The sequence below is a fragment of the Ranitomeya imitator genome, chromosome 5, assembly GCF_032444005.1.
Source record: "Ranitomeya imitator isolate aRanImi1 chromosome 5, aRanImi1.pri, whole genome shotgun sequence".
NCBI lineage: Eukaryota > Metazoa > Chordata > Amphibia > Anura > Dendrobatidae > Ranitomeya > Ranitomeya imitator.
The window spans coordinates 701,244,513-701,388,691 of NC_091286.1; the positions used below are offsets into that span (position 1 = coordinate 701,244,513).

General features: G+C 45.1%; 3 protein-coding genes across 4 annotated transcripts; 2 read left to right on the forward strand and 1 right to left on the reverse strand.

Moving 5' to 3' along the window:
- Positions 1 to 5,260: 5,260 nt before the first annotated feature.
- Positions 5,261 to 56,381, forward strand: LOC138637962 (DNA (cytosine-5)-methyltransferase 3A-like). Its single transcript, XM_069726884.1, has 14 exons — positions 5,261 to 5,705; positions 6,618 to 6,697; positions 6,820 to 6,932; positions 10,025 to 10,208; positions 10,296 to 10,380; positions 10,683 to 10,828; positions 15,395 to 15,485; positions 15,587 to 15,735; positions 16,407 to 16,492; positions 17,868 to 17,937; positions 19,067 to 19,185; positions 20,705 to 20,838; positions 54,434 to 54,508; positions 56,275 to 56,381. The coding sequence occupies exons 1-14, from the start codon at positions 5,261 to 5,263 to the stop codon at positions 56,379 to 56,381; spliced, it is 1,884 nt and encodes a 627-aa protein (XP_069582985.1).
- A 1,636-nt stretch (positions 56,382 to 58,017) lies between these two features.
- Positions 58,018 to 119,574, reverse strand: LOC138638849 (killer cell lectin-like receptor subfamily B member 1A). Of its 2 annotated transcripts, none has more exons than XM_069728514.1 (5): positions 119,408 to 119,574; positions 60,756 to 60,840; positions 59,780 to 59,949; positions 59,463 to 59,581; positions 58,018 to 58,827 (listed from the first exon to the last, which is right to left on the reverse strand). In XM_069728514.1, exons 1-5 carry the CDS (start codon positions 119,477 to 119,479, stop codon positions 58,725 to 58,727), a joined length of 549 nt encoding a protein of 182 aa, XP_069584615.1. In that variant the 5' UTR covers positions 119,480 to 119,574; the 3' UTR covers positions 58,018 to 58,724. The 2 variants fall into 2 exon arrangements, with proteins under 2 accessions (XP_069584615.1, XP_069584616.1); XM_069728515.1 differs by having other exon boundaries at positions 58,573 to 58,827; positions 59,463 to 59,578.
- A 9,841-nt stretch (positions 119,575 to 129,415) lies between these two features.
- Positions 129,416 to 132,782, forward strand: LOC138638851 (uncharacterized). Its single transcript, XM_069728516.1, has 2 exons — positions 129,416 to 129,981; positions 130,978 to 132,782. Exons 1-2 carry the CDS (start codon positions 129,683 to 129,685, stop codon positions 131,855 to 131,857), a joined length of 1,179 nt encoding a protein of 392 aa, XP_069584617.1. The 5' UTR covers positions 129,416 to 129,682; the 3' UTR covers positions 131,858 to 132,782.
- Positions 132,783 to 144,179: the final 11,397 nt, after the last annotated feature.

A 144,179-nucleotide genomic window follows, 5' to 3' on the forward strand; every position in this document is an offset into this window, starting at 1 on the left:
CCGATTGTGACGACCTCAGGGTTATCCGCATGTTCCACGTGAATATGCTGAAGCCCTACCGGGAGCGCCCTGAAGAGGTAGTCGCCATCTGTGCACCTGAAGCAGAGGATTTAGCCGGACATCCCTTGCCTGATGTCTTAGGGGAGAGGACTCAGTCTAAAACATGGGACCAGGTACACTTGGGTGAAGACTTAGGCCCCCGGGAGAGACAGCAGGCGGAGGAGTTGTTGAGGCAGCGACAGAGGATGTTTCCGGGTACACTCACCTGGCACAACACAAGGTTGAGACCCAGGACCAGACCCCCCTGCGACAACCCCCCTTCCTCATCCCTGAGTCTGTACGAGAAGGGATGCGACAAGAGATACAAGAGATGTTGCGTTTAGGGGTCATTGAAGAGTCAGATAGTCCCTTGGCATCCCCAGTAGTGTTAGTGCCCAAGAAGGATGGGACTACACGGTTTTATGTAGACTATCGTAAGCTCAATGAGAAAACAGTGACGGATGCGTATCCCATGCCGCGTGTGGATGAGTTGTTAGACCGGCTGGCGGGGGCAAAGTATTTGACCACCATCAGTCTATGCAAAGGCTACTGGCAGATTCCCCTTAGTCCTGATGCTATTCCCAAGTCGGCATTTGTCACCCCGTTTGACTTATTCCAGTTTCGAGTTATGCCATTCGGGATGAAGACTGCCCCGGCGACCTTCCAGAAGCTGGCTGACTGGCTTCTGGATGGTCTCCAGGACTATGCGTGTGCCTACCTGGATGACATCGCCATCTACAGCGCGACATGGGAAGAGCATCTAAATCACCTAGAGACAGTATTAGACAGGATCCACAATGCCGGAATGACCCTGAACCCAAACAAGTGTCACGTGGGCAAAGCAGAGGTTCAGTATTTAGGGCATTGGGTGGGAAGTGGGAAACAGCGACCAGAACCAGCCAAGATTGAGGCTATAGCCAAATGGCCCACCCCATGCACTAAAACCCAGGTCATGGCATTTCTAGGGACAGCGGGGTATTACAGGAAATTCGTTCCCAATTACAGCAGCGTGGCCAAGCCCCTCACTGATCTGACCCATAAGAACCAACCCCGCCAGGTAACCTGAACCCCAGAGTGTGAGGAAGCCTTCCGCCAGCTAAAGGACGCCCTCACCAATACCCCAGTATTGGCCGCACCCGATCCAACTAAACGTTTCCTGGTTCACACAGATGCTTCTATGTTTGGATTGGGGGCAGTACTAAGCCAAGTCGGGCCAGATGGCCAAGAACACCGGTAGCTTACCTGAGTCAGAAACTACTGCCCCGTGAAGTGAGCTATGCGGCCATCGAGAAGGAGTGCCTGGCAATAGTATGGGCACTCAAAAAGTTACAACCATATTTGTATGGATGACAGTTTTCACTCCTAATGGACTATAGTCTGGCTTAATCGGGTCTCCGGAGACAACGCCAGATTACTGCGGTGGAGTTTAGCCCTACAACCTCTGGACTTCACCATTCACTACAGACCCGGCAAACAAAACGGTAACGCTGATGGACTAAGTCGACAAACGGAACTTGTACCAACCCCATAAACTTCGGTCATCCCCAAACCGATCCGTTAAGGATCAGACTGTGTATGCCGATCGCGTCGCTGAAAAGGGGAGCCGTGTTACAGAACCCCCAGCACCAAGAATATGTTATGCTATATATATATTATGTATAATAGGTTCCATGTGAAATGCATCAGTCCACAGGCTGCGCCCCTGGGCAGAGAGGACACGATATCCCTCTTCTGTCCTCCCCCACCTTTGTAATTCCCACAGTAAATACCAGCAGGCTCCGGCCCCCTGCGGCTATTGTAATGTATGTCTGGCCTGTTTTTTCTATTGGCCTGCCCTGTGTATCTGTGTTATATATTCTGTGTGTTGTGTTGTGAATTCTGTGGCTGAATTCACTCCTGTGGTCACAAGTGGTACTGCAGCTTCTGAGCTTCCTCCCTCAGGTGTTCTGGTGAGCTCGTTAACTGCTTCATTACTTAACTCCGCCTGATGCTGCTATCCTTGCTCCTTGTCAATGTTTCAGTGTTGGATCTGAGCTTCTCCTGATTGTTCCTGTGACCTGCTGCTCTGTATAGCTAAGTGCTTTTTGCTTTTTTGTTGCTTTTTTTCTGTCCAGCTTGTCTTTTGTTTTGCTGGAAGCTCTGAGACGCAAAGGGTGTACCGCCGTGCCGTTAGTTCGGCACGGTGGGGTTTTTTTTGCCCCCTTTGCGTGGTTTTGCTTTAGGGTTTTTTGTAGACTGCAAAGTTCGCTTTACTGTCCTCGCTCTGTCCTAGAATATCGGGCCCCTCTTTGCTGAATCTATTTCATCCCTACGTTTTGTCTTTTCATCTTACTCACAGTCATTATATGTGGGGGGCTGCCTTTTCCTTTGGGGAATTTCTCTGGGGCAAGTCAGGCCTATTTTTCTATCTTCAGGCTAGCTAGTTTCTTAGGCTGTGCCGAGTTGCCTAGGTAGTTGTTAGGCGCAATCCACAGCCGCTTTTAGTTGTGTTTAGGATAGGATCAGGTGTGCAGTCTACAGAGTTTCCACGTCTCAGAGCTCGTTCTTGTATTTTTGGGTATTTGTCAGATCACTGTGTGCGCTCTGATCGCTAAGCACACTGTGTTTCTGGATTGCCTTCATAACACCTGTCATTAGCAAACATAACAGTGTTGTAAATAAAGTGTGTTCTTTTAGACTGGAAATACCTGGAGTAGCGGTCAGCTTTTATATGCTCCCATGTAATCAAGAAATCCTAGCCAGCGTCCTTCATTCAGAGTCCAGCAAAAGCAGAGTGGACCTCCTGAAACACGGGGTGGTACTGAAAAAGGTACCCCAGCTTGGTAGTCCCCGTTACAACTCCCAACTACCCAGAACAAAGGTATGCTGCCACCAGCTCCGATTAAACGGGTCCGAAGCTAACCCAAAACAGTAGCGTAATTCCCTTCAGAAGACTTAGGGTACGTTTTAGAGCTGGAAGAACGAAAAACTAGTAATTTGAATATTTATTCCAAAGAAGGCAGTGTTTTATCAAAATATTACAAGGATGTTACAATATGAGACAATTGAAAATATGTACAAAGGTAATTATAAAAAAAACAGGGATTACATGAGAAATCAACACTTACATGTGTTCAGAGCATTGCAGGCAACCAGGCTAGTTGGTGGAGTTTCCATCTGTCCCAGTGCATTCGGACTGGCAGTCAGGCTCCTCAGGTGAAAACTCACTGCTGGGGGCCTGGCAGAAACTTATAAACTGCAGCCCGTGACATCACCAACAGGGCTGGTTTACCCAGACCCTCCTCTCTCTTCAGTCTTAGTAAATTTCACACAAGTTTGTCTAATGCCTGTATCTCCGCTCCAGAACATGTCAGAATCATAACACACCCAGCATTCATCTTGTATTAAGATTTGCTCTCTACAGATGCTAAATTCAGGCTAGTAGGGACACTCAATTCCAGAGAAATCCGTACTCTGTCCCTGTTGGACTTGGAGGCTCCTGCTTACAGTGATGGATAGATGCGCCGATGGACTTTAGCAATATGTACTCATTATTTTCCTAGCCCAAATCGTTGGCCCAATATCTTGCAATATTAGGACAAAGAACCTCATGTTTTACAAGGGAGATCCAACCAGTTTAAGCTGCTACAACTGTCTATGCATCGATACCGATCATAAAAATTCCTTTAGGAGGGGCATGAGGGGTTTGGGAGCTGAAAGTCAGGAATGCAGCTAGACGCATTAAAAGCTCTTCTACACTCATTGAAAAGAAAAAGTAAACATAGAGTGAAGGGGGTCAACGCCCACCCTATATGTGCTGGCAGAGAAACTAAACTTATTATATACATTTTCCTCACACCTCCTCCCTCCCACTCTATGAAGGTCCACATGAAACAAGCCCACTGTGCAACTTTAACTTATTCCTCACAACACATAGTGTGCTGGAGGAACATACTCTGGATTCATATCACTGATGTCATTAAGTGCAGTGACACATATCTCCCCTCTATTACATTATCAGTGACTTTGTCACAACGGGCAGAGATGACTGGTATATCATGGGCTCTGACTATTGTATAACATTGACACTGACTATGATATAATGTTGGCTAAGACTATGGTATAACATTGGCCCTGACTATGGTATATCATTGGCACTGCCTATGGTAAAACATGGGCACTGACTATGGTATATCATGGGCACTGACTTTGGTACAACATGGACACTGACTGTGGTATAACATTGGCACTGACTATGGTATATCATGGGCACTGACTTTGGTACAACATGGACACTGACTATGGTATAACATGGGCACTGACTATGGTATAACATTGGCACTGACTATGGTATATCATGGGCACTGACTATGGTATATCATGGGCTCTGACTATTGTGTAACATTAACACTGACTATGGTATAACATTGGCAAAGACTATGGTATAACATGGGCACTGACTATGGTATATCATCGGTACTGACTATGGTATATCATGGGTACAGACTGTGATATATCTTTGGCACTGACTATGGTATAACATGGGCACTGACTATGGTATATCTTGGGCACTAACTATGGTATAACATGGGCCCTGACTATGGTATAACATTGACACTGACTATGGTATAACATGGGCACTGACTATGGTATATCTTGGGCACTGACTATGGTATAACATGGGCACTGATAAGATGTATCGTGTTTATGAGGTCCCTTATATTTTCAGGGCTTCTCTTTGATGAAGTTCGGCGGGAGGTGAGAAGAATGGCGGGTGAGGAACCATCCATAGTAATAAGAATATTCTCCAGAGATCCATCTCCCACCTTCTATCCTGCAGTTACATCTGCCCCGGACAGCGCAGTGTTGCCCCTGTGGGATCTGTCATGGTGGTTCTAGCTAAGTCCGGACCCTTGGTGATGGCCCCTGTGGGATCTGTCATGGTGGCTCTAGCTTAGTCCGGACCCTCGGTGACCGCCCCTATGGGATCTGTCATGGTGGCTCTAGCCATGTCTGCACCTCGGTGACCGCCCCTGTGAGATCTGTCATGGTGGCTCTAGCTGAATCCGGACCCTCGGTGACCGCCCCTATGGGATGTGTCATGGTGGCTCTAGCCGTGTCTGGACCCTCGGTGACCGCCCCTATGGGATCTGTCATGGTGGCTCTAGCCGTGTCTGGACCCTCGGTGATGGCCCTTATGGGATCTGTCATGGTGGCTCTAGTAGAGTCCTGACCCTCAGTGATGGCCCCTGTGGGATCTGTCATGGTGGCTCTAGTGAAGTCCGGGCCCTCAGTGACCTCCCCTGTGGGATCTGTCATGGTGGCTCTAGCTGAGTCCGGACCCTCGGTGATGACCCCTGTAGGATCTGTCATGGTGGCTCTAGCTGAGTCCGGACCCTCGGTGACCGCCCCTATGGGATCTGTCATGGTGGCTCTAGCCGTGTCTGGACCCTCGGTGACTGCCCCTGTGGGCTCTATCATGGTGGCTCAGGCTGTGTCCGGACCCTCAGTGATGGCCCCTATGGGATCTGTCATGGTGGCTCTAGCTGTGTCTGCACCCTCGGTGACCGCCCCTATGGGATCTGTCATGGTGGCTCTAGCCGTGTCTGGACCCTCGGTGACTGCCCCTGTGGGATCTGTCATGGTGGCTCAGGCTGTGTCCGGACCCTCGGTGATGGCCCCTGTGGGTAGCTGAGTCCGGACCCTGGGTGATGGCCCCTGTGGGATCTGTCATGGTGGCTCTAGCTGTGTCTGGACCCTAGGTGAAGGCCCCTGTGGGATCTGTCATGGTGGCTCCAGAAACATAGTAACATAGTAACATAGTTAGTAAGGCCGAAAAAAGACATTTGTCCATCCAGTTCAGCCTATATTCCATCATAATAAATACCCAGATCTACGTCCTTCTACAGAACCTAATAATTGTATGATACAATATTGTTCTGCTCCAGGAAGACATCCAGGCCTCTCTTGAACCCCTCGACTGAGTTCGCCATCACCACCTCCTCAGGCAAGCAATTCCAGATTCTCACTGCCCTAACAGTAAAGAATCCTCTTCTATGTTGGTGGAAAAACCTTCTCTCCTCCAGACGCAAAGAATGCCCCCTTGTGCCCGTCACCTTCCTTGGTATAAACAGATCCTTCCTTGGTATAAACGGCTAGAGCCACCATGACAGATCCCATAGGAGCCATCAGTGAGGGTCCGGACACAGCCAGAGCCACCATGACAGATCCCACAGGGGCCATCACCGAGGGTCTGGACTCAGAGCCACCATGACAGATCTGTCATGGTGGCTCAGTCTGTGTCTGGACCCTCGGTGATGGCCCCTGTGAGATCTATCATAGTGGCTCTAGCTGAGTCCGGACCCTGGGTGATGGCCCCTGTGGAATCTGTCATTGTGACTCAGGCTGTGTCCGGACCCTCGGTGATGGCCCCTGTAGGATCTGTCATAGTGGCTCTAGCTGAGTCCGGACCCTGGGTGATGGCCCCCTATAGAGGGTCACAGACACCAATAGACATTTAATAATGCGCTGTGGGATTAATGTTGATAAATAATTCCCGCCGACCTCCCGGCCATGACGCAGATTCTTCTTTCTTGTAGATTTTTGCATTGCCTGCGGAGGTCTGGATGTCGCCACCCTGCACCCCCTCTTTATTGGGGCGCTGTGCAGCAGATGCACGGTAATTATCGCAGCACGTCCAGATGGCTGCAGTAATGCGGAGGCTGTGTGACCAATATATACAGAGGGCATGAGCCCAGTCCCTGTATACCGACCACTTGTCTGTTTCTGCCCCCCATATAGAGCTGGTTCCTGAGCTGGGGGTACCATATAGGAGAGGATGGGCGGCAGAGTTACTGCAGTATCTGCATCTCCGGAGAACAGATTCTAATATGCAGGCGGAGGAGCTGCTGGAGGTGAGAGAAGTGCAGAAATCCTGATAATGAAGGACACATACTGCTCGTACAGGACAGAGAACGGATCCTGGGTGATACAGTGTGGAGGCAGTGCCACTTCTGGCCACCAGGTGGCAATAAAGCCTACATACAAGCCTACAATCATATCACCATCACCCAACTTTCCTCATCTTCCTCACCCTGCTATTCCTGGTTTGTCCGCTGGCTGCTATTACTCTTTTTTTTCTTCCTGCATGTTTTCTCATTATAATTCCTTGATGCCAATACACAGTTGGCTTATCTTTCCATTTGGATCTATATCCCCTTGCATTTTCCCTTTGACTTCTAATTAACCCTCCTGTGCCTGTGACCAATCTCCCTGCTGCTACTCCCTCCTAATCACACCTGGCCTATTTCATGTGCACTTAGCCTGTTATAAATTCAGAGACACAGGTCTGTCTGGACCGTGGTCTGTCTCTAGAAGGATGTCTCTAGAAGGATGACAGCAGAAATGAGCCAGAAGTGAACAGGAGGTGCGACTAACCACTGTTAATAACTGTACTACATTTCTTTCCCTTATCATCCCTTATCATCATGCTGACATATGCTCTAACAGCTTTGGCTCCCTTACTCCTCACTCTCCTTCGCTATCCCCAAACCCCAGCACCCTCTAACCAACTAATAATTCCTCCTTCCCACAGCTCATACCTCCCATTACTACCCCGTCCTTTCGCTCCCAACCCAACATAAAGACCAGAAATCTTGCCCACCTTGCCACTCTCGCATCAGCTATTGACAAGGTTGCCCCTCTCGTTCATGGCAGTGTGACTTATCAACAGACAACCCTGGCACAATAACATCACTAAAAAGCTTCGGCAAGTGTCCAGAATTGCAGAACGGCGTTGGAAGAAAATGCATTCAAGATGATATCATTACACTCAAACAAGCAACACTCACATTCAAATCAGCTCTCACCTCGGCTAAACAGGCCTACTTCACAACCCTCATATCTTCCTTATCCCACAACCCCAAACAGTTGTTAAACACTTTTAACTCCCTCCTCCGCCTACCACTGCCCCCTCCGGGTTCCCTAATCGTTGCCGAGGACTTTGCCACGCACTTCAATAATAAGATAGACCAAGCTGTCCAACCACCACAACCCCTTTGTATGAGAGACCAATGCCCAAACCCCATAACTTCACTCTCCAAAATTACTTAAGGGGATCTTGCTCATCTTCTCTCCAAATCACACCTCACCACTTGTGCACTTCACCCCATCCCATCCCACCTCCTCCTCACCACCACACTAATCCCATCCCTAACCCATCTCTTCAACCTTTCACTAACTTCTGGTACCTTCCCCTCTGCCTTCAAACATGCCACAATCACACCTATCCTCAAAAAGCCATACCTTGACCCTAGCGGTATGTCCAGCTATCGCCCCATATCTTTGATCCCATTTGCTTCCAAACTCCTTGAGCAGCACGTCCACGCTGAACTTTCCTCTCACTTTGCATCTAATTCTCTCTTCGACAACCTACAATCTGGCTTCCATCCCCACCATTCCACTGAGACTGCCCTGACCAAAATTACTAACGACTTACTTACAGCCAAAGCTAACAGACAATTCTCTATACTCCTCCTCCTAGACCTGTCCTCTGCCTTCGACACAGTTGACCACTGCCTCCTACTACAGATCCTCTCTTCCTTTGGGGTCAAAGACCTCGCCCTATCCTGGATCTCCTCATACTTTTCCAACCGCACATTTAGCGATTCCTACTCCCATACTACCTCTTCATCTCGCCCCCTCTCTGTTGGAGTCCCCCAAGGCTCTGTCCTAGGACTCTTACTCTTCTCAATCTATACACTCGGCCTGGGACAACTCACAAAGTCCCATGGCTTCCAGTACCATCTATATGCCGATGACACTCAGATCTACCTCTCTGGCCCAGATGTCACCTCTCTGCTCTCCAGAATCCCAGAGTGTCTATCATCCATATCCTCCTTCTTCTCCTCTCGCTTCCTCAAGCTCAATGTGGACAAATCTGAACTCATTATCTTTCCTCCATCCCACAAATCTTCCCTACCTGATCTATCTATCAAAATAAATGAAATCACACTTTTCCCTGTCCCCAAAATCCGCTGCCTCGGAGTAACCCTTGACTCTGCCATGTCCTGCAAACCGCACATCCAAGCTCTCGCCACCTCTTGTCGCCTCCAGCTCAAAAATACTTCCAGAATCCGTCCTTTCCTCAACCCACACTCTACCAAAATGCTCGTGCATGCCCTCATCATCTCCCACCTCGACTACTGCAACATACTCCTCTGTGGCCTACCTTCTAACACTTTCACACCCCTCCAGTCCATCCTTGACTCTGCTTCTCCTCTTTGCAAATCCCTTCACTGGCTTCCAATTTCCCAGCGTATCCAGTTTAAATTACTAACACTGACCTACAAAGCCATCCATAACCTTTCTCCTCCGTATATTTCCACACTAATCTCTCAATATCTTCCCTCACGTGATCTCCGGTCCTCCCAAGACCTCGATCTCTCCTCCACATTTATTCGCTCCTCACCCAGTCGCCTCCAAGACTTCTCCCGAATATCCCCCATCCTCTGGAACTCTCTGCCCCAACACGTCCGGTTATCGACTACTTTTGGATCCTTCAAAAGAAACCTGAAAACCCACCTCTTCAAGAAAGCCTACACCCTGCACTGACCACACGGCCACCTCACACCATCGGAGCTGCTGCAACCCCCCGACCTACTGTCTCCCTCCCCATAATCCTGTAGAATGTAAGCCCGCAAGCGCAGGATCCTCGCCCCTCTGTATCAGTCCATCATTGTTAGTTTTGTTTACTGTAAGTGATATTTGTAATTTGTATGTAACCCCTTCTCATGTACAGCACCATGGAATTAATGGTGCTATAGAAATAAATAATAATAATATTGTAAATTGCTATAATAAGAGGTACTTTGCTGCCACCTGCCACACTCGGTACTGTATCATTACATTTTTCTAATTTACTGGATTTCCAGACTTCTGATTCCTCTTGTCTCATGTGCACATATCTAACTTCTTACACGGATAACAATAACCCTTTGTGTTCCAGGTGCTTCTGTGTGGACTGTGTGGACTTGTTGGTGGGACAGGGTACATCTCAGGAGGCTATAAAGCAAGACCCCTGGTACTGCTACATGTGCAGAGAAGAGAGCGTCCATGATTTACTGCAGAGGCGGGAAGACTGGGCCAACCACCTGGAGTGTCTGCTGTCCAACACCCAGAACCTGGACTATGTGAGTGCACATGGGTGGTCACGGGGTCCGACACAAGGCAGCTGAGGGGTTAACGGTCATTGCGTAATATTTACTGTGCATTAACAGGACCCACCAGTGCTTTATCCCCCGATACCAGCGAGCAGGAGGAAGCCGATACGAGTGCTGTCCCTCTTTGATGGAATTGCTACAGGTGAGCCGAGCGACAGACGGTCACAGCAGTGCAGAGTATTTCAGGTGACAAGGGGGCTGATCTAGTGTGAGGGCACAGGCTGATAGCTACATAGTGGACGGGGCAAGATCATGAGCAGCACAGAGTGTTTCAGGAGAGCCAAGTTCTGAATCTTGGCGGTCAGTGACCTGTCCATTCATATGGCGGTCAGGATGGAGATCCTGCGGAGAAGTCAGAAAACACATTGCAGAAAAATATCCATAGAGTCCAGAAATCTTAGCTGATGATCGCATGCGCATCTTCCATTTCTCCGTGTTACATAGGACTGCTGGTGCTGAAAACCCTGGGAATAGGAGTAAAGCAGTATGTCGCCTCCGAGGTGTGCGAGGACGCCATCGCCGTGGGAAGAAGCCGTCACCCGGGAGAGATCACATATGTGGGAGATGTGCAGAACATCACCCGCAAACAGGTCAGCGACATCAGATAAGGCAGCCGCAAGACGGTGGGGGGCTGTGGTCAAAAGAGACATTTCACTGGGGTCTGTCCTTCACCAAAGCACAAAAAGCTGTCAGGAAACTTCTAACCGCACTTTGTGTGGAGGAAAACACCCTGGGTGTATATGTCTCCTCCGTATGTGGATCTCAGGATTTCTTATGCGCAGAAGGGATTATAAGTACAAAAACTGAGATAATATCCATCCTACTGGAGAGTGGTGGACGCTCGGTCACACAGGACCTTGGTCTTCTCTGTAGTTCTCTGGTGAAGCCCGTCCCCATATTTGTTATAGACTCTGCACCTCTGGGTCGGGGAAGCTTTACACAGGTAGTGTATGAAGTGACCCTCCGTGTAGTGTATAAAGTGACCCTTCATGTAGTGTATAAAGTGACCCTTCGTGTAGTGTATAAAGTGACCCTTCGTGTAGTGTATAAAGTGACCCTTCATGTAGTGTATAAAGTGACCCTTCGTGTAGTGTATAAAGTGACCCTTCGTGTAGTTTATAAAATGACCCTCCGTGTAGTGTATAAAGTGACCCTCCGTGTAGTGTATAAAGTGACCCTCCGTGTAGTGTATAAAGTGACCCTTCATGTAGTGTATAAAGTGACCCTCCGTGTAGTGTATAAAGTGACCCCCCGTGTAGTGTATAAAGTGACCCTTCATGTAGTGTATAAAGTGACCCTTCATGTAGTGTATAAAGTGACTCCCCGTGTAGTGTATAAACTGACCCTTCGTGTAGCATATAAAGTGACCTTCCATGTAGTGTATAAAGTGACCCTTCAAGTACTGTATAAAGTGAGCCTTCATGTAGTGTATAAAGCGACCCTTCGTTTAGTGTATACTGTGACCGTTCGTGTAGGGTCTCGTCACAGGGAGCTGCTTTCTTGTTATCTTCTGGAAGGTCTCAGTACTCCTATTGTGTTGGGTCTTCCCTGATTGACTAACCATAATCCGGTCATAGACTATCAGGCCAGATAGATAATTAAGTGGAGTGATTTTTCCAAGAATAATTGCCTAGGTTCAATTATCTCTAATGTCTCCACTAAAACCATTCCTTCTTTTCTGGCTGATTTTGAGGAGGTGTTCTCTGGGAAGCGGTGTCAACAACTTCCTCCCCATCATGTGTATCACTGTCCTGTAGACTTGCTTCCGGGAGCAAAGTTGCCCAAGACCAGATTATATAATCTTCCAGGCCCTGAGAGACAGGCCATGAAAGACTATATTTCTACGAGTGTTTCCAAGGGACACATTAGACCCTCATCTTCGCCTGGGTTCTTCTTCGTTATGAAGAAAGATGGAGGCCTGAGTCCCTGTTTAGACTTTCTTGAGTAAAAATGGATTATGGCCAGGACCCATGTCCCCTACCACTCATACCTGATTTGTTCAATCAGATTATTTGGGCAAAATGGTTCTCAAAGTTTCATCTCAGGGAAGCCAGTAATCTGATTAAGAAGGGGGAAGAGTGGAAGACTGCTTTTAACACCCCAAAAGAGCATTATGAAAACCTTTTGATTTGACTAATGCTCCCTCTGTGTTCCAACATTCCGTTAATGACATCTTCCGTCACCTCGTGGGTAGATTTGTAGTAGTGTATCTTGACGATATTTTGATCTGCTCTCCTGATCTCAAGTCTCATCAGGTGCATGTCAGGCAAGTGTACCAGGTTCCACGGGATAATAAACTGTATGCCAAGTTGGAGAAGTGTGTATATGCCATACAAGAAGTTCAGTTCTTAGGTTTTCTAGTGTCAACTGCAGGTTTCCATATGGATCCTGATAAGGTCCTGGAATGGAACCTCCCAGAAAATCTGAAAGCATTACAATGCTTTTTGGGGTTTGCAAACTATCACCGGAAATTTAGTTGAAACTTCTCATCTAGTGTCAGACTCCTCACAGACATGACTAGAAAAGGTGCAGACTCCTCTCAGTGGTCTGACTGTGCTCTTCTTTGAAGAGATATTTTTCCACTGTGCCGCTACTCATCAAACCCGAGGCTTCTCAACTATTTATTGTTGAGGTTGATGCTTCGGAGGTGGAGGTCGGGGCTGTATTGTCTCAAGGGTAGTCACTTAGTATATGGCATCTATGTGCCTTCTTCTCCAAAAAGTGGTCGTTGGCCGCAAGAAACTATGATGTAGATGATAGGGAACTTTGGCTATTTGAGGAGTGGCATCATTTTTTGGAGGAGGCAGTTCACCCGGTCACAGTCATCACCGATCACAAAAAACGTAAGGTATCTTGAATCTGCTAATCCCCATCCTGACATATATGTCCCTCACCCTGGACACCATCCTGGTATATATGCCCCCAACCTGGTATATATGTCCCTCACCCTGGGCCCATCCTGGTATATATCTCCCCCATTCTCGGACAATTACTGTGCATATGTCCCCAATCCTGGTATATATTTCCGCCAACCTGGGCTCATACTGGTATATATGCTTTCCTTCCTTGGTCAGTCCTGGTATATATCTTCTATCCTGGTATATATGTCCCCATCCTGGTATATATGTCCTCCCATTCTGCCGCTCTGTTTTAGCGCATAACATTTTTCTTACTAACCTTCTCCCACTCCCACAACGCATGTCGTTCTCGTCTGTAGCAGGTGCAGAAGCCGGCAGATGACTTCAGAGTGCAAGCGACGGGCAGCACATGACGTCCCTGCCGTGCAATGCCAGGAATATTGCAGTACAGGGACCAGCGGGCCTCTTTGCTACAATGCATTTCACCTTCCTGCGCCTCCTCAGTCATACATCGAGCTGAAATATTAGCTGGTGTCGGCGGCCTCCCTCCTGCACGGTTGCAGTCGCACCCTCTGTGGATTTTCCTATAAGTTCCCCTTCATTTCTAAAAAAAAAAGAGAATTACTCCCCCTCCCCTGGTCCAGCACGGACTCCTTGCCGCTGCTGCCAGTTTCTGTTGTTGTCTGCACCACTGACGTCATGTTGACAGCGCTGCAGATAGTGACTGCTGGTTGCACTGGTTATAGCGGTGCAGACATCGGGTGCAGCGGTGGAGACTCGGTGCCGGAGCTGGGAAGGATGTGTAAAGCTAAATTAGGTATTTTAATCATAAAAAGCTATTTTATAAGAAAAATTGATTTTGAAAGGGGACAGCCCCAATAAAGGGTGGTGTGAAGATCTGAGGTTGTGGGTGGAAATAGTCACATTGGAAGGTTAACGATGCAGCTATGCTTTATTCTTTGGTTTTACACCAAATCCAGGTAGATGGCCAAAATACAATGTCCTCAGTCCACAAGTTTCCAACCGGGGATCGGTAGTTCCACTGCCCCCTTTTTGGTATCTCCAGGCGGTATAGTGTTCAGTCACAGCCTAGGTCCCTTCAGACGATGGATATCACGACCGTAGCTCATGGATACCCCGCCAGCCAACAACCGATCTCCAACTCCATAGATCATCCATCTATGTGCTCCAAGACACCATTCTCGATACTCTCCATTGGAAGTCACTCTTCCAACTGCCTGACCAAACATGTGGCTTCTTTTTCTTCCTCTCCCTTAAAAATTTGCTTTTAGCTCAAAGAATGAAGAATTTTCCAGAAGCCCTTCACCTAGGACTGCATGTGAGACCCCCTGCAGTGACGGCTCCGTTGGGTCTACAATCCACATCCACACAATGGAACTTCCGCTTGCGCGAACAATGGAATGACTGAGTTCCTTGATTACTACTCTTGGGTTTGACCTTATGTATACATAAGATCTAGTCTGCTTGTCTTCCTCTGCTTACTGTCACTGAATGGAAACATTGATTCCTGAGGATGAACTGACGAGCAAGCAAATCTGTAATAAAACACAGCAAGAAAATATCTAATAAAACACAATAATATTGATGCAACCGGTGCTCTGTGCTGGAAGAGTCTGCATCCCATAGATCCGTGAACTCCGCTCTCCATGCATTGGTCAAGTAGTCTTTAGTCCGTGGCCAGCTCCTCATAGGTGGATATTGACTTTTGGAATTGTTACTTAAAGTAGATGGCGCTAGAGTTCCCGTCTTCTTCCTTTCTAAGAGATGCTTCCATTGACTGCACACACATGGAGCCACCGTAAAAACAAAATGATTGATGATATCTGAGATGGTGTCACAGTGTACTATTCTTTATTCCTGTAACAGAAAAATGTGGGAAAGTACAAGCAAATCTCCTATCTAGTCTTCCTCTGCCCCGTGTCCCTACATCGCATGGCAGAGGGAGGATCGGCTAATCGTGAAGACCGATCCTAGTGATTAGAGACACTTGTTGACTGCTGTTTATGACAGTGCGGTATTCTCGCCTCCTCCTGATCTCTTGGAAAACTTATATATAAAAAGATCAAAACATCATTTACTATTTGTGTACCTATATAGAGGGAGCCTACACAGAAATGTGCCTGCTCCATACCTGGTGATTAAGGATGATCGCTATATAATACCACCAGATAATGAGGAGATTACTACATTATGATCATATGAAAAAGAGAAAACGTCACCTAATAATCTATTATTTCACACAATTCTGCTGAGACTTTATAATGGATGTTTCTGCAGATCGAGGAGTGGGGTCCTTTCGATCTACTGATTGGTGGAAGTCCATGTAATGACCTATCTGTGGTCAATCCCTTGCGGAAAGGTCTGTATGGTAAGTCGATCGTTGGATTATAATTCTGTTCTTTCTTTAGGACAGTAGATGTGTAGGACTATCCTCGACTGTATCTGACCGGTATGTGTTGCCTTCACCAGGGGGCACCGGACCACTCTTCTTTGACTTCACCCGTTTGTTGCACATAATCAAGCCGCAGCCTGGTGAAGATCGACCATTCTTCTGGATATTTGAAAATGTCGCCTCCATGGAAAACAATTTCAAGAGAACGATATCCCAGCATCTGGAGGTGAGAAGCAATCGCCGGGGCGCAGTTAACTTCATTGCTACTACTCGAAGAGGTTTTCTGCTGATAACTGTAAATATATGGCCCTACAGCTGTGTTAGATAGCAAGGCTTACACCAGCCGGGATTGGATGTAACTCAGATCCACGATGGTCAACCCCTTAGATGCCATAACTAATAGTGACCAAGGAATCTAAGTGTTTACAAATTTCCTTGTCATTAAGAAAATGTTGCAGTGGTTAGGGGTCAGAGTTGTATATAAATTTAATTTGTCATACTCCAGTTAGATCCCAAGCTGAGAGGTCCAGAAATGGAAAAGAATTACAATTCTAAATGCAGCTCCGTATGTGATTAGAGTATAACGGTATGATGTAAGTGAAGCAAGGTAGTGCATAATAACAGATTGTGCAATATCCAGTTATACATTCTAATGTAATGTTCACATGTGGAGCAAAACTTTAACCCCTGGGGCTGTATGGAATCCAGATTTTGAGTACGTCCTGATTGTGAAATACAATACTGTGCGCACAGCGTCAGCAGTACTAAGATGTCACCACCGTATGTATGATGTAATATTACACTGTATTTGAGTCTTGCCCACTGATTTGCTCCATTCTACATTCCCCACATAAATCAGGGTCGAAATGCTCATTAAGTAAGGTTTTCTTCTTCCAGATGAACCCAGTGAAGATTGACGCCAGCACAGTATCTGCGGCTCATCGCACCAGATACTTCTGGAGTAACCTCCCTGGTATAAACAGGTTAGTAACACAGATCTGTAAAAAAAAAAAAACGTCGTCAATGTATCGCCTGCTGTGGCATCCTGAGATTCATGTAGGAGACTCTGCCAATTGCATCTAAGCTTGAAGTACAAGACAGGTCCACACACTAATACTGAGTTCTCGAGAACTATTTTAAGCAGCAGCGGCTGGTAGTAACTTTTATAGTCTTCAGTGCAGTGATGATTGCATTGTGGAGATGTCGTCAGATATTGACAACTTATCTTCACCCACAATGGATTTTACACAATGAAATGACTGTCTGATCTCCAGAAATAAACGTTTCTGTTATAATACTGATATAAGAGTGAGGAGAGCTGTGGCCAAGTTCCAAAAAATGATTAGTGTACAGGATGCCGATAATTACAGGAAATGTAATTGTGCTGTTTTTATGTGGGGAACCATTGTCCCATGTTGTGTTTCGTAGGCAATAATAAGCTGGTGATGGAGGGTCCATGCCCTAGGCGGGCTCAGCTGCCTACTTGTGGTATGGTGTGCCTCTATTTTTACAACTGCAGACTCGGACACCAACCTCTCCGACAGCAGGGAACCCCTCTGTTAAGATACATATAGGGCCTTCAACATCCCATCACAGGAAGTGTCCATCATGGCTTATATACAGGACCCCAGTACATATGGCTACAGGGGCAGCTGTGGATATAGTATCTCCAGACTTGGTGTATCCTCCATGTGTCAGTGTCAGTGGGCTGCTTCAAGGCCAGCAGAATATTGTCATGGTTGTATTATAAGAATCATAGACTTGAAAGTTGTGATGTAATTCTATCAAGTTAATAATCGGCACCAGTTTATCGGGGACTTCACCATGAATCATGATTATATACCACAGTATTATTTAGACACTAAATGTGCTTTTTATTTGCTTATTGACTGGCGGTATTGGGTGGGAAATGTTTGGCACCTTTATGTGGACACTAACTGGCAGCATTATTTGGAGACTGTATGGCAGTATCATTCAGACCATGTATGGCACTATTATATGGGCACTGAACTGGGGTCATATATGGATCCAAGAAGTATCGTTTCTCCTTGCGGAGAGTGACATGATGTCCAAACAGTCCAATATTTGGTTCCATGTTTCCTAATTTTGTGGATCGTTAGTGGTAGCAGTTGCTTTGATCTGACATGGTGACGATGCCCCAGAGTCGGATGCTACATACATAATTCCATATTTTGCTAGAATTGCTGTAAACTTGCAGCCTTGTCATAAAGTGAGAATGAATCATTTCTGAAGTTTTGACCTTTTGGTTCGGTTCTTCCTGCCGCACCGTTGTATGCCCTGTGTACATACCGTATACGCACCGTTGTATGCACTGTACTAACCCGTCTGTCGTTCCAGGCCTCTGGTGGTTACAGCAGAAGACAAGACAACGCTCCAGGACTGTTTAGAGCCGGGAAGAATTGCAAAGGTGAGAAGTGATGGGAAGCTGGAGGAAATGAGAGAAGCTATTCACATTGATGGATTATTAATATCACAACAATGCAGAATAGAGTAAGGATCAGTGATCCACCTCGATCCCCCAGTCTGGTGGTATTCTAAGAAATAACTACTAGAATTTAGCAAATGATCTGGAGTGGCGGTATAGTGTTCCGGACTTCTGAAATTGATGACATATACTTGGGATGAGTCATCAATATCAGATCAGTGGAGGTCCGACATCTAGTGCCGCCCACCACCGATCGGCCGTGTGCACCTCCACCAGTGGCGGGATGTGAAGCTCCGCGCCATAAACTGTAAGTGACGTCTGATCTCTGCCGGTACCAGCCGGTGAGCTGAAAGTGGAAGAAAAAAATCCCCCTGGGCTGAATCACGTAATGTTTGGTTAGAAGAAGACATTGGCGCCTTCTCCACACTGCTGCCATAGGGCAAACTGGCTCCAGTATCGAGGTTCCAAAGCTCCTGATTTCTTACTTTTAGGGCTCCTGCACCGATTTTCTCGGACGACTGCGATCTGTCATTTTCACACTTGTTCCCATGATATTCTATGGTGCTGTTCACACAGACGATTTTTTTTTCTGGAACTGAATTGTGCACAGAAAAAAATCAGACACACGGACGATTTTTGATCCAAGTGTCGTATCTAAGTGGGAGACCAAGAGTTGGGTCTACGCCCTGCAGCCATGGGCCGAACACCCCTCACTGCCACCACCCATGTGACATCTCCTCCTGCCAGGGTAGAAAGAAATGACAAATGGGTGTGACTAAGGGGCGTACTCGGGGGTGGGACCAAAAACTTTGCGCTGCTCATGTAGCTCCCAGACATTCTGTCCCTCTCCTCGGAAAGGAGTATTTGTGTTTTCAATCGTACCCTAAAAAGTTGGGGGGGTTTCGAGTTCATTATTTGGTACAGGAAGTGGAGGCAATATAAATACTCGTCCTGCACACTGCCGCCTTAAAGGTAAAATTAAAGGAGCAGTAAAAATGAGAATCCTCCATGCATTGGGGCAAATTTGGTGGTGACCGTAGGTGCACAGGGTGGATCTGGTGTATGATATTCTGTAAGGATGATTATGTGCCCCAATCACTATCTCTGCCAGTTCGCGAAGATCTGCACAATCACAACGAACCGTTACTCCATGCGCCAGGGGAAAGACCGCGAATACCCGGTGACCATGAACGGCGAGGAGGACGTCTTGTGGTGCACGGAGATGGAGAGGTAATGTAATCTGCCCCCGAGCCTTCACCTGTAGGCGATGGGATCAGGTCACCATACACTTAGTCTTCTACTGACCATGCCTGATATTACGTCCCGTGCTCCGGTCACAGCCAGAGCTGCATTCACAGTTCTGCTGCTTTGTATTGACATCTTTAGCAGCTTTGGATGTAAATGGTAAAAAAACAACATGGAAGGTCATAGGCTTCAAATAAGAAGAACAAGAAATATCACTCTTCACTGCCCCGGGCCACCAGGGACATAGTCATTAACCTCTTAAGAATACCAGGGATGCTAATAGTAAACGCACCAGCACCCCAGACCACCAGGAAAGCAGACATTAACCCCTTCAAAAGCTTCAACCACCACAAATGCAGACTTACCCCCTACAGTACACAAGACCACCAAGGATGCAAACATCTCAAGCACACCGGTACATCAGGGATGCCTACATTAGTTCCAAGACTTAAAGGACCACCAGGAAAACAGCCATTACCCTTCCAGCACGCCAGACACCAGGGATGTTATCAATAATGTCTCTAGTACACTAAATTACCAGGAGCACAATCAGTAACTCTTGCCATACACTAGACCACCGGGGATGCTGAAATTAACCCCTAGAGTAGACTAGACCATCAGGCGTGCTAACATTTCCAGAAGTGCACTAGATCACCACTAGTGTAGCCATTACCCCTGAAATACACTAGGCCACCAGGGAGCTTGAGTACACTAGACCACTAGGGATATTAATAACAATATTGCCTCTAAAATGAAATTACTAAAGGCATTAACTCTTCCAGTGCACTTGACCACCAGGGAAGCTGTCGTAGGGTTTCCCCACAACATTTAAAGTTGATCGGTGGGGTCCTACCAATCCCAAAGACAAGGTTTTGGAATGGATGGTTGTACATGTGCGGGAAGCCACGACCCCATTCTTTTTCTATGAGCTTGCCATAAATAACCGACTACAACTCTCTCCATCTCCGGTAGTCCCACAGAGAACAAAGGACACCGTGGCCCTCAAACACCTATCCATTCCCCATCTCGGTGGACCTCACCAATCCTTAAGTCCTCACCTCCAGTGAAGCATTAATTTCTGCATCCCTCCATATCACTAGGGATTCTGATATTTACTCTCAAAATATAAAAGGGCACCAAGAAAGTGAGAAGTAGCCCGTTGTTGGGCCCCCAACAATAACACGTGAAGGTGCTACTTTAGATGATCCCATTAGTTTCACACAATTTCTTTTCTTCTTCTGAAGAGTGTTTTTTGGATCTTTTTGATTGGACAGCGTCTTCAAGATCCACCTTAAAGTACAGATATGTGAATTATTTTGTTCTCCAAAGCATTTTTTTTAAGTTTTCAGAAAAAAAACCTATTTATATGAACATCATAGTGGATTTCCCATAAAAACGAAATGGAAGAGTTTTCCAGGGGGTTTTGAAGTAAATCCACTAAAAAATTACTCACAGACCCTTGAAAACACTGTAAATCAAGTAATCTTCTCTTCATTCTCCGCAGGGTCTTCGGGTTCCCCCCTCATTACACAGATGTCGGTCAGATGAGTCTCAGCTCCAGGCAGAAAGTCTTGGGCCGGTCCTGGAGCGTCCCGGTCATCCGCCATCTTCTCAGCCCCCTGAAGGAGTATTTCATCAGTGTGTAATATCCTCGGACCACGGAGGAGACAAGATGGCGACCGTATAGAAGTTTGTTCAGAAACATTTGGCTTTATCTGTTGTTATTGTATATAAAGAAGAGTTTACAGATTTTGAAAACTTGTAATGTCTCTTTAAGCGCCAGATATACTGACTGTCAATGATACACAGCCGGTGGGGGCACGCTGATCCCACCGCTGCCACAAGTTGTCATGGATACACAGCCGAGGGGGTCACACAGAGCCCACCACTGTTACCACTTTGTCACAGATGACACCGGAGAGATCACCCAGATACCACCGCTGCCATCAGTTGTTACGGGAACGCAACTTAAACTGCCTCCAATCATCAGGACAATTATGCAATTGTCTGACAAGTGGACAAGGTTGAGGCAGCTTACACTACTAGGCCGGTTATTGGAGAACTCACAGTATACATACAGTTGTGCTCAAAAGTTTACATACTCCGGCAGAATTTTTGCTTTCTTGGCCTTTTTTTCAGAGAATATGAATGATAACACCAAAACTTTCTCTCCACTCATGGTTAGTGGTTGGGTGAAGCTATTTATTGTCAAACTACTGTGTTTTCTCTTTTTAAATCAGAATGACAACCCAAAACATCCAAATGACTGATCAAAAGTTCACATACCCTGGTGATTTTGGCCTGATAACATGCACGGAAGTTGTCACAAATGGGTGTGAATGGCTACTAAAGGTAACATCCTCACCTGTGACCTGTTTGCTTGTAACCCGTGTGTGCATGAAAGCTGAGTGAGTTTCTGGGATCCAGACAGACTCTTGCATCTTTCATCCAGCCACTGATTTTTCAGGATTGTGAGTCATGGGGAAAGCAAAAGAATAGTCGACAGTTCTGAGGTAAAAGGTAGTTGAACTGTATAAAACAGGAAAGGGATGCAAAAAGATATACAAGGAATTGATAATGCCAGTCAGCAGCGTTCACACTGTGATTAACAAATGGAAAATCAGGGGGTCTGTAAAAACAAAACCACGGTCAGGTAGACCAACAAAATTGTCATTCACAACTGCCAGAAAAATTGTTCAGGATGAAAAGAAAAACCCACAAATAACATCAGCTGAAACACTGGACTCTCTAAAAACTAGCGGTGTGGCTGTTTCAAGATGCACAATAAGGAGGCAATTGAAGAAAAATGGGCTGCATGGTCGAGTCACCAGAAGAAAGCCATTACTGCGCAAATGCCACAAAGTATCTCCCCTACAATACGCAAAATAGCACAGAGACAAGCCTCAAAACTTCTGGAACAAGGTAATTTGAAGTGATGAGACCAAAATTGAACTTTTTGGCTACAACTATAAACATTACATTTGGAGAGTGGGCAACAAGGCCTATGATGAAAGGAACACCATTCCTACTGTAAAGCACGAAGGTGGATCGCTGATGTTTTGGGGATGTGGCAAATGCACAGGAAACTTGGTCAAAATTGAAGGAAAGATGAATGCAACATGTTACCATCTAATTCTGGAGGCAAATTTGCAATCATCATCCTGGAAGCTGCACATGGGACGTACTTGGATGTTCCAACATGACAACGATACAAAACACAAGACCAAGTTGACCTGCCATTGTCTACAGCAGAACAAAGTGAAGGTTCTGGAGTGGCCATCTCAGTCTCCTGACCTCAGTATCATTGAGCCACTCTGGGGAGATCTTAAGCGCGCAGTTCATGCTAGACAGCCCAGGAATTTACAGGAACTGGAGGCTTTTTGCCAAGAAGAGTGGGCAGCTTTACCATCGGAGAAAATAACCTCATCCACAACTACCACAAAAGACTTCAAGCTGTCATTGATGTAAGAGGGGGCAATACACGGTATTAAGAAATGGGGTATGTGAACTTTTGATCAGGGTCATTTGGATGTTTTGGGTCATCATTATGATTTAAAAAGAAAAAACACAGTAGTCTGACAATAAATGGTTTCACCGAACCACTAACCATGAGTGGAGAAAAGGTTTTGGTGTTATCATTCATATTCTCTGAAAGAAGGGCAAGAAAGCAAAACTTTTACAAGGATATGTAAACTTTTGAGCATAACTGTATATATCAATATATAGTATATACACCTGTAATTCCAATGCCTGGAATATATGTATATCCCCCTGTATGGTTACTGCCAACTCCACAATAGCAAATAACTGCTAGCTCCCACTACCAATTTTTTATACAGGCCGATTGGACACCCATTACAGGTAGCGTATGGCTTCAGGGGTGCGGTTCACAGAGCAAGAGGAAGAGAACTATTGAATGTAATATATGTAATTCAGAAAGATAGGCAGTGTTTATAAATATATATAGAAAGATGATACAAAATGGCCACAACAGAATAAGATATATTCAATAAAACGGAATAACTAAAAAGAATTAATAAACTTGATGTCACGGAAATGGCTCAGAGCTTAGTGGAGGGAAGCACTCTGATAAAATAAACAGACAGAAGCCACAGTGAACAATGTTTGCCAAGGACTGACAAAGGACCCAAACGCAACTACTGCTTTATATTAGCTTAAAGTTGCTCCCACACACCTCCCCTTGATGACCTCATGTGTTGGGTGTATTGTGGGATGTGCTGGGTCTGCTGGAATTTATTAAGATCCCCAACTTCCAGGATATCTTCGCCTCTGAAGGTCCCAGCCAATAGATATTGACGTTATACTTCTTATCATGATTTTACCATTGCATGGAGATCAAACATGGTTTTGTTCACATCATCTATTTGACCATTACTAAGTTGGACCGCCCCAAAGCGATGTGATAGAATGTGTCACGTCCTTCCCTTCACTATGCTGCAAATGTATCTTCCCTAAATATCAGATCACTGCAAATCCCAATATTCATATCTGGTCATCGGAGACGGAGTGTCTAAAAAAAGATGCTTTGATGAGAACAAGAGTTACCTCTGTGTAAATAGATCTCATTTTGGTATGTGGTTTTCAGAGAAGATGTTTCCTGTTTAATTACCTGGATACTGCAGGTGGCCTCTGCTTCAAAAGAGGCTAAAGCATTATCTCTCTCCATTTCCCTTGTTTTAATTACTTTCTCTCTCCCTATGTCTAAAAAATCGTAGCTGTTCAATGTGTAGTTCTACTTCAAAAGGAGTTTAAAGTGTCAGCTCTTTCTCCCTTCTGGAAGTGTCTTATGGGTTTAAATTTATGACACTGATATACCTGGTAATCTACTACGGGGCAGTATAGAGATCTCATAGCTGAAACCTCTGTTCACTCCACCTTCGGGAACTGGGACTATGGAGCAGATTTATCATTCATTTTTTTTCCTTCCTCCTCCTCCTCCTAATTCCTCATTGTTGTACCTTTAAGTGCTTTTTTCAATAAATATGTATTCCATTCAAGTGTTCAGGTAAAAATAAGCCAAAGAACCAGCAACAACCTGATATGCAGATGATACAACCCTGGTGACAGAAAGTGAGAATGACGTGAAGAACCTAATACTATAGCAGAAGAAAGCGAGAAGATGGGATTTTGCCGGAGACCAAAAGCCTCACTACTAACAATGCGGAAGTCCATATAAAGATCAGTATGAAGAAATAAAAGTGGTGACAGCTTTATTTTTCTTAGGTCCATCATGAATCACAATGGCAGCACAACAAAAATCGGATAACACTGGAGCATGCAACCGTGGTGGGCATGGACAAAATATGGAAGTGCAAGGATGTCTGGCCTACTCTTTAATGTCTTGTAGAAGTAAAACAGACCATTAATATCTACATTTTGATATTCTCTGAGTGGTAAAAAAAAATCTGAAGACAGAAAATAAAATGCCAGAGCCAAGCCCGTCACATCATGAAACCATAGTCCATCAAGACATAGATGGCCATACCAAGCTATAAGGCACTGAGCCCCACCATACCCAAGCTAACCAAAGTCAAGCCCCATGACCTAAAGGTAAACTTAACCCTGAAGCAAAAAAGCTAACCAAAGCCAAACCACAAGACTCATGGCAAAAGGCAAGCCATTCAAGGCAGAAGCAGCAAGCCTAAACACACTCTAACCACGAGGCAGCAGGCTAAAAACCGAACCATGGGGCAGGTACTGGAGCTAAGATATCTAGACACCTCAAAGTTAATGATCATAAGGCTCAAATAGGCCAGTATACTTACCGCAACCCCTACTAGAGGTTGTTTTGAAACACCCCTAGGATGTTACATGATTCATGGTTGCTCCAGTCATATGCTCAAGGGGTCCTCTATTCAAAGGAAGGAGGAAGTGTGAGTTGTCTTATTTTGCTCGAGTCTTCCTGTGCAGTGATGGGGCTTCCAGTTATCTTTCTTATGGGTGATGACTTGACTGATAGGAAAAGATGTTAATTACATATCGATAACGAGAACCAACGACGGAACACCAGAGAGAGAGGATCCGCCCTTCAAGGACAGGAAATCTGCAGGAGAAAAAGAGGAGTTTCTCCAATCGCATCAGTTGTTTTCAAAGCATGAGAGGACACTGTCAAGCACGTGGATCGTGGACCCTCTGCGCCACGGTCCGGGTTTATCCTTGAAGGGGCATGGCTAAGCGGCCACCTGATTTTCGCTAGAGCCCCTTACTAAGGCAGTTGAACCCAAGGGTTAGAAGAGCAGTCACAAACATGGACTCGGAGTCACTGGCAGGACAAGATTCAGAAACAGTTTCTGGCAATGCAGATTTTTAAACACTTGACAAGATGGACACTGGTATTGGTTCAGGTACCACCGGTGCGGCTTCAGGTTCTGGTACCACTGGAGTGGCTTCGGAATGCCGGCATTAGCGCTACCGTACCTTCACTTACGCCCCCTCTTCATCAAGCTCACAAAACCCTTGTAGAAGAAGTGGGGCACAAATATACTTCTTGAATTTCCACGATCTCTCTTTAAATCCTCTCCAGACCTCTAGACCTTCTGGCCCAAGGAGCAGAAGAGAGAACCTGTTTAACGAAAAGAATTAAAGATGCCTTCCTCTGGTCCATCTTCAATTCGGTGTCCGGGATGATACATTCTTGAGGGGGTGAAAATTCTGGAAACAGGCCAATGAACCCCGATTTCTCTTCAAGGCTGAATTCTTTACAGACCACCAGAAACAAGTCTTTACCTTTAGGCCTCAGGAGCACAGGAGAAGAAGAGAAGACTTATTCTAGGGAAAGAATTAAAGATACCTTCTCCTGGTTCATCTTTAATTCGGAGTACTGGATAATACGTCTTCAAGGGAGGAGAGAATCCCAGAGGCTGGTCAAAAGGACCATCATATGGTCTGTTCGGAGGCAACGTCTTTGCTTTCTTCCCATTGAAAACGTCAGCACATGACCAACAAGCAGATGGCAGACCTGACATCATGGGTGGCTCGACTGAGCATCTCTCATGACAGGACTGTCCATCTCTCATGACAGGACTGCCCCCAATGAAGCACCTCACCAGATCCCCAGTCTAGGACGGGTTCATCAGTAAACATCCATGGAAGACCCAGGAGTAGTGGGTGCAGCATACTATGCAGCCCGTAAAAAACAATTTTTTTCATGTGCAGCATTCCTATCCAATTCATCACCTGCTATGTAATAACTTGAGTGACTTTGGATAGGGCCTTTCCCTCAACAGAAGACACAGTCAAGGGACTCTGGAGGCGCTGAACAAGAATCTGATACCGATCCACAACAGCTTGCTGCAAGAAATTTCCCAACAAACCAGAGTAGAGATAGACAGTCTAAACATCCGGTTGCCTCCACATTCCACATGATACAGATACATTCGGGGTTAAGGGTATGTGCACTCGTTCAGGTTTTTCCGCATTTTTTCGCGATAAAACCGCATTAGAAACCGCAGACATATGCATCCTATCATTTAGAATGCATTCTGCAATTTTTGTGCACATGATGCGTTTTTTTTCCGCGAAAAAAACGCATTGCGGTAAAAAAAAGCAGCATGTTCATTAATTTTGCGGGTTTTTTTGCGTTTTTTGCATCAAAAGCAAGCAAAATACGCATCAAAATGCAAAAAAAACGCAAAAAAATGCATGCGGATTTCTGGCAGAAATGTCCGGTTTTATCAGAAAAATTTCTGCCAGAAATCCTGACGTGTGCACAAAGCCTTATAGTGGAAAGGAACTGCTCCAGGTACATAAGGCTGAGTACTCTGCTGAGGCTGCTGCAACTTGGGCTGGAGCGGCAGAAGCAGCAGTGGTCAGGGCATTCAAATCAGTATTCACAGTCTGCATATAGGACAAAAAAATTTCCTGCTGATCTCCCTGACGAATCAATTGCACTTCTGAGGAGGAAGAGGTCTTGGGATTAGCGGGGTCCATGGCCTGTACATGGGCTCTCTGAGCCACGGTCCGGGCTTACCCTTGTAGGGGCATGGCTAAGCGACCACCTGGTTTTGCTAGATCTCCTGATGGTGGAGCTAGACTTGAGCTGCAGGTGTCCTACAGATTCCACTCCAAAGGTAGTCCCTGTTACTGTGGCAGGACAGGATTCAGATACAGGTTCTGGTAGTGCAAATCCTGGAAAATTGACAGGACGGACACTGGTGCAGGTACCGACAGTGCTGATCCTGGAACATTTGACAGAATGGACACAGGTACTAGCAAAAAAATGGTTCAGGTTCAGGTTCTGTTATGATCCGGTGACCTTGGAGCCGCATGAATCTTTCTCTGGAGTAGGTGGAAACTATACTGACCGCAAATCCTATACTAACACCGCAACTAGAAGTAGCCGTGGGGTGTGCCTAACAAAACCTAGACACCTCGACACCGCCAGAGGACTAAATACCCCTATAGATAGAAATAGGAAATCTACCTTGCCTCAGAGCAGAAACCCCAAAGGATAGGCAGCCCCCCACGAATATTGACTGTGAGTAGTAGAGGAAAGACACACGCAGGCAGAAAACAGGATTTTAGCAAAAGAGGCCACTCTAGCTAAAAATGAAAGTATAAGACAGAATACTAAGCGGTCAGTATTAAAACCCTTCCAAAAATATCCACAGCAAATAGTACAAAATTTCCACCATCTAACTAAAGACGTGTTCCACGTATATCTGAAACTCCAGAGAATCCAACAAGACTGAGAAAATACAGACACAATCTAAGCTGGACAAGAAAAAACAAATGAATAGCACTGAAATAATTTAGCACACAGCATGTGTGCCACAGAAACAAAAACCAGACACTTATCTTTGCTGAATTGGCAGCAAGGCAGGAGGAACCAGAAAGAGATCCAAAACCTCCAAAAAACCATGGACAACAGGCCCAGACTAATGAATCCTGCACACCTAAATACCCCAGTCAGAACTGCAATCAGCAGATACACCTGACCACGACTGCAAGCCAGGGACAACTGCATTACCACCTACAACCACCGGAGGGAGCCCAAAAGCAGAATTCACAACAGGTTCAGACTAAGTGGAATCAACAACTGGTTCAGGTTCTAACTAGCAGGGACAAACATAAACTAACACTAAAGATGCCACCGAGCTATTTGCTTGGGGCAGAGTCACACTGCACGCGGCACCTTTAAGAATCGGGGAGAGTGGGCACTAAATGCTGCTGGGACACCTGCGCGGTGTACACAGGCCCAAAAGACCAGGAAGCGGTAGCAGGGAACAGAGACACCACCGAGCAGCTGGGTCAGTGAGCATGTCAGCATCCCTGTCGGGAGGAGGATGAGGGAACATGCTGGGACACCGACATTATTGTTACACATCCCTTTAGTAGTTTTTATACATATCAAAAGAACAATTCAATTTTTTTTTAATGCGACACTACTTGATCGATCCCCAATAAAGATCAGTATGTGATCCACTGTAGCTTAGGCGGCTTGTGCGCTCTCCTGGTGTCTTAAAGAGAGCACGAAATCCTATATGTCCCCAGCCAATAGCTGGAAGGCACTTAGTACTTAAAGCACCTCCACCTGTAGGGGGTGCCTGAGCAACAATTGAGTTTTGGCAGTCTACTAGCTGAAAGCCTGTTGTCAGGTCTCTGAACCTGCTTCTGTTCTAGTACCTGTTCCAGTCCGATTTGTATCTGTACTTTGAGCCTGAAACCGCTCCGGCAGTACATGAGCTTGAAACCACTTTGGTGGTACATGAACCTGAAATCGCTCCAGGCTTTACCTGAATCTGATACCACTGCGATGGTATGCAACCTGAAGCTGCATCTGCAAACATATCTGTTCAATAGGAAAATTTGCTCTCCACGCTCAGGAGGTTGAAACAGCCCTAGTAAAAGGAGGCGTGAGGCCCCCTGGAATGGATTGGTGACCTGCAGAGTATGTTGTGATGGTTCTCCTAATCCGTCTAGCTAAGGTGCTCTTGGAGGCTTTTCAACCTTCCTTGGGACCCTGAAAGGAACCTAAGTGTGACTAGCATCTCTTGCAGGATTTTGTGGTGAATATGTAACCCTCAAAAATTCCCTTGACATTCGGACTGTGGAAATCTGTCCTTCCTTCCATTCTTTTGTGTAAATCCTAGCACCCTTATGGAAAATGTCATGATTTCTGTACAACCTACAGCCTATCTTGGGGAGGTAGGCCGGGTCCGGTTTTAACACGACTCTGTCTTCAAGAAGCTGAGTAAATGGAAGACCTATTGATAGTGTTTGAAGATCACTAACCCTACAGGTATTGAGAGAGATTTAACCTGATACAAGCTGAATCCCAGGGTTTGAATGGGGAGTTTAGTTGTGGTGTGAGAACCAAATTCAAGTCCCAGGAAGGAAGTTTTGGGGTGAACACCGGCACAGATCTAAAGCATTCTTTTATGAACCTGGAAATCTAACGATTACTTGCAAGATCACAAACATATAAAGCGCCTAGTGCCGACACTTGAACTTGAGTGTACTACTTTATGTGATCCATCCGGGAGAAATTCCAAAATGGATCCGACTGGTATGACATCTTCATTTTTTATCCCCAAATTATTTAGGAAATAACACCATGATCTACTACATATTTTCATGGTTATTGCAGTCATACTTTTTTGCAATGCAGAGCCCAGATTAGGCAAACAAAATTTTTATTTTCTCTAGCATTACCCTTTCAAATTTCATGCTGTCAAATGCAGCCTGGACACCTGGGGATGGAGAATTAGTCCCTAGGATAGCAGGTCTGCAATCTCTGGTAGAAGCTATTAATCAAAAATGGGCAATTCTTGCCAGCAGTGTATAATCGGGTCCTTTCGTCAAACTCAATCTGACAGGTGCCCCGCCCCTATCAAAGTGTATCAAGGTGTGTAACCCCTCCCCTCCTCCTGTCAGCCAGCTGTCCCTGAGGCTGGCTGATTTCCCCTTTTGATATAGTTTGATATATTTTAATTTGTTGCAGTTTGATATTATTCCCGTATTTGTGGGATAACACATGTTTATAATTATATCCTAGTCGTGTATTTATTTTACACGTGGTTTATAACACCTTTCTCATTTGTTTTATATTAGATTTTATACGTAGCTCGAGTTTGATTCTGTAAGCTGTGTTTTATTCACAGTGTACAGATATAGTGCAGAACTTTGTTTTATAACACAACCAGCTGTTTATTTGTGTTTCTACTGACCATTAACTAAATGTTTATTTTCACAAACAGAAGAGACAGATTTTCTGTTTGTACCTGTATTGTACATGTAGGGTTATGTAGGGTTATCTGCGGGTCAGAGGTTTATAACACTTAGGTCAATTGTTGTTGTATTCGCTTTCCCAATAAATGTTTATTTTCACAAACAGAAGAGACAGATTTTCTGTTTGTACCTGTATTGTACCTGTAGGGTTATGTAGGGTTATCTGCGGGTCAGTGGTTTATAACACCTAGGTCATTTGTTTTTTGTTCTGTAAGCTGTGTTTATTCACAGTGTACCAGATTTTCTCTTTTGTGCCTATATATATATATATATATATATATAATATGCCCCAATGTTACAACACAAGCAAGTAAGAAGCGGTGTGTTTTATACGAATATAAATTTTATTTCTCACAATAAAACAGCATCTCAAATTTTAAGTTAGCTAACAGCATGATGCTGACAAATGCATCTTTGCGTAGGGTTATGTAGGGTTATCTGCGGGTCACGTTTTTCTATTTTAGCGCTGCCACATCCACATATATTATTCCAGCTTTCTTTAATTCTGCATTATTTTATCACACATTAATTTCACAGCTGATGAAAATAACCATTTTATATTAAATTACTGCAGCTCGCGGAGTGTTACCACTGGACTCGTTTCTCAATTAATTTCCCAGCTGGCGGCGCTATCTATAATTATGCTTATACCTTAAGCGTGTATTTACATGGCACTGTAATTCGCACTTTTACACACTATATGTGGATTACAGCCGGTATACAGTAACAGTCGGCATGACTGAGTGTAATATTGCACTCAATACTGTGCAAAGGGTCTGAATACTTATGTCCGTGTGATATTTCAGTTTTTCTTTTTAATAAATTCGCAAAAAAAATCTACATTTCTGTTTTGTTCAGGCATGATGGCGTGCAGAGTGTACATTAATATATATATCTCAGAATGCAGCTGAATAGTATTGCTAATTAGTCCATATAAATAGAAAATTATGTAGAAACCCAAAGTTTTGATAAGTGTATGAAAATACACCAATATTAACTATTTGTGCTATTTTAGGCGCAAATTTGGTCTATATGTATAACAGTCAGGAGTTGGGGCGGTGAAATATGTGTTACAAGCGTAGTGAATTGCAGATATATTCTGTAGTGTATGTCATTTTGAGAAATGTGTAGCATAACAAATTACCTATCACGGCCACTAGATGGCAGAATATCATATTAATTATACATTGGGGTTTACTTTTGGAAACTTACAAATTCATTGGAAAATTTTTAACCCATTATTGCTTAGGCAAATTCATTGGAAATTATAAATTTATTGTACTAACTACATGCACTCATATTGATAAAACTTTACCTCAGCCTCTATGATTGTTACTTTTGCACATGTATTACTGTTTTTCTTATTTTTTTTGTAAAATCTCGGTCAGGCAGGCACGAACACAATTTTGATATCTCAAAAGGGTGTGACACATTCCCATATATTATTCCAGCTTTCTTTAATTCTACATTATTTTAGCACATATTAATTTTACAGGGGCCTGTGCTGTCTAGAATTTGACTCCTTTTTATTCAAAGACATCTAACATATACAGACTTTTAAAGCTTTTTTACATTTCTATTGGTGTTACATTTCTACTGGTGTTACGCTTGCACATGTATTACTGGTTTCTTTAAAAATATGAATATTATCTAGTTTACTTATGTTGCAGTATTTTATTTCCCTGGTGTTACTTTTGCACATGTATTACTGGCTTCTTTAAAAATGTGAATATTATTTAGTTTACTTATGTTGCAGTATTTTATTTTCCTGGTGTTACTTTTGCACATGTATTACTGGCGTCTTTTAAAAATATGAATATTATTAACCTTATGTTTTTGCACTTTGCCTGTGTTGCCTATAATTTGACTCCTTTTTATTCAAAGACATCTAACATATACAGACTTTTAAAGCTTTTTTTCCATTTCTATTGGTGTTACATTTCTATTGGTGTTACGTTTGCACATGTAACACACAACACACACACACAACAAACACACAGAACACCCACACACACACACAAGAAATAGACATTTAGGACTTATTTATGTTATTATGTTTATGCGCTTTGCCTGTGCTGCCTATAATTTGACTCCTTTTTATTCAAAGACATCTAACATATACAGACTTTTAAAGCTTTTTTTACATTTCTGTTGGTGTTACATTTCTATTGGTGTTACGTTTGCACATGTATTACTGGCTTCTTTAAAAATATGAATATTATCTAGTTTACTTATGTTGCAGATTATGTTGCAGTATTTTATTTCCCTGGTGTTACTTTTGCACATGTATTACTGGCTTCTTTAAAAATGTGAATATTATTTAGTTTACTTATGTTGCAGTATTTTATTTTCCTGGTGTTACTTTTGCACATGTATTACTGGCGTCTTTTAAAAAATATGAATATTATTAACCTTATGTTTTTGCACTTTGCCTGTGCTGCCTATAATTGACTCCTTTTTATTCAAAGACATCTAACATATACAGACTTTTAAAGCTTTTTTACATTATGGCTTACAAAGACATTTCAATAATATAATTGCTATCAGATGCTAGCTATAAGTGTGAAACTGCCAGACAAACACAGCTGTGTCTCTACAGGACATGCTGGTCACTAGACAGCCAGAGTTTCTGTGGGGGGAGATATACTAACAGTCAGAGTTTCAGAGGCCCGAAGTTTATAACTCCAGTCTCATTGTATTTTATCCCCAATGATCACATAGAGTGCAAAAATGTGTTTATACCAACAGTCAGTGTTTCTGTTGACCCAAAAACCAGTGTAGAACGTACACAGAGAGCAACTTACAGTATTTACTAAGGTAGCTGAAATGAGTTTACTGCAGTTATCAGAGCATTGTATTTTATTTGACAGCCACAACAGCCACACAGGTCATGATGATAGTGTATCTGCAGCATGTTATTTGGAAATAAAGAACCCTTTTTTGTATTCGCCCGCATTTTATATAAAATCTGCATAAAAAAATCTTCTTGGCTACACCAAAACACATAAGAAACAAATGTATAACTTTTAGCTCTGCCGCATCCGCAGATATTATTTCAGCGTTCTTTAATTCTACATTATTTTATCACATATTAATTTCACAATTTTTATATGATATTTATAACACATTCTCATTTATATGGGATTTATAACACAATATTGTAAAATCTTTTATTGGTTCGCGGCCTTACTAATATCCTTTGAAAATAAATTCAGCAATATTATTCCATGCTGTAACATTTTTATTCTGCAGCAGCCTGTTTAGTAAAAATTCAGCATTCTTTTTATATCTTTGGTTTATATTATATTAGCTTTTTGATAATCCCGGGAGTGCCATCTATCTAGCCCTAGTATTTTTGATATCTCAAAAAGGGTGTGACACAGTCACATATATTATTCCAGCTTTCTTTAATTCTACATTATTTTAGCACATATTATTATTATTATTATTTATTGTTATAGCGCCATTTGTTCCATGGCGCTTTACATGTGAGGAGGGGTATACATAATGAAAACAAGTACAATAATCTTAAACAATACAAGTCATAACTGGTACAGGAGGAATGAGGACCCTGCCCGCGAAGGCTCACAATCTACAAGGGATGGGTGAGAATACAATAGGTGAGGGACATATTAATTTCACAACTTTTATATGATATTTATAACACTCATTTTATATGAGTTTTCTAACACATTCTCACGGGGATATTATATATATATATATATTTTGTGTTATGCACCATTATTTGACACTGTAATTCGCATTTTATATGCCTCTGCTTTTTCTTGTTTTTTGTGTAAAAATCTCTGGCAGACAGGCGCAGCTGTATCTCTACAAGACATGCTGGACACACCAGAGACATTGGAAATTGGGTTTTATAATGCCGAATTCAGAAAATAACCATTTTATATTGAATGATTAATGATTTCTATAGGCATACTTTACTATGAAATTATGCATAAAAATCTTCTTGGTTAGCCCAAAACCGTAAGAAACAAACGTATAACTTTTAGCTCGAACACAGCAGCATATATTATTACAGTTTTTGTTGAATTAAAAATTATACAGTTATTTCATATTTTTGGGGCTTACTTCCAGGAGAAATTATTGATAGTAACCCAAAGTTTTGATAAGTGTATGAAAATACACCAATATTAACTATTTGTGCTATTTTAGGCTCAAATTTGGTCTATATGCATAACAGGCAGGAGTTGGGTCGAAGAAATATGTGTTACATGCGTAGTGAATTGTAAATATATTCTGAAATGTATGGCATTTTGAGAAATGTGTAGCATAACCAATTACCTATCACGGCCACTAGATGGCAGAATATCATATTAATTATACATTGGGGTTTACTTTTGGAAGCTTATAAAGGCGGTGTGTATGTGCACAGGTATGACTTATTTTGTTTTCATAGTCACTAATATCCATATTAAATGCCTCTTTAGCTTTATGAGTAAGAGACATCCTACAAATAGAATCCTTTTCCCTAGTAGTTTTATATTCTATGTCTGATATATTTCTACACAAAGCTACAAAACTATTTTGTAGTTTATAATGTATCACAGTAGTTTCATGTGAAGTTACATCTTAGGTTCTGTTCAGACTATTGTAATATCTGTAGCTTAAAATAGAGCCAAATAGCTACTTTCAAACCCGGACACACACCATTGATTTCCGTCACAAATGGATCCAATATACACTATATCTCGTGTCACGGTTTATTTTTCTGCGTTATGGTTTAAAGTTATAATCATTTAAATAATAATTTTCTCATTAGATATGTGACTAGCGATATTTATTTGCTTAGGCTAGATCATTTACAGTTTAACAATACATTTTATCACAAAAAATGATCTTATCTGGGGCCCTAGAAACAACCTAGCAGCATTAGTAATCCCCTTTCTTTTTACATTATCAAGAATCCTTGGGTTAAGATAACGTAAGTTTATATGCATAAAGCATTTAATATAGTGCACCAAACATGATATGGTTTTTGATTTCTATGAACTGTCGCAAACAAAACATATAAGGTTAAAAATATGAATATTATTGAATATAATGTTTTACTTTTGTTTACAGTATTTTATTTTCCGGGTGTTACTTTTGTTCATGTACTACTGGTTTCTTCCGCAGTTGTGATTTTTACCTTTTCTATATAAATATGGGTAAATGAATTGTCCATTATAGAAACATTTTGAATCCGTGCTTTGGCGGCCTTAAACATTTTGTATAACAGCTGTGTGTCTCCTGATTTTTCTTGGTTAAGGGATCACTGATGTTTTAATAAACTTTGAATAAATAACTGGGTATACATAAGAAACCTTGCAATATATCTTTATAGAAATAATACTACTGCACTCATGGCCACTTCTCCGGCACCGTTGTTATCTGAACGCATCATTCACTGTGAAATAATGCAAAAATTCATCTTTGTATTGACGGAGGCTGCAGACAAACACACACACAACAAACACACATAACATACAGAACACACACAACACATACAACAAACATACACACACAACATACAGAACACACACACACAACAAACACACAGAACACACACACAACACAGAACCCACACACACAACAAACACACATAACATACAAAACACACACAACACATACAACACACACGACAAACATACACACACACACTCACACACACAACATACAGAACCATAAACTTATAATGGCAAAATGTTGCGTTCAGGAAACAACGGTGCCGGAGAAGTGGCCATGAGTGCAGTAGTATTATTTCTATAAAGATATATTGCAAGGTTTCTTATGTATGCCCAGTTATTTATTCAAAGTTTATTAAAACATCAGTGATCCCTTAACCAAGAAAAATCAGGAGACACACAGCTGTTATACAAAATGTTTAGGGCCGCCAAAGCACGGATTCAAAATGTTTCTATAATGGACAATTCATTTACCCATATTTATATAGAGAAGGTAAAAATCACAACTGCGGAAGAAACCAGTAGTACATGAACAAAAGTAGCCCCCGGAAAATAAAATACTGTAAACAATAGTAAAACATTATATTCAATAATATTCATATTTTTAACCTTATATGTTTTGTTTGCGACAGTTCATAGAAATCAAAAACCATATCATGTTTGGTGCACTATATTAAATGCTTTATGCATATAAACTTACGTTATCTTAACCCAAGGATTCTTGATAATGTAAAAAGAAAGGGGATTACTAATGCTGCTAGGTTGTTTCTAGGGCCCCAGATAAGATCATTTTTTGTGATAAAATGTATTCTTAAACTGTAAATGATCTAGCCTAAGCAAATAAATATCGCCAGTCACATATCTAATGAGAAAATTATTATTTAAATGATTATAACTTTAAACCATAACGTAGAAAAATAAACCGTGACACGAGATATAGTGTATATTGGATCCATTTGTGACGGAAATCAATGGTGTATGTCCGGGTTTGAAAGTAGCTATTTGGCTCTATTTTAAGCTACAGATATTACAATAGTCTGAACAGAACCTAAGATGTAACTTCACATGAAACTACTGTGATACATTATAAACTACAAAATAGTTTTGTAGCTTTGTGTAGAAATATATCAGACATAGAATATAAAACTGCTAGGGAAAAGGATTCTATTTGTAGGATGTCTCTTACTCATAAAGCTAAAGAGGCATTTAATATGGATATTAGTGACTATGAAAACAAAATAAGTCATACCTGTGCACATACACACCGCCTTTATAAGCTTCCAAAAGTAAACCCCAATGTATAATTAATATGATATTCTGCCATCTAGTGGCCGTGATAGGTAATTGGTTATGCTACACATTTCTCAAAATGCCATACACTTCAGAATATATTTACAATTCACTACGCATGTAATACATATTTCTTCGACCCAACTCCTGCCTGTTATGCATATAGACCAAATTTGAGCCTAAAATAGCACAAATAGTTAATATTGGTGTATTTTCATACACTTATCAAAACTTTGGGTTTCTATCAATAATTTCTCCTGGAAGTAAGCCCCAAAAATATGAAATAACTGTATAATTTTTAATTCAACAAAAACTGTAATAATATATGCTGCTGTGTTCGAGCTAAAAGTTATACGTTTGTTTCTTACGGTTTTGGGCTAACCAAGAAGATTTTTATGCATAATTTCATAGTAAAGTATGCCTATAGAAATCATTAGTCATTCAATATAAAATGGTTATTTTCTGAATTCGGCATTATAAAACCCAATTTCCAATGTCTCTGGTGTGTCCAGCATGTCTTGTAGAGATACAGCTGCGCCTGTCTGCCAGAGATTTTTACACAAAAAACAAGAAAAAGCAGAGGCATATAAAATGCGAATTACAGTGTCAAATAATGGTGCATAACACAAAATATATATATATATATATAATATCCCCGTGAGAATGTGTTAGAAAACTCATATAAAATGAGTGTTATAAATATCATATAAAAGTTGTGAAATTAATATGTGCTAAAATAATGTAGAATTAAAGAATGCTGGAATAATATATGTGACTGTGTCACACCCTTTTTGAGATATCAAAAATACTAGGGCTAGATAGATGGCACTCCCGGGATTATCAAAAAGCTAATATAATATAAACCAAAGATATAAAAAGAATGCTGAATTTTTACTAAACAGGCTGCTGCAGAATAAAAATGTTACAGCATGGAATAATATTGCTGAATTTATTTTCAAAGGATATTAGTAAGGCCGCGAACCAATAAATGATTTTACAATATTGTGTTATAAATCCCTTATAAATGAGAATGTGTTATAAATATCATATAAAAGTTGTGAAATTAATATGTGATAAAATAATGTAGAATTAAAGAACGCTGAAATAATATCTGCGGATGCGGCAGAGCTAAAAGTTATACATTTGTTTCTTATGTGTTTTGGTGTAGCCAAGAAGATTTTTTTATGCAGATTTTATATAAAATGCGGGTGAATACAAAAAAGGGTTCTTTATTTCCAAATAACATGCTGCAGATACACTATCATCATGACCTGTGTGGCTGTTGTAGCTGTCAAATAAAATACAATGCTCTGATAACTGCAGTAAACTCATTTCAGCTACCTTAGTAAATATTGTAAGTTGCTCTCTGTGTACATTCTACACCGGTTTTTGGGTCAACAGAAACACTGACTGTTGGTATAAACACAATTTTGCACTCTATGTGATCATTGGGGATAAAATACAATGAGACTGGAGTTATAAACTTCGGGCCTCTGAAACTCTGACTGTTAGTATATCTCAACCCACAGAAACTCTGGCTTCCTAGTGACCAGCATGTCCTGTAGAGACACAGCTGTGCTTGTCTGGCAGGTTCACACTTATAGCTAGCATCTGATAGCAATTATATTATTGAAATGTCTTTGTAAGCCATAATGTAAAAAAGCTTTAAAAGTCTGTATATGTTAGATGTCTTTGAATAAAAAGGAGTCAATTATAGGCAGCACAGGCAATGTGCAAAAACATAAAGTTAATAATATTCATATTTTTTAAAAGACGCCAGTAATACATGTGCAAAAGTAACACCAGGAAAATAAAATACTGCAACATAAGTAAACTAAATAATATTCACATTTTTAAAGAAGCCAGTAATACATGTGCAAAAGTAACACCAGGGAAATAAAATACTGCAACATAATCTGCAACATAAGTAAACTAGATAATATTCATATTTTTAAAGAAGCCAGTAACACATGTGCAAACGTAACACCAATAGAAATGTAACACCAACAGAAATGTAAAAAAAGCTTTAAAAGTCTGTATATGTTAGATGTCTTTGAATAAAAAGGAGTCAAATTATAGGCGGCACAGGCAAAGTGCATAAACATAATAACATACAGTGGGGCAAAAAAGTATTTAGTCAGTCAGCAATAGTGCAAGTTCCACCACTTAAAAAGATGAGAGGCGTCTGTAATTTACATCATAGGTAGACCTCAACTATGGGAGACAAACTGAGAAAAAAAATCCAGAAAATCACATTGTCTGTTTTTTTAACATTTTATTTTCATATTATGGTGGAAAATAAGTATTTGGTCAGAAACAAACAATCAAGATTTCTGGCTCTCACAAACCTGTAACTTCTTCTTTAAGAGTCTCCTCTTTCCTCCACTCATTACCTGTAGTAATGGCACCTGTTTAAACTTGTCATCAGTATAAAAAGACACCTGTGCACACCCTCAAACAGTCTGACTCCAAACTCCACTATGGTGAAGACCAAAGAGCTGTCAAAGGACACCAGAAACAAAATTGTAGCCCTGCACCAGGCTGGGAAGACTGAATCTGCAATAGCCAACCAGCTTGGAGTGAAGAAATGAACAGTGGGAGCAATAATTAGAAAATGGAAGACATACAAGACCACTGACAATCTCCCTCGATCTGGGGCTCCACGCAAAATCCCACCCCGTGGGGTCAGAATGATCACAAGAACGGTGGGCAAAAATCCCAGAACCACGCGGGGGGACCTAGTGAATGAACTGCAGAGAGCTGGGACCAATGTAACAAGGCCTACCATAAGAAACACACTACGCCACCATGGACTCAGATCCTGCAGTGCCAGACGTGTCCCACTGCTTAAGCCAGTACATGTCCGGGCCCGTCTGAAGTTTGCTAGAGAGCATTTGGATGATCCAGAGGAGTTTTGGGAGAATGTCCTATGGTCTGATGAAACCAAACTGAAACTGTTTGGTAGAAACACAACTTGTCGTGTTTGGAGGAAAAAGAATACTGAGTTGCATCCATCAAACACCATACGTATTGTAAAGCATGGTGGTGGAAACATCATGCTTGGGGCTGTTTCTCTGCAAAGGGGCCAGGACGACTGATCCGGGTACATGAAAGAATGAATGGGGCCATGTATCGTGAGATTTTGAGTGCAAACCTCCTTCCATCAGCAAGGGCATTGAAGATGAAACGTGGCTGGGTCTTTCAACATGACAATGATCCAAAGCACACCGCCAGGGCAACGAAGGAGAGGCTTCGTAAGAAGCATTTCAAGGTCCTGGAGTGGCCTAGCCAGTCTCCAGATCTCAACCCTATAGAAAACCTTTGGAGGGAGTTGAAACTCCGTGTTGCCAAGCGAAAAGCCAAAAACATCACTGCTCTAGAGGAGATCTGCATGGAGGAATGGGCCAACATACCAACAACAGTGTGTGGCAACCTTGTGAAGACTTACAGAAAACGTTTGACCTCTGTCATTGCCAACAAAGGATATATTACAAAGTATTGAGATGAAATTTTGTTTCTGACCAAATACTTATTTTCCACCATAATATGCAAATAAAATGTTAAAAAAACAGACAATGTGATTTTCTGGATTTTTTTTTCTCAGTTTGTCTCCCATAGTTGAGATCTACCTATGATGTAAATTACAGACGCCTCTCATCTTTTTAAGTGGTGGAACTTGCACTATTGCTGACTGACTAAATACTTTTTTGCCCCACTGTAAATAAGTCCTAAATGTCTATTTCTTGTGTGTGTGTGTGTGTGTGTGTGTGTGTGTTCTGTGTGTTTGTTGTGTGTGTGTGTTGTGTGTTACATGTGCAAACGTAACACCAATAGAAATGTAACACCAATAGAAATGTAAAAAAGCTTTAAAAGTCTGTATATGTTAGATGTCTTTGAATAAAAAGGAGTCAAATTATAGGCAACACAGGCAAAGTGCAAAAACATAAGGTTAATAATATTCATATTTTTAAAAGACGCCAGTAATACATGTGCAAAAGTAACACCAGGAAAATAAAATACTGCAACATAAGTAAACTAAATAATATTCACATTTTTAAAGAAGCCAGTAATACATGTGCAAAAGTAACACCAGGGAAATAAAATACTGCAACATAATCTGCAACATAAGTAAACTAGATAATATTCATATTTTTAAAGAAACCAGTAATACATGTGCAAACGTAACACCAGTAGAAATGTAACACCAATAGAAATGTAAAAAAGCTTTAAAAGTCTGTATATGTTACATGTCTTTGAATAAAAAGGAGTCAAATTATAGACAGCACAGGCCCCTGTAAAATTAATATGTGCTAAAATAATGTAGAATTAAAGAAAGCTGGAATAATATATGGGAATGTGTCACACCCTTTTGAGATATCAAAATTGTGTTCGTGCCTGCCTGACCGAGATTTTACACAAAAAATAAGAAAAACAGTAATACATGTACAAAAGTAACAATCATAGAGGCTGAGGTAAAGTTTTATCAATATGAGTGCATGTAGTTAGTACAATAAATTTATAATTTCCAATGAATTTGCCTAAGCAATAATGGGTTAAAATTTTTCCAATGAATTTGTAAGTTTCCAAAAGTAAACCCCAATGTATAATTAATATGATATTCTGCCATCTAGTGGCCGTGATAGGTAATTGGTTATGCTACACATTTCTCAAAATGACATACACTACAGAATATATCTGCAATTCACTACGCTTGTAACACATATTTCACCGCCCCAACTCCTGACTGTTATACATATAGACCAAATTTGCGCCTAAAATAGCACAAATAGTTAATATTGGTGTATTTTCATACACTTATCAAAACTTTGGGTTTCTACATAATTTTCTATTTATATGGACTAATTAGCAATACTATTCAGCTGCATTCTGAGATATATATATTAATGTACACTCTGCACACCATCATGCCTGAACAAAACAGAAATGTAGATTTTTTTTGCGAATTTATTAAAAAGAAAAACTGAAATATCACACAGACATAAGTATTCAGACCCTTTGCACAGTATTGAGTGCAATATTACACTCAGTCATGCCGACTGTTACTGTATACCGGCTGTAATCCACATATAGTGTGTAAAAGTGCGAATTACAGTGCCATGTAAATACACGCCTAAGGTATAAGCATAATTATAGATAGCGCCGCCAGCTGGGAAATTAATTGAGAAACGAGTCCAGTGGTAATGCTCCGCGAGCTGCAGTAATTCAATATAAAATGGTTATTTTCATCAGCTGTGAAATTAATGTGTGATAAAATAATGCAGAATTAAAGAAAGCTGGAATAATATATGTGGATGTGGCAGCGCTAAAATAGAAAAACGTGACCCGCAGATAACCCTACATAACCCTACGCAAAGATGCATTTGTCAGCATCATGCTGTTAGCTAACTTAAAATTTGAGATGCTGTTTTATTGTGAGAAATAAAATTTATATTCGTATAAAACACACCGCTTCTTACTTGCTTGTGTTGTAACATTGGGGCATATTATATATATATATATATATATATATATATATATATATATAGGCACAAAAGAGAAAATCTGGTACACTGTGAATAAACACAGCTTACACAACAAAAAACAAATGACCTAGGTGTTATAAACCTCTGACCCACAGATAACCCTACATAACCCTACAGGTACAATACAGGTACAAACAGAAAATCTGTCTCTTCTGTTTGTGAAAATAAACATTTATTGGGAAAGCGAATACAACAACAATTGACCTAAGTGTTATAAACCTCTGACCCGCAGATAACCCTACATAACCCTACATGTACAATACAGGTACAAACAGAAAATCTGTCTCTTCTGTTTGTGAAAATAAACATTTAGTTAATGGTCAGTAGAAACACAAATAAACAGCTGGTTGTGTTATAAAACAAAGTTCTGCACTATATCTGTACACTGTGAATAAAACACAGCTTACAGAATCAAACTCGAGCTACGTATAAAATCTAATATAAAACAAATGAGAAAGGTGTTATAAACCACGTGTAAAATAAATACACGACTAGGATATAATTATAAACATGTGTTATCCCACAAATACGGGAATAATATCAAACTGCAACAAATTAAAATATATCAAACTATATCAAAAGGGGAAATCAGCCAGCCTCAGGGACAGCTGGCTGACAGGAGGAGGGGAGGGGTTACACACCTTGATACACTTTGATAGGGGCGGGGCACCTGTCAGATTGAGTTTGACGAAAGGACCCGATTATACACTACTCTTGCCCAAAAGAATCATTGTATTTTTGGCCAGTATGGGGCTATCAGGATCACCCATTACCTGATTTTACCCTGATCCGCAGAACTGTTAGAATCAGCAAAATTAGAGGAAAGGCATAGGTCAGTCCAAAATACTTCTCGTCTAGGAATGCATCGACTGCTTGAGGGCATCGCCTGGAATCCACAGAACAAAACTTTTATTTTCTTGTACTGTGTGTCTGCAAACAGATCCATTTCTGCGGACCCCCATTTGCTCACAATTTGCTTGTACACCTTCTGATTTAGTGTGCACTTTCCCTGTCTTAGCTGGATATGACTTAGAAAGTCCACTTTATTGTTTTCCTTGCCCCCTTATGTGAAGTGCTGACAGGGATAGGAGAGGCGATTTTGCTACTTGAAATATTTGACCTGTTTCCACCATCAGGGATCTGGATCTTCTTCCCTTACATATTAGTCCTGTATATGTGGAAGTAACTCTCGTAGTGCTCATTTTACTAACAAAACTTTTTTCAGATTGAATTATAGAATCCTAGAATGTTAGAGTTGGAAGGGACCTCCAGGGTCATCGGGACCTCCGGGGTCATCACAACCTCCAGTGTCATCGGGACCTCCAGGGTCATCGTGTCCAACCCCTTGCAGGAGTTACTAAACCATCTCAGACAGATGCCTGTCCAGCCTCTGTTTGAAGACTTCCATTGAAGGAAAACTCCCCACCTCTCGTGGCCGCCTGTTCCACTCATTGATCACCCTCACTGTCAAAAAGTTTTTCTAATATCCAATCTGTGTCTTCTCCCTTTTAGTTTCATTCCATTGCTTCTCGCATTTCCATGTGCAAATGAGAATAATGATGATCCCTCTACACTGTGACAGCCTTTGGGAGGAAACAGATTTTTCCTAGTCTGATAACAGGCCCTGTTCCCGAAAAAGATGAGCTCCCCAGCCCAGGTCTGTGCTCTTTTGAGTTTGAGTTTTGATTTTTCCAACTTTCTCATCCATCTTAATTGTGTCAAAATGGTGATTATTTCCTCAATCTAGACCTTACAGTGCAGATGTAATCTAAACTATCAAATAATCATGGAGGTTAAGTATTACTAGCACATCTTTCTCTCAGTGGCCAGCCATCTTGGACACTATCTTAGTAAATACCTGATGAGCCATAGATTTTTGTAATGGAATGGCCTGGAACTGAAAGTTCCATGCTTTCATGCGGAGAGCTTTTCTTAAGTACTGTGCTTTTGATGATCCCTTTGGATCAGAACATGATAGTAGACATCTTTAGTGGAGTCGGTTTTATTTTTTTTCTACAAGAAAAAAAAAGGGCTGATTAGAACCCAATCTCTCTTCTTCCTTCACTAATTCTACTACAACTGATTTTATTAACTCTTTGACCTTTTCCAGGAGAGACTGTTCCCCCAAACTCTGGTCCTTGTCAACATGAAGTTCTGTGTAGGAAAAGAAAAGAAGTCTAGTTCCGAGTCTATTGTACTGAGAATAAATTTGTTTAAGGACTTCAGCCCTGTCAGAAAGAAGGAATCTCAGCGTCTCTCCAACCTGACACATGGTGCCACTGTGTATATTTCTTGTTTACGAAAGAGACCTCCAAACATGAATTCTCTACTTTTCTTCCCCTGGTCTTCACACTTATCCTGGTTTCTTTGTGGTCTTATATCTCCTCCTTCAAGAGGATTTTTCTATACAAAGCTAAAACCAAGCTAGGGAACCCCCTTTTTTTCTATCCCCTGTTTTTTCTAGGATGTTACTCAACACAGGTCCAAGCAGATATTCCCCTTGGCAGGGTATGGAACAGTCTTGACTTGGACTGAATATCTCCTGACCAACACTTTAACCCCAGGGTTTTCTGCCCTTTGTATTATAAGAAGATAACCTAGTAATAATTGGAGTCTCCAGAAGATCCAGCCACATCATCAAAGACCTGGCCTTAGAGGTGGATGCTGGTTGGCTTAAAAGAGCCATCTGAAGACTCCCGTGCTTTTTTCAATGCCCCACTACCCCCCTACCCATATAATTAAAGGGCAGTAATGATCTTTTGGAGGCTTTTGATTTAGCTTCTTCATTTTATGGTGCCTTGTCCCAGATAGCTGACGTGTATTTCTTAAAAGGGTATTCATATTTTTAAAAACAATCCATGTAGTGATCAAAGGCAACGCATTTCAAACACTCGCTGGCGTTCTTTGCCTGGGCTCGAACAAAGGCCGGTACCGAGATGAGATCCTCAGACCCCTTGTGAGACCATATGCTGGGGCGGTTGGCCCTGGGTTCCTCCTAATGCAGGACAATGCCAGACCTCATGTGGCTGGAGTGTGTCAGCAGTTCCTGCAAGATATAGCCTTTGAAGCTATGGACTGGCCCGCCCGTTCCCCAGAAATGAATCCGATTGAGCACATCTGGGACATCATGTCTCGCACCATCCACCGACGTCACGTTGCACCACAGACTGTCCAGGAGTTGGCGGATGCTTTAGTACAGGTCTGAGAGGAGATCCCTCAAGAGACTATCCGCCGCCTCATCAGGAGCATGCCCAGGCGTTGTACAGTAGGGAGGTCATACAGGCACGTGGAGGCCACACACACTACTGAGCATCATTTTGACTTGTCATGAGGCATTTCCACTGAAGTTGGATCAGCTTGTAATTTGATTTTCCACTTTGATTTTGAGCATCATTCCAAATCCAGACCTCCATGGGATATTCATTTTGATTTACATTGCTAATTGTTATGTTTTATTGTTCTGAACACATTCCACTATGCAATGAATAAAAATTTACAACTGGGATATTTCATTAACAGATACCAAGGATGTGGTATATTAGTGTTCCCTTTATTTTTTTGAGCAGTGTATTCTGTTGCCGATGTTAGGAGCCGTTTTCACTCAAGTGTCTTACACTCTTGTTTAATGAGTGATAATACCTTGTCGTTAAACGTTTATGATGTTTCAGCCCTCCATACATTATGTTGTTAATACACTTGTGCTTACCTATGTCCATGGTGGGCCGAATGGCGTTAATTAACTGGTCCATGTCTTCTATTGGGAAGCAGTGCTGTCCTGTTTCACCTTCATCTGAAGAAAACGAGACCCATTCCCCTTTTGATATGCCGAGCTCATATGATGATATGGCTTTGGCTCTCCCCGAGCAATCTCTCCTACATTCTTTAGGCTGCATTGGGGCTTTAAGGACATTTTTTACTTTAGCCTTAATCTAATCTCCACGGAAAGCAAAGGGGTTCTTCACAAATTGTTTTTTTTTAATATACAAGACTTCATCCGGTAGCTTTGCCTTACATAACGCACAGTCTTTGGGCTTGGGTTTAGAGATGCATTTCCTAGGCGTGTCCTGTAAGGAAGAAAGTATAAAATCCCTTCTGGAGGCTGTGGGTTTATCCACTCTGACGTGCAGGCATGAGAATCCTTGAAGATGAATCTACGCACTCTGTCGTTGCCTGCTGACACACTGCCGTCAGATGAAGGCAGCTCAGTCTTTTTCAAACGCCAGCCTCCATCTGGAATAGCCCAGAGGCTCTGTGACTTCTGGCACGCTCCTGACATCATTGAGTGCGCCTATCAGACATGTTCTACGCCAACCCCAAAATAGTCAAGCTGACTTCACCAAAGCACTAAGGCCGGTGTCACACTCAGCGTAGGGAAATACGGTCTGTATTTTACATGCGTTATACGCAGAAATGTTCCCAAAATAGTGATCCGTATGTCATCCGTAGGCAAGGTGTGGCAGCGTATTTTGCGCATGTAAACCTCCTTATGTAATCCGTATGGCATCCGTACAGCGAGATTTCCTCGCCCGCTTGCAAAACGGACATACAATGGATCCATGGGCTCAAATATTCATGAAAACATATATACAGTCTATATATATATATATATATATATATATATATAAATATATATATATATATATATATCAGTGAGACACATATCTAATATATTAAGCTGAATGTGTGTATGTGTGTATGTGTGTGTGTATGTCCGGGATTGGCATCTGCACCGTCGTAGCTACAGCCACAAAATTTTGCACAGTCACACGTCTGGACCCCGAGAGCGTCATAGGCTATGATGTGAGGTGAAATTTTAACACCGCGCTTTCCAATTCACAAAACAATTTTGCCCCTATCTACATAATGGGGAAAAAGTGAAAGGAAACGTGTTGGAGGCAAATTGACAGCTGCCAGATGTGAACAAGGGGGACTTTAAGAGTGAGAGCGATGGCGCCAAAGAGTAAATACCGTACAGTTGCTAAGGTGGGGCCCCGACATGGGATACTCTCCACACACGGGGATATGAACACACACACACAAAATGCGCCACACACTACCACGTGCTTGAACACATATACCACCCTCAGCACACATTTCACCACACATACACCAACCTCGCCACATAAAAGTCGAAGCACAAAAGTCGCCGCTCAAAACTCGCCACGCGCAAAACTCGCCTCATGCAAAACTAGGCTCACGCAAAACTCGCCACACGTGCAAAACTCACCTCATGGAAAACTCGCCACACACAAAACTTGCACACGCAGAAAAATTGCCACATGCACAAAAGTTGCAACACATGCAAAAGTTGCCTCACACAAAACTTGCACATACTCAAAAGGCACCACACATAAAACTCGCCACACGCAAAACTCGCCATGCGCAAAACTTGCTGCACACAACTTGCTACACTAACCTGTCACATGTAACTCGACACACAAAAAGTTGCTACACGCATGTCGCCACACAAAACACATCTCACAAAAGTCGCTACATGCATGTCGCCACAAGCAACTCATCACACACAACGTGACACATGAAACTCGCCCTAAAACACACACAAGTCTGGTATTATCCTTCAAAAATAAAAATCTGATTAATAAGCAGACAAACTACAAGAGCAACAACTGTACCATATAGGAAATACGGCAGCTGTCAGTCACATGACCTGTCTATTATGTGTATATGTGAGCTAATATATTCTGCCGGGGGGAGGGCTGCCTGTTGGTTGGGGATTTATCAGGCTGCCAATTTAGCTTACAAATACTGAGGTAAAAATACTGAGCAAATAACGTGTGAACGAGGTCTAATACAGGAGGAGATGACACACAGGTATATACTATATACAGGGGAGATGACACACAGGTATATACTATATACAGGAGGAGATGACATACAGGTATATACAGTACTATATACAGGAGGAGATGACACACACATATATACTATATACAGGGGAGATGACACAGGTATATACTATGTACAGGAGATGACACACAGGTATATACTATATACAGGGGAGATGACACAGGTATATACTATGTACAGGAGATGACACACAGGTATATACTATATACAGGAGGAGATGACACACAGATATATACTATATACAGGAGGAGATGACACACAGGTATATACTGTATACAGGAGGAGATCACACACAGGTATATACTATATACAGGGGAATGACACACGTATATACTATATACAGGAGATGACACAGATATATACTATATACAGGAGCAGATGACACACAGGTATTTACTATATACAGGAGATGACACACAGGTATATACTATATACAGGAGGAGATGACATACAGGTACATACTATACACAGGAGGAGATGACACACAGGTATATACTATATACAGGAGCAGATGACACACAGGCATATACTATATACAGGAGATGACACACGTATATACTATATACAGGAGGAGATGACATAGAGGTATATACTATATAAAAGAGGAGATGACACATATGTATATAGAGCGGGAGATGACATACAGCAGGTATATACTATATACAGGGGAGATGACACACGTATATACTATATACAGGAGATGACACAGATATATACTATATACAGGAGCAGATGACACACAGGTATTTACTATATACAGATGACACACAGGTATATACTATATACAGGAGGAGATGACATACAGGTACATACTATACACAGGAGGAGATGACACACAGGTATATACTATATACAGGAGCAGATGACACACAGGCATATACTATATACAGGAGGAGATGACTTACAGGTATATACTATATACAGGAGATGACACATGTATATACTATATACAGGAGGAGATGACATAGAGGTATATACTATATAAAAGAGGAGATGACACATATGTATATAGAGCGGGAGATGACATACAGCAGGTATATTCTATATACAGGGGAGATGACATACAGGTATATACTATATACAGGAGATGACATACAGGTATATAGTATATACAGAAGAGATGACATACAGGTACAGTTAGGTCCATATATATTTGGACAGACACAACATTTTTCTAATTTTTGTTATAGACATTACTACAATGAATTTTAAACAAAACAATTCAGATCTAGTTGAAGTTCAGACTTTCAGCTATCATTTGAGGGTATCCACATAAAAATTGGATGAAGGGTTTAGGAGTTTCAGCTCCTTAACATGTGCCACCCTGTTTTTAAAGGGACCAAAAGTAATTGGACAGATTCAATAATTTTAAATAAAATGTTCATTTTTAGTACTTGGTTGAAAACCCTTTGTGGGCAATGACTGCCTGAAGTCTTGAACTCATGGACATCACCAGACGCTGTGTTTCCTCCTTTTTGATGCTCTGCCAGGCCTTCACTGCGATGGTTTTCAGTTGCTGGTTGTTTGTGGGCCTTTCTGTCTGAAGTTTAGTCTTTAACAAGTGAAATGCTGCTCAGTTGGGTTGAGATCCAGTGACTGACTTGGCCATTCAAGAATATTCCACTTCTTTGCTTTAATAAACTCCTGGGTTGCTTTGGCTTTATGGTTTGGGTCATGGTCCATCTGTAGTACAAAACGACGACCAATCAGTTGGCTGCATTTGGCTGGATCTGAGCACACAGTATGGCAGCTCTGAATAACTCAGAATTCATTCGGCTGCTTCTGTCCTGTGTCCCATCATCAATAAACACTAGTGACCCAGTGCCACTGGCAGCCATGCATGCCCGCGCCATCACACTGCCTCCGCCGGGTCTTACAGATGATGTGGTATGCTTTGGATCATGAGCTGTGCCACGCCTTCGCCATACTTTTCTCTTTCCATCATTCTGGTAGAGGTTGATCTTGGTTTCATCTCTCCATACAATGTTCTTCCAGAACTGTGCGGCTTTTTTAGATGTTTTTTAGCCTTTTTCTTCTTGATGCTTATGAGTGGCTGCACCGTGCAGTGAACCCTCTGTAGTTACTTTCATGCAGTCTTCTCTTTATGGTAGATTTGGATATTGATCCGCCGACCTCCTAGAGAGTGTTGGTCACTTGGTCGGCTGTTGTGAAGGGGTTTCTCTTCACCATGGAGATTATTCTGCGATCATCCACCACTGTTGTCTTCCGTGGGCGCCCAGGTCTTTTTGCATTGATGAGTTCACCAGTGCTTTCTTTCTTTCTCAGGATGGACCAAACTGTAGATTTTGCCACTCCTAATATTGTAGCAATTTCTCGGATGTTTTTTTTTTTGTTTTCACAGCTTTAGGATGGCTTGTTTCACCTGCATGGAGAGCTCCTTTATCGCATGTTTACTTCACAGCAAAACCTTCCAAATGCAGCACCGCACCTCAAATCAACTCCAGTTCTTTTATCTGCTTAATTGAGAATAACATAACGAAGGGATTGCCCACACCTGTCCATGAAATAGCCCTGGAGTCAATTGTCTAATTACTTTTGGTCCCTTTAAAAACAGGGTGGCACATGTTAAGGAGCTGAAACTCCTAAACCCTTCATGCAATATTAATGTAAATACCCTCAAATGAAAGCTGAAAGTCTGAACTTCAACTGCATCTGAATTGTTTTGTTTAAAATTCATTGTGGTAATGTCCATGACCAAAATTAAGAAAATGTTGTCTCTGTCCAAATATATATGGACCTAACTGTATATACTATATACAGGAGGAGATGACATACAGGTATATACAGTACTATATACAGGGGATATGACACACAGGTATATACTATATACAGGGGAGATGACACAGGTATATACTATATACAGGAGATGACACACAGGTATATACTATATACAGGAGGAGATGACACACAGATATATACTATATACAGGAGGAGATGACACACAGGTATATACTATATAAAAGAGGAGATGACACATATGTATATAGAGCGGGAGATGACATACAGCAGGTATATACTATATACAGGGGAGATGACATACAGGTATATACTATATACAGGAGATGACATACAGGTATATACTATATATAGGAGGAGATGACATACAGGTATATAGTATATACAGAAGAGATGACATACAGGTATATACTATATACAGGAGATGACACAATATACAGGAGAAGATGACATACAGCGGGTATATACTATTTACAGGGGGGATGACATACAGGTATATACTATATACAGGAGATGACATACAGGTGTATACTATATATAAGGGAGATGACAAACATGTATATACTGAGGGGAAAATGAGATGTGTGAGGTGAAAATGAGGGGTGTGAGGTGAAAATGAAAAGGTGTGAGTGCAAAATGAGAGGAGTGAGGGAAAATAGTGGAGTGATCGGAAAATGACAGATGTGAGGTCGAAATGACAAGTGTTAGGGGGGAATGAGAGGAGTGAGGGGGAAAATGAGAGATGTGAGAGGCGTGATGGGAAAATAGGAGAAGTGAGGTGCTATAACTAACCACAGATATTTACTATGCCCAGGCAACGCCGGGCTCTTCAGCTAGTATATATATATATATATATATATATTTTTATTTATATTTAATACAGCGCTAGATAGCTTAAAAGCCGGTAATTCAATTGCCGGCTTTTGCTATCTCCTTCCCAAACCCGACAGGATATGACACATGGTTACATACAGTAAACCTTTTTATATCCCTTATTTTTTTACATTTTCTTCATTAGTAATGTTGCAAGTGTATGTGTGCAAAATTTGGCCATTCTAGCTGTTAAAATAAAGGGTTAAATCACGGAAAAAATTGGCGTGGGCTCCCGCGCAATTTTCTCCGCCAGAGTGGTAAAGCCAGTGACTGAGGGCAGATATTAATAGCCTGGAGAGGGTCCATGGTTATTGCCCCCCCCCCCCCCCCAGCTAAAAACATCTGCCCCCAGCCACCCCAGAAAAGGCACATCTGTAAGATGCGCCTATTATGGCACTTGGCCACTCTCTTCCCGCTCCCATGTAGCCGTGGGATATGGGGTAATAAAGGGTTAATGTCACCTTGCTATTGTAAGGTGACATTAAGCCTGGTTAATAATGGAGAGGTGTCAATAAGACACCCATCCATTATTAATCCAATAGTAGTAAATGGTTAATAAAACACGCACATTAGGAAAAAAGTATTTTATTGAAATAAAGACACAGTGTGTTGTAATAGTTTATTATACTCTCAATCCAATAGAAGACCCTTGTCACCTGAAATAAAGTTAAAATAAAAAAATCAACAATATCCCAAACCTTCCGTCGTTCAGTCTTGCCCCACGCTGTAAATCCATCTGAAGAGGTTAAATAATTTTACAAGCAGGAGCCTGCTAATTCAGCCGCCCCTGCCTGTAAAAACTGGGGAATAAATGGAATGCAGGGGAATGTAGCTACCTAGACTTGCGGTGCTGCGCCCCCTGCTGGCATAACCTCAGATAAACTCGAGCGTGGGAATTTTTCTGATAATTTTCTCACGCTCGAGTTCATTTGAGGTTATGCCAGCAGGGGGTAAATAGTGTAATTCTATTTTCTCCAATCCCCTCTACAACAGCACCACAGGAGAAATACCAAACAATAACGCTAGGGAGGGACAATTGCCTTAAGAAGTTTCTATCAAAAGGCTAAATCTCTATTGGACATCAAATCTAATCTATAATGCTTCAAGAAGGTATGGACCGAAGACCAGGAGCAGGTCGGCAAATCTGCTCGATGGAGGTATTAACCCTCTTGGCCCAGGAAATTGACATAGCTCTGGTGAATGAGCTTTCAGTGACTCTGGCGATTCTGGCTCTTATACGATTGACAGATTGCTATCTTAATCCAGTTCGCAAAAGTATGTTTTGGAGATCTTCATCCCTTTACTCTGTCCACAATATTGTACAAAAAGATCTTGATCTTTTCTCCGGGCCTCTGTTTGTGATAGATAGATAGTAGAGAATAGCTCTCTGGATATCCAAAGCATGAAATTATTCTTCTCTGCTATTTGTTAGATTTTGACAAAAGGAAGGGAGGACTATCAGTTGAGACATATTATTATAGCGCCATTTATTCCATGGCGTGTTACATGTGAAAAAGGGTATGCCTAATAAAAACAAGTACAATAGTCTTGCTTTAGCGTAGCAACCGAGGGGGGCAGAGGGGAGCAGTTGCCCCGGGCCCCACGCTCTGAGGGGGCCCATCCGGAGCTAGGCTACTCTAACTGTAGCGGCTGTTAGAAAGTCACAACATGAGGGGATTGCCTGTTTGTTTGGAAATCCCCGCATGCGTTGTGGCTGTCTAACTGACACAAAACATGCAGCCGCAGAGACTCTAGCTGAGCACGCTCAAGATACTAGGATAACACATCATCCGAGCACCTTTGCGCATCACTACTTGCCACCCTAGGGATACCAGAATTTGGAGAGTTGTTTGAAGATGGTCTTCAAGTTGCTGAACAGAGTGAGCTGTTAAGAAATAGTCCACTTAGTGGACAATCTACCATGACCTTTGTAAGTAGTTGAGGAGCCCAAAAAGGACAGACCTAGAATTGGAAGTGACGGACCTTCTGTCCTTGTGTGACTGCAAATCTCAGGAATCTCCGATAAGTTGGATGTATGGTAACTTGGTACTATGTAGAGTGATGATTGCCATGACAAAATATTTCCCCATCAGTGGAACCATAGATCTTTTTGTATGAAACATGGTGGTTCAGAAGTTTTAGATTTATGATAATCTTATAAGCTTCTGTTGGTTTTCTTATTAGAAGAAAATGAGGATAGTGGCCCTGTCCCTGTCCCATTACTAGAACTGAGTAAAGCGGTGGTTGTCATGGACAGTTGTAAGTATAGGGCAGATATAATACGCCAACTAGATGATCAGTTAGTTTATGAGAAATTACCCTGTGATCTCACTATCCGTTTTCAATAGGAATTGCAGTTTCTGGTCACTGACTCCCTACACAATGACTCAGTGACCATAAGCTGTCAGCATACCTTATAGATGATACTCCCATCATACCAGTACTATATGTACTCCCTAAAATACATAAAAATGTGTTGAATCCCCCAGATGCCCTATTGTATCTGGGAAGGGTTCCCTTTTCAATAAGACTGCTAGTTTTTTAGATCGGGTTCTACGTAGTTTTGCTACTGCTGCCTGTTCCTATATCAGGAATACCAACATTTTGGCTTCATTTTATGTTGTTTCATTGTATACGTCGATTGAACATGACAAAGGACTCTAGGCTGTGGCCGATGTGCTATCAGGCTTGGATATGGCCCCAGATTGTGCACAGCTTGTCCTCACGCTGCTTGAGACCATCTTCGGGAGGAATTATTTCCTCTTTGGGTATGATTACTACTTGCAGATACAGGGTACCGTCATGGAGTCCAAAGTGGACCCAACTTATGCTAACATCTATATGGTGATATTCGACAACAGGCATGTATACAGCTCCACCTTCTGGAATCATGTCCGAGCCTGGTGGTGCTACATTGATGACATCTTTCTAGTGTGGGATGGTTCCTTTGATGAGCTTCTTGCCTTTCAGTTGGAACTTAACCAAATACATCTTGAGTTACAATTTACCATGACACATTCGACGTGCCAAGTGCAGTTTCTCGACACTTTTGTGTATAAGAATTATGATACTTTGAATACTGATCTATTTGTGAAAAGTACAGATAGAAATAGCTTGCTTCATTATAACAGTAATCATCCATGGAGAATGGTGAGTTCTCTTCTGTGGAGCCAAATGAGAGTACAGAGGATTGTGTCATGTGAGGAGAAACTTGATTTAGGGGTTAGAGGGCATGTGTCAAAAATTTATAAGGAGAGGTTACTCCAGGAGTGAGGTGTTAAGGTACAAAGATAAGGCATTAAAACTGACACTGGAAGAAACACCCAATGGGACACTTACGAGATGGACTGTAAAACATATTCCATACATATTGCTCAGCGAGCAAACAAATCGAGGGTATCGTAAAGAAGTACTAGTCCCTGTTACATTAGGGCCTACCATCTATTCCGGAATTCACCTCGCAACCGATTCTGTCAGAGATTCTTTTCATCACCCCCATACGGGTAAAAAAAAAAATTCATTGATAGAAAGATACACATGTGCTTCCTGTTTTGTAGTATATCTGATTGTATGTCCCTGTGGGTTGGTGTATGTAGGTGAGACCACGATGGAGGTCAGTGCCCCCACCAGTAAGCACAAAAGTACTATTAGAACGGGATTAACAGAATTATCGGTTCCTAAACACTTTTTTGATAATAGACACTCGGTGAATCAATTAAGATTTCGAGTCATTATATAAACTATGTAATTTATGTCTGGGGGCTGTGCTTCTGTGGTGGTTGGTGCAGACGGTGTGTCCACACTATATAAGCCAGCCCTTTGTGATATCCTGTATATTTGATAAAGACCTGCCTCTATAGGTCGAAATGTTGTATTTTCATGGTAGAATAAAGCTTCTTTGAATTTTTTTTTACCTGGCTTGGACGCTGTTCTCATTTACCTTTGTACTGGGGGTTTGGGCCTGCAATGAACGAGAGGATCTTCTAAGGATTTTCGGTTTGGATAATGATTTTTTTTTTTCTTAGTCGATGCCATTGTTAGTAGATCATCCAGTGCTGGACCGAAAACATATTCCCTCCTGAATGGAATGGAGCAAAGCTTGGATTTGGAAAAATATCTCCGCTCTCCTTAAGGTGTTTAAGAAAACTGAAGATCTTGTTCCTATCTTGACGGATTCCACTGAAGTATCTGCTAGGAATCCTGCTGATTTTTGTAGCCAAGGTAAGGAGGCCAGTTGGTCCTCAGGAGTGCCACCACTGAGATGATCTTCCAGCTGATTTAACCAACAGAACATGGATCTTGCTACAGATGTTGAAATCACAATCTTTAGTGAAGCCGCCAATGTCTCCCAAGGCTTCCTTAATAAAACCATCCATTGTCTGGTCCCTCAGATCTTTATGCTGAGAGGAGTCCTCAAATGGTAAGGTAGTCTTCTTTGCCGCCCTAGCTACTTCAATATCCACTTTTATAATTTCAGACCAACATTTGGTTGTCGTCCTCTAGAGGAAATCTATCCTTCATTTTCCCAACTTCCTTGTTTACTTTAACCCTCCAAAAATGTCACCTTGGACGATTCGGGTAGTCTAGTCTTTTTCCTCTACTTCCATTGTATTCCTCAAAGCCGACACAGCTCCTCCATATCTTGAGGAAAAACACTTTAGATCTCTGTTCTACATTTCTATTCGAGCTTAATGCTCCTTCATCCAGCCATTCGTCAGAGATAGAGACATTTGCTTCGGAGTCAGAACTATCCCTTGGATTGTACTTTCTCTTGTTAGCCAATGACTGGCTCATAGAGAGAGATTGAAAAAAAACAACAACAAAAAACAGGTTACGGAACACAATTTCCAGCTGTACCATTCCCCAACTTCTTCCATGCTGGAAGGCTGTTCCTCTTTTATAATCTTCTCTGTACACCTTTGGCACAGTGTTTTTTGTTTTTTTTATGGGCAGAGGGGGGACTTTTTAGAACAAATGACAGCTGTGCAGTTCATAGTTTTCTCCCTCACTCTCGGTGGTGGATCCTTGTCCCGCTGAAACAAAGAGGGGAAATGACCCAAAAGAGTGGAAACTTTCCCATACCAGAAACACTAAGTGGGCCAGGGTTCACGCTGAGCTTTGCAGATGAGGAGTGACGTCATGAGTGAAAGACCCTGGGAGCTTCTAGTACTTTCTGTATGCGTGCGTCACATGCCAACATTGAGGGAAGGAGGAAGAATAACGCTGAGGAGCTATGGGAGGACCTCAGGCTGACACCACTCAGCATTGCCCTGGAGCACAGGAGAGTTCCCGCTCCAGAATGGTACGAGAGCCGCATGAAGAGGAAGGCAGCGGGATCGACCTCTGTAGCCCGGCTTAGCACAGGCAAATTCCGAGGCGACAGCCTACCGGCCACAGCACATCTCTTCACGCCCCTAGGATAGAAGGTGAGGAGAGGCTATTTAAACCTCTGTGTTTCCTGTCTCTCCTGATTAGGATGTGGAGGAGGCTTCCTCCTGTGCTCCTGTCGTGGATGGGATTGGAGGGAAAAAAAAAAAAGCAATTTCAACTTTTTTTATTTTATAGCTTTTATATTAAAAATATTCTGGTGACCCGATTCTCCAGGTCAGTAACAATACGACGATACCAGACACGTCTACCCTCCTAGTATAAACTCTGCAGCTCTATTTCTGTCACAATTGCCCTCTGAAGTTCACGCCTGTGTAAGGGTCCACACCCCACGGCCATACAGATATCAGGCACTCAGAGAAACAGACGAGACTCGAGAGCAAAAGTGTAAAATGTGCATGGACCATTTATTACAGGATTCAGAAATGGTGCAGAATTGATAATCACAGGACGAGATCTGCAGCGGGATCAGCACGGCCCAGAGATAGCAGCAGTAGGGGTAAAAGAGGATGGCCAGACTGGAGGCCAAACATGAGGGCATGACCAGGCCTCATTTATATTGATCACTTCTGGAATTGTTACATTTTATATATAAAAGTATAAAAATAGAAAATTTATATAAAAATTTGATTGTACAGATGTTAAATCCACAGTGATCGGCTCCTGGATCAGCCTACGAAAGCAAAGCAATTCCATACACCTTTTGCTTGTATAAAACCAGCATAAAAGCTTTGCTGGAGGGGCTTTCATTTCTTGCATGCGGTTTTACATTTTTCCAAGCCCCATTGATGAGTTAAAAGCAAAATTTCAAAAACACTCGAAGCACTCAAAATAGCAAAATCTGATTATTGCAAAATTCTACATTTATAGCGGCGGGGAGAAGACCCTGTACACATGAGGTGGTCCGGCAGCGACGACACCTGGAGACACAATGCAACCCTGCAAAGACGACAGTATGAAGCACTGCATCAATGACGCCTGGAGGCACCAGGCGACTCTGCAGCAACAACGATATGGACATCTTGCAGCAGTAGCACCCGAAGACACCAGGTGACCCTGCAGCGACACCACCCAGGTACTGGGGCAACTAAAGGAACTTGACACAGATCCAATGTCTTGAAGTGGAGCAGTCCAGAGCCACATATTCTCCAGAATTAACACAGCTGCAGCTCATCTTTGGGTGATCATGCCTACGAGACACAGAAAAAGGGGTCAAGAACACAACATATACCATTACGATGTACCACAGCAGACATTACAAACACTAGTGCGTGTGTTTAAGATGAGGAGTGAGGGCTCCCGGCTGGGAGCCATAGTTAGGGCCAGAGCTCCCATGGCTGGGAGCCACAGCTAGGGCCAGAGCCAGGGCCGGGACGCTCCCGGCTGGGAGCCAGGGCCAGAGTGCCCCTGGCTGGGAGCCATAGCTAGGGCCAGAGTGCCCCAAGCTGGGAGCCATAGTTAGGGCCAGAGTGCCCCTGGCTGGGAGCCATAGTTAGGGACAGAGTGCCCCTGGCTGGGAGCCATAGTTAGGGCCAGAGTGCCCCTGGCTGGGAGCCATAGCTAGGGCAGAGTGCCCCAAGCTGGGAGCCATAGTTAGGGCCAGAGTGCCCCTGGCTGGGAGCCATAGTTAGGGCCAGAGTGCCCCTGGCTGGGAGCCATAGTTAGGGCCAGAGTGCCCCTGGCTGGGAGCCATAGTTAGGGCCAGCGCGCTCCTCGCTGGGATTTATCACATCAATAATAGTCTGATGTGCTTCTCTGCTGGTGGAGAAACAGCTGGAGCGGTGGTTCAGTTACCCCAGATACATCTCACTACATTGTTACTCACTTTATTGGCCAAGGCCACACGGATCCATTCAGCTGCTTCCACTCCAAAGAATCTGTGTCCTTATTCAAACCGATCCAATAGTCGTTGCCGACCAGATTATGGAGCGACCCGATCTCCTGCTGAAACATGATGAGGAGGCTCGTCATATAGAGGGTCCAGGAAAATGGGACCAAGAACCCAGACAAGGACAAAGTGGATCCAACTCTCTTCCCCCAATAGAGCGGTCAGGGGATCTTTAAGTGCAGATTGGGGTCTGTTTGGAGGAACATTTCCCAGTGTACCCCCAGCCCAGTCCCTTCTTTAGATGTTCTGATTACCTGGGTCTCGTTGCCCGCGGGCAGCAGCGTTCCTCCGTCTGACTTGCAGAATTCCAGGCTGGAATTCCAGTCCTTGGTTGCTTGTGATACAAAGAAGCATTTCTCATTGGATCTTGTCCACTTATTGGGACAGGTGGGATGGACTGGAGGACAGGTCCTCAACAGATAAACTGGAAGGAGAAAGAGCGAGAGATTAATACAAATCTTCTACGCCACGTATCTCAGACAGAGCAACACAGATACTATTAAATACCCCACATATTTCTAAAAGAGCATTAGTCCCCAGTACAGCAGGGAGCAAACACTGCACCAGGATGTGACTCCGCTCCAGTAATAAGCCCCCCACACCATGTAGTGGTAACAGATCTACATGGCAGCCAGACAGGACATGGGGACAGCAACTCAGATAAATGTGCTCGCCATTGACTTCTGCTGCAAAAAGTATCCACCTTCTTCATTCCCAGGGTTCTTGCTATCATCTAGCAGCTTTATTTTTTCCTTGCGAATTTAAAGACATCCCTCAACCCCCGACCCCCAAATCTGCAGCACGTCCATTCTTTCACCATTTTTTACCCAAGTAAATGGGGGAAAAGTAAAAAACGCATTAAACATGTGAGTATTTGCAGTAGATCTTTCTGCATCCAAAACCAAGAGTGTGCACATACCCTTATCTCAGACGCGGCAGCAACCATACAAAACCAGGACTTGCCTTTTTTTTATATAATGATTATCAGCAGTACTGTCCCCTCATATCCTGCAGTAGCAGCCTCTGGTCTGTGCACACAGGGATCTTATATAGATATGTTCCTTCAGCCATAAGCGGTCCCTCAATGAGAACGGGTCCTAAACATAAGCCGGTGGTGAAAAGTCCCACAAAGCCCCGGCACAGATCTCATGTCCAGGGGCCATATTAGATTTCCAGCTCTGAAGACGCCTTCATTCTTACATGTAAAACATTTTATAGTAAGTTTCTCACCAGTAGAGAGAACTATTAGTCCACCCACGAGGAAACAAGTGATCGGCACTGAATACTTCTGGATCCAAGACTTCACACACCGAGACTGAAGAGAGAAGAGAAACGTGGTGAAAACACCGAAGATACATGGACCAGACGGACGTACAGCGGAGGATGACCCCTGACTATCATCACTGTAGCGGGAACGTCCTGTTCTCCTAACCTCAGGATCTCCGCTTGCAGTCAGTATATAAGAACATTAGTTCTGTACAGGCAGAGAACCTGCAGGGAATCTCCACATACTATGACTGACGGGAGAAGACCCCCTATAGGACTGGTGGGGGAAGACAAGAGTGGCAGGAGAAGACACGTGCGCACCCTGCCATCCATTACACACAGGACTGGCAGGCAGAGACCCCAACTACAGCACTGGTGGGAGAGACAAGAGTGGCAGGAGAAGAGAAGACATCTAGCAGGTTGGAGCCAGGGGAAAAATGGCCTCACAATTAACTCTGACAGTCCGGGTAGCAATCAAACAACAATTACTTACACATTGCCGTAAGTAAACTACTTATCTGCTCTAGACCATAAATAAAACTCAACGTTTCTATTAATTGTGTTCTCTGACTTATTCGCTATTCGCAACACAATTAAAGTCACCGTGGGACTGATCATCTAGAAACTCGCTAATTTTTCCTGGTTTAAATTAACCATTGAACATGTTCTGCCTCGACATCACTAACAACTCTCGACAGGTTTCGCCTTCTGGCTTCATCAGGGGAATATGTCCATAATGAGTCGCAAGACAGATAGAAATGATTGATAAAAGCGATTTGTGAACTCACTCTTTTAGTTACCAATAAATATTGTTACAAACACCCATGGCTATAGCAAACCTCATTAACACTGCAGTTACCTTACCCAGAGAGCCATGTTTGCAGCAGCAATAAAATGTTTGATGTTCATCTCCTCGGCACATGGGATGGAGCTTCTGGCGCTGTTTTTTTCTTTACAATTTCACTTTGATTCCACACACCCCCTTTGTTTTTCATTACATTTTTATGGTGAAAATGAATCTCCACACTGATCCTACACCAATTACCAGATCAATGCCTCTTCCAACCACAGCACAACTTTGGCAGGTGCTAGTCGTGGGACCGGAAGACATCATATGATCATATATCTTATATATTCCCCCTCCAACTGGCTGTCATTTACCGCCCCCCAGGGCCAGCCACCCCCTTCTTTGACCACTTTACCACCTGGCTACTTAATTTCCTCTCCGCTGACATCCCCACTATCATCTTGGGTGACTTCAACATCCCCATTGACACTTCCCTCTCAGCTGCCACTAAACTTCTATCTCTCACTTCCTCCTTCGGCCTCACTCAATGGTCTTCAACAGCCACCCACAAAGATGGCCACACCCTGGACCTCATCTTCACCCACCTCTGCTCCCTATCTAACCTCTAACTCACCTCTTCCCGACTACTACCTATTCACATTCTCTGCCCTCTCCACTCCTTGTCTGCAATCCCCAACCCACAAACTTGCACACCCTCGCAGAAATCTTAAAACACCTCGATCTACACTCTCTCTGAATCCCTTCCCCCTCTTACAGAAATAAGTTCCCTACACAATAAGGATGCCGCTGCCGCTCTAAACACCACAATAGTTGCAGCTTTGGAATCTGTTGCCCCTCTCACACATACCAAATCTCGCAAAATCAATAGACAGCCCTGGCACACCAGCCTGACCAAAGAACTGAGGCGAGCTTCCAGGGCTGCAGAGCAGAGATGAAAAAGATTCCACTCTAACGAGCACTTCATTGCATTCAAACAGTCCTTCACTTCTTTCAAGACCACACTCATCACAGCTAAACAAACCTACTTCTCATCTCTCATATCCTCCCTGTCTCACAACCCTAAACAGTTATTCAACACCTTCAATTCTCTCCTTCGTCCCCCAGCACCTCCTCCCTCCCCACTTATCTCAGCTGAAAGTCTTTGCCTCATTTTTCAAGCAGAAGATTGAGAACATCAGAGACAGTTTTGGTCGACAACCCTCAGAGCCCTTCCCCCCATCTGCCCAGCCCTCCACCTCGTAAACCAACTTCTCCACCATTACAGAAGATCGACTCTCCACTCTACTCTCAAGATCACATCTCACCACCTGTGCACTTGACACGATCCCATCCCACTTAATCCCAAACCTCTCCATAGTCTTCATCCTCCTCCATAGTCTTCAACCTATCACTAAAAACTGGTGTTTTCCCCTCAAGCTTTAAACATGCCTCTATCACACCTATCATCAAAAAGCCTTCTCTTGACCCATCCTCTGTATCTAGCTATTGCCCTATATCACTTCTCCCCTATGCCTCAAAACTACTGGAACACCACGTCTATCTTGAACTGTCCTCCCATATCTCTCCCTGCTCCCTCTTCGACCGCTTACAATCTGGCTTCAGGCCACACCACTCCACTGAAACTGCCCTAAGGTCACCAATGACCTTTTAACCGCCAAGAACAAACACCACTACTCTGTCCTCCTCCTCCTGGACCTGTCCTCTGCCTTTGACACAGTGGACCATTCCCTGTTATTACAGACCCTCTCATCCCTTGGCATCACAGACTTGGCCCTATCCTGGATCTCGTCATACCTAACAGACCGGACATTCAGCGTCTCCCACTCACACACCACCTCCTCACCTCGCCCCCTATCTGTCGGAATCCCTCAAGGTTCAGTCCTAGGGCCCCTGCTCTTCTCCATTTACACCTTTGGCCTGGGACAGCTCATAGAATCTCACGGTTCTCAGTATCATCTCTATGCTGATGACACACAGATCTACATCTCTGGACCAGATATCACCACCCTACTAACCAGAAACCCTCAATGTCTGTCTCCTATTTCATCCTTCTCCGCTAAATTTCTAACACTTAACATGGACAAAACAGAATTCATCACACCCCCCATCTCACGCGACCCCCCCCCCCCCCCAACAGACCTATCCATTACAGTAAACGGCTGCCCACTCTCCCCAGTTCCACAAGCTCGGTGCCTCGGGGTAATCCTTGACACTGATCCGTCCTTCAAACCACATATCCAATTTCTACTCCCCTCTTTTCTCCTCTTCCCATAATCGTATACAAGATTTCTCTCGTGCATCCCCCATATCTCTGGAACTCTCTACGACAACATATCACTCTCGCCTATCATCGAAACCTTCAAAAAGAACCTTAAGACCTACCCCTTCCAGCAAGCCTACAACCTGCAGTAACCACCGATCAACTAAACCGCTGCACGACCAGCTCTACCCTCGCCTACTGTATCCTCACCCATCTCTTGTAGATTAACAATAATCTAATGATATGTTTGGCCAGCATAGATCTAGTGACAGGTTCCCTTTAAATCATAGGGAAGAGCATTTACAAGGTACCGTGCCCCGATCAGAGCACACTTCCGCTGCGCAGCTCCCTGTCCCTCTCCCCACTGACACCAATCTATGATCAGGAAAGACTGAGTGAGACCGGTATAATACAGGTTAGGGAAACTTCTGCCCACTTAAGGGTTGCATAATGATACTTAGTGGTATTTTGATTTTTCTGGACCCCACATCAGAATCAGAGAGGGACCCACCCTATCACCAGACGGGAAGCAAAGAGCAAAAAAATAAAGGCAACGGTCACTTCCTCCAATGTGGTTTACAAGTAGGAGTCACCTACATCTATCATTCTTATTTGTTACACATTCACTCACGCTTCAATCAGAAGATATAGACTTAAAACCTTAACCGCCATAAGACGAGGGAAGGAATAAGTAGGTATGCCATCATGGGTTTCAGGAAAATCAAATTACTGGTAAGTCATCATCCACCTCCATCACATCAGAACAGATCAAAGGAATCTTCTAATAGGGAGGGAGCATCCCTGTAAGATCTCACCCCCAATATCCTGGTTCAACGGATAGAGCTTATAGAAGTTGTCCACGACTTTCCCATTGATGGCCTCTCTTTAGGATAGGTCATCAATGTCTGGTTGGTGGAGGTGTGGGCGTCCCTGACGATCAGCTGTTGAAGTGTTGTCGTCTGGAACTGCCCGGTTAATCTCGGTCAACGATACAGTGGCCGCAGACAGGTACTGCCCCTTGTTCAATTCCATAGGGGACGGACTTACAGCCAGCCACAAACCACTATTCCGTCAGTGCTGTGCTGTACCTTTACTGGGCGGTTTCGGTGTCCGCCAACAGAACAACTGAGTGGTGGGAGTGCCATGTGTCGGACCCCCACTGATCAGACATCGATGACCTATTCTAAAGGATAGGCCAATCAATATTAAAATCGTTAACCTCTTTAATGATCGTGAAATAAATGTAATTGAATAAAATAGTGAAAGTTCTCGATATTATTCCACAAAGACAATAACTTTCGATTCTGAGTTCTGACAAAGTTCCAACAAACTCACTGGAGTGATTTGAACAGGTTACAACATCCAGACCTGTGACAAAAGGGAAGGATCTATATTTTCCTTATATTTATGCTTGTAATCTTCCTGGATTTCATTAAATATTCTGTACTTGTTTAACCACTTAACCCGACAACTGAAGTATTTAGGATCTGATTCCAAGACTTAGCATGTTAATGAAAGCAGAAGAACATGGCCAGCTTACCAAGGCCCAGAATAGGGTTTCAAGTGGGGTGACAGGCCCAACAACTGCACCTGGTCAAAAATTAACAATCCAAACATCATTGTCATTTCTAGATTAAAAGTAGCGTCACGGGTTTACGGCGATAGGAACCAAAACACTGCAGCATCTGATTTCTCCTACTCTTGCACTAATTAGAAGCACTTCACCTTCATATTATACAATGCAAGTTTCTTTTAGCAGTGCAGGGGTTAATCTGCCCAGCTGAGAGCTCCTGGAAGCTTTCCTGCATCAAGCCTCAGCTGTGCACTGTTACCACTGCCATATAAACGGAGTACTGGCTAGCACTCGTTGTCAGAGCTAGCTTATGCGGCATGGCTGGAGGTTGTTGGTGGTTATTGCAGAAGGTGTTTGGTGTATTTATCTGAGACTGTTGTGTGGTTAAGTTTGTGTGCCAATACTCTCCTCCTACTACTTTGGTTTTACACCAGCATCCACTCCCTGGGTGTTTATGCGTGTGTTTTTATGACTGGTATTTTCCTTTATCCCCATTCCTATTACCTTGTTAGTCTGGTTGGTGTATTATGGTACACTACTACTCCCCTCTTCCCTGGGTAGCGTAAGGGTACACGCTGAGGGCAGAATCAGGAGCTAAGGCAAGGTACGTGGCCTCAGCATCTTCACCATTAGAAGTGACCCAGAGAACAGGGTGAGCTAGGGTGCACCTAGTGTTAGGGACCAGGAAAGAGTCCCTGGTCCTGGGACAGTCGACAGTTAAGACATTAGCTCTGACCAAAAGTTTTTTTTTTGTTTTAATCAATTATGGATCCTATCACTGCTCTGACAGGGCAACTGTAGAAGCTCAGCCTGGAGGTGGCAAATCTGTGCTCTCTCGTTTTCCAGCACCCAAACACATCAGGTTTAGGGACTGTGACACCCAGTCAACCCTTAGTGGAGCCCAAGATCGTTTTGCCTGACCAGCCTGTGGTTTTCAGGGAGGCCTGCAAGCTATACTTCAGGTTACGCAGGAACCGAGGAGCAAAGGGTGAAGATAATAGGTATTAGTCCTACCGGTAATTATGTTTCCAGGAGTCCATATTGACAGCACCCTGGAGGACGTCCTTCTCCTCCTTGCTGGGACAGGAAACACACGAGAGTTCAAATACCCGGTACCTCCCACCAATCCTCAATGTTGTAACAAGAACCAACTCATGGAATAATGCAAATAAACATTTAATGTTCAAATCACATTACAAAAATAGTATATAAACATAACTCTGAATATATCTGAATTTTATGACATATATGGGGGGGGAACTACCGGTGCTGTCAGTATGGACTCCTGGAAACATAATTACCGGTAGGACTAATACCTATTTTCCAGGACGTCCCTCCTGACAGCATCCTGGAGAGTACCAAAGCACCTCCTTAGGTTGGGACTACCGCTTGGAGGACTTTCCTCCCGAAAGCCGTGTGCTGACCGGACATAACATCAAGCTTATAATGTTTGCAGAAAGTGTCAGTTCTGGCCCATGTTGCGGCTTTACAAATCTGCTCTACAGAAGCTCCCGCACGCTCTGCCCAAGAGGCAGACACCACACGGTAGAATGGGCTTTTAAACCTGCAGGAGGGGACAAGCCCTCAGACTGATAGGCATCTGAGATCACGGCAGTGATCCAACGAGCAATTGAAGCCTTAGTGGCCTTCTTACCCCTATTCTTTCCCCCGAAAAGAATAAAAAGGTTTGGGTCTATACACCAAGAGTCTATACACCCTTTCTTTTTCTTAAGAGGGGTTATTACAGAAGGAAGGGAGTGTAATTTCTTAATTCCTATTTTTAATAGAGACTACCTTTGGTATAAAAGCTGGATCTAATTTTAAGATTAGGTTATCTTCACTAATCTGTAGATAAGGATCCCTGATACATAGAGTCTGAATCTCTCCAACCCCCTTGGCTGTAGTGATCGCCACTAAGAAAGCCATTTTTCGAGTGAGAATAGATATAGGCATATCAGCCCTTGAAGCATAAACACCTTTACATAGTGCCTTAAGGACAAGGTTAAGGTCCCAGGATGGGGACAACTGTCTAATGGTGGGACGCATTCTCAGAGTGGCCCGAACAAATCTTATTATCCATGGGTGAGACGCTAAAGGGTAGTCTAGAAAGGAGCTTAGCGCTGACACCTGGACCTTTAATGTACTAGGTCGAAGACCCATGTTAAACCCTTTCTGTAGAAAATCCAAGATACCAGGGATGTTCGGTGAGCCTGATACAACGTCGGACCTGCCACTTTCTAGACAAAACCATTTCCAGATCTTCTGGTAAATAGCAGATGTAACAGGCCTTCTACTACTCTGGATAGTAGATATGACCTGGTGTGACAGGCCTTTTGATTTCAGGATGACCCTTTCAGGATCCAGGCTGAAAGACAGAGTCTGCTTGGATCTGGATGATACACTGGACCCTGGTGAATGACTCTCACTCTGATAGGCAATATCACTGGATTGTCGATTGCTAGAGTCCCCAGCACAGGAAACCAGCTTCGTCTTGGCCAATACGGGACGACTAGTATGACCGATAATAACCAACAAAAAGCGGACTTATATCTCATTAGCTGCAAGAAGAGAACCATATATAAAAACACATTTCTTTATTTTGAAAATTAAAATCCACAAGGCAGAAAAAAAACATCACAAAAACAGAGTGTGTAGAAGGACACGATACATAGCATTCCATATAAACATATAGCAGCATTCAGGAATATACTTTCACTTTAGGTGGAATAATATCATGTACTATTTTAATTTATTAATAAAGGTTAAATAACCATATCAGTACATCCACTATATATAATCTGGTATAAAGTATTGCATTTTTTTTTTATTTAGGTCCCATTAAAGGTCATCTATTTTTGCAAAGTGCATATCATTAGGGGTAACATTAATCCCAGATATTATGCCATTACAGTACCATATACTATGTATACACCATGCATAGAGAATAACTCATAATAACCAGATCCTATGTAATAAAAGCCATTCCGGGTTCTGTATAAGGTATACCAATCACATGCAGAGTAATAAATACCTGAGACAAGTTGTGACCCAGAGGACCAAATAAAGTGCAAGGTGCCAACTGTACGTGCCTTCCTGATGCAGTAACTTGATGCTCCAGTAGATACCTGACCCAAGTCTGAATTATCCTTCGCTTGACCTCCGGTAAGCAGGATATTCTGTGACTGGAGTCCAAATGCACTCCCAGGACGGTCTTCCTTTGTTCTGGTAGATCGGATTTCTGCCGGTTTAGAACCCAACCGAGATGCTCCATCACTGCGATTGTTCGATCTCTGTGATCTTCCAGGAGTTCCACTGAATCTGCCACAAGAAGGAAGTCATCCAGGTACGGAATTATTATGATGCCCTGTTTCCTCAGAAAGGCCACCATCTCTGATACAAGTTTTGTAAAAATATGAGGAGCAGAAGCCAGCCCGAAGGGAAGGCCCTGAAATTGATAGTGGCAGGTCCGGGTTGGCAGAGCTACTGCGAACCTCAGCAGGTTCTGAGACAAAGGATGTATTTGAACCTGATAGTAGGCCTTCTTTAGATCGATTGTGCACATGAAAGCATTTTGATTTATTAGCTTAATTGCTGAACGGATAGATTCCATGTGGAACCTTTTGTATCTCACCCAGGCATTTAACGGCTTTAGATTTATTATTGTGCGAGTGTTGCCCGATCGCCGTGTGATAGTGAATAGGGAGGAATAGTGACCCTTTCCTATCTCTGAGTGAGGAACTGGAATAATTACCTCGGTCCTGATCATATCTCGTAAATCCAATATTATAGCCGAGTCTGCTGTGACGATAGTTGCAAAGTACCTTTCTGAGGGAGGAGCGTAGAGTTCTATGCTGTAACCCTCGGCAACAGTGCTGAGAGCCCACTGAGTAATCTGAGCCCAGTTTCGTGCGAACCTTTAAAGCCTACCCCCGATGCCAGTGGCATCATAGTGACTTATTTTTGTAGGATGGGCTAAAGAAGGAACCTCTGTTTCTGTTACCCTGTCCACGGGAGCCTCTGTAGGATCCTCTGTTGCACCGACCCTGACCTTTGGGATCGAACTGCTTTCTAGAGAAGAAACCTCTCCTAAAGGACTGGGAACGTTTAGGCCTGTCCTCGGGAAATCCTTTCTTTTTATCACTGGCTGACTCAAGGATAGAGTCCAAAGCAGGTCCAAACACCCTCTGCCCTGAGAATGGAATAGAGCAGAGTTTGGATTTAGAGGCGTTGTCACCAGACCATGACCTCAACCACACAGCCCTCCTAGCCGCATTCGATAGAGAACTATTACGTGCTGAAAACCTGACAGATTCAGCTGTCATATCCGACAAGAAAGCCATTGCTGACTTCATTATTGGAAGGGAATGTAGTATATCTGATCTAGGGGTCTTATTGGATAACTGCTCTTCCAACTGCCCCATCCATAAATACATCGACCTGGCCACCGAAGTGGCTGCAATATTTGTTCCAATCAGGGCTGCAGACCTGCAGAAGCTTCCCAAGCCCTCTTAAGGAGGATGTCAGCCTTCCTATCCATAGGGTCATGAAGACTAGAGGAGTCCTCGAACGGTATAGCAGTCTTTTTAGTGACTTTTGCCACAGGAACGTCAATCTTAGGGACCTCCTCCCATAACTTGACTTCCTCAGAGTCAAAAGGTAGGCGACTTTTAAAGTCCCGGGATAGCACCAAACGGCGTTCGGCCTCCTTCCATTCCTCTAGGACCATAGCTTTGATACGATCACTTATAGGAAACAGTCAGGTTTCATGCCACAAGTCCCCCAAACATCAAGTCCTGTCTGGACTGTGGTTTAGAAGTATCTTCAATCTGCATCATATTTCTAACAGCCTGGACCAGTTCATCTGTCTCTTCAGACTGGAAGAGATACTTCCTAGCTCGATCCTGATTCTCCACAGGTATTTCTCCCTCTTCTTCTGAAAGCAAGTCCCTGAGCTCGGAATCTTCATCCGAAGAATACTCAGGCTCCCCCTGGGTTTCCTCCCGCCTGGGATGCTTACGTCCAGCTATGGGACTGGCGGGCCGGCACTACTGCGAAAGGCTGGATATAGAAGCCTGCACCTCTTCCCGTATTAGGGGTCGTATCTAAGAAAACAGGGCTGTCTGCTCGTCTTTCATGACTTTAGAAGTGCATGATGCGCAGAGGGTCTTGCTGTGGCCGTCTGGGAGTTTAGTATGGCATACAGGACATCTGACGCTCTTCGTCGGGACCTTCCCAGATTTTTTTAACCGTGGTTGGGGGAGCAGCAGGGATTCTCTTATCCTAAACTACGTAAGATAGGGAGAATAGGCTAGGATGTACGAGGTAGGTACAGGGTTTAGGATGTACTGCCACAGGCAGGCTTACCCCTTCCTCGTCGATTCTGTCTTCCATCGCCAATCCTAAGCAGACAACGTGACCCCCTGCAGGTGCTGGACGCTAACGCAGTAGCGACCGCTCTGTTCAGAGCACTCCAAAGTGGAGCGTCTGCCTCCCCCGTTCAAAAGAATGCCACCGGAAGTGACGTTTCGCCGGCTCTGACGATACCGGAAGTGACGCGGCTACCTTAAACCCGGAAGTGCCGGCTGGCTGTAACTTCTCTGGGGACTGCGCGCTCTGCCTAATGGAGGCTGGATCTTCACCGCGTCCTGAACCGAGAGCCCCCTACCGGGAGGAGCGGTTCAATCCCGGAGCATCGTCCCACTCCGGGCCTCTGGGGTAGTGGGACTCCCCTCTGGGGAGTTTCGACCCTGAGCCGCTTGAGAGGGGGAAGGATTGGATGACCGCCCGATCCCCCTGAGCTCGGTAAGCATGCCTGCTTCTCTACGTGTGTCCCTCCATGCAGGGACAGGAAAAAACTGAGGATTGGTGGGAGGTACCGGATTACTTACGGTAATGCTCTTTTAATGAGTCCATGACAGCACCCACTGGAGAGATAGGGATCCGCCCCAAGGAACAGGAAACCTACAGAGAGATAAAAGGGGGCGGTCCCCCTCTCCTCCTCAGTTTAATTTCAGAGTACCCGGATGACCGCCAGTGTTAGTCAAATATTGCAACATATCATCAGGTTATAAACTTCATAGAAGTAATTACATTGGCTTTTATCTATTAGGGAGGGATGTGACTGGATGCTGTCATGGACTCATTAAAAGAGCATTACCGTAAGTAATCCGGTTATTTACCCTTCGCCATGACAGCACCCACTGGAGAGATTTCCAGAGACCAACACCTAGGGGGGGACCACCGTGCTGAGGATAGTCCTGCCAAAGTGTAGGTCAGAGTCTGATGAAAGATTAAGCCTGAAGTGATTATAGAAAGTGGAAGGAGCCAACCATGTTGCGGCCTTACATATGTCCTCAATTGGAACGTTCCCTTTTTCGGCCCAGGAGGAAGCCATGGCTCTAGTGGAATGTGCTTTGATGCCCTCCGGAGGTTCTTTATTTTTCATGGAGTAGGCCAACCGGATAGCGTCCCTTATCCACCTGGATAATGTTGCTCTTGCGACTCCATACCCTTTCTTTTTGCCCTGGAAGGATATGAACAGAGCCCTACTCTGCCTCCAACTACTAGTTTTCTCAATATATTGCAAAACTACTCTCCTGACATCTAGAGTGTGAAATTTTTGTTCTTCAGGAGTAGAGGGGTCTTTAACCCCTTTACCCCCAAGGGTGGTTTGCACGTCAATGACCGGGCCAATTTTTACAATTCTGACCACTGTCCCTTTATGAGGTTATAACTCCGAAACGCTTCAACGGATCCTGGTGATTCTGACATTGTTTTCTCGTGACATATTGTACTTCATGATAGTGGTAAAATTTCTTTGATAGTACCTGCGTTTATATGTGAAAAAAACGGAAATTTGGCGAAAATTTTGAAAATTTCGCAATTTTCAAACTTTGAATTTTTATGCAATTAAATCACAGAGATATGTCACACAAAATACTTAATAAGTAACATTTCCCACATGTCTCCTTTACATCAGCATAATTTTGGAACCAATTTTTTTCTTTGTTAGGGAGTTATAAGGGTTAAAAGTTGACCAGCAATTTCTCATTTTTACAACACCATTTTTTTTAGGGACCACGTCTCATTTGAAGTCATTTTGAGGGGTCTATATGATAGAAAATGCCCAAGTGTGACACCATTCTAAAAACTGCACCCCTCAAGGTGCTCAAAACCACATTCAAGAAGTTTATTAACCCTTCAGGTGTTTAATAGGAATTTTTGGAATGTTTAAATAAAAATGAACATTTAACTTTTTTACACAAAAAATTTACTTCAGCTCCAATTTGTTTTATTTTACCAAGGGTAACAGGAGAAAATGGACCCCAAAAGTTGTTGTCCAATTTGTCCCGAGTACGCTGATACCCCATATGTGGCAGTAAACCACTGTTTGGGCGCATGGGAAAGCTCGGAAGGGAAGGAGCGCCGTTTGACTTTTCAATGCAAAATTGACAGGAATTGAGATGGGACGCCATGTTGCGTTTGGAGAGCCCCTGATGTGCCTAAACATTGAAACCCCCCACAAGTGACACCATTTTGGAAAGTAGACCCCCTAAGGAACTTATCTAGATGTGTGGTGAGCACTTTGACCCACCAAGTGCTTCACAGAAGTTTATAATGCAGAACCGTAAAAATAAAAAATCATATTTTTTCACAAAAATTATATTTTTGCCCCCAATTTTTTATTTTTCCAAGGGTAAGAGAAGAAATTGGACCTCAAAAGTTGTTGTCCAATTTGTCCTGAGTACGCTGATACCCCATATGTGGCAGTAAACCACTGTTTGGGCGCATGGGAGAGCTCGGAAGGGAAGGAGCGCCGTTTGACTTTTCAATGCAAAATTGACCGGAATTGAGATGGGACGCCATGTTGCGTTTGGAGAGCCACTGATGTGCCTAAACATTGAAACCCCCCACAAGTGACACCATTTTGGAAAGTAGACCCCCTAAGGAACTTATCTGGATGTGTGGTGAGCACTTTGACCCACCAAGGGCTTCACAGAAGTTTATAATGCAGAGCCATAAAAATAAAACAAAAAATAAAACATTTTTCCCACAAAAATTATTTTTTAGCCCCCAGTTTTGTATTTTCCCTAGGGTAACAGGAGAAATTGGACCCCAAAAGTTGTTGTCCAATTTGTCCTGAGTACGCTGATACCCCATATGTGGGGGGGAACCACCGTTTGGGCGCATGGGAGGGCTCGGAAGGGAAGGAGCGCCATTTGGAATGCAGACTTAGATGGAATGGTCTGCAGGCGTCACATTGCGTTTGCAGAGCCCCTAATGTACCTAAACAGTAGAAACCCCCCACACGTGACACCATTTTGGAAAGTAGACCCCCTAAGGAACTCATCTTGATGTGTTGTGAGAGCTTTGAACCCCCAAGTATTTCACTACAGTTTATAACGCAGAGCCGTGCAAATAAAAAATATTTTTTTTTCCACAAAAATTATATTTTAGCCCCCAGTTTTGTATTTTTCCAAGGTTAGCAGGAGAAATTGGACCCTAAATGTTGTTGTCCAATTTGTCCTGAGTACGCTTATACCCGATATGTGGGGGGGAACCACCGTTTGGGTGCATGGGAGGGCTCGGAAGGGAAGGAGCATCATTTGGAATGCAGACTTAGATGGACTGGTCTGCAGGCGTCACATTGCGTTTGCAGAGCCCCTAATGTACCTAAACAGTAGAAACCCCCCACAAGTGACCCCATATTGGAAACTAGACCCCTCAATGAACTTATCTAGATGTGTTGTGAGAACTTTGAACCCCCAAGTGTTTCACTACAGTTTATAACGCAGAGCCGTGAAAATAAAAAATCTTTTTGTTTTCCCACAAAAATTATTTTTTAGCCCCCAGTTTTGTATTTTCCCAAGGGTAACAGGAGAAATTGGTCCACAAAAGTTGTTGTCCAATTTGTCCTGAGTACGCTGATACCCCATATGTGAGGGTAAACCCCTGTTTGGGCACACGGGAGAGCTCGGAAGGGAAGGAGCACTGTTTTACTTTTTCAACGCAGAATTGGCTGGAATTGAGATCGGACGCCATGTCGTGTTTGGAGAGCCCCTGATGTGCCGAAACAGTGGAAACCCCCCAATTATAACTGAAACCCTAATCTAAACACACCCCTAACCCTAATTCCAACGGTAACCCTAACCACACCTCTAACCCTGACACACCCCTAACCCTAATCCCAACCCTATTCCCAACTGTAAATGTAATCTAAACCCTAACCCTAACTTTAGCCCCAACCCTAACTGTAGCCCCAACCCTAACCCTAGCCCTAACCCTAGCCCTAACCCTAGCCCTAACCCTAGCCCTAACCCTAGCCCTAACCCTAACCCTAGCCCTAGCCCTAGCCCTAACCCTAATGGGAAAATGGAAATAAATACATTTTTTTTTATTTTTCCCTAACTAAGGGGGTGATGAAGGGGGGTTTGATTTACTTTTATGGCGGGTTTTTTAGCGGATTTTTATGATTGGCAGCCGTCACACACTGAAAGACCCTTTTTATTGCAAAAAATATTTTTTGCAATACCACATTTTGAGAGCTATAATTTTTCCATATTTTGGTCCACAGAGTCATGTGAGGTCTTGTTTTTTGCGGGACGAGTTGACGTTTTTATTGGTAACATTTTCGGGCACGTGACATTTTTTGATCGCTTTTTATTCCGATTTTTGTGAGGAAGAATGACCAAAAACCAGCTATTCATGAATTTCTATTGGGGGAGGCGTTTATACCGTTCCGCGTTTGGTAAAATTGATAAATCAGTTTTATTCTTCGGGTCAGTACGATTACAGCGATACCTCATTTATATCATTTTTTTATGGTTTGGCGCTTTTATATGATAAAAACTATTTTACAGAAAAAATAATTATTTTTGCATCGCTTTATTCTCAGGACTATAACTTTTTTATTTTTTTGCTGATGATGCTGTATGGCAGCTCGTTTTTTCCGGGACAATATGACGTTTTCAGCGGTACCATGGTTATTTATATCTGTCCTTTTGATCGCGTGTTATTCCACTTTTTGTTCGGCGGTATGATAATAAAGCGTTGTTTTTTGCCTCGTTTTTTCTTTTTTTTCTTACGGTGTTTACTGAAGGGGTTAACTAGTGGGACAGTTTTATAGGTCGGGTCGTTACGGACGCGGCAATACTAAATATGTGTACTTTTATTGGGTTTTTTTTTTATTTAGATGAAGAAATGTATTTATGGGAATATTTTTTTTTTTTTTTTCATTATTTTGGAATATTTTTTTTAATTTTTTTTACACATTTGGAAATTTTTTTTTTAACTTTTTTACTTTGTCCCAGGGGGGGACATCACAGATCAGTGATCTGACAGTGTGCACAGCACTCTGTCAGATCACTGATCTGACATGCAGCGCTGCAGCCTTCACAGTGCCTGCTCTGAGCAGGCTCTGTGAAGCCACCTCCCTCCCTGCAGGACCCGGATCCGCGGCCATCTTGGATCCGGGGCTCGAGCAGGGAGGGAGGGAGGTGAGACCCTCGCAGCAACGCGATCACATCGCGTTGCTGCGGGGGGCTCAGGGAAGCCCGCAGGGAGCCCCCTCCCTGCGCGATGCTTCCCTGCACCGCCGGCACATCGCGATCATCTTTGATCGCGGTGTGCCAGGGGTTAATGTGCCGGGGGCGGTCCGTGACCGCTCCTGGCACATAGTGCCGGATGTCAGCTGCGATAAGCAGCTGACACCCGGCCGCGATCGGCCGCGCTCCCCCTGTGAGCGCGGCCGATCGGCTATGACGTACTATCCCGTCCAGGGTCAGATAAGCCCAGGGCACCTCGACGGGATAGTACGTCTAAGGTCACAGAGGGGTTAAAGAAAGTAGGAAGGTGTATTTCTTGTGACCTGTGGAATTTCCCTGCTACCTTAGGAAGGTATAAGGGGTCTGGTTTTAAAACTAGTCTGTCATGAAATGTGAGAAGGTAAGGTTGATCTATCGGCAAGGCCTGAATGTCGCTGACTCTTCTAGCCGATGTTAAGGCTACTAAGAAGGCTGTTTTTAGCGATAAGTGTTTTAGAGATACTGTGTCTATAGGCTCAAATGGGAGGTTCCGTTAGAGAGTCTAGGACTAGGTTTAGGTCCCAAGGAGCTATTCTAGGTATGTGGACAGGAGTAACCCGTTCACAGGCCGTGATGAAGCGGGATACCCATTTATTACCAGCAATATTATGGCCATAGAGGGCTCCCAGAGTGGACACCTGAACTTTTAGTGTGTTAACTGACAGACCTAACTCTTTCCCTTTCTGTAGAAACTCTAGGATAGATTTTATTGGAACTTCAGAGGGGTTTGAACCTGTATGGAACTGAAGAAACTTTTTCCATATTTTGGTATAAATTTTTGTTGTAGATGGTTTTCTGCTAAGCAGGAGTGTATCAATGAGGACTTTCAAAAACCCCCTGGAATTTAATATCTGCCTTTCAAATTCCAGGCCGTCAAGTGGAGGCTGTCCACTTGAGGGTGGAAGAAAGGTCCCTGGGAGAGAAGGTCTGGGATTGAGGGAAGGACCCATGGATCTGTCACCGACATAGACTGAAGGCACGAGAACCATGGTCTTTTGGGCCAGAATGGTGCTATCAATATTATCCTGGCCTGTTCTTCCCTGATCTTCCGTATTACTTGTGGAAGCAGAATTATCGGAGGGAAGGCATATGCCAGGGTGTTTGAAGAGCATCTAGAATGTCCGGGTGGTCTCCACGGAACCGAGATGCAAATTTCTGGACCTGTTTGTTCTGTTTCGTAGCAAACAGGTCTATCTGGGGCCTGCCCCATAATAATGTTAATTTGTGGAATATGTGAAGATTTAGACACCATTCTCCTTGATGTAGAGTGTGTCGACTTAGAAAGTCTGCTTGTTGATTGTTCTCTCCTTTGATGTGTACCGCAGAGAGGGACAATAGATGATTTTCGGCCAGGATTAAGGTATTCTTTGCGGAAGACAGAGCGTCTGATCGTGTGCCGCCTTGTTTGTTTAAATACGCCACCGTCGTAGTGTTGTCTGAACAAACTGACATGATTTCCTCGTAGCTGTGGGAGAAATTGACGCAGTGCATAGTTTACTGCATTCAACGCTTTCAAATTTGATGAATATAAAATCTCCTTCTTAATCCATACTAGATTGTGGCCCGATTCTAACGCATCGGGTATTCTAGAATATGCATAGTTACAGTAAAAAGAAAGCATTTGCACTACTAAAGCAGGATGGCACCATTGAAGCTCTAAAAAACTATAGGGAGAAAAATACTTTATCTAAAAAACTAATTAAAGCTGCCAAAAAGGAAACAGAGAAGCACATTGCTAAGGAGAGTAAAACTAATCCCAAACTGTTCTTCAACTATATCAATAGTAAAAGAATAAAAACTGAAAATGTAGGCCCCTTAAAAAATAGTGAGGAAAGAATGGTTGTAGATGACGAGGAAAAAGCTAACATATTAAACACCTTCTTCTCCACGGTATTCACGGTGGAAAATGAAATGCTAGGTGAAATCCCAAGAAACAATGAAAACCCTATATTAAGGGTCACCAATCTAACCCAAGAAGAGGTGCGAAACCGGCTAAATAAGATTAAAATAGATAAATCTCCGGGTCCGGATGGCATACACCCACGAGTACTAAGAGAACTAAGTAATGTAATAGATAAACCATTATTTCTTATTTTTAGTGACTCTATAGCGACAGGGTCTGTTCCGCAGGACTGGCGCATAGCAAATGTGGTGCCAATATTCAAAAAGGGCTCTAAAAGTGAACCTGGAAATTATAGGCCAGTAAGTCTAACCTCTATTGTTGGTAAAATATTTGAAGGGTTTCTGAGGGATGTTATTCTGGATTATCTCAATGAGAATAACTGTTTAACTCCATATCAGCATGGGTTTATGAGAAATCGCTCCTGTCAAACCAATCTAATCAGTTTTTATGAAGAGGTAAGCTAAAGACTGGACCACGGTGAGTCATTGGACGTGGTATATCTCGATTTTTCCAAAGCGTTTGATACCGTGCCGCACAAGAGGTTGGTACACAAAATGAGAATGCTTGGTCTGGGGGAAAATGTGTGTAAATGGGTTAGTAACTGGCTTAGTGATAGAAAGCAGAGGGTGGTTATAAATGGTATAGTCTCTAACTGGGTCGCTGTGACCAGTGGGGTACCGCAGGGGTCAGTATTGGGACCTGTTCTCTTCAACATATTCATTAATGATCTGGTAGAAGGTTTACACAGTAAAATATCGATATTTGCAGATGATACAAAACTATGTAAAGCAGTTAATACAAGAGAAGATAGTATTCTGCTACAGATGGATCTAGATAAGTTGGAAACTTGGGCTGAAAGGTGGCAGATGAGGTTTAACAATGATAAATGTAAGGTTATACACATGGGAAGAGGGAATCAATATCACCATTACACACTGAACGGGAAACCACTGGGTAAATCTGACAGGGAGAAGGACTTGGGGATCCTAGTTAATGATAAACTTACCTGGAGCAGCCAGTGCCAGGCAGCAGCTGCCAAGGCAAACAGGATCATGGGGTGCATTAAAAGAGGTCTGGATACACATGATGAGAGCATTATACTGCCTCTGTACAAATCCCTAGTTAGACCGCACATGGAGTACTGTGTCCAGTTTTGGGCACCGGTGCTCAGGAAGGATATAATGGAACTAGAGAGAGTACAAAGGAGGGCAACAAAATTAATAAAGGGGATGGGAGAACTACAATACCCAGATAGATTAGCGAAATTAGGATTATTTAGTCTAGAAAAAAGACGACTGAGGGGCGATCTAATAACCATGTATAAGTATATAAGGGGACAATACAAATATCTCGCTGAGGATCTGTTTATACCAAGGAAGGTGACGGGCACAAGGGGGCATTCTTTGCGTCTGGAGGAGAGAAGGTTTTTCCACCAACATAGAAGAGGATTCTTTACTGTTAGGGCAGTGAGAATCTGGAATTGCTTGCCTGAGGAGGTGGTGATGGCGAACTCAGTCGAGGGGTTCAAGAGAGGCCTGGATGTCTTCCTGGAGCAGAACAATATTGTATCATACAATTATTAGGTTCTGTAGAAGGACGTAGATCTGGGTATTTATTATGATGGAATATAGGCTGAACTGGATGGACAAATGTCTTTTTTCGGCCTAACTATGTTACTATGTTACTATGTTACCGTGTGGGATGGTGTTATTACCCAAGGGACACCGCCCGTTAAGTTTTTGCTATCTAACCACCACAACAAGGAAGATAATACTTTTTCTGATGTTATTTTTGATTCGAGGTGCCCTAAAAATTTCCTCTGTTCCCGAAGTATCTGGTGTTGCAATGTTCGGGTATGAAGTTGTGCCCACTGAACGGCTGGAGTACAGGAGGAAAGGGATTCTAGTAAGGACATTCGGGGTTTGTGAATGGCCGCCGCTACCTTCTCCTCTATTAGAGATATCTTTACTTGTGGGAGTAGACATTTTTGTTTTGTGAAGTCTAGATTGAACCCTAAGAATGTCTGGAGAGAAAGTGGGATGAGTCTGCACTTTTCGGAGTTGATGATCCAGCCCAGGTCTTTTAAGGATGAGACAGTGTCAGCTAACCGCTCAGCACACTGAAGGGACGAATTTCCTACAACTAAAAAATCATCTAAATAGGGGATGATTAAGGTGTCCTTTTGGCGAAGGTAGGCCATCACCTCTAACATTACTTTGGTGAAGATCCTTGGAGCTGTGGAGAGACCAAAGGGCATGGCCGTGTACTGGAAATGATGAATCTCCCCCTCAAGAGTTACCGCCACTCTTAAGTATTTTTGATATCTGCTATGAATAGGGAGATGGTAGTAGGCATCTTTTAAATCAATGCCGCCCATTTTACAATTCGGATAAAGGAGCTTAATGGCAGATCTAATAGATTCCATTTTAAACGTATAATTTTTAATAAACGTATTGAGTTTTTTAAGATTTATAATTGTTCTAAATGAACCATCGGGTTTAGGGATTAAAAAATAACAGAGAGTAGAACCCTCTACCCTCTTGTCCCCTCGGCACCCTAACTAAGACATTTTTAACTATAAGACTTTGGATTTCCAGTTCAAGGGCCCTTTGTTGAATTGGTGAGGAAAGGGCTGTTAAAACAAAAGAATCATGGGGAATTTGGAGAAATTTTATTTTCATTCCTTCTTTAATAATATTCAGAACCCAGGAATTTGACGTAATTTTTTGCCATTGGGGAAAGAAAAATTTTAACCTGCCCCCTACTGGGGTAACTGGTGCTTTAATATTTGTTGTCTCTACGGAAGGGGGGGCCTTTAAACATAGTGCCGCTCTGTTTTCCCTCTCTTGTGGCCCACCGCGACGGTCTTTCATTTTGTGTTCTTTTCCCGGTCTCCTCCTAAAGGTCTTCCTATAGAAAGGAATTGAGGGGTCAGGGAAGGCTTTTTTCCTCTCTTTTGCTTTACTGAGGATCTCATCTAAAGCTTTCCCAAATAGAAACTCACCCTCACACGGGATAGCACAGATCTTAGCTTTCGAATGTGTATCCCCCTTCCAGCTTTTCATCCACAACGCACGTCTGGCATTATTTACTAGGCCTGCTGACCTTGCTGCGAGGCGTAGAGAATCAGCTGATGCATCGGCCATGAATGCTGCTGCTCCTCTAATTAGTGGTATCGCATCCCGCAATTTTTGTCTGGAGACCCCCTGTTCGATCTGTTGATCTAACTGATCAATCCAAACAAGCATGGATCTAGCTGTGCACGTGCTGGCAATTGTTGGTTTAAATATGCCCGTGGAAGCTTCCCATGATCTTTTCAGTGACGACTCCGCTTTCCGATCTAGAGGATCAGAAAGTAGGCCTGCATCCTCGACTGGTAAGGCTGACTGTTTTGAAGTGGAGGCCACGGCTGCATCCACTTTAGGAATTTTGGTCCATGCATTTAATTCCTCGGCACTAAAGGGGTACTTCCTTTTGGAGGCTGATGGGAGAAAACCCCTCTGGTCCTGCTTTTCCCACTCCCTCCTTATTAGTGCCTTGACAGCCGGAATTACTGGAAAGGCTCTTCTCTTCCTCTCTGCCAACCCTGCAAACATGATGTCTTGTGCAGTTTGGTCGTCTTTTGTATCCTCACAACCTATTGTATTCCTGATGGACTTTACTAGGTTGTCAACCCCATCAAGGGGAAAACAAGCCCGACCTCCAATGTCAGATTGTGCTGAGGAAGAGGATGATGTATGTGAGGAGTCTGAGTGGATGACGCCTTCCTCATCGGACTCAGAGCTGGATACTGCCTTCTCTTTACTGGACTTTTTAGGGGGTGCACTGGCTTGTGTAATGGCCTGTAACTCTTCCCTAATTATGGCCTGTATATCTGTAACCGACATAGATGGACTCTGCATTGTTTCGGTGATACACTGGTTGCAGAGCTTTTTGGGGTGGGCATCTGGGAGAGGCTCGTCACATAATGCACACTGTTTGTGCTTAGACTTTTGTCTCCTTTTGGCCTGGGTGAAGAAGATATTGTGGAAAAGAGTGTCAGCTTTATAGGCAGAGGGGTTTTAACACTCACCCAGTGAAGCTGTACGGTACCGAATCAGGTTGTTGAAGCGTCTTCCTGGATCTTGAATCCGTGGCATCGCTTCTGCGGCTGGCATCTGAGGACCTCCTGCTGGATGGCTCACCTGCTGGGTCCACCGACTTGCCTGGGGACGACATGTTGCATCGCCTGTGCGTTTCCAACCCTCCCCCTTTATATGCCAAGATCCGGTTCCTGTGTCTCTTTTTTTTTTCAATCCTTTCTCACACAGCGCGAGACCGCGCTTTCCCTCACCACTGTGTGAGTGACCCGGAAGTGCTCCAACACCTCCGGGTCAGTAAGGGGAGTCTTTTACCGCTCCCGGCATGCGCGGCCGCCATTACTCCAGCTGGCGTCCGGGAGCGGTGTGCTGGCTGCCGCTGCTGCAGTGCCCTAGACCGTGGACTGCTTATTTGCCAGTCCACGTCTAGAGCCTCCCTCGGCCGCACCTCAGCAGCGTTACATTCCGGATTCGGCGGCCCCCTATTTGGACCCAGCCATCCCACATGCCGGACAGACGAGGGGGGAGCCATCTAACGGAGTCTCCCCCGACGCTGCTTCTGGACCGCATCCCCTGCCGTTCCCGCAGAGACCGCACAGGCGGATGCTTGTGGCCCAGGTATGATCCTCTGTAGTTTTCCTGGAGAATCCAGAGATCGTGTCTCCTGGGAACAGGAAACCTAAACTGAGGAGGAGAGGGGGACCGCCCCCTTTTATCTCTCTGTAGGTTTCCTGTTCCTTGGGGCGGATCCCTGTTATGACCTGGTGGTTAGGAGCACCCGGCACGACCTGATAGTTAAACTCACACAGGACGAGCTCAGGGATGTGGGAGCTCTGCTGATCGCAAGCCCTAATCCTATCACACACACTAGAAATAGCCGTGGAGCGTTCCTGACTCTCCCTAGACGCCTCTTCACAGCCTCAGAGCTAGCTAGCCCTAGAGATAGAAAATAAAGCCTACCTTGCCTCAGAGAAATTCCCCAAAGGAAAAGGCAGCCCCCCACATATATTGACTGTGAGTAAAGATGAAAGTCACAAACGCAGAAATGAAACAGGTTTCAGCAAAGGGAGGCCAGATTTACTAAACAGACAGAGGATAGGAAAGGTATCTTTGCGGTCAGCACAAAAACTACAAAAGACCACGCAGAGTGTGCAAAAAGACCTCCGCACCGACTCACGGTGCGGAGGTGCCACCCTGCATCCCAGAGCTTCCAGCTAGCAAGACAAAATCATGATAACCAGCTGGACAAGGAAACAATGAACAAATAATAACTATCAGGAACTTAGCTTCTGCTGGAGAAGACAGGTCACCAGAAAGATCCAAGAGCGAACTGAACTAATGCAGGAACATTGACAGCTGGCATGGAGTAACGATCTGAGTGGAGTTAAATAGAGCAGCCAACCAAAGGATAAACCACGTCACCTGTGTAAGGAACCTCAGAAGCAGCAGCTTCACTCACAGCCACCAGAGGGAGTCCATGGACAGAACTCGCCGAAGTACCATTCACGACCACAGGAGGGAGTTCGACAACAGAATTCACAAACAGATCCCTATCTCTCCAGTGGGTGCTGTCATCGCAAAGGGTAAAATTTGAACTCTCGTGTGTTTTCTGTCCCAGCAAGGAGAAGGGCGTCCTCCAGGGTGCTGTCAGGAGGGACGTCCAGGAAAAATCTCGCTTCTTCAGGTTGACCACCAAGCATGGGCATTTTCTCTCCCATCTGACTCCCAGTCGCTCCAGATGGTGGAATATTTTCTGGTGCTGGGTCACAAGACTACTGCGACCGTGTTTCCCTGGCCGAGTCCACGCTACGTCAGCTTCGGCAGGGAGACCGGCTGGCGGAGGAGTATTGATCAGAGTTTCAGAAGTTGTTCACTGACCAAGTGGAACGTCCACGCACTCTGTAGCCAGTTGTGTGAAGGGCTATCAGAAAAGGTGAATGATGCCTTAGCCCTGTATGAGACACCAGTTTCCCTTGAGGCAGCCATGTCTCTTGCTATCCGGGTGGATTGCAGTCTTCACCAGAGACAAAGCCACCCCAAGATGCATGAGGTCCGGGGCCAAGAGAAACCTGGTCTGAGTTATCTGAGGAACCTATGCAGTTGGGTGGCTCTGGGAATCAAACTGCAGTTCAGCATAAATGGGGGAGTATGTTTTTACTGTAGGACAAAAGGCCACTTTATGGGCGCGTGCCCTTCCCCATCTCATTGTAAACACTGGAAAACTAAGGAGCCTGGATTGTGGGGAGGTTAGCAACTCGGGTGTACATATCTCCTCGGTGGGTAGGAGACAGGCGACATCCATCTGGGCAAAAGTAGGGTGGGGCGGGGGTTTAATTTGATAGACACTAGGTTTGTCCACGCTCAAGGCCTCAAACCACATACTATGTCCAGACCCATAATCGCCATCGACTCTGCACCCTTGAGACAGGGATATTTTATGCAAGCCGTCCGAGGGTTACATCTACAGGTAGAGGCCATGCACTCAGAAGGTATTCACTGTTATGTGCTAGACGGTCTGCCTTCTCCAGTGGTAACAAAAACCTCTTATGGATTTGAAATAGCCATCAGTGTAGATCGAGCACATTTAATGATCTGGTTACAGAAAGCAAACATTTCTATACTAATGGACTTTAAGCCAATTTCACCATCTCATGTGATTCTTTTTGGAGTGTCCTTTGATGCACAACCACAATAAGTCCCTTGAGGATCAAAGCGAGCTCAAGCCAAAATAGCTACCATAATGAAGTAAAAAAAATTCCATCTTTGAGATCTTATGTGGAGACATGGGGGTTCAGTGGGCGCCCCAGTCCTCTAGCCAAAACCGCTTGGACCAGGGATTGTCCCACCGAAAGCCCGCTCTCCTTTTAAAGTGGTTGGGTAAAGAAAATTGGCGCGCACTCAGGATAATAGGGGAGCTAGGTGCAGGTGTAGTGGGCTGTGATAGCCCCACGTACATAGAAAATATAGTACACCGCACACTCTGTATGTATATTGCGAATAGTGAAGAATTTATTTAACAAAATGACTATGTGACATGAAAAGCGACCAGAGGTAATTATTATGCCGTTTCGGCCCTACCAGAGCCTTAATCATACAATCGCTATGGAAAAAATAAAAAACAAAATACATAAACATACAGTATATACAATAAACAATATTCAAGATCGATGAAAATACAAATAATAAAGTTCCCAACCTGGATAAAAGAAACAAAGGAACGGGTAAAATAAAGGGGATAAAACATAGTAACTGCGACACAACATGATATGCTTTCAAATGAAACACCACGTATGTCCACAAAGGGAAACAAACAAAAGCATGATCACAGGGCTAGACTAAAGGTACCTTCACACATAACGATATCGTTAACAATATCGTTGCTTTTTGTGACGTAGCAACGATATCGTTAAGGAAATCGTTCTGTGTGACAGCGACCAACGATCAGGCCCCTGCTGGGAGATCGTTGGTCGCTGAACAAAGTCCAGAACTTTATTTCGTCGCTGGATCTCCCGTGGACATCGCTGGATCGGCGTGTGTGACACCGATCCAGCGATGTCTTCACTGGTAACCAGGGTAAACATCGGGTGACTAAGCGCAGGGCCGCGCTTAGTAACCCGATGTTTACCCTGGTTACCAGCGTAAAAGTAAAAAAAAACAAACACTACATACTTACCTACCGCTGTCTGTCCCCGGCGCTGTGCTCTGCTCTGGCTGTGAGCGCCGGGCAGCCGGAAAGCAGAGCGGTGACGTCACCGCTCTGCTTTCCGGCCGCTGTGCTCACAGCCAGTACAGGAGGAGAGCAGAGCACAGCGCCGGGGACAGACAGCGGTAGGTAAGTATGTAGTGTTTGGTTTTTTTTACTTTTACGCTGGTAACCAGGGTAAACATCGGGTTACTAAGCGCGGCCCTGCGCTTAGTAACCCGATGTTTACCCTGGTTACCGGGGACCTCGGGATCGTTGGTCGCTGGAGAGCTGTCTGTGTGACAGCTCTCCAGCGACCAAACAGCGACGCTGCAGCGATCCGGATCGTTGTTGGTATCGCTGCAGCATCGCTTAATGTGAAGGGACCTTAAGGCTCAAGAAGCCAGACCATATGACAGTGTACATGGAGGATTTAATAGAAATAATTTACCTTTAATGTGCACAGAGGAGAGGATAAATATCCTCGGGGATAAAGGCATACACTGTAGAGAAGATGGTAAAGGTACGCAAGATAAAGTAGGTACATAGAGGATAAAGTGCTGACGATAGGGTGGTATATAATGTACCTTAAGTGCCAGGTTGCTGTGCGTGTGTAAACGCAAAAGTTGCCCTGTTGTGGGGTCTGTGGAAATGTAAGGCATAGGGAGGTATAGTTTATAAAGGCATCAAATAATGCGGTGGTGGTGGCAAGGCCAGTGCCAAGTAGGGGAGAATGAGTTACCTTGTTAATTAAGTTAATCCGCGGCCCTGCTGCCTGTGTGTAGTGTGGCCGGCGCTGCTATGTCTTAAAAGCGCAAACCAGAAGTAGGACCTGCGATACCGGAAGTGACGCGGGCGGCTCGGGAATGCCACGGCGCATGCGCGGCCGGCGATTCAGTGTGTGCCTGGTTGCTAGGGAACACAGGCGCTGCAATGGTGTCAGCGGCTGGATGCAAACCAGTGCGCCTCTGCGGGCAGCGTTATACTAAGTGTGTGGTACTAAGGGGACGCTTGGAACTGCAGAGAGTCGCCTGAGGGCCGATGTATAATAGGAGATGTGTGCGGCCTGTGTGCCTAAAAATGGACCCAAGGGCATGAGAAATGCTACAATAATGAACGGGACAGTGTACAAGAATGAAATGGGCATCCTCCCCATAAAATCCTATGTATACCCATTTCCACATCATAGACGCTACTTTTGCCATATTGCAAGTCTTTTTTTTCTTTTTCATTCTTATACACTGTCCCCACCACCGCATTATTCCTTTGTTTCTTCTATCCAGGTTGGGAACTTTATTATTTGTATTTTCATCGATCTTGAATATTGTTTATTGTATATACTGTATGTTTATATATATTTTGTTTTTTTATTTTTTCCATAGCGATTGTATGATTAAGGCCCTGGTAGGGCCGAAACGGCATAATAATTACCTCTGGTCGCTTTTCATGTCACATAGTCATTTTGTTAAATAAATTCTTCACTATTCGCAATATCCATACAGAGTGTGTGGTGTACTATATTCTCCTTTTAAAGTGGGCATAACGCTACTCAGACAACACTTTAACATACTTTATTGAACCACAAAACAGGCATATAACATGTAGAACAGTATCGGGAAAATACCCAAGGTGCAAATTACAGGGTCTCGCCCTTCCACTGACTCGCCGGGATAATAGTAGATGTGACGTCAGAGCTTCCAGGGCCGACTGCCCCACCTGTGGCACGTACAGAGAGGAGGTAACAACAAGCTTAGGAAGATGACAGTCCATTCAGGTACAAGATCAGTTGAATGGAGGGTCACAACCTGGCTTCTATGAACATCTCCATGGAGCCAAGCAACCGGTGGGTCCCAACCTGGTTTTCACAAACGTATCCATGGTTCAGAGATGGTCAACGAAGCAGATCTGTGTTCTTCCAGCCGGGGCCGAAGTCCCCTAAGCTGGCATCCTGTAGAATGACAAATCTGTGTGCCTCGTGATGGAGCCAGGTTTTTTGCTTGGCTGCGGTCCTGTAGAGTCTCTAGATGTTTGGATGTCTTGGCTGAATCTGTCTCCTCATACAGAGGCATATAAACACTTTTTATAGTTAACAAGTGTCCTTCATTCAGCATTCACAGGTAAAAGGTGAAGAATGGTGACAAGACCACGTCACATTATATGATTACTTAATTTGCATAGTTTTTCTCTCTGTTTTAAAAGTCAATAAACTAGATGGCCTGGACAATGTGTAATGAACATATCAGCAAAAAGTTGTTCAGGATAAGAGCACAATATGTTACATCAAATGTCAACTTACAAGTCAATATTACAGGCTTACACAAGCAAGAGTCTTTTCTTGACCAACCAGAAAAGAAAAACAAATTAAAAAAGTGAACAAACAGATAACAGTCTATTCTTCATGGCTTGCTGAAAATAAAGGTCTGGCTAATTAAGATACAATGCTTTGTCCTCACATTCTGGTTACCACATTCCAGCCCCACAAAGATCTGACACCACTAGATCAGTCTGAGCATACAGAAAAATGTGCACATACAGACTCACCATATAGTAAAAGGTTAAGATTTAATAAGTGCCAGGAACGGTCCTGCACCATTCTCGGCACTTTAACCCTCTAAATGCTGCGATCTAATGCAATTGCAGCATTCTGGGAGCAGGCAGAGGGAAGAAAGCCCCTCTGCTCTTGGATCGGAGACGCACGGGGTCCTGATTGTTGCCATGGTGATCCGATGTCATGATGAAAAAAAAACAAAAAACAAAGACAAAAAAAAACAAAATAAAACAAAACAAAAACACAATGCCTTATCATATTACCGCCTAACAAAAACTGGAATAAAACAAGGATAAAAATAAACATGGTACCGCTAAAAACTTCATCTAGTCCTGCATAAAAGCCGCCATACAGCTCCATCAGCGGAAAAATTATTAATAATAATATATTATAGTTACCCTTGCGAAGAAAAGAAATTGGGTCTAAAGTAAAAATCTTTGAAAAAAAAAATAAAAAATTAAATGTTAATTTTTCGTGTTCATATATACAGTACAGACCAAAAGTTTGAAACACCTGAAATTATGTCTTATATTCTGCGTTCTTCAAAGTAGCCACCTTTTGCTTTGATGACTGCTTTGCACACTCTTGGCATTCTCTTGATGAGCTGCAAGTGGTCATCACCGGGAATGGTCTTCCAACAATCTTGAAGGAGCTCCCAGAGATGCTTAGCACTTGTTGGCCCTTTTGCCTTCACTCTGCCGTCCAGCGCACCCCAAACCATCTCGATTGGGTTCAGGTCTGGTGACTGTGGAGGCCAGGTCATCTGGTGTAGCCCCCCATCACTCTCCTTCTTGGTCAAATAGCCCTTACACAGCCTGGAGGTGTTTGGGGTCATTGTCTTGTTGAAAAATAAATGATGGTCCAACTAAACGCAAACCGGATGGAATAGCATGCCGCTGCAAGATGCTGTGGGAGCCATGCTGGTTCAGTATGCCTTCAGTTTTGAATAAATCCCCACAGTGTCACCAGCAAAGCCCCCCACACCATCACACCTCCTCCTCCATGCTTCACGGTGGGAACCAGGCATGTAGAGTCCATCCGTTCACCTTTTCTGTGTCGCACAAAGACACGGTGGTTGGAACCAAAGATCTCAAATTTGGACTCATCAGACCAAAGCACAGATTTCCACTGGTCTAATCTCCATTTCTTGTGTTCTTTAGCCCAAACAAGTCTCTTCTGCTTGTTGCCTGTCCTTAGCAGTGGTTTCCTAGCAGCTGTTTTACCATGAAGGCCTGCTGCACAAAGTCTCCTCTTAACAGTTGTTGTAGAGATGTGTCTGCTGCTAGAACTCTGTGTGGCATTGACCTGGTCTCTAATCTGAGCTGCTGTTAACCTGCGATTTCTGAGGCTGGTGACTCGGATAAACTTATCCTCAGAAGCAGAGGTGACTCTTGGTCTTCCTTTCCTGGGGCGGTCCTCATGCGAGCCAGTTTCTTTGTAGCGCTTGATGGTTTTTACCACTGCACTTAGGGACACTTTCAAAGTTTTCCAAATTTTTCGGACTGATTGACCTTTATTTCTTAAAGTAATGATGACCACTCATTTTTCTTTACTTAGCTCCTTTTTTCTTGCCATAATACAAATTCTAACAGTCTATTCAGTAGGACTATCAGCTGTGTATCCACCAGACTTCTGCTCAACACAACTGATGGTCCCAACCCCATTTATAAGGCAAGAAATCCCACTTATTAAACCTGACAGGGAACACCTGTGAAGTGAAAACCATTCCCGGTGACTACCTCTTGAAGCTCATCAAGAGAATGCCAAGAGTGTGCAAAGCAGTCATCAAAGCAAAAGGTGGCTACTTTGAAGAACCTAGAATATAAGACATATTTTCAGTTGTTTCACACTTTTTTGCTAAGTGTATAATTCCACATGTGTTAATCCATAGTTTTGATGCCTTCAGTGTGAATGTACAATTTTCATAGTCATGAAAATACAGAAAAATCTTTAATTGAGAAGGTGTGTCCAAACTTTTGGTCTGTACTGTATATGTTTTAAATATTGTACCGATATAAAGTAGACATGTGGGAAATGTTATTTTTTTAACTATTTTGTGTGGCACGACTCGGGTGATTTAAGGGAACAAGAATTCAAAGTTTGAAAATTGCAAACTTCTCACCAAATTTCTGTTTGTTTTTCCCACAAATAAACACAAATTATTTTAAAGAAATTTTACCACTAACATGAAGTACAATACGTCACAAAAACAAAAAAAAACCCACACAATGTAAGAATCATCGGGATCCATTGAAGCTCCAGAGCTATAACCTCATAAAGGGACAGTGGTCAGAATTGTAAAAATTGTCCTGGTGAGGAAGGTGAAAACCATCTGGGGGGGGGGGAGAGGGTTAAAAGAACAAAGTATATCAGAAGATGGAATTAATACAGTAAGATCTGTATGTCAGATGTAATGGTCACACACACACAAACCCAGCCCAACTGGACCCCCTCCTTACACCCAGTCCAACGGGACACCCTGTAAGAAGAGGGACTGGACCGGACGTAGCTTTCTTGCCCCGGTTCCAGGACTGTCATCTTTGTTGTCGGGGGAAAGCTTAGAGACTCGTACCGACCTTTGCACTCGACAGCAGGGGCGTAGCTAGGATAAAAAGGGCTAAGCGCATGAAAATGGAGTCAGACTTGGCGGGAGCACGCAGCAGGGGGAGGTTTGGTGCTCCGTCCTCTGAGCACCGTGACAGCGCAGGTCCGCACTACATTGTCCCTGCTGCCACTTACAAAGACTGACCGGAGAACTGCATTTTGTCCGCTGACTCCAGCTGCTCAAGGTACCCAATGCTGCGGGTCAGTAAATACCGCGCATGCTGCCTAAGAATCAACGGGTGACTTACCGAGAACTGTTCCCTCTCTCACCCGCATAATTCTGACGAGCCTTGTCAAGCCCCGGCAGTGTTGAGGTTGCTCTTCGCTCTGCAACCCAAATCCTGGACCCAGGACCCTGTGCAAGGCATCAAGGACTCAGTCACCGGCAGGAACCGGATCATCAACGCCTGCAGGATAACACCAGATTCATCACATGCCGACCGCGTTGGCACCACCGTTAGATCCCAAGATGCTGCAGTCAGGAAGCCGTCATTCTGATAAGTTTACCCTTAATGAACAGTTGTTATATTTTTGCCCTCATTATCTCCTCCAGCACACCTATTATGCCTATATCACTTGCCACATCCCTGCCTCTACTTTTCTAGCATATCCCTGGGGCAATGTTAAGTAACCTCCTGAAGTTTACTGGGAACAACACCATGCTATGTAGCTGGACTAAGCAAATCCAGGGAATGATGAGGATGCACCCCATGACTCCTGCATTAGAAGCGGAAGTTGCCATGATGTCTTTAGATGAAAAGCCTTGGGATTCTGTTATGCTACGCCCCCCTCAAGAGTGGGACACTTAATAAGGTATTGCAGATACTGGAAGAGACACACGGAGACCCCATGGACATAGGGGAGTTACGCATGCATTTATTTTTCCGGGTGCAAAGGGAGGGGGAGGCGGTGACCCAGTACATGAACGTGCTACAGGAGATACACACTGCCATTACTAGAAAAGACGGCGTGGGCCCTCTTGTCTGGGCCAAGATGGATGATGGGGGCGCGGATGCTTGGTTGACATCAGCTCACAAGTGACCACAATGCCTGAAACGTACAACGACATTTCCCTGAAGCGATGAATGGGGCCCGGTGCTAAAGTTGACGGCTGCTAATCACTTACCCATCGCGGTCGCAGGGGTGATCTGGATGCAAATCACCGTCTGTGGTAAAGTTCTGGGCCAGAAGGGAGTGGTGCTGACTGCGGGAGACGCAGGTAACGGACATGCTGTCACACTAGGGATGAATATATTGAAGGAATTCGGAAGTACCCAGAGGTGTTCCTAAAACAATGGAGCCCTTACACTCCTCAAAGGAGAGTATTCCAGCAGTTAATCCCTACGGCTCAAGCTCAGGAAACCTCTAGTAACGGGAAGATGTTCAGAAAAGTGATTGTCCCAGCTGCAGCCAACCTGGTTGTACCACCACGACAGACCGTGCTCACTCTGCCTGTCCGAGCATGTACCCTTCTGAAAGGAGTGGAGATCCAGATAGAACCAGCCTGTATGGAGCCATTACCTCCAGGGCTCCTTGTTGCGTGGACGTTAGCTACTGTGTACAACGGGATGGTCACAGTGCGATGTGTTAACCTGAGAGAAGAATCTCACGCTCCCACCCCAGACGGAATAAGGTTGTGCAAATTCTGAGCATGCCGGAGGAGCCGATACCACTACGAGCTGTACAGGACAGTGAAACAGGGGGATCCTTGGACTGTGGCCATAGACACGTCTTCGGCACCAGAACCTCAGCACCTGCGAGAGGGGCGCCGTATTCAGCAGCAAATGTGGGCTGAATTAACAGAACTCACACCACAGCAGGTAAAAGCTCGATTAGGGTGATATCAAGATGTGTTTGCACGTCACGAGGAGGATTTCGACTGCATTACTGCAATCACCCACGAGATACCAACTGGAAAAGCGGCGCTTATCACAGAACTATACCGACAAATACCACCACAAATGTACCAAGAGGTGAAGGGGATGCTGACCCAGATGTTGCAGAATCGGATGCGGTTTGGCCTGGCTAACGCTCTTGGTACGTTCGAACGACTTATGTAGAAGTGTCTAGGCGACTTAAACTTGAGGCCACTCTAATCCATCTGGATGATATTATTGTGTGTGCCGTCACGCTCGAGGAACATCTGCAAAGACTGGAACAGGTGCTGAGCCATCTTCAGAGACACTGTTTGAAAGTGAAGCCTCAGAAGTGTCATTTATTTCGCACCCAGATTGAGTTTTTGGGACATGTCTCTGCAGAAGGGGTGAGACTGTCTCATGAAAAAATTTCTGCAGTACAGGATTGGCCTACCCCAAAAACCGTGAAGGATGTATGGGCCTTCCTGGAGCTCGCCAAGTATTATTGGCAATTTGTAAAGAACTTCACTCACATTGTGAACCAGTTACTACAAATGTTGAAGGGGGTGCCGTCTGGTGCAAAGAACAGTACTATTCTGTGGGGAGAACACCAGGAGAAAGCTCAGACCCAAGACGGAAAAGAACAGGTAATCGCCTACGCAAGCCAGTCCTTACTTGACTGCAAAAGGAATCTGGACAATTACAGTTCGTTCAAGCTGGAGCAGTGGGCATTAGTGTGGGCCATGACTGAGAAGTTTGTGGAATATTTGCCTGGCTATGAAGTCCTGGTGCGCACTGATAACCCTTTGGCCACATGGAAAACTCGAAACTCTGGGCCCTGGAGCAGCACTGGGTGGCGCGGATGGCAAAGTTTCGATATAAAATCACCTACAAGAGGAGCTGAGAATACTCATGCTGACGCCATATCATCCTCAAGGAAATGGAGCCTGTGAACAGTTCAATCGGACCCTTATCCAGATGTTAAAGACACTAGAGGAAGACCGAAAAGCCCAGTGGCTTGAATTTGTTGCTAAATTGTGAACAACAGAGTACATCGCACCACCGGTTACACTCCATATACCCTGCTGTTCGGCCGGTCAGGAAGGGAGATCACCGAGTTGATCCATAGGAGGACTACCCACGGACAAGGGTGTCCACCTGGGTCTGAGAACAATCATCGTATGCAGACACTACATCACCTGGTGCAGACCAGGGTTTCGGGAACTTGAGCATCCAGAGACTGCTCCTCTGTGAGGGACGGCTCTTCAAGCCGGGGATCGAGTGTTGGTCCGATATAAGCATCCTAGGGACAAACTGGAGTATCGGTGGGTAAAAAAACCCATATCGGGTTAAGCGGAGAATGAGCCAGGAAGGGCCAGGCTACAGTATGAAATTCAACCAGAAGGGGAAGAAGATGCTCCCACTCGAGTAATTCACTGGAATATGCTATGTCCCTGTTTGTCGAAAGATCCTGATTCGACTACTCCTTCTGACTTAAGGCGCTCCGAACGGGCCACAGCCGGAATACCCCCCAAAAGATGCGATCTAAACCAATTTATTTGGCAACAAATTGTTCAAGGACCAGTAGAATGTCAACGCAAACTACAAAAATTCTCGCCTGTGGCATGGCGAGCAAAAGGAGAGGGGGAGTGTAAGCAGAGGGATCAGACCGGGGGTACCTTTCTTGTGCAGGTTCCGGAGCTGTCGGGACTGTCCCCTTTGTTGTCTGGGGAAAATTTAGAGACCTGGACCAACCTTTGCACATGACAGCATAGCTAGGATAAAAAGGGCTAAGCGTGCGAAAAGGGAGTCAGACTTAGCGGGAGCACACAGCAGGGGAAGTTTGGTGCTCCGTCCTCTGAACACCGTGACAGCGCAGGTCCGCGCTATATTGTCCCTGCTGCCACTTACAGAGACTGACCGCAGAACTGTATTTTACCCTCTGACTCCCACTGCTCAAGGTACCCAAAGCTACGGGTCAGTAAATAACGCGAGAGTACTGCCTAAGAAACACCAGGTGACTTACCGAGAACTGTTCCCTCTCTCACCCGCATACTTCTGCCAAGCCATGTAAATCTCCAGCAGTGTTGAAGACCGCTCGTTACTCTGCAACCCAAATCCTGGACCCAAGACCCCGTGCAAGATGTAAAGGACTCATCATCAACAACAGCAGGATGACACCAGATTCATCACGTGCTGACCGCTTAGGCACCACCATTTGAACCTAGTACTCTGCAGTCAGGAAGCTGTCAAACTGATATGTTTACCCCGAATGAACAGTTGTTATATTTTTGCCCTCATCTCCTCCAGCACACCTATTATGCCTATATCACTTGCCATATCCCTGCTTCTACTTTTCCCTCCCTGCGTAGAGTATACCCCTGTTATAGTAAAGTTAACTTTAACCCTTTCTCTGCCTCCCGTCCGTTACTGCATCCCGCAACCTGCTACCCAACCACACACACACACACCTCCTGTCAGCCGCCGCTACCTCCTCTTATGGCTAGGCCCGTCCTCATGTTGGGGCTGAGAGCAGCATCTGCCCAAAGCTCAGGAAACCAAGTGAATGACAGCCTGCTCGTCGGTACAGGGGCTGGCTGGCAAATTTTGGCCTGGGGGACAAGCAAACAGCAGTGGCCCATTAGCAGCGGCCCATCCTTGAGACTAGTGGCTGTTATGATCTGGTGGCCTAGGAGCAGCATGAGACGGACTCTGGAGAAGGTGGTCCCTGTACTGACAGCAAACCCTGAACCTAGCAGCGCAACTAGAAGTAGCCGTGGGGGGTACCTAACACTCCCTAGACCCCTCGACACAGCCTAAGAAACAAACTACCCCTAAAGACAGAAACAGGAAACCTATCTTGCCTCAGAGAAAATCCCCAAAGGATAGATAGCCCCCCACAAATATTGACTGTGAGAGGAGAGGGAAATAACATACGCAGATATGAAATCAGATTTTAGCATAGGAGGCCATACTAGCTAAAAAGAAAGAATAGAACAGAGAACTATGCGGTCAGTATAAAAACACTAGAAAATATCCACCGCAGAAAATACGAATCACCACATCTGACTAAAGACATGTGGGGTATATCTGCATCTCCAGAGAAATATCTAGGCTGCAAAAAATCCTTCACAGACAAAGCTGGACAAGACAAAAACATGAATATGCACAGAACTATAAGGTCCACAGCAGGTGGACAGCAAAAACAAAGCAGGACTTATCTTTGTAGAAAAGCACAGCAAACTGGAGAGACCAGCAGGGAAGTGAATCCTTCCAGAACAATGGACAACTGGCACTGACTAAAGGATCCTGCAAAGCTATATACCCCAGTCAGTTTTGCAATTAGTAGATACACCTGTCCACTCCTGCAGTCCAGGCACAACTGCATTACCCTCTACAACCACCGGAGGGAGCCCAAAAGCTAAATTCACAACAGTACCCCCCCCCTTGAGGAGGGGTCACCGAACCCTCACCAGAGCCCCCAGGCCGATCAGGATGAGCCCGATGAAAGGCACAAACCAAATCAACGGCATGGACATCAGAGGCAGAAACCCAAGAATTATCCTCCTGGCCATAACCCTTCCACTTGACAAGGTACTGAAGCTTCCGCCTCGAAAAACGGGAATCCAAAATCTTCTCAACAACATATTCCAACTCCCCATCGACCAATACAGGGGCCAGAGGATCAACAGAGGGAACAACGGGCTCCACATATTTCCGCAACAAAGATCTATGGAAGACATTATGAATAGCAAAAGAGGCCGGAAGCGCCAGGCGAAAGGACACCAGATTAATAATCTCAGAAATCCTATAAGGACCAATAAATCGAGGCTTAAATTTAGGGGAAGAAACCTTCATAGGAACATGACGGGAAGACAACCAAACCAGATCACCAACCCGAAGCCGGGAACCAACACACCGACGACGGTTAGCAAAACTCTGAGCCTCCTCCTGAGACAGCACCAAATTGTCCACCACATAAGCCCAAATCTGCTGCAACCTGTCGACCACAGAATCCACACCAGGAAGGTCAGAAGGCTCAACCTGCCCAGAAGAAAAACGAGGATGAAAACCAAAATTACAAAAAAAAAGGCGAAACCAAAGTAGCCGAACTAGCCCGATTATTAAAGGCAAACTCGGCCAATGGCAAAAAAGCCACCCAATCATCCTGATCAGCAGACACAAAGCATCTCAAATAGGTCTCCAAGGTCTGATTAGTTCGCTCAGTCTGGCCATTTGTCTGAGGATGAAATGCAGAGGAAAAAGACAAATCAATGCCCAGCTTGGCACAAAAGGCCCGCCAAAACCTGGAAACAAACTGGGAACCTCTATCGGACACAATATTCTCCGGAATACCATGCAAACGCACCACATGCTGAAAAAACAACGGAACCAAATCAGAAGAAGAAGGCAATTTAGGCAAAGGTACCAAATGAACCATCTTAGAAAATCGGTCACAGACAACCCAGATAACCGACATTCTTTGGGAAACAGGAAGATCGGAAATAAAATCCATAGAAATATGCGTCCAAGGTCTCTCAGGGACCGGCAATGGCAAAAGCAACCCGCTAGTGCGGGAACAGCAAGGCTTAGCCCGCGCACAAATCCCACAGGACTGCACAAAAGAACGCACATCCCGTGACAAAGAAGGCCACCAAAAGGACCTACTAACCAAATCTCTGGTACCAAAAATCCCAGGATGGCCAGCCAACATAGAACAATGAACCTCAGAAATCACTTTACTAGTCCATCTATCAGGAACAAACAGTTTCCCCACTGGACAGCGGTCAGGCTTATCAGCCTGAAACTCCTGAAGAACCCGTCGTAAATCAGGGGAGATGGCAGAAAGAATCACCCCTTCCTTCAAAATGCCGACCGGCTCAAGAACCCCAGGGGAATCAGGAAAAAAACTCCTAGAGAGGGCATCCGCCTTAACATTCTTAGTACCAGGAATGTACGAGACCACAAAATCAAAACGGGAGAATAACAGGGACCATCGAGCCTGTCTAGGATTCAGCCGTTTGGCAGACTCGAGGTAAATCAAATTCTTATGATCGGTCAGGACCACAATACGGTGCTTGGCCCCCTCAAGCCAATGTCGCCACTCCTCAAATGCCCACTTCATAGCCAATAACTCCCGATTGCCGACATCATAATTGCGTTCCGCAGGCGAAAACTTCCGAGAAAAGGCGGCACACGGTTTCATCAAGGAACCATCAGAATTCCTCTGAGACAAAACGGCCCCTGCCCCAATCTCAGACGCGTCAACCTCAACCTGAAATGGAACAGAAACATCTGGCTGACGCAACACGGGCAGAAGTAAATCGGCGTTTAAGCTCCTGAAAGTCAGAAACAGCCGCGGAGGACCAATTTGTCACATCAGCGCCTTTCTTGGTCAAATCGGTTAGAGGTTTAACCACACTGGAGAAGTTGGCAATGAAACGACGATAAAAATTAGCAAAGCCCAAGAATTTCTGAAGGCTCTTCACAGATGTGGGCTGAATCCAATCATGAATGGCCTGAACCTTAACCGGATCCATTTCTATAGAAGAGGGAGAAAAAATGAAACCCAAAAAAGAAACCTTCTGCACTCCAAAGAGGCACTTTGACCCCTTCACAAATAAAGCATTATTAAGGAGGATCTGAAATACCATCCTGACCTGTTTCACATGAGACTCCCAATCATTGGAAAAAAATCAAAATATCATCCAAATATACAACCATGAATTTATCAAGATAACTCCGAAAGATATCATGCATGAAGGATTGGAACACAGATGGAGCATTAGAGAGCCCGATTGGCATCACAAGGTATTATTATTATTATTATTATTATTATTTATTATTATAGCGCCATTTATTCCATGGCGCTTTACATGTGAGGAGGGGTATACATAATAAAACAAGTACAATAATCTTGAAAAATACAAGTCACAACTGGTACAGGAGGAGAGAGGACCCTGCCCGCGAGGGCTCACAATCTACAAGGGATGGGTGAGGATACAGTAGGTGAGGGTAGAGCTGGCCGTGCAGCGGTTTGGTCAATCGGTGGTTACTGCAGGTTGTAGGCTTGTCGGAAGAGGTGGGTCTTCAGGTTCTTTTTGAAGGTTTCGATGGTAGGCGAGAGTCTGATATGTTGTGGTAGAGCATTCCAGAGTAGGGGGGATGCACGAGAGAAATCTTGTATGCGATTGTGGGAAGAGGAGATAATAGGGGAGTAGAGAAGGAGATCTTGTGAGGATCGGAGGTTGCATGCAGGAAAGTACCGGGAGACGAGGTCACAGATGTATGGAGGAGACAGGTTGTGGATGGCTTTATATGTCATGGTTAGGCTTTTGTACTGGAGTCTCTGGGTGATGGGGAGCCAGTGCAGGGATTGACAGAGGGGAGAGGCCGGGGAATAGCGGGGGGACAGGTGGATTAGTCGGGCAGCAGAGTTTAGAATAGATTGGAGGGGTGCAAGAGTGTTAGAGGGGAGGCCACAGAGCAGGAGGTTACAGTAGTCAAGGCGGGAGATGATGAGGGCATGGACTAGGGTTTTTGCAGATTCTTGGTTTAGGAATGTGCGGATCCGTGAAATATTTTTGAGTTGGAGGCGGCAGGAAGTGGAAAGGGTTTGGATATGTGGTTTAAAGGAGAGATCAGTGTCAAGGATTACCCCAAGACAGCGGGCTTGTGGGACTGGGGAGAGTGGGCAGCCGTTTACTGTAATGGATAGGTTCGTTGGGGAGATCGCGTGAGATGGGGGAAAGATGATGAATTCTGTTTTGTCCATGTTAAGTTTTAGAAATCTAGTGGAGAAGAAGGATGAAATAGCAGACAGACATTGAGGGATTCTGGTTAGTAGGGAGGTGATATCTGGTCCAGAGATGTAGATCTGTGTGTCGTCAGCATAGAGATGATACTGAAAGCCGTGAGATTCTATGAGCTGTCCCAGGCCAAAGGTGTAGATGGAGAAGAGCAGGGGTCCTAGAACTGAACCTTGCGGGACTCCGACAGATAGGGGGCGAGGTGAGGAGGTGGTGTGTGAGTGGGAGACGCTGAATGTACGGTCAGTTAGGTATGATGAGATCCAGGATAGGGCCAATTCTGTGATGCCAAGGGATGAGAGGGTCTGCAGCAGCAGGGAATGGTCCACTGTGTCAAAGGCAGAGGACAGGTCCAGGAGGAGGAGGACAGAGTAGTGTCGCTTGCTCTTGGCGGTTAATAGGTCATTGGTGACCTTAGTTAGGGCAGTTTCAGTGGAGTGGTGTGACCGGAAGCCTGATTGAAAGCGGTCGAAGAAGGAGCAGGAAGATAGATGGGAGGACAGTTCAATATGGACATGTTGTTCCAGTAGTTTTGAGGCAAAGGGGAGAAGTGATATAGGGCGATAGCTAGATACAGAGGATGGGTCAAGAGAGGGCTTTTTGAGGATAGGTGTGATTGTGGCATGTTTAAAGCTTGAGGGGAAAATGCCAGTTGTTAGTGATAGGTTGAATAGATGGGTTAGGGTTGGGATGAAGACTGTGGTGAGGTTTGGGATGAAGTGGGATGGGAGTGGGTCAAGTGCACAGGTGGTGAGATGCAATCTTGAGAGTAGAGTGGAGAGTCCGTCTTCTGTAATGGTGGAGAAGTTGGTTTTGGAGGTGGAGGGCTGGGTAGTTGGGAGGAAGGGTTCTGGGGGTTGTTTACTAAAATTGTCTCTGATGTTCTCAATTTTCTGCTTGAAAAATGAGGCGAAGTCTTCAGCTGAGATGAGTGGGGAGGGAGGAGGTGCTGGGGGACGGAGGAGAGAGTTGAAGGTGTTGAATAACTGTTTGGGGTTGTGAGACAGGGAGGATGTGAGAGATGAGAAGTAGGTTTGTTTTGCTGTGGCGAGCATGGTTTTGAAAGCAGTGAGGGACTGTTTGAATGCGATGAAGTGCTCGATGGAGTGGGATCTTTTCCATCTGCGCTCAGCAGCTCTGGAAGCTCGCCTCAGTTCTTTTGTCATGCTGGTGTGCCAGGGTTGTCTGTTGATTTTGCGAGCTTTGGTATGTGTGAGAGGGGCAAGAGATTCCAAAGCTGCAGCTATTGTGGTGTTATATAGAGTGGCAGCATCATCCGCATTGTGTAGGGAGCTTATGTCTGTGAGAGGGAGGAGGGATTCAGAGAGTGAGTGAAGATCAAGGTGTTTAAGATTTCTGCGAGGGTGTGAGAGTTTGTGGGGTGGGGGTTGTAGACAAGGAGTGGAAAGGGAAGAGAATGTAAGTAGGTTGTGGTCAGAAAGAGGAAGAGGTGAGTTTGAGAGGTTAGATAGGGAGCAGAGGCGGGTGAGAATGAGGTCCAGTGTGTGACCATCTTTGTGGGTGGCTGTAGAAGACCATTGAGTGAGGCCAAAGGAGGAAGTGAGAGATAGAAGTTTAGTGGCAGCTGAGAGGGAAGTGTCAATGGGGATGTTGAAGTCGCCCATGATGATAGTGGGGATGTCAGCGGCGAGGAAGTGGAGTAGCCAGGTGGTGAAGTGGTCGAAGAAGGTGGTGGCTGGCCCTGGGGGACGGTAGATATTCAAAATGGCCTTCGGGCGTATTAAATGCAGTTTTCCATTCGTCACCCTGCTTGATACGAATAAGATTATATGCCCCTCGAAGGTCAATCTTAGTAAACCAGCTAGACCCCTTAATTCTAGCAAACAAATCAGTAAGCAAAGGCAAGGGGTATTGAAATTTAACCGTGATCTTATTCAAGAGGCGATAATCAATATAGGGTCTCAAGGAGCCATCCTTCTTGGCAACAAAAAAGAACCCCGCTCCCAACGGTGAAGAAGATGGCCGAATATGCCCTTTCTCCAAAGACTCCTTAATATAGCACCGCATGGCGGTATGTTCAGACACAGACAGGTTGAAAAGTCGGCCCTTAGGGAACTTACAACCTGGAATCAAATCAATAGCACAATCACAGTCCCTATGCGGTGGAAGGGAACTGGATTTGGGCTCATCGAATACATCCTGGAAGTCAGACAAAAACTCAGGAACTTCAGAAGAGGGGGAAGAGGAAATTGACATCAAAGGAACCTGATCATGAACCCCCTGACAACCCCAACTAGTCAAAGACATGGATTTCCAGTCTAACACCGGATTATGTAGCTGTAACCATGGAAAACCCAGCACAATATCATCATGCAAATTATGCAACACCAGAAAACGACAATCTTCCTGATGGGCTGGCGCCATGCGCATGGTCAGCTGTGTCCAAAACTGAGGTTTATTTTTAGCCAACGGTGTAGCATCAATGCCCCTCAAAGGAATAGGGTTCTGCAAAGGCTGCAAGGGGAAACCACAACGTCTGGCAAATTCTAAGTCCATTAAGTTCAGAGCGGCGCCTGAATCCACAAATGCCATGACAGAAAATGATGATAATGAGCAGATCAAGGTCACGGATAAGGCTAGGGTCACATTGCGTTAGTGCAATCCGTTTAGCGCTAGCGCTAGCGGATTGCGCTAACGCAATGTTTTTTATGGGGCCGCGTTCGGGGTCGCGGTAACGTCCCCGCTCTCGCAGATCCCCGATCTGCGAGAGCGGGGAATGGACCGCGGGCGCGCCTTGGACGCTGCAAGCAGCGTCCGCGGCGCGCCAGGAATCTCCGGCGCGTCGCTAGCGCGTGCCGAACATGGCACGCGCTAGTGTAGCGCGTTCCCATTAGCGTGAATGGGCGCGTTAACGGACGCGTTGCACGGCGTTAATTTCGCCGTGCAACGCTGTCCGTTTAACGCGGTCCCATAACGCAATGGGAACCCAGCCTTAACAGAAATTTAGGTTGTATAGTACTGATGGCAACAGAACTAGCGATTCTCTTTGTACGCTTAGGGCAATCAGAAATAACATGAGCAGAATCGCCGCAGTAAAAACACAACCTATTCTGACGCCTGAATGTTTGACGTTCAGCTCTAGACAAAATCCTATCACACTGCATAGGCTCAGGGCTCCGCTCGGAGGACAACGCCACAGTGTGCACAACTCTGCGCTCGCGCAAGCGCCGATCAATCTGAATGGCCAGAGACATAGAATCACTCAGACCAGCCGGCGTGGGGAACCCCACCATAACATCTTTAACAGATTCAGAAAGACCCTTTCTGAAAATTGCCGCCAAGGCATCCTCATTCCATTTAGTCAGTACAGACCATTTTCTAAATTTCTGGCAATACAATTCTGCCGCTTCTTGACCTTGACACAGGGCTAACAAGATTTTTTCAGCCTGATCCACAGAATTAGGTTCATCATACAACAACCCCAATGCCTGAAAGAACGAATCAACATTAAGCAAAGCAGGACTGCCAGATTCCAGGGAAAATGCCCAATCCTGTGGGTCACCACGCAGCAGAGATATGATGATTCTAACCTGCTGAATAGGATCACCAGAAGACCGGGGTCTTAATGCAAAAAACAGTTTACAGTTATTTTTGAAACTCAAAAATTTGGATCTGTCACCAAAGAATAAATCAGGAGTGGGAATCTTAGGTTCTAAGGCAGGAGTTTGAATAATGAAATCTGAAATACCCTGTACCCTAGCAGCAAGCTGATCCACACGAGAAACTAACTCCTGAACATTCATGTTAATACTAGATTCCTTAGCCACCCAGAGATAAAGAGGGAGGAAAATACCAAACAGGCTAAGGAAAAAAAAAATGGCTCAAAAGCTTCTCGCCCTTCTTCTGAGATGCAATTAACTCATTGTTGGCCAGTTGTACTGTTATGATCTGGTGGCCTAGGAGCAGCATGAGACGGACTCTGGAGAAGGTGGTCCCTGTACTGACCGCAAACCCTGAACCTAGCAGCGCAACTAGAAGTAGCCGTGGGGGGTACCTAACACTCCCTGGACCCCTCGGCACAGCCTAAGATCTAACTACCCCTAAAGACAGAAACAGGAAACCTATCTTGCCTCAGAGAAAATCCCCAAAGGATAGATAGCCCCCCACAAATATTGACTGTGAGAGGAGAGGGAAATAACATACGCAGATATGAAATCAGATTTTAGCATAGGAGGCCATACTAGCTAAAAAGAAAGAATAGAACAGAGTACTATGCGGTCAGTACAAAAAACACTAGAAAATATCCACCGCAGAAAATACGGATCACCACATCTGACTAAAGACATGGGGGGTATATCTGCATCTCCAGAGAAATATCTAGGCTGCAAAAAATCCTTCACATACAAAGCTGGACAAGACAAAAACATGAAAATGCACAGAACTATAAAGTCCACTGCAGGTGGACAGCAAAAACAAAGCAGGACTTATCTTTGTAGAAAAGCACAGCAAACTGGAGAGACCAGCAGGGAAGTGAATCCTTCCAGAACAATGGACAACTGGCACTGACTAAAGGATCCTGCAAAGCTATATACCCCAGTCAGTTTTGCAATTAGTAGATACACCTGTCCACTCCTGCAGTCCAGGCACAACTGCATTACCCTCTACAACCACCGGAGGGAGCCCAAAAGCTGAATTCACAACAAGTGGCTCGTGAACATCGCAAATATGTAAACTCACACTTGCAATCACTGGCAATTCCAGGGAATCGTGACCGTGTGCACAGTGCTCTATCATGTGCTCTGCCCTCAGCAGCTGTATACTGCACCTCAGGGCCGTATTTGCCACTAGGCACTCGAGGGCACGTGCCTAGGGCGGCGACATTGCGGGGACGGCACCTGAGCAAGGATTTATTTATTTATTTTTAGTCCCGGGTCACAAACGCGACCGACTGCCCCGCCCCCCGCCTCCTAGTCCCACCCACCCTCCTTGAAGACGATACTCACCTGCTCCAGCGATGCCTGGTCTCAGCGTCTGTAGCGCGTCCTGAGTTAGCGGTCATGTGGTACCGCTCATTAAGGTCATGAATATGCGCATATTCATGACCTTAATCAGCAGTACCACATGACCGCTCACTCAGGAAGAAGGCGCTGCAGCGGGACAGAGCCAGAGGGATGTCAGCGGCAGCCGTGCGGTGTGTGGGACAGGCAGCTGACAGGTGAGTATGAGGGACGGGGGGCGGGGGGATGAAGGAGGAAGGTAAGCCGCCTGCGCAATGCAAGATGGCCCAGGAGAAGGAGCGGGAGAAGGGGAGGGGGTGGAGAGATCAGCTATGCATAGGGGGGGAAATTATGAGCCATGAGCCATGCATGGGGGGGGATTATGAGCCATGCATGGGGGGGGAATTATGAGTCATGAGCCATCAGCCATGCATGGGGGGGAGAATTATGAGCCATCAGCCATGCATGGGGGGGGGGAATTATGAGCCATCAGCCATGCATGGGGGGGAATTATGAGCCATTAGCCATGCATGGGGGGAGAATTATGAGCCATGAGCCATCAGCCATGCATGGGGGGGGGGGGGAATTATGAGCCATGAGCCATCAGCCATGCATGGGGGGGGAAATTATGAGCCATGAGCCATCAGCCATGCATGGGGTGGGGATTATGAGCCATCAGCCATGCATGGGGGGGGGGGGGGAATTATGAGCCATCAGCCATGCATTGGGGGGGGGGATTATGAGCCATGCATGGGTGGGGAATTATGAGCCATGAGCCATGCATACAGGGGGGGATTATGAGCCATCAGCCATGCATAGGGGGGGGATTATGAGCCATCAGCCATGCATGGGGGGGGGGGATTTGTGAGCCATCAGCCATGCATACAGGGGGGGGGAATTATGAGCCATCAGCCATGCGTACAGGGGGATGGGAATTATGAGCCATCAGCCATGCATGGGGGGGGGGGGAATTGTGAGCCATCAGCCATGCATACAGGGGGGGGGGGGGAATTATGAGCCATCAGCGATGCATAGGGGGGGCAATTGTGAGCCATCAGCCATGCATACGGGGGGGGAATTATGAGCCATCAGCCATGCATACGGGGGTGGGGGGGGGGGATTATGAGCCATCAGCCATGCATAGGGAAGGCAATTGTGAGCCATCGGCCATTCATAGGGGGGGGTGGGGGGTTAGTTATGAGCCATCAGCCATACATACAGGGGGGGGATTATGAGCCATCAGCCATGCATGTGGGGGGTATGAGCCATCAGCCATGCATAGGGGGGGGGGGGAATTATGAGCCATCAGCCATGCATAGGGGGGGGGGGAATTGTGAGCCATCAGGCATGCATACAGCGGGGGGGGGAATTATGAGCCATCAGCCATGCATGGGGGGGGGGGAATTATGAGCCATGCATACCGGGGGAATATGAGCCATCAGCCATACATCCGGGGGGGGGGGGGGGGTAGGAGTTATGAGCCATGCATACAAGATGGGAGGGGGGCATTATACAGTATTGAGCATCATGTGGGACCATTATACAGTATGGAGCATCATGTGTGGCCATTATACAGTATGGAGCATCATGTAGGGACATTATACAGTATGGAGCATCATGTGCGGCCATTATACAGTATGGAGCATCATGTGCGGCCATTATACAGTATGGAGCATCATGTGGGGCCGTTATACAGTATGGAGCATCATGTGGGGCCGTTATACAGTATGGAGCATCATGTGGGACCATTATACAGTATGGAGCATCATGTGTGGCCATTATACAGTATGGAGCATCATGTGGGGCCGTTATACAGTATGGAGCATCATGTGTGGCCATTATACAGTATGGAGCATCATGTGTGGCCATTATACAGTATGGAGCATCATGTGTGGCCATTATACAGTATGGAGCATCATGTGTGGCCATTATACAGTATGGAGCATCATGTGTGGCCATTATACAGTATGGAGCATCATGTGTCGCCATTATACAGTATGGAGCATCATGTAGGGACATTATACAGTATGGAGCACTGTGTGGACATTATACAGTATGGAGCATCATGTGCGGCCATTATACAGTATGGAGCATCATGTGGGGCCGTTATACAGTATGGAGCATCATGTGTGGCCATTATACAGTATGGAGCATCATGTGTGGCCATTATACAGTATGGAGCATCATGTGTGGCCATTATACAGTATGGAGCATCATGTGTGGCCATTATACAGTATGGAGCATCATGTGTCGCCATTATACAGTATGGAGCATCATGTGGATCCATTATACAATATGGAACATCATGTAGGGCCATTATTCAGTATGGAATACTGTGTAGCCATTATACAGTATGGAGCACTGTGTGGCCATTTTTTGTTTTGTTTTAATGTATATGAAACAGTGTGATCAGCAGTACTAAATGGCTGTGGTTGGGACTTGGATATGGGTGTGATTAGTTGTGAAATGGGTGTGGTCAGAGGCGTGGCCTAAAATTTGCCGCGGCGCACTACGCGCGCCGCAACCTTTACATCTTTTTCCCCTTCAGAAGTTGGGAGGTATGGTTCCGCATTTCCCAGATCACAGCAAGTACCGCAAATCCCATAGGGAATGAATGAAACCAAACACAGTGTTGCCGTAAGTGATACGTTACGTGGCAGATGCGACTGCTGTCTCTGCTGCAAAAGGCGACTTTCACATCAGCGATTCTTGCCGAAGTCACTGCCGATAGTGTCATACTCACCAATGGGGGAGGCAGCACTAGAAGTGCCTAGGGCAGCAGAAACTCTAAACATACTGCGCCCTGTAGATACATACTGCGCCCTGTAGATACATACTGCGCCCTGTAGATACATACTGCGCCCTGTAGATACATACTGCGCCCTGTAGATACATACTGCGCCCTGTAGAGACATACTGCGCCCTGTAGAGACATACTGCGCCCTGTAGAGACATACTGCGCCCTGTAGATACATACTGCGCCCTGTAGATACATACTGCGCCCTGTAGAGACATACTGCGCCCTGTAGAGACATACTGCGCCCTGTAGATACATACTGCGCCCTGTAGATACATACTGCGCCCTGTAGAGACATACTGCGCCCTGTAGAGACATACTGCGCCCTGTAGATACATACTGCGCCCTGTAGATACATACTGCGCCCTGTAGAGACATACTGCGCCCTGTAGAGACATACTGCGCCCTGTAGACATACTGCGCCCTGTGTACATACTGCGCCCTGTGTACATACTGCGCCCTGTAGATACATACTGCGCCCTGTAGAGACATACTGCGCCCTGTAGAGACATACTGCGCCCTGTAGAGACATACTGCGCCCTGTAGAGACATACTGCGCCCTGTAGAGACATACTGCGCCCTGTAGATACATACTGCGCCCTGTAGAGACATACTGCGCCCTGTAGAGACATACTGCGCCCTGTAGAGACATACTGCGCCCTGTAGAGACATACTGCGCCCTGTAGAGACATACTGCGCCCTGTAGAGACATACTGCGCCCTGTAGAGACATACTGCGCCCTGTAGATACATACTGCGCCCTGTAGATACATACTGCGCCCTGTAGATACATACTGCGCCCTGTAGATACATACTGCGCCCTGTAGATACATACTGCGCCCTGTAGAGACATACTGCGCCCTGTAGATACATACTGCGCCCTGTAGATACATACTGCGCCCTGTAGATACATACTGCGCCCTGTAGAGACATACTGCGCCCTGTAGATACATACTGCGCCCTGTAGATACATACTGCGCCCTGTAGATACATACTGCGCCCTGTAGATACATACTGCGCCCTGTAGAGACATACTGCGCCCTGTAGAGACATACTGCGCCCTGTAGAGACATACTGCGCCCTGTAGAGACATACTGCGCCCTGTAGAGACATACTGCGCCCTGTAGAGACATACTGCGCCCTGTAGAGACATACTGCGCCCTGTAGAGACATACTGCGCCCTGTAAAGACATACTGCGCCCTGTAGAGACATACTGCGCCCTGTAGAGACATACTGCGCCCTGTAGAGACATACTGCGCCCTGTAGAGACATACTGCGCCCTGTAGAGACATACTGCGCCCTGTAGAGACATACTGCGCCCTGTAGAGACATACTGCGCCCTGTAGAGACATACTGCGCCCTGTAGAGACATACTGCGCCCTGTAGAGACATACTGCGCCCTGTAAAGACATACTGCGCCCTGTAGAGACATACTGCGCCCTGTAGAGACATACTGCGCCCTGTAGAGACATACTGCGCCCTGTAGAGACATACTGCGCCCTGTAGAGACATACTGCGCCCTGTAGAGACATACTGCGCCCTGTAGATACATACTGCGCCCTGTAAAGACATACTGCGCCCTGTAGAGACATACTGCGCCCTGTAGAGACATACTGCGCCCTGTAGAGACATACTGCGCCCTGTAGAGACATACTGCGCCCTGTAGAGACATACTGCGCCCTGTAAAGACATACTGCGCCCTGTAGAGACATACTGCGCCCTGTAGAGACATACTGCGCCCTGTAGAGACATACTGCGCCCTGTAAAGACATACTGCGCCCTGTAGAGACATACTGCGCCCTGTAGAGACATACTGCGCCCTGTAGAGACATACTGCGCCCTGTAGAGACATACTGCGCCCTGTAGAGACATACTGCGCCCTGTAGAGACATACTGCGCCCTGTAGAGACATACTGCGCCCTGTAGAGACATACTGCGCCCTGTAGAGACATACTGCGCCCTGTAGATACATACTGCGCCCTGTAGATACATACTGCGCCCTGTAGAGACATACTGCACCCTGTGTACATACTGCGCCCTGTAGAGACATACTGCGCCCTGTAGATACATACTGCGCCCTGTAGATACATACTGCGCCCTGTAGATACATACTGCACCCTGTAGATACATACTGCACCCTGTAGAGACTTACTGCGCCCTGTAGATACATACTGCACCCTGTAGATACATACTGCACCCTGTAGAGACATACTGCGCCCTGTAGATACATACTGCGCCCTGTAGAGACATACTGCGCCCTGTAGATACATACTGCGCCCTGTAGATACATACTGCGCCCTGTAGATACATACTGCGCCCTGTAGATACATACTGCGCCCTGTAGATACATACTGCGCCCTGTAGATACATACTGCGCCCTGTAGATACATACTGCGCCCTGTAGATACATACTGCGCCCTGTAGATACATACTGCACCCTGTGTACATACTGCACCCTGTAGATACATACTGCACCCTGTAGATACATACTGCGCCCTGTAGATACATACTGCGCCCTGTAGATACATACTGCGCCCTGTAGATACATACTGCACCCTGTAGATACATACTGCACCCTGTGTACATACTGCGCCCTGTAGATACATACTGCACCCTGTGTACATACTGTGCCCTGTAGATACATACTGCACCCTGTAGATACATACTGCACCCTGTGTACATACTGTGCCCTGTAGATACATACTGCACCCTGTAGATACATACTGCACCCTGTGTACATACTGCGCCCTGTAGATACATACTGCGCCCTGTAGATACATACTGCACCCTGTGTTCATACTGCGCCCTGTAGATACACACTGCACCCTGTGTACATACTGCGCCCTGTAGAGACATACTGCGCCCTGTAGATACATACTGCACCCTGTAGATACATACTGCACCCTGTAGATACATACTGCACCCTGTGTACATACTGCGCCCTGTGTACATACTGCGCCCTGTAAATACTGCGCCCTGTAGATACATACTGCGCCCTGTAGATACATACTGCACCCTGTAGATACATACTGCGCCCTGTAGATACACACTGCGCCCTGTAGATACACACTGCGCCCTGTAGATACATACTGCGCCCTGTAGATACATACTGCGCCCTGTAGATACATACTGCGCCCTGTAGATACATACTGCGCCCTGTAGATACACACTGCGCCCTGTAGATACATACTGCGCCCTGTAGATACATACTGCGCCCTGTAGATACATACTGCGCCCTGTAGATACATACTGCGCCCTGTAGATACATACTGCGCCGTGTACATACTGCACCCTGTAGATACATACTGCGCCCTGTAGATACATACTGCGCCCTGTAGATACATACTGCGCCCTGTAGATACATACTGCGCCGTGTACATACTGCACCCTGTAGATACATACTGCACCCTGTGTACATACTGCGCCCTGTAGATACATACTGCGCCCTGTAGATACATACTGCGCCCTGTAGATACATACTGCGCCCTGTAGATACATACTGCGCCCTGTAGATACATACTGCGCCCTGTAGAGACATACTGCACCCTGTAGATACATACTGCGCCCTGTAGATACATGCTGCGCCCTGTAGATACATACTGCGCCCTGTGTACATACTGCGCCCTGTAGATACATACTGCGCCCTGTAGATACATGCTGCGCCCTGTAGATACATACTGCGCCCTGTGTACATACTGCGCCCTGTAGATCCATACTGCGCCCTGTAGATACATACTGCACCCTGTAGATACATACTGCGCCCTGTATATAGTACCTGTGTATACTGCACCCTGTAGATACATACTGCACCCTGTATATAGTACCCTGTGTACATACTGCACCCCGTATATAGTACCTGTGTATACTGCACCCCGTATATAGTACCTGTGTATACTGCACCCCGTATATAGTACCTGTGTATACACTGCACCCTGTATATAGTACCTGTGTATACTGCCCCCCTGTATATAGTACCTGTGTATATACTGCACCCTGTATATAGTACCTGTGTATATACTGCACCCCGTATATAGTACCTGTGTATATACTGCACCCCGTATATAGTATAAACCAAATAGAACAAAATAGGAGTAAAAGACGTCCAAATTGAAAAAAGGTAAATTTATTAATACATAAACAAAGAAACAATATAACGGACTGGGATCAGATAGTGAAGGCTACCAATGCCCAGGCACACAGAAAACATAAATGGGCAAGTACATAAAGTGCTTAGTGCATACTGTAAGAAAGGGAATCAGAACATACAGGGCTTAAACCGTATTATACCGCAGCAGCGGTGAAACCAAATGTGCGCACAATAAATGGAGCCCCCGTTCCCTCCTCTCAACCTTGCTTACCCATAATGTGACTGAGGCCGGACATGCGCCACGCCAGCACCGACACGCGTTTCGCTCAGCTTTTTCAAGGTGCGGTAGTGTGCTATAGAATGGGCCGCGTATAAATACCTCCTCTCCAGGTGTCCATAATTGCGGCGCATGTAACCGGAAACCCGCGCCGGGCACTGCATCACTTCCGGCAGGGCCAGATGATGACTGCGTGTCAGCTGGACCGTCGCCCACAAAATGCTGACACGCACGCGTCACCGCCCGGCGCCTTCAGCGATGCCCCGGACCACGCAATCCGGAGACATGCGCACATAGGACAACAGAGTAATAGAGCCGGGTACGTATATCCCGGAAATAAAGTGAATACAGTGCAATAAAATGCCGATGAATCAGAAAGTATACCGATGAATGACATCACAAACATATACAAAGGACAATTAGTGCAAAATTATATATATAAAACAACAATTACAATAACGTACCACTGATTATATTACATAACATAATATTATAATATGAAGTAGTGCACAGTATGTGATTCCAAATCTGGACCAGGTGATAAGATACATTGGAGGCATGGATGGTTTCAACATTGGCCCAAGGTAGAATTCAATTGCTTCACACATGATGGTATGATAAACTTGATCACTAAATAACTAAAGAAACAAAAATACAAGAAAAAATAGTAAATAAATAATAGAAGCAACACAAAAAAATAAAAAAAAACACACAAACATACAGAACGGTAAATCGGGATATGTTCTTCACAAAAAAGAACTAAAGCTAATTTGCTCATTGAGACCTGCAGGCGTGACTGTATCTAATATAGCGATCCACCTGCATTCCCTCTGAGCAAGCACACGCTTCATGTCACCACCCCTAATGCCAGACTGTACTCGGTCAATACCCCACGCTTCAAAACCAGCTGAATTACATTTATGTTTAAGACGAAAATGCTTCGGAATCGTTTTGAGGGAATTGACATCAGCCACATCACGAGCCGCCTCGATGTCCCTCACGTGCTCGCGAATGCGAACACGCAATTCACGTGACGTTAGGCCCACGTATATGAGTCCACACGGACAAACCGCATAGTAGACCACATACGTGGTACTGCAAGTGATGTGGTATCTGATGTCATATTCCCTAAGCCCGTCCGATGACTTAAACAGTCTAGCACGCTTGAGATTCCTGCAAGCCAGACAGTCTCCACATGGGAAAAACCCTGTTCTAATAGTGCCTGTCCCAAACGGTCTAGGGGTTCTTGCCACATAATGGCTTTTCACAAGCATGTCTTTAAGATTATTACTTTTCCTGGCAGTCATAAGGGGCTGTCGCGGAAGACACCTCCTCAAAATAGGATCGGTAATAAGGACCGACCAGTGCTTGTTCAGTATTGACCTCATCAGATCCCATTTATGATTATATGTAGAGATAAATCTCAGTTCTCCATCAGTACCATCCCTTCCCATCGTGTCTTTCCTTCTCCTATTCACCAGCAGATCATCCCTCGATGACCGCTTAGCTCTCATATATCCCCTCTTGATAATACGTTTACTATACCCCCTTTCCACGAATCTCTCCCCAAGGTCCACAGCCTGTCTCTCAAAAAGCCTGTCTGTAGTACAAATCCTCCTGGCTCTGAGGAATTGCCCCACGGGAATGGACCTAAGTGTGGAACGCGGATGTGAGGAGGAGGCATGTAATGTGGTGATTTGGCCGGTGGACAAATATGAGAGGGAGGCTATGAGGCAACTGCGTAACAGGGACACGTATGCCATGTTGCCCCACAGTCCACTTTCAACTTTCCAGAAACAACTATGTTCTATTCTGGAGATGGCGTATGAGAGGAATATTATCTCCAAAAGGGTCTTGGGTGGACTGTTGGTTCAAACCCCTACTATTCCCACGTTTTACCTTCTCCCCAAGGTCCACAAGGATCCTGTCTCGCCACCTGGCCGCCCCATTGTTTCTGGTGTGGGGGGGTTATGTGATCCGGTCTGTCGGTTTGTAGATTTTTATCTGCAGCCTCAGGTTGAGACGCTGCCCTCTCACATCAGAGACACTAATGACATTCTTAGACGGTTGAATGGCCTATGTGTGGACGCGGATATAATACTCGTTACAGCAGACGTTGAATTATTATATACTAGTATCCGTCATGAGGATGGCTTGAGGGCTTCCAGATTCTTCTTGGAGAATAGTAACTTGGATCCTGACATGCGTGAGTTGGTGTTGGAGTTGTTGGAGTTTGTTCTGCTTCATAATTTTTTTACTTTTAAAGATAAATTTTTTCTTCAAAAACAGGGGACTGCCATGGGGGCGGCATGTGCGCCTTCTTATGCTAATTTGTTTTTGGGTTACTGGGAACGTGAGATCTTCTCAGCTGGCGCACATGCCGCCCCCCAAATTGTGGGGTGGTATAGATACATCGATGATGTGCTGTTTATATGGCAGGGTCCCATTAGTGATTTACGTAATTTTATGGCGGAGCTAAACCACAACGACTCCAACATACGACTCACGTATGTCTACCATCATAAGGAAATTTCATTCTTGGACATTACACTTAGTGTACAGGAGGATGGTCTTATACATACGGACCTATATCGCAAGGAGACATCTGTGAATGCCCTCTTACATGCCTCTTCCTCACATCCGCGTTCCACACTTAGGTCCATTCCCGTGGGGCAATTCCTCAGAGCCAGGAGGATTTGTACTACAGACAGGCTTTTTGAGAGACAGGCTGTGGACCTTGGGGAGAGATTCGTGGAAAGGGGGTATAGTAAACGTATTATCAAGAGGGGATATATGAGAGCTAAGCGGTCATCGAGGGATGATCTGCTGGTGAATAGGAGAAGGAAAGACACGATGGGAAGGGATGGTACTGATGGAGAACTGAGATTTATCTCTACATATAATCATAAATGGGATCTGATGAGGTCAATACTGAACAAGCACTGGTCGGTCCTTATTACCGATCCTATTTTGAGGAGGTGTCTTCCGCGACAGCCCCTTATGACTGCCAGGAAAAGTAATAATCTTAAAGACATGCTTGTGAAAAGCCATTATGTGGCAAGAACCCCTAGACCGTTTGGGACAGGCACTATTAGAACAGGGTTTTTCCCATGTGGAGACTGTCTGGCTTGCAGGAATCTCAAGCGTGCTAGACTGTTTAAGTCATCGGACGGGCTTAGGGAATATGACATCAGATACCACATCACTTGCAGTACCACGTATGTGGTCTACTATGCGGTTTGTCCGTGTGGACCCATATACGTGGGCCTAACGTCACGTGAATTGCGTGTTCGCATTCGCGAGCACGTGAGGGACATCGAGGCGGCTCGTGATGTGGCTGATGTCAATTCCCTCAAAACGATTCCGAAGCATTTTCGTCTTAAACATAAATGTAATTCAGCTGGTTTTGAAGCGTGGGGTATTGACCGAGTACAGTCTGGCATTAGGGGTGGTGACATGAAGCGTGTGCTTGCTCAGAGGGAATGCAGGTGGATCGCTATATTAGATACAGTCACGCCTGCAGGTCTCAACGAGCAAATTAGCTTTAGTTCTTTTTTGTGAAGAACATATCCCGATTTACCGTTCTGTATGTTTGTGTGTTTTTTTTATTTTTTTGTGTTGCTTCTATTATTTATTTACTATTTTTTCTTGTATTTTTGTTTCTTTAGTTATTTAGTGATCAAGTTTATCATACCATCATGTGTGAAGCAATTGAATTCTACCTTGGGCCAATGTTGAAACCATCCATGCCTCCAATGTATCTTATCACCTGGTCCAGATTTGGAATCACATACTGTGCACTACTTCATATTATAATATTATGTTATGTAATATAATCAGTGGTACGTTATTGTAATTGTTGTTTTATATATATAATTTTGCACTAATTGTCCTTTGTATATGTTTGTGATGTCATTCATCGGTATACTTTCTGATTCATCGGCATTTTATTGCACTGTATTCACTTTATTTCCGGGATATACGTACCCGGCTCTATTACTCTGTTGTCCTATGTGCGCATGTCTCCGGATTGCGTGGTCCGGGGCATCGCTGAAGGCGCCGGGCGGTGACGCGTGCGTCTCAGCATTTTGTGGGCGACGGTCCAGCTGACACGCAGTCATCATCTGGCCCTGCCGGAAGTGATGCAGTGCCCGGCGCGGGTTTCCGGTTACATGCGCCGCAATTATGGACACCTGGAGAGGAGGTATTTATACGCGGCCCATTCTATAGCACACTACCGCACCTTGAAAAAGCTGAGCGAAACGCGCGTCGGTGCTGGCGTGGCGCATGTCCGGCCTCAGTCACATTATGGGTAAGCAAGGTTGAGAGGAGGGAACGGGGGCTCCATTTATTGTGCGCACATTTGGTTTCACCGCTGCTGCGGTATTATACGGTTTAAGCCCTGTATGTTCTGATTCCCTTTCTTACAGTATGCACTAAGCACTTTATGTACTTGCCCATTTATGTTTTCTGTGTGCCTGGGCATTGGTAGCCTTCACTATCTGATCCCAGTCCGTTATATTGTTTCTTTGTTTATGTATTAATAAATTTACCTTTTTTCAATTTGGACGTCTTTTACTCCTATTTTGTTCTATTTGGTTTATAGTATTCTATTAGGAGTGTCCTTGAGGTACACTTATATTTGGACATCCTTGGTGGTCCTGTTTTCATTTCTTCACCCCGTATATAGTACCTGTGTATACACTGCACCCCGTATATAGTACCTGTGTATACTGCACCCTGTATATAGTACCTGTGTATACACTGCACCCCGTATATAGTACCTGTGTATACTGCACCCTGTATATAGTACCTGTGTATACACTGCACCCCGTATATAGTACCTGTGTATACACTGCACCCTGTATATAGTACCTGTGTATATACTGCACCCTGTATATAGTACCTGTGTATACACTGCACCCTGTATATAGTACCTGTGTATACACTGCACCCTGTATATAGTACCTGTGTATATACTGCACCCTGTATATAGTACCTGTGTATACACTGCACCCTGTATATAGTACCTGTGTATACACTGCACCCCGTATATAGTACCTGTGTATATACTGCACCCCGTATATAGTACCTGTGTATACACTGCACCCTGTATATAGTACCTGTGTACACTGCACCCTGTATATAGTACCTGTGTATACTGCACCCCGTATATAGTACCTGTGTATACAGCACCCTGTTTTGTCAATAGTTCAATATATCATGAAGAGAATGTGATGAATAGTTATGAGCAGGTGCACTCGTTGCTCTGAGTATTTTTTAGTGGTAGGAGATTTAGTTTTCCTCCCCGCAGCTGGATGATTTACATCTGTTAGCCGGCTTGATAACATGTGGAGATTCCCTACCAACCCCCACATGTCCTTATGCTGCTAACAGATGTAAATCACTCAGCTCAGGCGATGAAAACTACATCTCCCAGCAGTAAAAAATACTCGGAGGACCCTGAGCAACGAGCCCGCTCCATCAGTGATCCTGAGCAACGAGCCCGCTCCATCATCAGTGACCCTGAGCAACGAGCCCGCTCCATCAGTGATCCTGAGCAACAAGCCCGCTCCATCAGTGATCCTGAGCAACGAGCCCGCTCCATCATCAGTGATCCTGAGCAACAAGCCCGCTCCATCAGTGACCCTGAGCAACGAGCCCGCTCCATCAGTGACCCTGAGCAACGAGCCCGCTCCATCAGTGACCCTGAGCAACGAGCCCGCTCCATCAGTGATCCTGAGCAACGAGCCCGCTCCATCAGTGACCCTGAGCAACGAGCCCGCTCCATCAGTGATCCTGAGCAACGAGCCCGCTCCATCAGTGACCCTGAGCAACAAGCCCGCTCCATCAGTGACCCTGAGCAACGAGCCCGCTCCATCAGTGACCCTGAGCAACGAGCCCGCTCCATCAGTGACCCTGAGCAACGAGCCCGCTCCATCAGTGATCCTGAGCAACGAGCCCGCTCCATCAGTGATCCTGAGCAACGAGCCCGCTCCATCAGTGATCCTGAGCAACAAGCCCGCTCCATCAGTGACCCTGAGCAACAAGCCCGCTCCATCAGTGACCCTGAGCAACAAGCCCGCTCCATCAGTGATCCTGAGCAACGAGCCCGCTCCATCAGTGATCCTGAGCAACGAGCCCGCTCCATCAGTGATCCTGAGCAACGAGCCCGCTCCATCAGTGATCCTGAGCAACGAGCCCGCTCCATCAGTGACCCTGAGCAACAAGCCCGCTCCATCAGTGACCCTGAGCAACAAGCCCGCTCCATCAGTGATCCTGAGCAACAAGCCCGCTCCATCATCAGTGATCCTGAGCAACGAGCCCGCTCCATCAGTGATCCTGAGCAACGAGCCCGCTCCATCAGTGATCCTGAGCAACGAGCCCGCTCCATCAGTGATCCTGAGCAACAAGCCCGCTCCATCATCAGTGATCCTGAGCAACGAGCCCGCTCCATCAGTGACCCTGAGCAACAAGCCCGCTCCATCAGTGACCCTGAGCAACAAGCCCGCTCCATCATCAGTGATCCTGAGCAACGAGCCCGCTCCATCATCAGTGATCCTGAGCAACAAGCCCGCTCTGTTGTGAATTCTGTGGCAGAGCTCCCTCCTGTGGTCACAAGTGGTACTTCGGCTGATTCTCTCTGTGAGCTTCCGTTGGTGGAGGAAAGTGGTACTGCGGCTTCTGAGTTTCCTTCCTCAGGTGATGTGGTGAAGTCGTTAGGTGCTGCTCTATTTAACTCCACCTAGTGCTTTGATCCTGGCCTCCAGTCAATGTTCTAGTATTGGACCTGTTTCCTCCTGGATCGTTCCTGTGGCCTGCTGCTCTGCATAGCTAAGTTCCGCTTTGCTATTTTGTTTGCTGTTTTTTTCTGTCCAGCTTGTCTATTTGTTTTTTCCTGCTTGCTGGAAGCTCTGGGACGCAGAGGGTGTACCTCCGTGCCGTTAGTTCGGTACGGAGGGTCTTTTTGCCCCCTTTGCGTGGTTTTTGTAGGGTTTTGTGTTGACCGCAAAGTTACCTTTCCTATCCTCGCTCTGTTCAGAAAGTCGGGCCTCACTTTGCTAAATCTATTTCATCTCTACGTTTGTCTTTTCATCTTTACTCACAGTCATTATATGTGGGGGCTGCCTTTTCCTTTGGGGTATTTCTCTGAGGCAAGGTAGGCTTATTTTCTATCTTCAGGCTAGTTAGTTTCTCAGGCTGTGCCGAGTTGCATAGGGAGCGTTAGGCGCAATCCACGGCTGCCTCTAGTGTGGTTGGAGAGGATTAGGGATTGCGGTCAGCAGAGTTTCCACGTCTCAGAGCTCGTTCTATGTTTTTGGGTTATTGCCAGGTCACTGTATGTGCGCGGACCTCTATGTCCAGTGTGGTACTGAATTGCCTTATCATAACACCGCTCCATCAGTGACCCTGAGCAACGAGCCCGCTCCATCATCAGTGACCCTGCCGCACAGCCAGAGGTCAGCACCAGCACACAGCGTGACGCTGAGCGTGCGCTGCACGGCGCCCCCGGAGGTTCACACAGAGACGTGCTTACGTAGCACGCTGTACATGACACGCCCCTGAACCCTGTCTGACCCCCGGCTTATCCAATCCCAGCGCTCCGCCGGGTGCCATAGCACCTGCCTGCCTCGAGTCCCTGTCAGTCGTGGCCTCCGCCTGCCTCTACCGCCCGCGGCCCCGCCCGTCACAGCGCCGGTGTCCCCGCAGCCGCCTCCTTGTGCGCCGACACTAAGCGGAGCCCCCGCCCCCTCCTGTCCCGGGCTCAGGTGTACACAGCGGCGGCACTTACGTGACCGGGCGGCGGTGTATCGGTGAGCTGCACCTTCAGCTCCGGAGAAGGTGCCTTATCCCCGCGCCCCATCACTGAGCTGCTGCTGGAGGTCTACCGGGGACTGTCCGGAGCCGCCGCCGCCCGAGCTCCTTATACCGCGGACTGTCCGCTGCTACTTTCACTACTGTACTGGGCGGAGTTATTGGCTAGCAGCGCTGTGCGGTGGGCGTAACCGAACGTAACCACGCCTTCCCAAGACAAACCAGCCCACTTATCAATGCGATTGGCTGGCTGCACGTGGGCGTTGTTTGTTTTTGGCAGCCGGTGGGTGGAGTTTCGGTCACACCGACGTCACCGTAAGAGCCCGCAGCGTGACGTCACGGCAGGTAACGGCAGTCTCCCCCAGGGTTTGGCCTTTGCTGCACCTTCTCCGCCAGCACTGCCGCCGTCCACACGGAGCGCTTTACGTTTTTACGCTTTCATTGCTCTTCTTGTTTTTTTGCAGCACTCCTTGTGAATGACGCCTCTTATGTTACTGTGTGATTGGAGGGAAAATACACTTTTTATATCTTTTTTATTATTATTTTATTTTCAAAAAATTTTTTTTTACCTTTAACCCTGTACAAGACAGGCCTCTGCGATCGCGTGTTCTGTATACTGCTGTGTTGTAGGGTATGAGAGGAGCACGGTGCGGAGGAGTCCGGGGGGCGGAGGAGTCCGGGGGGCGGAGGAGTCTGGGGTGCGGAGGAGTCCGGGGGGCGGAGGAGTCCGGGAGGCGGAGGAGTCTGGGGGGCGCAGGAGTCCGGGGGGCGGAGGAGTCTGGGGGGCGCAGGAGTCTGGGGGGCGCAGGAGTCTGGGGGGCGGAGGAGTCTGGGGTGCGGAGGAGTCTGGGGTGCGGAGGAGTCTGGGGTGCGGAGGAGTCTGGGGTGCGGAGGAGTCTGGGGGGCGCAGGAGTCCGGGGGGCGGAGGAGTCCGGGGGGGGCGGAGGAGTCTGGGGTGCGGAGGAGTCTGGGGTGCGGAGGAGTCTGGGGTGCGGAGGAGTCTGGGGTGCGGAGGAGTCTGGGGTGCGGAGGAGTCTGGGGTGCGGAGGAGTCTGGGGTGCGGAGGAGTCTGGGGTGCGGAGGAGTCTGGGGGGCGCAGGAGTCCGGGGGGCGGAGGAGTCCGGGGGGGGCGGAGGAGTCCGGGGGGCGGAGGAGTCCGGGGGGGGCGGAGGAGTCCGGGGGGCGGAGGAGTCCGGGGGGGGCGGAGGAGTCCGGGGGGCGGAGGAGTCCGGGGGCGGAGGAGTCCGGGGGGCGGAGGAGTCCGGGGGGGCGCAGGAGTCCGGGGGGCGGAGGAGTCTGGGGGGGGGGCGGAAGAGTCGGGGGGGCGGAGGAGTCGGGGGGGCGGAGGAGTCCGGGGGAGGCAGAGGAGTCCGGGGGCGCAGAGGAGTCCAGGGGGACGGAGGACTCTGGGGGGCGGAGGAGTCCAGGGGGGCGGAGGAGTCCGGGGGGACGGAGGACTCTGGGGGGCAAAGGAGTCCGGGGGGCGGAGGAGTCCGGGGGGACGGAGGACTCTGGGGGGCAAAGGAGTCCAGGGGGGCGGAGGAGTCCGGCAGGCGGAGGAGTCCGGGGGGACAGAGGAGTCTGGGGGGCGGAGGAGTCCGGGAGGCGGAGAAGTCCGGGGGGACGGAGGAGTCTGGGGGGTGGAGTAGTCCGGGAGGTGGACGAGTCCGGGGGGACGGAGGAGTCCGGGGGGACGGAGGAGTCTGGGGGGCGGAGGAGTCCGGGGGGCGGAGGAGTCAGGGGGGGCGGAGGAGTCAGGGGGGGCGGAGGAGTCCGGGGGACGGAGGAGTCAGGGGGGGCGGAGGAGTCAGGGGGGGCGGAGGAGTCTAGGGGGCGGAGGAGTCCGGGGGACGGAGGAGTCCGGGGGGACGGAGGAGTCTGGGGGGGCGGTGACACTGCAGGTCCTCAGCAGGCTGCCATGGCAACCCATCACTGCGCAGGGCTGAAATAGGGCGACACAAGTGCAGGGGCAGTGATTGCTGCAGCGTCTGAGGGGATCGGCGGCAGCGGTTACAGGCAGATGGCGGCTGTGGACCGGCTCCGTACACGCACAGATATGTGACACGTCAGGAAGGGGTGAATTACCGACATTGCTCTCACACCGGCTGCCAAAAGCTCGGAGCTGTCCGCAGTCCTGTATGGGGCCAGGTGGGGCGCTGTTACCGGGGCTCAGGAAGAAAGGGCACCGTCATAGAGTGCTGGGCGCCATCATCACCTCCTGTACAATCCTCCTGCGCCGTCCACAATCTCCCGAGAGCTGACACTGCGCAGGTGTGCGGCGCCATCTTGGATGAAGATTTTGTTTTTTTCCGGCTCATGAACATGTCATTAAAAATAAAAATCCAGATTCCACAAGAACCACAAGACGGATTCCATCACCAGGTATCAGTGTAATCAGACCTGACACTGTCTGTAGTCACTGAGCACAGTCCTGCTGACAGGGGCACTGTCAGGCTCCATGATAGATAATCCATGGCTGAGTGGGCTCGGGATCTGGGGGGCATCGTCCTCATCTGCAGCTCTTCTTCTCCCCCCAACAAAAGGTAAAAACCAAACTCAGTCTGTAGAAATCCGATCCAGCAGTAAAATTAACCCCTTAGTAAACGCCGTAAAGATAAAAGCAACTGAATCGCTTAAAGATTAACAATAAGAAACCATAAAAATGACGCGTTCAACCCAGGAAGTCGGCGCGAGCCGTCCCACCGCACCCTCCACATGGAGCTCGAAGACAACCGCAAGAGACATTCATTATCTTTTACAGATGTCAACATTTTTTTTTTAATTAATTAAAAAATAAACCACTGCAGCAGCTCAGCATTGCTGTGGTCGTAGCGAGCCGGAGAGTCGTGCCGTCACTTATTATATACTGTAGCTTCCACTGCTGTTATGTACAGTGCTGTTTCTTACATAGTGTATTCTTGTTATTTTTGTTATTCACTGCGCCCTCTTTTATTACATAGTCCCCTCTCTTGTTAGATACAATGACTGCTGATGACCAGACAACCAGTCCATCACCTCCTCCACTAGAAAAGAAGCCTTCCTATGCTGCATCAGCCATCGTTGCATTATACAGCTAACAAGACAGGACGGTATGTAATAAAAAACAGGACTCTATATAATCCAATATGTAAGGGACGGTGCTGTTCATAAAAAGAGAGGTGTATGTGTAATAAGGGACGGCAATATACAGTCATGGCCAAAAGTATTGACACCCCTGCAATTCTGTCAGATAATACTCAGTTTCTTCCTGAAAATGATTGCAATCACAAATTCTTTGTTATTATTATCTTCATTTAATTTGTCTTAAATGAAAAAACACAAAAAGAATTGTTCTAAAGCCAAATTGGATATAATTCCACACCAAACATAAAAAAGGGGGTGGACAAAAGTATTGGCACTGTTCGAAAAATCATGTGATGCTTCTCTAATTAGTGTAATTAACAGCACCTGTAACTTACCTGTGGCACCTAACAGGTGTTGGCAATAACTAAATCACACTTGCAGCCAGTTGACATGGATTAAAGTTGACTCAACCTCTGTCCTGTGTCCTTGTGCACCACATTGAGCATGGAGAAAAGAAAGAAGACCAAAGAACTGTCTGAGGACTTGAGAAACCAAATTGTGAGGAAGCATGAGCAATCTCAAGGCTACAAGTCCCTCTCCAAAGACCTGAATGTTCCTGTGTCTACCGTGCGCAGTGTCATCAAGAAGTGTAAAGCCCATGGCACTGTGGCTAACCTCCCTAGATGTGGATGGAAAAGAAAAATTGACAAGAGATTTCAACGCAAGATTGTGCGGATGTTGGATAAAGAACCTCGACTAACATCCAAACAAGTTCATGCTGCCCAGCAGTCCGAGGGTACAACAGTGTCAACCCGTACTATCCGTCGGCGTCTGAATGAAAAGGGACTGTATGGTAGGAGACCCAGGAAGACCCCACTTCTTACCCCGAGACATAAAAAAGCCAGGCTGGAGTTTGCCAAAACTTACCTGAAAAAGCCTAAAACGTTTTGGAAGAATGTTCTCTGGTCAGATGAGACAAAAGTAGAGCTTTTTGGGCAAAGGCATCAACATAGAGTTTACAGGAGAAAAAAAGAGGCATTCAAAGAAAAGAACACGGTCCCTACAGTCAAACATGGCGGAGGTTCCCTGATGTTTTGGGGTTGCTTTGCTGCCTCTGGCATTGGACTGCTTGACCGTGTGCATGGCATTATGAAGTCTGAAGACTACCAACAAATTTTGCAGAATAATGTAGGGCCCAGTGTGAGAAAGCTGGGTCTCCCTCAGAGGTCATGGGTCTTCCAGCAGGACAATGACCCAAAACACACTTCAAAATTCACGAGAAAATGGTTTGAGAGAAAGCACTGGAGACTTCTAAGGCGGCCAGCAATGAGTCCAGACCTGAATCCCATAGATCACCTGTGGAGAGATCTAAAAATGGCAGTTTGGAGAAGGCGCCCTTCAAATATCAGGGACCTGGAGCAGTTTGCCAAAGAAGAATGGTCTAAAATTCCAGCAGAGCATTGTAAGAAACTCATTGATGGTTACCGGAAGCGGTTGGTCGCAGTTATTTTGGCTAAAGGTTGTGCAACCAAGTATTAGGCTGAGGGTGCCAATACTTTTGTCTGGCCCATTTTTGGAGTTTTGTGTGAAATGATCAATGTTTTGCTTTTTGCTTCATTCTCGTTTGTTTTTTTTTCATTTAAGACAAATTAAATGAAGATAATAATACCAAAGAATTTGTGATTGCAATCATTTCCAGGAAGAAACTGAGTATTATCTGACAGAATTGCAGGGGTGTCAATACTTTTGGCCATGACTGTACATAATTAAGGAGGCTATGTAATATATACATGTATCTGTGTGTGGCTATATACCATGTTCCAAATTATTATGCAAATTGGCTTTAAGTGTCATAAAGATTTAATTGTTTTGTTTTTCAAATAAACTCGTGGATGGTTTTGTGTCTCAGGGCTCAATGGATCACTGAAATCAATCTTAAACGCGTGATAATTAGCAGATATATAGTGGTTGGTGCAGAAGCAACAGTGTTGGGAGAGAAACGATGCAGCTGCAAAACAGGACAAAAACCACAAATGTCAAAAATTCAATATATATAACCTTAGGTTGTTTCGCGCAGTGCATACAATCTCCACCTTAGTTCAATAGGACCTGCTTCTTCTTTAATAACATACAACAAATATCGAGAAATCCATCCTCATAAAATCAAATCCAAAATATAGTGGCTACATACTGTATGTATAAAACAATCAACCCACTTACTATGAGTGTAAACCAAACGGTTCAAGTGCCACAAATTCGTCAGCAGTTCAACAAATAAATATATGTACTGATTGCACATGTACAACAATCTTCTAGAGGTATAGAACAATTAGTTCAAATGCCGTAAATTTGTCAGCAGTTCAATATAGTAAAGTGCATAGTGCCAACAGGTACCTCTTTTGGTGATGATGTCGATTTCAAGAACAGAGGTGCAGTCTCCAGATGAAGTCCGTGGTAAAAAAGGTTAGTGGGCTCTAACACCAGGACCTTCTGCCCTATTTCCAAGGTGCACTCTCTGGCCCTCCGATCGTACCATGCGCGCTGGCACCGCTGGGCCTCTTGCATGTTACCACGTACAGCCTGGGTCAGCTCCTGTAGGCGGTCCCAGAATTCCAGCACATAGGGTACAATAGGTACCCCTTCTATGATGCCCTCCCCTTCCCAGTGTTCTAGCACTAAGTCTAGGGGTCCCCTTACCCGTCTCCCGTATACCAGCTCGAACAGGGAGAACCCCATTGATTCTTGGGGCACCTCCCGATAGGCAAACAGGAGGTGAGGCAAGAATTTCTCCCAGTCCCTGTAGGTCCTGGTAAAAGTCCCAATGAGTTGTTCTAACGTCCCGTTAAAGCGTTCACACAACCCATTGGTTTACGGGTGGTACGGGGCGCTTCTAATGGACTTTACGCCGCACAGCTTCCACAGTTGGTTGGTCACCTCTGCTGTAAACTGGGTACCCTGGTCTGAGATAATCTCCTGGGGAAATCCAACCCGTGAGAAAACCTGGAGCAGGGCGACCGCCACCGTCTCTGCCAGTATGTTAGGTAACGCAACCGCCTCTGGATACCGTGTGGCATAATCTACCACTGTCAATATATACCTTTTCCCTGACGGACTGGGTTTGGCTAACAACCCTATCAGATCGACCGCTACTCGGCTAAATGGTTCTTCCACAATGGGGAGGGGGCGTAATTTGGCCTTGCATCGATCTCCCCTCTTGCCAATGCGCTGGCAACTGTCACAGGTCTGGCAGTATTGACGAACATCATAGGTTACCCCCGGCCAAAAGAAGTTTTGTGTCAGACGATGCCTGGTGCGACTGACGCCGAAGTGCCCGGCCAAGGGTATGTCATGAGAGATTCGCCGTAACTCCTGCCTATACTTCTTGGGAACTACCAGTTGTCTTTTTATAGTGGGGCTTGTCCCTGTGTGGTGCTGCTCTGTGATCCGGTAGAGGAGTCCCTGCTTCCATATAAACTGTTCCCCTTCCAGTACTCCTCTCCCCTCCTGTGCCTTCCCACGATATCCCTCCAATGAAGGATCCTCAAGTAACTCCCTCTTAAATTCATCTGGGGTGGCCCAAGAAATGTGTCTGGCTATGGGAATACGTGTAGGGCTGGGATGTCTTACCTGGGCCTCCTCTGAGTGTGATTCCACCTCCGCAGCTCGAGCTTGTCTCCGGGTGGTCACAGGATATGTCTCAGCCAGAGGGGCAACCGAGAAGGCAGACAACATGGGCCCCAAATCATTTCCCATCAAAACGTCTGCAGGCAAATCCTCCATCAAGCTGACCCCAACAAGGCCATCCCCAACTCCCCAGTTCAGGTGAATCCTGGCTCCCCCTGCTACACGGACTGCCACTGTCCGGTCCTTCTTCTCTTGGTCCCGGATGAGATGAGGCTTCACAAGGGCCAAATTTGCCCCGGAATCTCTTAGTCCCTGCATACGTTTCCCATTAACCCACACGACCTGTCCATGCCGTTGTCGATATCTGCCCGGGCTGCCTGCACGGGGTCTACTTCATGCAGCACTTCCTCCATCTCTTCCACCCCTTGGTTAGTTGTAGCCCCCAATGCCGGTTCAGCTTCGCCTTGGTGGCAGTGTACAGCGGCCCGGCTGAAGGTAGCTGTTCCCGCCTTTGGCCACTGGGTATGCTGAGTCCGGTGGGGACATTGTCTTTGCAGGTGGCCCAGCTGACGGCAGGTGTGGCATCGCGCACCAGGGGGACTGTGGTAGGCCGGATTTCTCGCTGGTCCCCCTACAATCTTCGGTGGTTTGGGGCCCTCCAGGTCCATGGGCGGACCCCTAGTGACCATCTTTGATCCGGACAACTGAGGCCTCCTGGCATCATGGTGTTCGTCGGCCAGACGAGCGGCTTCCTCAAGAGTCATTGGCCGCCTGTCCCGAAGCCATTCCTGTGTCTCGGGGTTTAGTCCATTAAAGAATCGTTCTAACAAGAAGAGCTGGAGGACGTCCTCCTTAGTGGTTACTTGGCTCCCTTGTACCCCCTGTAGCAGTGACCGCCGTAATTTACAGGCCCATTCAGCGTGGGTATCGGTTACTCGTTTTATAAGTCCGCGGAACTTTTGGCGGTATACCTCTGGTGTCAGCGCATACCGGGCCAAGATCACTTCTTTGATCCGCTCATAGTCCATACAGTCCTCATCAGGTACTGTGCGATAGGCGTCCGCTGCCCGGCCTGTCAGCTTGCTGGCCAGAATCTGAACCCGTTCCTCCGGCTTCACTTGATGAAGGGCACACTGCCGCTCAAAGTCCTGCAGAAAGCCATCAATGTCTTCCTCTGCCTCCCCCAACTGTCGGAAGGTATTATACTGGATCTTTTTGTGGCTTACTGTTGAAGGTACCTGGTCGGAGGCCAGAGCTCCCCCTGCTCGCTGACTCTCCGCTCTACCATCTCCATCTTGGCCAGCTCCACTTTGGTCCGCTCTGCCATCTCCATCTTGGTTAGCTCTATCCTGGTCCGCTCGGCCATCTTTTCCTTCAGATCAGTACGCACATCAGCCATCACCTCTCGTATGATCTCTACTGCAGGGTTTGGCCATAGAACGCCAGTTTGTTCTTTACCTCCCTCTGGAATTCAGTCTCCTCCACGTTCACATTGGGGGGCGCTGCACTGTCGTGTTCCATGATGGCTGCTATCAAATCCGCTTTTGTTTTGTTGCTGGCGATTAACCCTTGGGCTTCCACCAGATCTTTTAATGTAGTCCTCTTTAACTTCTGGTAGTTGTTTTCCATTCATTCCTTTCCTCCTGTAGAAGGGGTATCAGATCCCACTGCTGCCACCAGTGTAACGGGGTCTACCAAGCTGGGGTACCTCTTTCAGTACCACCCCGTGTTTCAGGAGGTCCACTCTGCTTTGGCTGGAGTCTGAATGAAGGACGCTGGCTGGAATTGCTTGGTTACATGGGCGCATATAAAAGATCACTGCTTCTCCACGTATTTCCAGTCTGACAACACTTTACTCACAGGACACAGAATATATCACACAGAGACACAGGGCGGGCCAATAGAAAAGCGGCAGGCCAGACATACATTACAATAGCCGCAGGTGGCCGGAGCCTGCCGATATTTACTGTGGGAATTACAAAGGTGGGGGGGGGGGTCAGAAGGGGGATATCTTGTCCTGGGGCGCAGCCTGTGGACTGATGCATTTCACATGGAACCTATTATACAAACATATAACTGCACAACATAATCTGGGTGCTGAGGGGTTCCGTAACAGAAACAATGGTCTCCTCCTGTGCACATGCACAGCTTGGATATGGAAACAATGGTCTCCTCCTGTGCACATGCGCAGCTTGGATATGGAAACAATGGTCTCCTCCTGTGCACATGCACAGCTTGGATATGGAAACAATGGTCTCCTCCTGTGCACATGCGCAGCTTGGATATGGAAACAATGGTCTCCTGTGCACATGCGCAGTTTCTGGTACCAGCCGCCATCTCATCTTTACACACCTGACCCACAGGTAATTTACTTTATTATGTGACCTCACCCTCCTCACTTTCCCCTGAGGAAGCCATGCTGTGTGGCGACACGTGTGGGCTCCTCTCCTTCACATACCATGATGTGACCGGGTATTCCTATTTCATACCTCCGCCATCAGGTCATATTCAGCCTTACTTTTCTAGATTCTTGTGTCCTTCCATTTGTGGTAGTTCTATCCCTTATTTTTGGGATACTACTTTATTTGCCTCTGCCAACTCTCCTGATCAGGAATTTCTGTTGTTCGGGGGCCTAATTGAGTAGGATTACACATCATTTTCCATCTTCTGTTCACAAGGGGATATAGTAACTAGCTGGATCCATAAACCTAGCCGTGTATGTAATAAATGCACGTGTAAATAGCGCATATATCAGGGGTGCGATAAATACATAGTGACAGAACAGACATATAAAGTCTCGGCAGAAACGTGCCAACATATAAAATGAGAAACAAAATATATATCAAATATATCCACAGCATAAATTCAAATAGGTGGATAAAGGGGAATCAGAAAGATGAATGGTATTTATAAAACAAAGTGAAGTAAAGTCATGTTAACACAGGATGAAAGTGCAATACAGCGAGGGATATAATGTCATATATTATAGATATAAAATACATAGGTTCAGTGTAAAAAGTGTAAAAGGAGGAAGAAAACTCTCCTACAGTGCAGAGAGGATCTTGTTTATTCTTGGCCATGTTGCAATACTCGTTAAAGAGTCAGACATTGGCTTGTAGGGTAGTCACCGTTCCTTTGTGGCACTTTGCAAGGCAATCTCTTCTTTTTTTTACAGTACAGTTTATTTGGAAATATTAGCTAAAAACTAAAAAAAAAGAAAAAAGAAAATCTGGCAGTTCTCAGGCTGGCCGCTGGGTGGCAGTACAGGATATACAATACCCTTGTGCACTGTTACTCCAGTGGAAGCACTCAGAAGCTGCTCATCCTCCAGGAGGTCGGGAGACTGAGGCTGCGTTCACATTGCGTTTAGTACAATCTGTCTAACGGATCCGTTAAACGCATGTACTGAAATGAGCCAAATCTGTCATTTTGATGTCCGTTCGTGAAGCATCTGTTTGTCTGCGTTCAGGCACTGTCCATAAAGCTGTTCTCTTTTGTCAGCGTTGGGCGTGTGTGGATAAACATTCTCCATTTTGCAAGCATTGATTGAACTTCTGCTAGCAGGATGTTTGTGTCTGAGCTCGTTAGATTTCGCTTGATGCGGTTGCGACTTCGGCAGAGAAGGCGTATTTCCCGAAGGAGATATTGGATCCACGAAGTGAGTTTATTACGGAATACATATGGTGCCTTTCTCAGCCTGTATGTTCAGCTTCGGGATCATCCCTTCAAATTCCAACGTTATCTACGGATGTCCATTGAGACCTTTGATGTTCTGCTCTCGCATGTGAAGGATGAGATACATCATCAGCGCAGCACTTTCTGTGATAGCATTTGTGCGGAGCAACGTTTAGTGGTGACTCTGAGGTAATTATCCTTTTTTAACATTCTTCTATTGACAAAGACAGGATGTAATTTATCGTGGGGCATGTCTCATATAATTATGTACACTTTGGCAATTGTCCGATTCCATTTTAACCTGCCTTTATTTTAGGTGTCCGTTTAAATCTTAGGCTGGTTTCACATTTGCGTTTTTTTGGGTGCGTTTTTGCGGTAAGGGTGGTTTCACACTTGCGTTTTTGTCTGCAGCGTTTTTTCCCCCTATATTTAACATTGAAAACGCATGCGTTTTTGTTTGTACGCTTTTGGTCGCGTTTTGCAACGCATGCGTTTTTTTACTGCATGCGTTCATTTTCAGAAATGCAACTTGTAGTATTTTTGAGAGGCGTTTTTTGGACCAAAAAAAACGCATGCGTTTTCATGCATTTTTGGGGGTCAAAAAATACATTGGAGTCAATGGGGACGCATGCGTTTTTATATTAAAAAACCAGAATACACACTGATATGCCACCCCCCAACATAAAGGTGATAAAGGGATCCTAACCCTACCCCTAACCCTAAAGGATCCTAACCCTACCCCTAACCCTAAGGGATCCTAACCCTACCCCTAACCCTACCCCTAACCCTAACGGATCCTAACCCTAACCCTACCCCTACCCCTAATCCCTTTAGGGGTAGGGGTAGGGTTAGGATCACTTAGGGTTAGAGGTAGGGTTAGGGTTATGATCCCTACCCCTAACCCTAACTATTTCTATTTATAGTGGGTTTTTTACTTTATTTTGATGATTGGCAGCTTTCACACATTTCTCAGCATGCGTTTAAAAAACGCAAACGCATGAAAAAACACATGTAAACGCGTCAAAACGCCGCGTTTTTTTCACCACATGCAAAAACGCATGCGTCAAAAAAACGCAGCGTTTGCACGCGTTTACATGCGTTTTTTCACCATGCGTTTTTTTGCGTTTTTTATCAGTATGTCCATAGTGCTAATTATTTATTTTTTTCTTTTTTTATTGCCGACAGATATCTGGCTACCGGAGAATCATTTGCATCACTGCATTATCAATTTCGACTGGGGAAGTCGACCATTTGCCAACTTGTTCGGGAAACTTGTGATGCCATTTGGAACAACTTGCAACCACTTGTGCTACCAACACCGACATCAGAAATGTGGCTAGCGATTTCCCAACATTTCGAGGATGTGGCTAATTTCCCCAATTGTATTGGTGCCGTGGACGGCAAGCACATTCGGATTCAGAAACCAGCGCATAGTGGATCCCTCTACTATAACTACAAGAAATACTTTTCCATTGTATTGATGGCTATCGCGGATGCTAGATACCGTTTTGTTGCTGTGGATATTGGTGCGTATGGCCGGACTAACGATTCCAGAGACTTCAGAGACTCCAACATGGGGAGATGTTTGTACAACAACAACTTCAACATACCCTCATCACGACCTCTTCCGGGGACCGAAGCCCCAAGTTTGCCCTATGTTTTAGTTGGGGATGAGGCGTTCCAACTCGGACAAAATCTCCTCAAGCCGTACACAAGCCGTAGTCTAAACTCCACCAGGCGCATTTTTAATTATCGCTTGAGCCGGGCAAGACGTTATGTGGAGTGTGCCTTTGGGATTTTGACCGCAAAATGGCGAATCTTACTAACTTGCATGCAACTGCAACCTGAAAATGTGGACGGTGTAGTGAAGGCGTGCATCTGCCTGCACAATTTTGTTTCCAGGCATGAACCCCAGGTGGTCGACCCCGATGACTGCGAGTCGAACCTCATGAGCATAGATTCGACTGCTGTTCGTTCTACAGTTGAAATAATGAGGATTCGTGACCGATTTGCTAATTACTTCACACATGAAGGCCTTGTTCCATGGCAAGACAGACACGTGTGAAAATGTTGAAGCCTGTTGATATTGGTGAAATGTGTGGGGTAATTTTTTTGGGGGGTTGAGTTTATATAACCTTATCTATTCTAAAAAGTTCAAGTCATACAAGAATATGAAATTTTATAATAACAGTGTGCTACAAATCTTTTGAAAACATTCCAACCTCATTGTTGGTAGACATTTTAACATATGAGATCCCATAGGGATGAACAAAAACATACACAAAAAACTTGGGTACCCTAAAAATTAACAAAAATTTTTTAAACGCAGTAATTGCTAAAGTTTGTTGAAAGTTTAAACAGTAATTACAGACTGTGATATTGCGCGGGCGTATTGTCTGCCCAACTGTACGATGGACTGCTACATTGCCTCTGCTGTTCCATACTCGGTTCACCCCGCCCTCTGTATTGTTGTTTGTATGCCGGCATGTCCATGCTTCTTGGTCTCGAGGAAGTGGGTTCCTGAGGGGCCAAAAATTCATCGACTAGGTCATGCAATCTTTGCCTAAACATCATATTTCTGTGCGGCGGTATGTTTTGTACTACAGGCACATATGACAAAAGCAGGAGCTTCCACTCATTGGCTGCATATACAGATTCACGGGATTGCAAGTCCGTAATTTCCCGCCTTAGATCTGTGTTCACTGCGACACAGATCCTCTACCCGTTGGAGTCCATCGACAATAATGGCATCAGCTTCATCTTTTTGTGATGCTCGCTTGCGTCCGCGCTGTGCTTGCAAACGAGCACTGACAACAGGAGCCACAGTACTACTGTCCATAGATCGTGGCTCGCTCAGGCAAGACACATCTTCAGCGCCCGTCTGCTGGCTTGTTTCCTGTCGAGATGGCTCCGGTTCCTCTGCCTCTCGAGGCGCAGCGGTACTGCATATCATTCTATAACAAAAAAAATAAAAATATGTTAATGACTTTAATTTATACTAGTTCGTCTCTCACACCGAAGCTTTTTACTTACAAGCGCTGTGACAAAGTTTTTTGTAGAAACAGCAATTGCTCATAATGCACATAAGGGGTGACCCGTTTGCCACCAGATCCACTGGGGGTGTTTTGGCTGTTGCGGAAGTCCCGTACAAAGCGATCTCTAATAGATCTCCACCGGGTATGGACAGCCTTGGCTTTAAAGTTAAAAAATTAAAAAAATGATAAAATTCTTTAACAGCTTGCAATCTTTACATTTTGCAAGTTAAAATTTCATCAATATTTACCAATGTTTTTCTTAGAGGATGTCGACTTCTCCAAATATCGTGGGTCCAATTGGCATATGATTTTATCCCGCAACTTCCTGTTTTTAATTATAACGTGGTGGGAGCTGTCACTTTAGTCCCATATGGACGGATTCGCTTCCACTAGAGTGATCAGCGTCTCGTTCTCTATGTCCAAGGGCTCTTCGTCAACCACAATGTTCCCTTTTTTGGCGGGCTGCTTGGACTATGTAAACACAAAACGTTACATTACAATGTATACGTTCATTTTGGGTTGTATATAACAGTATCTCATCGGAAAAAAATACATTTTATTATTCAGTTTATCCTAAATTTTTCCCTTTTTTAACCCCTTTACCCACAAGGGTGGTTTGCACGTTAATGACCGGGCCAATTTTTACAATTCTGACCACTGTCCCTTTATGAGGTTATAACTCTGGAACGCTTCAACGGATCCCGCTGATTCTGAGACTGTTTTCTCGTGACGTATTGTACTTCATGACAATGGTAAAAATTCTTTGATAGTACCTGCGTTTATTTGTGAAAAAAACGGAAATTTGGCGAAAATTATGAAAATTTCGCAATTTTCCAACTTTGAATTTTTATGCAATTAAATCACAGAGATATGTCACACAAAATACTTAATAAGTAACATTTCCCACATGTCTACTTTACATCAGCACAATTTTGGAACCAAAATTTTTTTTGTTAGGGAGTTATAAGGGTGAAAAGTTGACCAGCAATTTCTCATTTCTACAACACCATTTTATTTTAGGGACCACATCTCATTTGAAGTCATTTTGAGGGGTCTATATGATAGAAAATACCCAAGTGTGACACCATTCTAAAAACTGCACCCCTCAAGGTGCTCAAAACCACATTCAAGAAGTTTATTAACCCTTCTGGTGCTTCACAGGAATTTTTTGAATGTTTAAATAAAAATGAACATTTAACTTTTTTTCACAAAAAATGTAATTCAGCTCCTATTTGTTTTATTTTACCAAGGGTAACAGGAGAAAATAGACCCCAAACATTGTTGTACAATTTGTCCTGAGTACGCCAATACCCCACATGTTGGGGTAAACCACTGTTTGGGCGCATGGCAGAGCTCGGAAGCGAAGGAGCGCCATTTGACTTTTCAATGCAAAATTGACTGGAATTGAGATGGGACGCCATGTTTCGTTTGGAGAGCCCCTGATGTGCCTAAACATTGAAACCCCCCACAAGTGACACCATTTTGGAAAGTAGACCCCCTAAGGAACTTATCTAGAGGTGTGGTGAGCACTTTGACCCACCAAGTGCTTCACAGAAGTTTATAATGTAGAACCGTAAAAATAAAAAATCATATTTTTTCACAAAAATTATCTTTTCGCCCCCAATTTTTTATTTTTCCAAGGGTAAGAGAAGAAATTGGACCCCAAAAGTTGTTGTACAATTTGTCCTGAGTACGCTGATACCCCATATGTGGGGGTAAACCACTGTTTGGGCGGATGGGAGAGCTCGGAAGGGAAGGAGCGCTGTTTGACTTTTCAATGCAAAATTGACAGGAATTGAGATGGGACGCCATGTTGCGTTTGGAGAGCCACTGATGTGCCTAAACATTGAAACCCCCCACAAGTGACACCATTTTGGAAAGTAGACCCCCTAAGGAACTTATTTAGAGGTGTGGTGAGCACTTTGACCCACCCAGTGCTTCACAGAAGTTTATAATGCAGAACCGTAAAAATAAAAAATCATATTTTTTCACAAAAATTATATTTTTGCCCCCAATTTTTTATTTTTCCAAGGGTAAGAGAAGAAATTGGACCCCAAAAGTTGTTGTACAATTTGTCCTGAGTACGCTGATACCCCATATGTGGGGGTAAACCACTGTTTGGGCGGATGGGAGAGCTCGGAAAGGAAGGAGCGCCGTTTGACTTTTCAATGCAAAATTGACAGGAATTGAGATGAGACGCCATGTTGCGTTTGCAGAGCCCCTAATGTGCCTAAATAGTAGAAACCCCTCACAAGTGACACCATTTTGGAAAGTAGACCCCCTAAGGAACTCATCTAGATGTGTTGTGAGAGCTTTGAACTCCCAAGTGTTTCACTACAGTTTGTAACGCAGAGCCGTGAAAATTTTTAAAAAAATCTTTCCCCCCAAAATTATTTTTTAGCCCCCAGTTTTGTATTTTCCCGAGGGTAAGAGGAGAAATTGGACCCCAAAAGTTGTTGTCCAATTTGTCCTGAGTACGCTGATACCCCATATGTTGGGGGGAACCACCGTTTGGGCGCATGGGAGGGCTCGGAAGGGAAGGAGCGCCATTTGGAATGCAGACTTAGATGGAATGGTCTGCAGGCGTAACATTGCGTTTGCAGAACCCCTAATGTACCTAAACAGTAGAAACCCCCCACAAGTGACCCCATATTGGAAACTAGACCCCCCAGGGAACTTATCTAGATGTGTTGTGAGAACTTTGAACCCCCAAGTGTTTCACTACAGTTTATAACGCAGAGCCGTAAAAATAAAAAATCTTTTTTTTCCCACAAAAATTATTTTTTAGCCCCCAGTTTTGTATTTTCCCAAGGGTAACAGGAGAAATTGGACCCCAACAGTTGTCCTATTTGTCCTGAGTACGCTGATACCCCATATGTTGGGGTAAACCCCTGTTTGGGCACACGGGAGAGCTCGGAAGGGAAGCAGCACTGTTTTACTTTTTCAACGCAGAATTGGCTGGAATTGAGATCGGACACCATGTCGCTTTTGGAGAGCCCCTGATGTGCCTAAACAGTGGAAACCCCCCAATTATAACTGAAACCCTAATCCAAACACACCCCTAACCCTAATTCCAACTGTAACCCTAACCACACCTCTAACCCTGACACACCCCTAACCCTAATCCCAACCCTATTCCCAACTGTAAATGTAATCTAAACCCTAACCCTAACTTTAGCCCCAACCCTAACTGTAGCCCCAACCCTAACCCTAACCCTAACCCTAGCCCTAACCCTAGCCCTAACCCTAGCCCTAACCCTAGCCCTAACCCTAGCCCTAACCCTAGCCCTAACCCTAACCCTAGCCCTAGCCCTAACCCTAGCCCTAACCCTAGCCCTAGCCCTAACCCTAGCCCTGACCCTAGCCCTAGCCCTAACCCTAGCCCTAATGGGAAAATGGAAATAAATACATTTTTTTTAATTTTTCCCTAACTAAGGGGGTGATGAAGGGGAGGTTTGATTTACTTTTATAGCGGGTTTTTTAGCGGATTTTTATGATTGGCAGCCGTCACACACTGGAAGACGCTTTTTATTGCAAAAAATATTTTTTGCGTTACCACATTTTGAGAGCTATAATTTTTCCATATTTTGGTCCACAGAGTCATGTCAGGTCTTGTTTTTTGCGGGGCGAGTTGACATTTTTATTGGTAACATTTTTGGGCACGTGACATTTTTTGATAGCTTTTTATTTTGACTTTTGTGAGGCGGAATGACCAAAAACCAGCTATTCATGAATTTCTTTTGGGGGAGGCGTTTTTACCGTTCTGCGTTTGGTAAAATTGATAAAGCAGTTTTATTCTTCGGGTCAGTACGATTACAGCGATACCTCATTTATATCATTTTTTAATGTTTTGGCGCTTTTATACGATAAAAACTATTTTATAGAAAAAATAATTATTTTGGCATCGCTTTATTCTCAGGACTATAACTTTTTTATTTTTTTGCTGATGATGCTGTATGGCGGCTCGTTTTTTGCGGGACAAGATGACGCTTTCAGCGGTACCATGGATATTTATATCTGTCCTTTTGATCGCGTGTTATTCCACTTTTTGTTCGGCGGTATGATAATAAAGCGTTTTTTGCCTCGTTTTTTTTCTTTCTTACGGTGTTTACTGAAGGGGTTAACTAGTGGGCCAGTTTTATAGGTTGGGCCGTTACAGACGTGGCGATACTAAATATGTGTACTTTTATTGTTTTTTTTTGTTTATTTAGATAAAGAAATGTATTTATGGGAATAATATTTATTTTTTTTTTTAATTATTTAAGAATATTTTTTGTTTATTTTTTTTTACACATTTGGAAAAAAATTTTTTACTTTTTTACTTTGTCCCGGAGGGGGACATCACAGATCGGTGATCTGACAGTTTGCACAGCACTCTGTCAGATCACTGATCTGACATGCAGCGCTGCAGCCTTCACAGTGCCTGCTCTGAGCAGGCTCTGTGAAGCCACCTCCCTCCCTGCAGGACCCGGATCCGTGGCCATCTTGGATCCGGGGCTCGAGCAGGCAGGGAGGGAGGTAAGACCCTCACAGCAACTCAATCACATCGTGTTGCTGCGGGGGGCTCAGGGAAGCCCGCAGGGAGCCCCCTCCCTGCGCGGTGCTTCCCTGCACCGCCGGCACATCGCGATTATCTTTGATCGCGGTGTGCCAGGGGTTAATGTGCCGGGGGCGGTCCGTGACCGTTCCTGGTACATAGTGCCGGATGTCAGCTGCGATAAACAGCTGACACCGGGCCACAATCGGCCGCGCTCCCCCCGTGAGCGCCGCCGATCGCGCTGGACGTACTATCCCGTCCGTGGTCATAGGGGCCCACCCCACCTCGACGGGATTGTACGTCCGATGTCAGAAAGGGGTTAAAACCCTTTTAACTTTTCAGAAATGATTTTGCAATGTTTAATTTGGTTGCTTGTCCTTGTAGGGTTTTGTTTATGTTATGATATGTATGTAGTTTTTTTAACCAGGGTTTTAGACGTTTGTTAAATATATGTTTCTTGTATTATGTTTGATTAGTAGGTTAGATTTTTTGTTAAAAAAAAAAAAAGGAAACAATTTTTAGTTTTTTTGGGATCAAAAAGGAACATTAATAACGTGATATTTACCGCTGGTGGGTGAGGTGACGACAGATGGCGAGGCTGTTTTTTTGTGTCCTTGTTCAACAACCTATGGTGTAGTAAAAAAAAATAATAATTACAATTCTTGTATCAATTAATTTATGGGTGAAATACACAAAATGTGTGGCATGTTCCTTTGTTGTCACGAAGGCAATTTTTTGGGGGGTGGCCTAGCAGGTTCGGGCTCAGAAGATTCCTATTTGCAATAAAAACATGATTACACATGATTACCTCCATACACTGGAGTGACACACAACATTATTGTGGCTTTTTAAAGTGCAAGCATACCGATTGGGAGGAGAATACCGCAGACACACTGCTGCTGCTGCTGCTTCCCTCACTATCCGACATCTGTGTGCAAACAAAACAATACATTTAGTACACACACATCCGACAGGCACTACACACTCAAATGATGTATACAGAGATATATAATACATAGAATTGTACTTACATTGCCTCTGATCGCTTGCAAGACACACACACTGTGTTGCTGGCGTGTTCACAATGTGTTGCAGAGTCTCTCCTCCTATGGCTGAAAAAATGGCTGAAATCATGTTTCCTGTCACATGACCACATGGACTACCCTCATTAACGCAATTCAAACATATGGTTTTATTTGGAAATTTTGCATGATTTGCGTCTGGTTGCGTTTGCAATAGCCTTCAATGGCAGAATTGACGCTTCCGTTACTCTTGCGTTAGCTTGACCGGACCAGAAAACGCTGCAAGCCGCGTTCGAAGGTCCATCATGAAAAACTGAATGTGGCAAACGCATGACAATTTTGACATGCGTCACGATGCATCATACAATGTAAGTGTATGGGTGCGTTACAATGTCCGTTACATTGTGTTTTCACTACTTAAAAACGTGTCCGTTAGACGGACTCCCCTAGCGCAATGTGAACCTAGCCTTAGTCACAGGATATAATACAAGTTATTCAGAGTCATTAAAACAATTCATTCTTGCATCGGTATACTACTTACTAAATCACAACTTTTTCATGTTCCTAAATTAATCTTTATTCAGACCTCAGGTGCTTCTATGGGGTCTAAATTCTCCCCATCTTTAGCCATTTTATTTGTGGCATGGTGGGAAGATATTGACATATTTTCAAGGATAATTCATTTCTCCCATACCTTAATTAGTGTGGGAGATATGTGAATGATATTTTGCTAATCTGGCAAGGTGATATGACTCAATTTTCTAAATTTCCACTTTACTTGAATAATAAGAAAAGTAACTTGCTTTTTACCTGTGGCCTCCCGTCCAATGAGGTCCCTTCTTGGACGTGCGTTTTACCTGCGGCCTTCCATCAATGAGGTCCCTTCTTGGACGCGCATTTTTACCTGCGGCCCACCATCAATGAGGTCCCTTCCTAGACTTGCATTTTACCTGCGGCCTTCCATCAATGAGGTCCCTTCCTGGACGTGCATTTTACCTGCGGCTTTTCATCAATGAGGTCCCATCCTGGACTTGCATTTTACCTGCGGTCTTCCATGAATGAGGTCTCTTCCTGGACATGCGTTTTACCTGTGGCCTTCCATCATTGAGGTCCCATCCTAGATGTGCATTTTACCTGTGGCCTTCCATCAATGTGGTCCCTTCCTAGATGTGAGTTTTACTTGCAGCCTTCCATCAATAAGGTCCCTTCCTAGACGTATGTTTTACCTGTGGTCTTCCATCCAATGAGGTCCCTTCCTGGACGTGTGTTTTACCTGCGGCCTTCCATCAATGAGGTCCCTTCTTGGATATGCGTTTTACCTGCGGCCTTCCATCAATGAGGTCACTTCCTGGACGTGCGTTTTTCCTGAGGCCTACCATCAATTGGGTCCCTTCCTGGACGTGCGTTTTACCTGTGGCCTTCCATCATTGAGGTCCCATCCTAGATGTGCATTTTACCTGCGGCCTTCCATCAATGTGGTCCCTTCCTAGATGTGAGTTTTACTTGCAGCCTTCCATCAATAAGGTCCCTTCCTAGACGTATGTTTTACCTGTGGTCTTCCATCCAATGAGGTCCCTTCCTGGACGTGTGTTTTACCTGCGGCCTTCCATCAATGAGGTCCCTTCTTGGATATGCGTTTTACCTGCGGCCTTCCATCAATGAGGTCACTTCCTGGACGTGCGTTTTTCCTGAGGCCTACCATCAATTGGGTCCCTTCCTGGATGTGCGTTTTACCTGCAGTCTTCCATCAATGAGGTCTCTTCATGGACGTGTGTTTTACCTGCGGCCTTCCATCAATGATGTCCCTTCTTGGATGTGCGTTTTACCTGTGGTCTTCCATCAATGAGGTACCTTCTTGGATGTGCGTTTTACCTGCGGCCTTCCATCAATGGGGTCACTTCCTGGACTTGTGTTTTGCCTGCGGCCTTCCATCAATGAGGTCCCTTCCTAGATGTGCGTTTTACCTGCGGCCTTCCATCAATGAGGTCCCTTCTTGGATATGCATTTTACCTGTGGTCTTCCATCAATGAGGTCCCTTCTTGGATGTGCGTTTTACCTGCAGCCTTCCATCAATGAGGTCACTTCCTGGATGTGTATTTTACCTGCGGCCTTCCATCAATGAGGTCCCTTCTTGGATGTGTGTTTTACCTGCGGCCTTCCATCAATTAGGTCCCTTCTTGGATGTGTGTATTGCCTGCGGTCTTCCATCAATGAGGTCTCTTCATGGACGTGTGTTTTACCTGCGGCCTTCCATCAATGATGTCCCTTCTTGGATGTGCGTTTTCCCTGCGGTCTTCCATCAATGAGGTACCTTCTTGGATGTGCGTTTTACCTGCGGCCTTCCATCAATGGGGTCACTTCCTGGATGTGTGTTTTACCTGCGGCCTTCCATCAATTAGGTCCCTTCTTGGATGTGTGTATTGCCTGCGGTCTTCCATCAATGAGGTCTCTTCATGGACGTGTGTTTTACCTGCGGCCTTCCATCAATGATGTCCCTTCTTGGATGTGCGTTTTCCCTGCGGTCTTCCATCAATGATGTCCCTTCTTGGATGTGCGTTTTCCCTGCGGTCTTCCATCAATGAGGTACCTTCTTGGATGTGCGTTTTACCTGCGGCCTTCCATCAATGGGGTCACTTCCTGGACTTGTGTTTTGCCTGCGGCCTTCCATCAATGAGGTCCCTTCCTAGATGTGCGTTTTACCTGCAGCCTTCCATCAATGAGGTCACTTCCTGGACATGCATTTTACCTGCGGCCTTCCATCAATGAGGTCCCTTCTTGGATGTGTGTTTTACCTGCGGCCTTCCATCAATGAGGTCCCTTCCTGGACGTGCAATTTACCTGCGACTTTCAATTCAATGAGGTCCTTTCCTGGATTTGTGTTTTACCTGCACATGCGATAACCAAGTGACTATAATGGATCGCCCCCATGGGGCCGTGGGGTACTCGGTACTGGGTCCGGTGTGCACAGGGGGATGTCACGATGGCTGACCCGGTCCGTGGCCCTGGGACGTCCGTGTAAAAGGGAAAGGTCTTTAAAGGGATAAAGTTTATGTTCGTGACACCACCTGTGGTATTCGGTCAGGGTGACCGACGCTGCTTTAAGGGGTCCGCTGGGGTGATGTTATGGCAGCTAGATGGTATACCTTCCCACAGGTGAAGTATATCCCCAGGGCTTTCCAATGTATAGATGGTGGATGGTGAGAGGCGCAGTGAAGAACGAGGACACAAGGTTGCAGTCTCTTTTCCTTTACTGAAGACTTCAGCATCCACAGTCCAGGGCACCAGATCACAGGGCAGGCAGAGCCGGCCGGTTTGGAGGCAAGTCCAGAGTCCCCTTTGTCCAGGTGGAAATCAGTAGCCTTCCCTTGCGCTGCAGTGCTGTAGTCCCTTACTGCCCAAGTCTTCACATAAGGGTCTCACAGATGTGATGTTTCTCTCTCTGTTCCCCGTATAGGATAGGACAAACCCGTATGACTGGTGACGAGCCTGTTTATAGGGTCTCTTAGATAACCCGGCTCTGTAGGTGTCACCGTGCCTCCTGGGTGTAGGTGCGGACACGTAACCTGCAATTAGCTGTCCTGCCGGCCTTTGAAATAAGGTGTAGAGGTCCTTACTCCCTCGGTGTTCCGGCCACTGGGATTTTGCGCCTCAGAAGGAGGCAGCCTGAGCGGGGCTGGTCCCCTTATGGTATCCTCTCCTTTGCTTTGACTTCCTTCACGCTCGCTGCAATACAGTTCTGCCTTTCAATGTCTCTTTCTGGGAGCTGCAGCCCTGAGGGCATGCACAGCTCCTTTTACCCTCCATCCTCCTCAGACTCTGGTCTGCAACGTTCTAACTCTCCCTACATACTACCAGTTTATATATATGTGGGGAGTGACCTAATAAATAGGGTCAGGAGCTCCTCCTGGTGGTCTGGAGTGTGAATGTGTTGCATGTTTGTGATACCTGGATGCACTTATCCTTCATTGCCTCCAAACGTAGTATCACTGTCCCCGAGAGGAAAGCAATACCACTGTGACGACCAGAACCCTGGGGCGCCGCAATAAGATCCCTCTATCTTCTTAAAAAACTTGCTGGGGATATGTCAAAAGTAAAAGAAAAGTCAAATATGCTATAGGATTTTTACAGGATGAAAATGATGAAATCGTAAGAAAGGATGATGAGAATTCAAGTCTCCAGGTCCAGATGAATTACACCCCAGAGTACTGAAGGAGACAGCTGAATACATTTTTTAACTACTCTCCATAATCTTTGAAAATTCTTGGAGAACAGGAGAAGTCCCAGAAGACTGGAGAAGAGCAAATGTTGTTCCTATCTTCAAAAAGGGGAAGAAGGTGGACCCAGGGAACTATAGGCCGGTGAGTCTGACTTCCATACCAGGAAAGATCTTTGAACAAATTATTAAACAACATGTACTTTATGTAAGTACCTGGATAAGAATGAAGTGATTAACTAGAGTCAGCATAGGTTTATAACTAATATGTCATGTCAGACTAATTTAATTTCATTCTATGACAGAATCACTGACTGGGTGGATCAGGGAAATGCTGTAGATATAGTATATCGCGACTTCAGTAAAACATTTCACAAAGTATCTCACACAATCCTTATTGAAAAAATGACTAAGTATGGATTGGACAAGGCAACTGTTAGGTGGATTCATAACTGTCTTAGTGATCGGACCCAAAGATAGGTTGTAAATGACTGCACATCCAGTTGGAAGAATGTCTCAAGTGTGGCACCACAGGGCTCTGTCCTGGGCCCTGTATTGTTCAACATCTTTATCAATGATTTAGATGAAGGAATTGAGGGTAAACTGATTAAATTTACTGATGACACAACGCTAGGAGGATAGCTAATACTAGAGAAGAGAGAGAGGATTCAAAAAGATATAAATAAACTGGAGCAGTGGGCAGCAACTAACAGAATGTTTTTTTGACAAGGAAAAATGCAAAGTACTATATCTGGGCAATAAAAATGAAAAAAGCATACACAGAATGGGAGGAACAGGGCTAAGCAACAGCACATGTGAAAAAGACTTGGGTATACTAATAGATCACAGACTGAATATGAGTCAACAGTGTGATGCAGCAGCAAAAAGGCAAATACAATTCTGGGATGTATTAACAGAAGCATACAGTCTAGATCACGTGAAGTCATTATTGCCCTCTACTCCTCTTTGGTCAGACCTCATCTGGAATACTGGGTCCAGTTTTGGGCACCACATTTTAAAAAAGACATCAACAAACTGGTGCAAGTTCAGAGAAGAGCGACCAGAATGGTGACCGGTCTGCAAACCATATATAGCATAATCAGTGGAACACAGCACCTCATGGGAAAAGCAGGGTCAACATTACCCATATAAAGAGCGCACGTCTCAGCCAAGGAGTCCTTCTTGGTATGTAGTCCAATGTATAGAGATATAAAAGACAGCGCCTCACATGTTGGTGAAATAGATCACAGTTTATTCTGCCTTCTGTGGTGACGTTTCGATCCCAAAGATCTTTTTCAAGCCCAGCACAATACAGTCTTAATCCCCCTTAAGTAGTGTAAAACACCACCCCCTCATTAGCACGAACCAATCGGCACTTATGAATACATAAACAATCAATTAAATATCAAAAAACACATAACACATATAAAAAACACTTCACAAAATGCTGGGCTGGGGAAAGTGTCCCAGAGTGACATAAAGCGCATTTCCTGATCACTCCTCCATCTATAGACTGTTCTAATACAGACATCTCCTACCACTGTAAACAGGTCCTTCATCAATCGTATCACCGCATCTCT

Excerpts from the sequence above, each read along its gene's own strand:
- LOC138638849 (XM_069728514.1), bottom strand. The coding sequence starts at position 119,479 with ATGGGGCGCGGGGATAAGGCACCTTCTCCGGAGCTGAAGGTGCAGCTC. Across the intron at positions 59,950-60,755 it reads ACTAATAGTTCTCTCTACTG|TTTATCTGTTGAGGACCTGT; the intron begins GTGAGAAACTTA and ends TTCTCCTTCCAG. Across the intron at positions 58,828-59,462 it reads GTGTGGCCTTGGCCAATAAA|GCATGATCACCCAAAGATGA; the intron begins GTGAGTAACAAT and ends TGTGTCTCGTAG.
- LOC138637962 (XM_069726884.1), top strand. The coding sequence starts at position 5,261 with ATGGCCCCTGTGGGATCTGTCATGGTGGCTCTAGTGAAGTCCGGGCCC. Across the intron at positions 10,829-15,394 it reads AGAACATCACCCGCAAACAG|ATCGAGGAGTGGGGTCCTTT; the intron begins GTCAGCGACATC and ends ATGTTTCTGCAG. Across the intron at positions 15,736-16,406 it reads CGATATCCCAGCATCTGGAG|ATGAACCCAGTGAAGATTGA; the intron begins GTGAGAAGCAAT and ends TTCTTCTTCCAG.
- LOC138638851 (XM_069728516.1), top strand. The coding sequence starts at position 129,683 with ATGTTTGTGTCTGAGCTCGTTAGATTTCGCTTGATGCGGTTGCGACTT. Across the intron at positions 129,982-130,977 it reads CGTTTAGTGGTGACTCTGAG|ATATCTGGCTACCGGAGAAT; the intron begins GTAATTATCCTT and ends TATTGCCGACAG.